Source organism: Neolamprologus multifasciatus, chromosome 6 (assembly GCF_963576455.1).
Source record: "Neolamprologus multifasciatus chromosome 6, fNeoMul1.2, whole genome shotgun sequence".
Lineage (NCBI taxonomy): Eukaryota > Metazoa > Chordata > Actinopteri > Cichliformes > Cichlidae > Neolamprologus > Neolamprologus multifasciatus.
In genome coordinates, this window is record NC_140444.1 from 25373150 (window position 1) to 25494929 (window position 121780).

The 121780-nt window shown below is 42.8% G+C and overlaps 2 protein-coding genes across 5 annotated transcripts; one reads left to right on the forward strand and one right to left on the reverse strand.

The window, feature by feature from the left end:
• Nucleotides 1-10478: 10478 nt before the first annotated feature.
• Nucleotides 10479-92279, reverse strand: znf827 (zinc finger protein 827). Of its 2 annotated transcripts, none has more exons than XM_085162460.1 (14): nucleotides 91832-92279; nucleotides 66699-67973; nucleotides 63881-64053; nucleotides 63165-63660; nucleotides 55466-55744; nucleotides 43176-43418; nucleotides 40375-40429; nucleotides 40136-40236; nucleotides 32499-32636; nucleotides 31172-31343; nucleotides 29128-29294; nucleotides 25242-25451; nucleotides 24065-24242; nucleotides 10479-20795 (listed from the first exon to the last, which is right to left on the reverse strand). In XM_085162460.1, exons 1-14 carry the CDS (start codon nucleotides 91872-91874, stop codon nucleotides 19739-19741), a joined length of 4587 nt encoding a protein of 1528 aa, XP_085018586.1. In that variant the 5' UTR covers nucleotides 91875-92279; the 3' UTR covers nucleotides 10479-19738. The 2 variants fall into 2 exon arrangements, with proteins under 2 accessions (XP_085018586.1, XP_085018585.1); XM_085162459.1 differs by lacking the exon at nucleotides 91832-92279 and adding an exon at nucleotides 68876-71635.
• A 14663-nt stretch (nucleotides 92280-106942) lies between these two features.
• Nucleotides 106943-111565, forward strand: lsm6 (LSM6 homolog, U6 small nuclear RNA and mRNA degradation associated). Of its 3 annotated transcripts, none has more exons than XM_085163189.1 (4): nucleotides 106943-107069; nucleotides 107387-107492; nucleotides 107585-107698; nucleotides 111385-111565. In XM_085163189.1, the coding sequence occupies exons 2-4, from the start codon at nucleotides 107399-107401 to the stop codon at nucleotides 111417-111419; spliced, it is 243 nt and encodes an 80-aa protein (XP_085019315.1). In that variant the 5' UTR covers nucleotides 106943-107069; nucleotides 107387-107398; the 3' UTR covers nucleotides 111420-111565. The 3 variants fall into 3 exon arrangements, with proteins under 3 accessions (XP_085019315.1, XP_085019314.1, XP_085019316.1); XM_085163188.1 differs by lacking the exon at nucleotides 106943-107069 and adding an exon at nucleotides 107128-107150; XM_085163190.1 differs by lacking the exon at nucleotides 106943-107069 and adding an exon at nucleotides 107195-107219.
• Nucleotides 111566-121780: the final 10215 nt, after the last annotated feature.

Below are 121780 nucleotides of genomic sequence, written 5' to 3' on the forward strand. Positions count from 1 at the left end.
CTGAACCCTCAGTGCCAACCGCCCTCCCTTTCTTAGCGCCCCCGCCTCCTGCCCTCCATCCATTCCTCATTGAGGTTGCCTAGGGTGCCGGGTCACTCAGAGGTGAGGACATCAACAGCTGACACTCTCCTCGAGGTCGAGCTCGAGGTACTGTAGACCCAGCTCTCTGTACACAACCCTCTTCTGCTTTTTTTCCCCTCTCTCTCTCTCAATCCTCACTGAAAAGCAGAAAGGAGCCAAGCTTGGTACAGTACAGAGCAGGAGGGCTGAGTGTGTGATTGTACAGCTTTCTCAACCTCCTCAAAGGAAAAAAAAGGGTGAATTCAGTGCTAATCTGTGCTTGTACTTTCTAGGCTGCTTTGGAAATACTGCGAAAGCCCCCACCAACCGCTGGACGGGCTCCCAGGTCGCTGCTCGTTTGCTCCCGCCTGCGTGTGAGAGGAAGAATGCCCCTTGAATGCAGATGGATTCATTAGGTCTGAGTAACACCCATCTCCTCCATCATGCTGACACAAACACATACACACTGTAACTGCTCTGGCTTTGCAAAAGGGAACAGTGAGTTCTGCAGCTCTGGACTCCCTCCACGCGCACACACACACACACACATCCATGCATATACACACAGTTGTCTCCAGTGTAAACAACACCATGCGGTTTCACTAAGGAAGATTAACTCAAATGCTGCCGGATCATGTTCAGCCATCTTAGCCCAAACACAGGGCCCGTCCACATGTGTTTAGCATTTTGCCGGATCTCTTGAATGTAAGCAGAGGACAGAGACAGGCTCTTTGATGAGGTTTTCTTTTACTGGTGTTTTTTTTTCATGTTTAATAGAGGGGGGGGGGGGGGGGGGGCTTACATTCACAGCGTTTCATTGTGTCAGCAGTCTGAAGTCAAAATGCCTTCCTTGGTTAAAGACCAAACTAAGAACTGTTGTGATTGTTGCCTAAAAACTCAGCTTAACCCCCTCCAAGAAAAAACCTCAGAGCCCGAATGCTGAAAAATGAGGCTACAACACATGTCAGTAAACAGAGCGGGTGTACTGTAGCGCAGAGAGGCACACATGTTTCTCCTCTTGTAGGATGCATCAGCGTAGTAGTTTGTTTTCTGCTCAGATCAGAGCGTGAGGGAAGCCTGACAGAGGGAAATGTCAGCCCTGCTACCAGCCACATTTTTGGCGGTGTGTGTGTGTGTGTGTGTGTGTGTGTGTGTCTATGTGTAGTGTGACAGCCGGTCATGGGCTGCTGATCCACAAAGCCTCAGCCATCTCTTCTATGTTTGCTCTCCTCCTCACACACGAGCACATAACATCACACTCGCCCACCTTCCTCCTCCTCCCCCTCTCCATTCTCTCTTGTTTTATTTTTTTGTTTTGTTTTTTTCTTCCCCTTCTTACACACACGAACATCCGTCCAGCTCACCGCTTACACATCTTGTACATACATACGAGCCATCCATCCATCCCCTGTCGCACACACTCGAGCTGACTGCCTCGTTGCCAACCCGGCCGCTCTGACTCGCCTGGCTGCGCTGCTGTCCCTCTGTAGTGACAGATGAGTGTGTGTGTGTGTGTGAGAGAAAGAGAAGCATTTCCTCCAGGCTCGGGACTCGACTTTTGAGACAGCCACAAAAACGATGCGAGGAGCCCCCTCGTTTGCTTCGTAGCACCCCACTCATTATGCTGCTCCGGTGGGTCACTGTGCAGCCTCTTCATAAGAAGACCCTCATGGCGACACGTCTTATTATATCAGCTGCTGAGATGGATGTTAATGGTGGGCTGCGCTGGGCGTGCTTGCGTGCTCTCCAGCCTGTGGAGTGATGAGACGTGGTGGTTTGGTATTCAAAGTGCATCTCATTGCATGGGCTAATTCTATTTAACCTGGTGAAGTCTGCCGGCTGGCACGGTCAGAATGCCCCAGGGAGAGACCACTGTGTACCTCTGCTTTATTACGCACCTGAGGAGGCTCACTCTCCCACACGCTCCTCTGTTTGCTATGTGTAATTTACTGGGCAGCCTGTGGGCTAAGGCCTTCATCTGCAGGAAGGCGCGAATAGAGCCTTGGCGCCAGTAATTGGACTTTAGAACTGATTGGGGAACTTGATTGACCCCCGGTAATGGATTTGAGTGAATAATTATTTGTAGTTATGGTTGGAAGATGATATCAGGGAGAGAGAGACCAATCCCACCAGTGTGACTCACCCCTGCCGCCAGAGCAGAACGCTGCCAGCACTCAATTAATGAAATCCAGCTGCTCAGGCTCCCCATGTGTAGTGGCTGATCAAAAAACCCACACAGGGGTCTGGTCAGAAAAAAGGGTTATCTTCATCCAACCTTTCCCTTTTGCACAACTGGCAGCCTGTGGCCCATCACAATAGTGATTATAAAATCTTCCCCACTCCAGGTACAAGACATTAAGGTTGATAATGTCTCCATTATTTTTTAACTGCCTGTGGCAGTGCTCAGCACAGCCTACGGCAGCCATGTTAATGAGACCTCTCAAGATGGCAGGCAGCGCCTCCTCAGGACACAAAATGCAATCACTCTTAATCCGGCACTTTAATTGCTGGCCAAAGCCTGCCTAAGTGAATTCAGCTGTTCCATCTCTGCAGGCGAGTGGCTGCACCTCGAGAATATCATACCCGCGAAGATAAACCGGCTTCCAAAACAAATGAGAAGCGAGGCGAGGCGTGGACCGGCTTCTCATAAGCGAGGCTTATTTTTCTTGTTTGGGTGGGTGGGGGGTGGGAGAGGGCGACTGTCACCCCTCACCGCCTTCACACGTGATTTTTTTAAACTCTCCACAGAGGCGGTGTGGAGCGAGAACAGTAGCCGCCCCCCTCGCCTTCCTCTCTTTTGTCCTCCTCTCCGCTACTTGATTGACCCGCTTGCCCCCCCACCCCCCGCTGCATCATTATCCATACCAATCCTCCTCGCTGGAGTAAATTCTTCTTCACTCCATCCTTCTCTCTCGCTCTCCTGCCTTCATGCTTCTGCAAGTCCTCCTGTCATATGTCCCTGTCCTTCCCCTCCACCCACCACCACCACCTCCTCCCCCCCCCCCCCCCGTCTGTGTGACCCCTCATTGCCCTCTTGCCAGTCTCTATTATTTCTGGCTGCCCAGTGGCCTGGTCAGGCTGGTGTTCCGGGGCTCGAGGCAGCCCATGTTATGACAGGTAACACTGGGCCACACACTCTCTCTGGTAACACGTGGAGGTCAGCCCTGTCATACCTGTCCACAGCTTCACCGCGCACAAGCACGCACAAACGCGCACAAACGCGCACACACTGAACGGCATGATTCACTGTGTATGGATAACTGCCAGACAGCCCCGGCTGTAACCTTAGATTCAGCACAAGTGAGCGATGAGGCACAGTGCCGTAGAAATACACCTTTTCCCGCTCTGTTCCTTTGTGCTTTCCAAACAATGTCTTTTTTTTTCTAAAGGTCTTACATGATGTGCTGCTTTTACAGCCTTGGCAGCCAGTAGGAAGGCTGCAGTTGCTCATGTTTAGCACGGAGAAAGAGGATTTAACTGGATAGTGGTTGTTAACTACTTCTAGCCTCCCCTCTCTCCTGGCATGGACTGCTCCCCGTGTTAATGACCACTCACAGTTGCTGCCCTGAGGGGGCTGCGGGACAGAGTCAGCCAACATCAGACCCTCACAGCACCTCCAAGACCATCTGCTTGAACAACGGAGTACATGTTCTGCGTGTTATTCCTCTCCATCCTTTGTCTTTTGCTTGTAAAAAAAAAAAAAGGAGATGCCAAGTCACAAATGGGTTTTATTCATAACGGTTTTTAAAGGAATGGTTTGCCTCCTTTCCTTCCAGCTGCCCTCTTTCAGCCGAGGAAACGCCAGGTTTTACAAGGTTCAGGGCCCGTAATGAGAACAGCCATCCTGAGCAAACTCGATCCACACTGGACAAGATGGTAGCGCCCCGGCAGTCGATCAGCAGTTGTTGTTACCTTGGCATGTTTCTGGCTCCCTGCTTGATCCAGGGCAGCGCCCCACCAACACTACCAGGCCTACGAGGGCCAAGGGGACGGCATGGGTTTGTCACGCCAGGTTGACATTTCAGGGAGCTTTGCCAGAACAACGTAGCACATTTTGTCCTCCTGGACAAGTGGTGTGGGAGCGAACGTGTCAACTCAGGCAGATGGGCAGGCGTCAGTGCCAGGAGCACTGGACTGTACCAGACCACTGGCCTGGCAACTGTCAGCCAGCTAGCCACACAAAGCTTTTCCTGGCACACGGTGGGTGGGGGAGGTGTCTCTGGAACACGTGTCTGTTTTTGAAATTCTGAGTCAGAAAATAAGATCAAACCATAAATTAAAAAAACAAAAATCCAAACAAAAACACACAAAAATGAAATCACTTCTGTCACAGCGCTGGCCTGCCAGTACAGCAATGAAATCTAGTTAAAAACACAAAGAAACAGCTTACTGAAAAACATCTCACCTGCATGTGTGACAGGTGTTTCAGAGGCCAGCACGGCTCATACTGCTGACACATTCATTCACAGTGTTTTAGCCCACAGCAGGTCTACAGATGAGCAGTAGTTTCTTAAAAATGTATGGATACAGCCAACATCAGCTACAATAGGAGAGCTTACAGTTTTAAATACACAGTATGCTGGAGCAAAAGGTATTTGTCCCCTTGATTGTCACACATGTTTATCAAGAACATTTTAATGTTCCGATAAAGATCAGCTAAGAAAATGTAAAATGCAGTTTAAATAATGATTACAATTATTAAGGGAAAGAAAGCTATCCAAACCTACCGTGGCCTAAGTAGAAAAATAATTGGCCCCAAAATCCAAGAACTGGTGGTGCCACCCTTGGCTGAAGGAGGTGCAATAACTGACTCCAGCTTCAGGGCATGAACCGATGGCCAGACATCATCCTTGAGGATTTTCTGGTAGAGCAGAATTTATGATTCAATCAGTTACACCAGTGAATCTGAGGCAGCAAAACAGCCCCGGACCATCACACTAACACCACCGTGTTTGACTGTTGCTATAATGTTCTTTTTATGAAATACTGTGTTAGTTTTAAGACATGATGTAACAGGACTTAAAGCTTCCTAAAAGTTAAACCTTTGTCTCATCAGTCCACAGAATATTTTCCCAAAAGTCTTTTGGTAAAGTGGTCAGCAGTGGTTTTCTCCTTGAACTCTCACAGAGGCCATTTTTGTCCAGACTCTTTCTTATTGTTAAATCATGAACTCTGACCTTAACTGAGACATGTGAGGCCTGCAGTTCTTAAAGATGTTGTTCTGGATTCCTCTCTGACCTCCTGGATGAATCATCAGTGCGTTCTTGGAGTAATTTTGGTAGGCCGGTCACTCCTGGGAAGGTTCACCACTGCTCCAAGGTTTCTCCATTTGAGGATGATGGCTCTCTCTGTGCTTCACTGCAGTCCTGAAGCCTTAGAAATGGCTTTGTAACCCTTTCCAGGCTGATAAATGTCACTGACTTTACTTCACATCTCTTTCTTTCAATCTTGACCCCATGTTTTGCTTTTTTAATTTCTTTAAGCTCACTTTGTCAGACTGCTTCTCTGATTTGCAAGATTCAGCTTTGCATTGATTGCAAAATATTTTTAAAAAATAAGTATATTTTAAGATACATTACATATTTATATGTTGCAGTGATATGTTTTTGAATACATAAAAGCATCCAACATTAATTGCTTTGTTTTGGGTTTTTTTGCAATATTAAAACTAGAAAGGTAAATATGATTATATATGAGTTAAAATAACAATTTTTTAAATAATTAGATTTATTTTGGCAGTTCTGGACTCTTTAGTGGATGTCTACTGTTATCATTTTCAAATGCGACGTAGGTCAAAAAAACCCAGATTGGATCAGAGTGGTCATGGATTTGTGACTTTTCGTGCATATGTGTATAAATATATACAAATCTCCGGTACATCAGTGCTGGCATACACCTGTGCATCTGCAGCAGTGAAGTCTGTGTTGTGCTGCGCATCTCAGCCAGGCCTGCTTGGTGGGAGGACCATTAATCTTAGCTAAATCAAATAAATCAAGTGCACTTTAGAAAAGAGCTGTCAGTGTAATTGTGGAGATAGCCATTCCCCTGCTACCCCAGGGGGAGCGCTATTGAAAAGTGTGCCAGGGAATGTGCGCTGCCATCCAAAAGGACAAAAAAAAAAGAAGCTAAGACTCTGAGGAAAGACGTACTCGAGGCTTCCCTCTGAATGAAGACATCTGAAGCCTCCCAGTAACATGATGCTGATGGGGACGTTTGGGGCCGTGGTTCTGCCGCAGACTTCATCATGGTGGGATTCCCATGCAAGGCCGCTGCAGTCTAGCAGGCCTCCGTTTGTGTTTGATCTTCCCCGATGTTAAACGTGACCAAAACACTCCCCAATGCTCTGCTCTCTGCAGTTGGCACTGCTGTTAAATGATTTTTCTTTTTTCCTGAAGAGCAAGCCGCCATGACGATAAAACATCAAACCTAATCTGCAGCACCATCCCGCGCGTCTGCGCAGAAAGAGCACCGTTTGGTATTTTCATTTTAAAAGAATGCAAAAGCCTTTCAAGGAAACCAAAGGTCGCGGGGATGAGACAGAGGAGATAATGGGGATGGAAAGAGCAGCATGTGAAAAGGCTGCCGCTGCCCTTGGCTTCCCTCTCAACCAATGAGGGTTAAATGACTATCTGGGCACCTTGGCAACCATTTCTGTGCTTCTTCTACTTCTACTTCTAATTTAGCTGCAAGCATTCATCAATAAAAGTTTTCTGGCAAAAAGTAGCAGGTATGCAATTAAGATGTCACAAAACAAAACAAAAAAAGGAACAGGAAGAAATTCTCCCCCCACCTCCACACCTGCTTTTTATTGTTATTGTTACAAATAAGCATGATTTCTTCTCCATGTTTCTCAGGGTTCCAGCCGATGGTGCCAAAAAGTGTGGGCTGGTGCACAAAAGTGCGTCTTTGTGCGGTCAGGAACGTTCCCGAGAGGCGAAGAAGGCCGCTGTCACTCCGCTCACCTTCACATTAGGCAACACAACAGCCAGCAGAGTGGAGCGGGACAAAGAGGTTCTCGGATGAAAGGCGATGGTGTATTTCTTCAGGGTTTTGCAGCAGAACACGTTCACAAGAGCAGCGTTTGTTGGCAGGAGCCTCCTGCCAGTGCCTATTAATAGTTAGTTATTTATAGTTTAAGTTAAACCACACTTAAACCGACTGAAAGCGGTGGTTAGAAGTAGGAGAGAGGTGGGGGGAAAGAGACATGGATGGATGCAAACTCTGTTAATTGTCTGACCCGCTCTCTCTCCTCAAATGAGAATGGATGGAGGGATTCCCGGTGTCCTGATTGGAAGATGGATGAGCGCGCAGCTTTGGCTTTAATTGATTGAAGACAGGAATTCAGTTAGGGGTAATTGAATCATGGAAATCATTAAAAAAGCTCAAGTGCAGGAGATAATTAGGAGAGCTAACCAGGTTGTAATCAACCCTGGTCTTCGGGGGGGGGGGGGGGGGGGGGGGAAGAAGCTTCTTACCCTGCAAGATTTAAGTTTCCCTGACAGTCTGTAAGACATCAAGCCCTTCTTTGAGCTTTGAAGCTGCTTTTGTGTCTGTGTGTGTGTGTGTGTGTGTGAGCCTGGGATTATATTTCTTAAAAAATGAATGCCGTGCTTTAATATTTCCGTTTACTTTTGCCTAATTGGTCTCCAGGCCAGTTTGCTGCTACAGATTCCCAGGGTCAGCCAGGGGTCAGCGTTCTACTTCATTACTTCATCCAGGGAAATGAGGAGCCTGATTAGTTTGGGCTCGACCTTGGACTATTCTGTTAAGCTCTCTCCTCACTTTAGATCTCAGCAGACCACCCCCACCCCACCCCCAAAATCATTGAAATCATCATGGTAAAGTGAGGGGGAAAAAACAACCGGGGTGCGTGTGGATGTTTTGAATGATGCAGGGGAGGCTTTCTTTCTTTCTTGTGAGCTGCTGAGATTCGGTGGGCGATATCTGTAGGTTCAGTGTCACAGTGGATGTGAAGTGCAGCACGGACTGTTACCCATAGAAACTAAGTAACCTATGGCTGGTGACTGTCATAGAATGCCATGGTAACAGCAGAGCCTGGCTTGTTTCCTATCTATTTCAAACACATGATCATACTTAAGTAGAGCTGCTCTCCCTCTGCCCATTACCACCACCCTCCTCCTCCTCCACCACCACCTCCTCCCTCGTTCTCCCTTCTATAATGTGTTTGTCATCCAGTTGGAGTGGCCAAGCATTCGCTTTATATTTGAGGCAGCAGCCAGCAGGGGGTTATGATCTGTCCCCCTCCTGCTGATTCAGGCTGCCCTAAGTCTGGATATGCCAAGCCCAAAGACTTGTGGGTAATCCCCCCACCCCCCCACTCGCCCACACCTACCTCCGCTCCCCAGTTTTCCTCCAACCCACCCGCCACCCCCCTCCTCCCCTGCAGTGCTTCCTGAATCAGATTGCTGCTGACCCCCGCCGAGTGATGTCTTACCCTGGAGGACGGGGGAGCGGGCGCAGCAGGGGGAGCAGGCAGGCAGTGATGCTATGCCCCCTGGGCCGGGCACCAAAACCTGCATTATAAATCCACGTCCCCAACATGGGTGTCCAAATCAAGAGCATCCCAGTGAAGTGACCCTCCAGGCGATCCCGCAAGGATGATCTGAAGCGTGCATCAGGTGCTGACTGCCACTCTTTCTTGTTCTTTCTTTCTTTCCTTTTTTTTTTCTTTTTTTTTTTTGGAACATGCGACATCATCGGCTGGCTCTTCTGCATAAAATCAGCCGCTCTTCCAGCAGCTGACAACCAAAACTTGCACAACTTCTGCAGGCGTTAAGTGCTCGAATCAACATGGAGCTTCACATTTTTACCACTTCATTTCTGTGCCTAATTTTTTGTCAGAGATGAATAGATTTACAAATCAACAAGCAGCCTCGGCGGAGCCTCGCCGCGCACAGTTTTAGCCTTGGCTTCAACCCATGCCAAATCGATTCCAGAGGTCATTTTCCCTTTCCTTTTTCTCTCATTCCCCTCCTGCACCACTGGTCCTGCTCTGCAGACCCCACCCCACCACCACTGTACTGAAGTCTGTCTAAGACTTTGTGTGTGTGTGTTTATTTTCTTCTTTGGAAGGAAAAAAAATCAGATCTGTCTGCACTTAGCAAAGCCTCGCCTTTTTCACAAGCTCGACAGTGGAAGGATGGGGGAGGAGGAGGAGGAGGGGGGAGTCTCAGAAGTATTGATGTGGAGTGAGGAATGCATGAAGTTTGCTGCGAGATGAAATAAACGGTGAGGATATATGAGATGAGCGTGAGGGGTAAAAAGGAGAGATGGTGCTATAAAGTAAGGAGAGGGGGGAAAAAAACAGAGTGAGGTGGATGTATAGAGGAAAAAACAGAGAGATGGAGATGGAGAGAGAGGCCAGGCAGCTGGGAGCTCCCACAGACACGCACTTCTGTCTAAGCAGCTTTCCTCTCAGGGCAGGGTCGCGGCAGGTCATGGCGGGATTACACTTTTGGCAAACAAGAGGGAGCTCCTTTCTCACAAAGCCGCGCACGACTCCCCCGTGACTCTCGGCAGCTGTAATAAAGCCAAGGCAGCCCTGAACCTACAAACAAAAAAGCTAACACGCTATCGATCCACAGCGGCCAACTTTCACGAGGTGGTGTCGAGAGGTCGACACCGTGCAGACAGCTCGGGCTGGGGGTGAAGGGCTATTATTGGGATGAGGGAAAACTCGGGCGTTTGGTCTTATCGCAGAAAATTCCTCACTTAAGTTTGGCAATTTTCACCAAACTGTCAGCGCAGGGGATTGAGTTATTGTTATTCAGAAGATGAGTTATATATATATATATATATATATATATATATATATATATATATATATATATATATATATATATATATATAGCAGTCTGATATTCCAATCACCACATTCCAAATGAGTTTTTTCCCCCCTCTCTCTCTATCCTTTCAATCAATAGCCATCCCCTGCAGTGCCTCCATGTCTCTTTACTTCCTAATCAACACTTCCACTCATAGGGAGGTCAGCCGAGCAGGCGCACAGTGCCCCGAGCGCTGCTTTGAACTTAATTAAGCAGCTTTAAACACAGCCGAAAAAGATTCATTAATACACAGGCAAGATGAGCAGCTAAGATGAGAACATGACCCCCTACCTCCCCTCAGCAGAGGCGATTCGGCTCCGGATGGCTGTTGAACCCACAAAGGGTCAACATTGGGAGGGGAGCGGCTATGAAGGTCCCGCAAGGACTCCCAAATCCTTTAGATTTGATATAGTTTCCATAAAAACTCTCTTTTTTGGCTTATAAAACCTATATAAACCATGTGTATTTGCACAGAAGTAAAAAAAACCCAACACCTATATAAATATAAATATATATATATATATATATATATATATATATATATATATATATATATATATATATATATATATATATATCTGTGTAAAGCACAAAGAATGAAGGGGAAAAGAGAGGTAAAGATGGAGGTGTGCATGCGCCTGGAAGGCTGCAGTGTGCCACCGGGGTGCTGTGAGGCAGGGCCTGTTAAAGGAGAGCTCCAGACCAAGGTGTTCTATAGCTCGGGGGCTAACGGTGATAAATGAGTCCCTTAATGTCGGCAAACACTTTATCTCTGCTTCATCTGTTTTCATTAGGCAGGGCCAACCTTTGGCTGGGAGAGAACGTGCTGTAACTTTCATTACTACAACACAGAAAGGAGAGGCGCAGAGACTTCCCATCGGTCTAATAAAAACACCAGCTAGACCCCATGACAGATCCTATTCCTTATTATTACGATGGCATGGCGCTGTTATAAATTTCGAGAATGCCACGTCCCTCAAAGATGATCGGTGCTTCTCCTTAACTCGCTGCTCATGATTTCTGCTCCTGTGGGTCTGAGACAAACTTGTAATCTTTCTCACTTCTTATTTCATCTTCTTCTTATTTACATTTGTCGCAGCATTACTGAATAGCCACCACAGCGCTTGCGTTCATAATCAAGATGGCGATGGAGGAATTAGGGCTTGGTTTGTTGTTGCTGAGAAAAACAATCTCACTGCAAGCTTCATTTAGTGGCTGTTCTGTTCTTTCCCATCATGCACAGAACACAGCTTTCATTAGCAGATTGTGTTTGCTCAGTTACAAATGTAAATGTTTCAATTTAAGTATTTCGTTTTTCAGTCACTCATTTTCATCTTTTTCACCCTGAACTGTTAAGATGACAGCCTCGTCACATTTAGAATCACACTCTTTGTAAGCTGACGCACACACTTCATTAGGTATGTATGCTTATTACTGCACATTTCTAATCGGCCAAACACATGGCAGCAGCTCGTCATGTAGACAATGGTCAATATGACCTGCTGAAGTTTGAACTGAGCATCAGAATGGGGAAGAAAGGTGATTTAAATTACTTGGCGTGGTTGCTTGCATTTCAGAAACAGCTGGGATTTTCCTTCTCTATGGTTGGAAAGAGAAAATAACCAGTGAGCTGGAGTTCTCTCTGGAGGTCACAGAAGAATAATCAGCCTACTTTTAGTTAATGGGAGGGGAAAGTAACTCAAATAACCATTTATTACAGCAAAGGTTTACAGAAGAGCATCTCTGAATGTACAACTGGAAGCAGATGGGCGACAGCAGCAGAAGACCACTCCGGGTGTCACTCCTGTCAGGTAAGAACAGGAAACTGAGGCGACAGTTCACGCAAGCTCGCCAAAACTGGACAACAGAAGCTTGGAATATGTCGCCTGATCCGATGAGTCTCAGTTTCTCCAGCAATTTTCAGATGGTAGGGTCGGAACAGTGCATGGAATGGGCTTCCATGGACAAACAACTGCATCCAAGTGTCGAATGCAGAGGTGTAAAGCACGCCACCACTGGACTCTAGAGCAGTGGAGACATGCTCTGTGGAGTAATAAATCACGCTTCTCTGTCTGGCAATCCAATGGCCAGTCTGGGTTTGGTTGTTTCCAGGAGAACGGTACTTGCCTGACTGCATCTGATGGGTGTAAAGTTTGGTGGAGGGGGAATTATTGTGTGGGGATTTTTTTCAGGAGCTGGGCTCGGCCCCTTTGGCTCCAGTGAAAGGAGCTCTTCATGCTTCAGCATACCAAGATATTTTGGATAATTTCATGCTCCAACCTTTGTGGGAGCAGTTTGGGGAAAAGTGCTTCCTGTTCCAACATGACAGTGCACCAGTGCACAAAGCAAGGACCATAAAGTCATGGATGAGCAAGTTTGGTGTGGAAGAACTTGACTGTCCGCACAGAGTCCTGACCTCAACCCCTCTTCTCTTTGGGATGAATAAGAGGTGAGACTGTGAGGCAGGCCTTCAGGTCCAACATTAGTGCAATTGTGAAAGAACGGTCAAACATACCCATAAACACACTCCTAAACCTTGTGGAACGTCTTCCTAGAAGACTCGAAGTTGTTATAGCTGCAAAGGGTGAGGAGACATCATATTAAACCCTATTGATTAGGAATGGGATGTCACTCAATTTCACATGTGTGAATGCAGATGAGTGAATACTTTTGGCAATATAGTCCATTTTCTTGGCTCCTTAGTACCAACTGAGCAACATTTAAACAGCACAGCCTTCCTGAATGTTTTTGCTGCCATCTCCATCCTTTTATGACCACACTGTGCTTATTTTCTGATGGCAGCTTCCAGCAGGACAACACACCATGTCACACAGCTCACATCATCTCAAACTAGCTTCTTGAACATGACAATGTATTGAAATGACCTCTACCGTGGGCACAGTGATTAATTATTCTGCCTTTGTCATGTTGTAATTCAGCAAACTCATCTCAAGTCCACTTCACTTACTACCTTCTGCTGTATAAAATGAAAATAAACGCAGAATGGAAGTCATGTGACACCTCTATTTAAATGAAAATGGTCAAAGATAACAGCAAATGTTGAAATGGAGAAATTTCATCCACTGAAAAATATGTTCTCACTTTGAATTCGATAACATCTTTCAAAAAAAAAGTTGGGACAACAAAAGAGCATCCCTGAGAGGCCGAGTAATTCACAAATAAAAACAGGCAGGGGTTCACCACACGAAAAAATATACTTTTCGGCCTAAAATTTGAAAAGGATTTGTGGATCTCATCATCTGTGGTACATAATGTCATTTAATGATTCAGAAAACTGGAAGAAAACAGAGACAAGAATAGAAAGCAGTGCTGAATAGCCAAGATCTTCAGGCCCGGGGGGGGGGGGGGGGGGGGGGGGGTGCATTGAAGACAGAAATGTATCCGTTGTGAGCTTGAGAACACTTCAGAAAGCCATTATCAGTGAACACAGTGTGTCCCTGCATCCACAAATGCAATCTAAAACACTGACATGCAAAGACTAAATAAAAAAACTGACTAGATCCAGATCCTCCACTTCTCTGAGCCTCAAGTCTCTCCGGAAACCGCGGGCCGTGTGTCCCCCGGCCCTAACAGGAGAGAGACCAGCTGGTCGGGAACAGAGTTCACACGTCAGCATCAGTGATGGTTCAGAGAATTACTGAATTAGTGCCCACGACATGGGCAACATCTGGTAACATCTGGCAACATACGCTGCCATCCGGATGACGTCTTTTTCGGGAAGGCGCTGCTTATTTCAGCAAGATGATGCCAAATCACATCAAGTACATATTGCAGCAGGATTGTTCCACAGTGTAGGCTGACAGGTGTCCGTTCCACACCTGTCACCTGTATAAAATCCAGCTACCCACTCACATAACACAAAAATACCACAAATGACATGCCAAACTGTTGGGAGGCTAAAATCCTAAATTGGACAAGAATGGGAAAACCAAATGTTACACAGAGGACACGAGAAAGCCATTCAGATTAATTTAGTTCAAAACCACAGAGTTTCTTTTGCATGAACACAAAGGATTCGTTTCATTAAATATATCTTTGATGGATTTTTTTTCTCCCTGAAGAAAACGTTTTGAAGAACTTTAAGGAGCAGTTTGCTGTCGGTTTGAATTTTATCACTTGGTTTTGTTCTTTATTAAAAATAAATAAAAAAAATTAAGCTAAAAGGGGAAAAACATTTCCTTTTCAGAACTACAGCAATCATTCTCTTCCCAAATGAGCCAAAAGATGAAGTAATGCAGCACTGTGGTAATCTTCTCCCAATCTTTTTTCCCCTTTTAGAAATACTGTTGCTGTGAAATTTGAAGTGACACACACACACACAGAAACAAAGTCTGTGTTATTTTTATGCTATTCAAAATTAAATATATGGTTTAAATGGGATGGCACAGTGGTAATTCGGATCTCCTCACAGCAAGGAAGTCCTGGGTTTGAATCTGAGCCTTATTCCAAAATGGATTCAATTCATTTTATACCCCAATCTTTTTTCCAGACAAAAACCTCGTGATGACAAAGTGGAAAAGGTGTGCTTGAAATTCTTGCAAAGTTATTAAAAATAAAAAACAAAAATACAACATGTACAGAAGTGTTCACAGCCTTTGCCATGACACTCAGATTCATCCTGTTTCCACTGAAGTTCCTACAGCTTAAATTGGAGTCCACCTGTGATAAATTCAGTTGATTAGACATGATTTGGAAAGGTGCACACCTGGCTATAAAAAGGTCCCATAGTCTACAGTGAATGTCAGAGCACAAAACAAACCATGAAGTCCAAGGAACTGTCTGTAGACCTCAGAGACAGGATTGTATCGAGGCATAGATCTAGGGAAGGGTACAGAAAGAGCTGGCTGCCCGATTGGGGTACCTTATTTGGGCCTTATTCAGGGAGGATATCAAGAACAACACCTAAAAGGCACATGACAGCCCACCTGGAGTTTGCCAAAGGGCACCTGAAGGACTTGGACCACGAGAAACTAGATCCTCTGGTGTGACGAAACAAAGAAGTCTTTGCCCAGTGTCATGTCTGTAGAAAACCAGGCATCACTCATCACCTGACCAATCCCATCCCTACAGTGAAGTATGGTGGTAGCAGCATCATGCTGAGATGTTATTCAGCAGCAGAAACTGAGGGGTTGAGGGAACGATGAGTGCAGCAATGTACATGGATGATAACTTGCTTCCGAGTGCGCTGGACCTTGGACTGGTGCGAAGGTTCCTCTTCCAAGAGGATAACGATGCTGAGCGCATCGCCAAGATAACAAAGCAGTGGCTTTGGGACCACTATGTGAACGTCCTTGAGTGGCCTGCCAGAGCCCAGACTTGAACATGCTTGAACATCTCTGGAGAGATCTGAAAATAGCTGTGCACTAGTGGTCCCCATCCAACCTGATGGAGGTTCTGCCAAGCTTGTAGCATCACACTCAAAAAGACCTGAGGTTGTAATTGCTGCCAAAGGCACTTCAACAAAGCGTTGAGCAAAGGCTGTGAATATTTATGTACGTGTTCTATTTTTGTTTTGTATTAATACATTTGAAAGAATTGCAAGCAAAGGCTTTTTATTTTGTCATGATGGGTTATTGTGTGGAAAACGATGAGGTGTCAAATGAATTTGATCCATTCTGGAATAAGGCTGTAACATGACAAATTGTGGAACTAGTGAAGCGCTCTGAATGCTTTCTGGATGCTCCGTAGGTATGCATGTGTGAGTAAATGGGCTCTCTCATTTCTTTCGGTTACCACTGTGATAAATTGGCAACCTGTCCAGGGTGTATGCTCGGCCCGTGACAGCTTGGACAGGCTCCAGCCCACCTGCAAATTTAAATAGGGTAACTGGAAAAAACATAGATGGATTATATCTGCCTGTATTAACGTCTTCTTCAATTTAATTTTTTTTTTCGCAGTTTCTAGACAATTTTGAAACCTGTTTATAATTTGTTGGCATGGCTCTGAACTGTACTGTTTAACACATCTGCCTCACAAGCAAAAGGTTCCCCTTGTTTGATTTTTTTTTGGAGACACACATTCAAGTCAATTTTATTTATGTAGTGCCAAATCACCACACGTCACCTCAAAGGTGTTTTATATTGTAAGCTAAGAGCTTGTAATAACAGAGAAAACAACAATGAGATGACCCTGCTACAAGCACTTGGCGACAGTGGGAAGGAAAAACTCCCTTTTAACAGGAAGAAGCGCCATCGGGGAGAGGAAACGGAAAGAGACACTGTGGAAGAGAGCCAGAGATGAATAATAACTAATGATTGAATGCAAAGTGGTGTATGAAAAACGTTGGGTCACAAGCTAATCCAACTCTAGTCTTGGGTATCAAGCCCACACAAATGGGAGGACATCTAGTGTCACCAAATCAAACACGCAACATTGGTTCGCTGTGGTGACAACCTTGGGGAAATCAGCCAAAAGTCTTGGTCATCGTCTCTGATTGGGAAAAAAGCCCCCAAAACCTACATCTGTGAAGATGTTTTGTGCGGTTAAGTGAGCGTCGAAATCCGACAATATCGCAAGAAAAAGACAAGACAGCCGACATAATATCTGATGTAAGCTTTACTTTCAAATCCTGTTACATTTAGATCTGGCAAGTTGAACATAAAATAATGCCAAACAAAGAAAAACAAATACAAAACCAAAAAAAAAAAAAAAAAAAAAAAAAGTACAAATGATCTATTTACCAGTTATCATCACAACCCTGTACAGCCTTAACAATGGAGTAATAAAAAAAAAAAAAGCTTTGTACAGCACATACCAATCTTTACCGAGTGCCAAAAGTTAAGATAGTTGAGCCTTTTCTAATCATAAAATACAGCCAAACTTAAAGCTAACTGATTGCAGACAGTGCAGTGTGATGCTAACTAAATGCAACCGAGGGGGAGTTAGTTTGAAACACAATTAAGTGCTAAAGAACTAGAGGACAATGTCATGCATACTCCGAAGTGCTCAAAAAGGTAGTCAAGCATTAAAAAAAAAGAAAAAAAGGTCACTGTGCTGCTTACAGTTGGGCAAAATAAAGAGAATAAGTGCTTAAGAGTACTGGGTTTCAAAAGGAGAGAGCCCTGTTGCCTTTTTAAACATTACACTCAAACTAAAGGGGGAAGACAGGGAGGGGGGAGGACGTAAAGAAGTGCAGCCATTCATGATTACGCTGTATTAAAAAGGCAGACATTTTAAAAAGGTGTCAAGAGGAGACACATTCTTTTTTCTTTTATTATTTATCTCTGTTTTTTTCCCCTCTATTGGACCCTGACAATTAGTTTGACTCATTCTCAGAAGTCTCAGGTGGTTTCCTTCCACCAAGTGGCACTAGAGTATAAAAGATAACATAGATAGTACAAGGAAAGTGTGTGTGTGTGTGTGTGCTGGAGAGATGCTCCCTTTACTCCAGAGACAGCATGCCAGACGTCGACAGAACAAAAAGGAACAAACGGGAATTTAAAAAAGAAGAGGAAGAAGGGGGGGAGACAATCGAGGCATCACTCCAGAGCAGGACGTGACGGATTCCATCCTAACATCACGTCCTGCGACGAGTTACAATTTGGTCTTGACGATTTACGTTCTCTGTCCAATCGATGCGTTCTTCTTCTTTTTTTTTTTTAACCTTACATAAGTGAAGTAAAAAACCCCAAAATAAACATGCAACAATATTTCATTTTTTAAAAAAGAAAATGCACAAGTAAAAACAGACACATGGAAATAATAAGGGAAAACAACCCCTTTACAAATAAGGGATTTTGGCTTAAAGACCACTTAGGAAACACAAACGCGATCGATGACGGGTAAAGCTCTTTTTTGTGCCGCTCCATTTTGCAAAAAAAACAAACAAAAAAAAGACTTGTTTTCGAGCATTCTCGCGGATAAATACATAGTCTCATAATCAAAAAGTGCAGCACTGTGCAAAATTGGCTATCACAATTTAGCCTGGGACCTTTAGTTCCCAGGGGGAGCTTGACCTCTACTGTCTAATTCATGCAATTTGTATTCATTTGCTTTCTCTGATTTCACAGAGGCAGACCCTTTTGCACCGCCAGAAACGTCTAAATGTGAAACTAAGGGGTGTTGATTGAGTCATTTCCAGCAACTACTGCCTACTTCACATTATGCTAACTTGGTGGATCTAAGTTTGCACTTAAAAAAAAAAGGGGGGGGGGGTGTAAAATAAAAGGTTTAAGTGCTTTTGGCTTGAAGTGTAACTAAAGTAAGTGCAATTAAAACTCAAAAGGTTGACACGAGGGAAGGAGGCGGGGGGACTAAAAGCAGTACCGTGTCTGCCGGCCTAACAGAGGCCCGGCGTGGCTTCATCGTGGCACCTACAGGAGCTTTGCCTCGTCACGAGTCCTCTATGAACGCTAGTAGAAAAGATTTATTATGATGTAAAAGGCTCAGTTAAAAATAAAATAAAGAAAATAAAGGACAAAAAAATGAAAATAAAAATAAACGAGGACACAGAAAGGCCACCAAACACTAACTTTCCCCGCCTTTACCAGCACTGAAGACGTCTCTTGACTGTTCACACTTCTGTATCGCCTTTTTTTCTCTCCATGTACATAAACAAAAATACATTCATTCAAGTCATTTTGGAACAGTTTTTTTTCTTCCTTTTTTTTTTGTACACAAAAAAATTACAAAAGCTCCAAAAAGCACCATTGAATCGGCCTGCGGTGACGCCTGCTGTGGGCTAGCTCGCTAAACCCAAGAGCGGGTCACCTCCACAAAACAGTTATCTCATATCTCTTCTAAGTATAGGTGCGTGATACACAGTTCTGCATGTGACGCTGCTCTGACATCGATCCCGTCTCAGGAGAGACAAACGGATGTTTGTAACTTTTTTTTCCTGCAATATTTCATATTTAGATTGATTGATGACAGGTCGGATTTTCCATATTTACATCGTCACAGCTTACATATATTTTTTTCTAAGCTTAGAAATAACTACTAACTCTGAGATGGAATCGATATCAGCCAGCAGCTACGCACAATACCGTTTCACCATTATACAACAAAAAGAAAACAACAGAAATTTAAAAAAATAATAATAATAAAAGTAAAAAAAAACAAACAAACAAAAAAAACAAAAGATGGGAAGGGGGGGGGGGGCTATAAAACTATGTACAAGATTGATAAATAAGTAAGTGCGTGGTTTGAGGCGTTGCTTTTGAAAAGCATTCCGTTTCATTGGTTCTGTCCACAATTGCACCGCTAACACTTCAAGGATATCTCGAATTTCGCTTCCTAATGACGTCAAAGCTAGTTTGAAACACAGAAACAGGCATGCTATTCCGATGCATAATAGCGATAGACAAAAATGCACTAACATTGTAGCACTTGCGAGTTTTGTTTTTCGTCTTTTTGTCTCCTCGAAACGACTAATGAAAAATTAGCTATAAAAGTGAGAGACGTTAGTTCCGTCAGGTAATGCAGCTGGGTCCAGGTCATTCAGATGCCTAAAAACAGGGGGAAAAAAACAACAAACAAAAACAAAATATTAAAAAAAAAAAAAAAAAACAGGTAAAGAGAGTAGTAATTGATGCTGAAGTAGTAATAATTCAATCGATAGAACTGATAAGAAAAGCAGCTTTTTTTATATATAAATGCATTTTAGCATGTACAGCCTTTTTCTCTTATAAATGTTATTTTTTTCTTTTTTTTTTCTCTGGTCCAGCTTATTCTGCTGGTCTGATTGGAAAAAAGGGTTGCTCCCGCCGCAGTGGTCAAGTGTCATTCACACCACTGTCCGAGGAGTGAGGGGAAAGAGCAGGAAGGGGAAGGAGGAGGAAGCGGGGGAGGAGGAGGAGGAGAGGCGGGTGAGGTCAGACAGTCTTGGCCCTCTCCATCAGTCCCAGGTAGGCCAGGAAGGAGTGTTTGTGGGAGGAGGGTGAGGGGGAAGAGCGGGAGGGGGACGCCAAGTTGGAGGAGAAGAGGAGAGGAGACGTGGCCGGCCGCCATCTGGAGTGGAGCTGGGAGTGGAATGTGAAGCGGCTGTTGTGGGTGAACAGGGTGGTGAGGGGGATGAGGTGGGCCCGGTCGCAGTTCCTGTACTGCTCCAACATGTGGCGGGAGGAAGGGAGGAAGAGGGAGGGGCTGCCGCCGTCGCCGGCAACGCTCGCTCCGCTGGGGTTTCTTGGGGCGGCGCCGCCAACGCCGTTGGCGTTAACCAAACCGTGCCGGGGGCCGGTGGGGTCCAGCTGCTGGGACTTGCCCAGCGTGAGCGACAGCGCGACGGACTGAAGCGCCTGAGATGCCGTGAGGCTCATGAGAGGGCTGTTGCTCCCGCTGCCTCCGCTGCTGCTACCACCGCCGCCGCCAAACAGGAAGTTCTCCTGGCTCTTCTGCAGCGACGAGCCACCCGGTGACGTCTCCTCCATTGGCAGCTCCTCCCCTATCGCCTCCTCGTCTTCCTCCTCTTCTTCTCCTCCGCCTCCTCCTCCCCCTAAGGCTCCATCCATCCCCCCCGTTCCCCCGCTCTGGTGTTTCTTGAGGTGGCGGCTGAAGACGAAGGGGTGTGTGGTAGTGAAAGGGCACTCTTGGCAGCCGAAAGTCTGGCGCGGCGCGTGCTTCAGCTTCTTGTGCAGGTTGAGGTTGTCCTTGCGCTTGCAGCTATAAGAGCAGCGGTCGCAGTGGAAGGGCCGCTCACCCGTGTGCACGCGCACGTGCTCGATGAGCTTATTGGCCGTCTTGGACAAGTAGCCACACTGCTCACACTTGTAGTGGTTGCCCAGGCGGTGCCTGCGCATGTGGGCCTCCAGCGAGGCCTGGTCGGGCCACAGTCCCTGGCAGATGCGGCAGCGGTACTCCATCTTACAGTGCGTCTTAAGGTGGCACTCCATGGCCGCTGGACGATTGGTGGAGTAGATGCAAAAAGGGCACCTGGTTAATGGAAGGAAGGACGGAGGGAGGAAGGGAAGGGGGGCAGGGAGGGAGGACACAACACACAAAAGCAAAAGACAGCTGAAAGGAACATGTATGTCCACAGCCATGTAAGACACCTTGAAACTTAATAACACGAGAATGATGAAGAGGAGGAGGACAGATAAAGGAAAATTGTGTGCAATGTACAGTTCTGTGTGCACGTGGTGGTATGTGTGGAAGTTTAATGGTGAAAGAATTGAAGTGACCAGGTATGCATGTGTGAGAGGGGAGGGGAGGGGAGGGAAAGGAGGAAGGTGAGGGAGTGTGGGGTAGGGGAGATGACAGGCAGGAGAAAAAGATTGGAGCAGTAGGACATGAAGGGAAATGAAGGAATGGAGTGGCACTTACATTTAAATAGCACCTTTCATCTGCTCTGGGCCCCAAAGCGCTTCACAAACCCTGCAGAACAGAATTACCTCAGAAAAACCTCGAAATGGTCAAGGCCCTCTCTCCCTCTCTACACACTCCTACATATACAGAAACACTTTACATTGCTCGAGTGCATACATGTGTGTGCGCACACAGGATGGGAGGGGGAAGGGAAGGGTGGAAAAAAAATAAAATATTGATCTGGGCTAAGAGGGGGGGTAAGAAAATGCAGGCAATCGAAAAGCAATTTTCCCCGAAGGTTCTTTAACTTTTTTCTAGTTGGTTTAATTCTGCCTGCTTTTATTAGTAAATATAAAAGTGGCTTAAAGAAAGTAAGAGTCTGGCAGAAGGTCACATATGCAGATGTTAACAGTAAGCTATACGAGTCAAGCTGGAGCGAATTGAATACGCAGACATCAAAAGAGCTCTGTTCTTCTCGTTTAAAATACCCTCTATCCAGGTCTATATTATTTGTATACCGTACCATAAAAAATTAATCTGGCTTCAGAAACGTACACCAGACAAACAAGAAGTCCTTTACATTTAATCGCTCACACTACAGCTAGCAGCAACGTGTTGAGGTAACGACTAAAAGACGCCGTGTGCAGGTCTCGAGCTATGAAGGGGCTTCTTGTGTCATTTTTGCATTCGTATTTTCAGATCAGACAAAAGTCAGTGCAACTCTGTTAAGCAGCTTCCTGTTTTCATTCAGTGAAATGCTACCATTTCCACACATTTATAGCAATGTTGAGAACTTCACTGATGGCTGAACAGAAAAAAAACTACAAAAAACAAAACAAAAAAAAAGTACAACACAGGTCTTTCGTGGCAAGATGAGGCGGTATTCATAATGATATTCGATGGTTCTGCACATGCACGGGACTGGAGTTGTGTGAGAGACTCGAGAACAAAAACAAAACATGGCTCATGTTGCTTGAAATGAATCTTCACAAAACATCTGCATTTACTTTTTAAGACGCATACAGAAGCTTGAATCTTGTATCCAGTGTGGCGTTAACGTGGCCGAAGCTAAAGGTGTGTTTAAGTACATTGGTACATTATCAGTGTGTGTGTGTGTGTGTTTGTGGGGGGGTGCTGAGGTCAGCAGATGAGTTTTATGTTAGCTTGACAGGCCTGAAATGTCACAAGAATGTGTCACAGTACAACAAAGGCTCCTGTGGGACTGGAGTATGGTGATGGAGAGGGAAGCGTGAGGAGACGAGAGCTGTACACACAGTCGGTGCTAATGGCTCAGTCACACTAGAGGAAAAGTTGGTGGTTGTCCGGTGTTTGCGCTGAATTTTTCCACATTCGGCAGCTGAGTGCGCAGAACTCTCAGCCTCTCTGTGACCACTTTTGATCGCACAGGTCTCCTAGTGGGAGGCAACCGGTTTGAAAACACTCATGGTCTGAGTGCAGCGACTCTCAGACAGATTGGTAAAGGTTTACAAATAGCTGCTGATTAGTTTATCAACACAGACTGCCAACATCTTACAATCAGTCAGAGTCAGTCTGCAACCATGAGCACAACTGGTTGCAGACTGGCATTCTGCATTCCAGACTGCATTCCATTATATTCCTATAAAAGCCACAGAAGTCACAGAGCACCCATGTCACTTTGTAGTCAAATAGTTGTCCTGCGGCAACAACGTCACTATTTGTTGAGATATTTCTGAGGTTCTCGCTGGACTGTGAACGTAAGTAGTTAACGTGAAATTCTGTGCATGTAGACGACAACAGATTTGCAATTTAGCTGACTGATTGCTAGATTGAAACGGATAGCCGACTGACTCCAGCCTATTGCAGTTTTATCTCCATCTTGATGTGCCAAAGTTGCTTTGAAGACAAAACTGACCACAAGCGGTTGCAGACTTAGTCTCTAAAAATGTAACAACTTCAAATTGATTGCGCACAGTTGCAATACTTTTGGTTGCACTGCGGTCTCCGACTGCCGTTTTCCTCTAGTGTGACTGTAGCATAATAAAAACAAGGCTGCTTGATCAGAATACATTAAAAATAACAGAACCATATGCAGTGTGCATGTGTGTTTGTTCACACTGGTATTTAAAGGCTGTTCATTCTTTCCACTGCATGCATTTAGACTGAACAGACTGCGAGTGATTTAGACATTTGTGATTATGGGGTGCCTGTAACGCGCTTGATTATCTTTTAGGGGTGTGCCAACAAATTTTATATAATCAACAGCAGAGTGCACCATGTGTCTGTTATTTTGAGGAGGGAGGAAAGTAGTTTTGTGGAATGCAGGTTTCCTAAGATATTTTTTCCTTGGCATGCCTGTTAGCTGTGGGCAGAGGAACAACAGACCCTGAGGGGAAGCCCGTTTCCATCTCCTTTCCACTCTCCCTTCTGTTCACAACAGCCACTGCAGACCCACAGACCGCTGTCTAATAAGTTGGACTTGCCAAGACAGGCTGTCGAGAAAAACTGAATCAAGTATCATTTCATTTGCTGGCCGCAGATAACAACCATTAAAAAGGAGGTTAAGCGATTAAAGGCATGTGGCCCAAATAATCTTCAAATTAAAAAACGTGTTGGTTACAATCAGCTCTTATTTAAATGAATAATGCTTATATATGCTTGTGCATTTTTAAAAAAAATGTTGCATTTATAATAAGTCGCTGTTAGGTGTGCGACAGTGGCTTTTATTTACATTTTGTTTCCAGCTGCAAGCTTCAGGTTTCATTACCACGAAATGTTCTATTACAAGCACACCCCACGAGGTACTCTAATAAGTGTGTATATACAGTATGTGATTTTTATGTGTAGTGAATTGAGAGGGGAAGGGAGGGGAAGGACGGGCGGAGTTAGGAACCTCTGTCTGTACTTGCTTTCCTTACTTGAGCCCTCCGGAGGGGACGGTGTGGCACTTCTTGTGCTCCAGCAGCTGCTCGGGCGTCTTGAGGAACTTGTGGCAAACGTCGCACTCAAACATTCGTGTGATGAGGTGGATCTGGAGGTGGCGCTCGTACATGCTGCGCGTCTTGCACACAAAATTGCAGAAGACGCACTCGAAACCTGGAGAGAGAGCAAGAGGAGGAGGAGAAAGGTGAGTATTAAGACCGGGTTTGTTTTTTTGTAGAAAGCTGATCTGCATTTGGACGAAATCTCAGAGGTTCCCCATCTGCTAAGGGGAGAGAGAGTTCAGATACAGGGAGAGGTCAGGTGTAATAATGCCCTCTTAGGCTGCAGGAGTAAAATTCCTCTGCACTTCTGTTCAAGCAAAGGGGCTCACGAGAGACAGATTGTGAAAGTGGACGGTCCAAGGAGATGCAGCAGGGGCTGTAATATCCTGACTGAGTCCAAAAAAGGGCTCGAGCTCTTTAAAAAAAAACACATGACCCTGCAGTTCTTGCAACAAAATGACCCCTTACCGCTCTGTAACAAAAACCTCTTTCTGTTCTACAGTACAGACAGACTTCAGAGCACAGGACATGGTTTTTGTACACAGACTCTCATGTAGAGTAAACTAACCTTCATGGATAAAATCTGCAGAGCATCCAATTAAAAGGAAGAAAAAAAACAATAATTCACAGCATCCTGGATGAGGCCACATATGAATACAATTAAGTGAATTAAGTTAGTATGTACTCATTGTCTGTGCTTGGTTGAGAATTAATGAGTGTATTTTTGAAGGACAGAATCGGTTTGGGGGCGTTGTCCCGTCTTCTTGAGTCCGTCGCCCAGCGTGCACCTTCCTGACCAAAGCATTTAGTCTTAATAGATCTTCAAAAGACAAGGGTAATTATGGAGACGGGATCTCTTTAATACTCACTTTCTCAATTAGAGGAGTACCCTCAAACCTTTTAGCCAAGAGATTTGTTGATCAGTTTGACCAACTTCCCCCCAGCGAGGTTTCAAAAACATGTCAGTTTTGCTTGTTTGGTCACTTTAAACAACTTTTTAAGAACACCTAAAGTCTGATTCTTGCTCATTTAGAAATGAATAATTCAGTTTGTGGAGATTTCAGGGGCGTTGAAAGTGTATTTGGGTGCAACAGTTCCCACAGTCCCTTGCCTTTGTCAGACTTGTCCTCGGTTCCCGATCCCGAGTGGCTTCCGGAGCTGGACTGGCTGCCGGCGGAGGAGGGCGGGGCTAACAGGCTCTTGAGTTCTTCGTTACCGTGGGTGAGGTCTCCGCCCTCTGAGCTGTTGAGCGAGTCGCTGAGGGCCGAGAGGGAGGATGAGGTGCTCTTGGTCTCGCTGAGGGGACTTCTCGAGTTCAGACCTGGACGCCGGAGGGCGGAGCACAGAGAGAAAGAAACGTTTGTTGGTAGGATCTAATAAGCAGGGGAGAGAAACTGCAGGGGCAGTGAAGAGAAAATAAAAATCTACACAATCTGTGAGCGACACATCATCGGTTTCTAGATCCCCATTGTTATGCACGTGGACACATACACAAACAGAATGAAAACAGGCAGGCTCGATGGTCCTGAGCTCTGACTGAGGCCCTGCTGCCAGTCCAATCAAGATGCAGTGTGCTTTTATTGATCCCCGTCTGTAAGTCTGCAATTCAGTAGGAAGAGAGAGGGAATAAGGAGCGGAGGGGGCGGCAGGGAGGGAGGGGCGAGGAGCTCGGGTCATGGCCAAAGGAGCTAAGATGGCGGGAGCATCTCAGGGCACAGCTCAACAAAGGGCATTCACTCAGGAGGGAGAGGAAAAGAAAAAAAAAAAAAGGGAGGGAGGAAAAGCCTGCACCGATCCTGAAATGGTTGACCTACCTTTTTAATAACAGCCTAGTACACACACACGCACACACACACACACACACACACAAAAGCATAAAATGTACAGGAATGTGCACATGCAGCGTACATGCGTCTCCCCCAGCCTGGTATCACAAGATGACGAAGCGCCTTCAATCAAATCTAAATATACCAGGGTCATTCACAGCACGGTCTCAGCAGCTTTTAAATACAGCGTGCCTCTGTCTCCTTTGCTGCAGTATTTATCATCTGCTGGCCTTCACTTATAATATCCCAAAGGCTAATGGCGAAAGATGCAAGCGGGGAGGGAATGCCCTGAGCCACTGAGACTAGACCTTAAAACACACTTTTGAGAAACTGAGAAATATTTAATTTTCTTTCACAGAATAACTTTTCTGTGACTGTCCAGCAACATTTATGATAAGAGAAATAAAGAGGCAAATTTTCACTCCTCCCTTCTTATGAAATCCCACCCACACAAGCCCCCGCCACCCCCCACTCACTGCAAACTTCACCGGAGGGGGTCGGCTCAAACACCCGGTGAGCTCTCTGCCATCTCACGCTTGGGTGTGTCCACCCATCTGACAGGCTGCCGAGCCCACCCTCTCCGACCACCTGAAGTTTTGACACTTCACCAAAAATGGGCAGGACCTTTGACAAATCATTAAAACATCCTCACGAAAGAAGGCGGGATGCACGTTTCTACAGTTGAAGTCGCTCGTACCCCCTCCCGCCACCGTTTGTGCGTTTGCCACTGGTGTCCATCTTGTGCGAAGCTGAGATAAATGGCAAGAGACGCTCAGAGACTTAAAAGATGGCCAAAGTGGCATCGTAAACCCGGCTCGTCTCCAAAAGGACCCGAGGCCTATTGATTTTCCCCCCCTCAGGCACAATAAGGGCCAACCTTCTCAGATAAACAAGGCCGCCGTGGCCTCTGAAAGACCCCTCAGCTGTCTGGGCCGGACAATCCCACCCTCCCACCCACACATAAGGAGCAAACACACACACGCAAACAAGGAGCACTAGCAGAGGAGCACAACGTCAGCAATAAACTGGACAAAGCTGTTTTAGACAAAAACAGTCATATCGACCACCAGAGGTTCAGACCAGCAGCTTTAAAAGTCCAAAGAAGGTCGATTGGAGGAGGCTTGTTCATGAAACCCAGCTCTGCCGCTCGTCTTTCCCTCTGTCCTCTGAAATGTGTTTTTATCAAGGGTTACATTAAGATGTTTTTGCTTAAAACAGCCCATAGTGATTTCCTTTTATTACACAAAAGCAGCCCATAAATATTTAAACAGTGGCAGAGTTTATATTGCTGTGATTATGCTTTTTATTTCTCTCAAATTTGATATCTGTTCACAAAACGCACATACGCCATCCAACTCAAATGCTTATTACCGAGCACTTTATCTTTAAGTTGTTCACATACAGACAAGGTGAGCAGAGGAGGAGCCCTACGATTGCCCTGCTCGCCCTATCTGCGCTGCTAAGGGGGGGAGAGCTCTTTAACCTCACCCGTTGTTTAAATTTAAACTCCATGTGTTGGAGTGCAGCGCCAAAATAATAGAAAATGTGTCACTGTCCAAATACCGCACTGTATTTATATTCTGAGCTGCGACCAAGAGCCACAATGTGTAAGCTACCACCCACTCTTCCATGCGAGAGTAATTTTGAAAATAACTCCATAAATCTCTTTTTCTGCGGGAGCTGAATCGGGTACTTTTGCAGAACAGGTTTGAGAACCCGCAGAAACAACAGCAAGCGGAAAGGAGATTAAAAGACACGGAGTGCGGTTAAGTCCCGCCCATACGGGAAAGAGTTCTCCATCGAGTTTACGTGACTCCTCATCTCCTCCTACATGTGACCTGGAAATCATCTTAGTGTGCCGTTCTGAAGCATCAATCGTTTCCTAGAACGCACTGAGAGGAGGCAGGAACGAAGAGAGGAGGCCTGATTGAGGGTGCGCAGATGTATCCTCTGTGGCACTGTTTGCACCCATGACATATTACAGAGGCGTGAGACACAGATAACACCTATACGTTTTACACCAAATTAGGTTTAGGTGTGAAAAAAAAAATACTGACTGTATTTAAAAAAAAAGAGCGCAGCAACAAGATTGTGCGTATTTTATTTGTATTTCTTTTAGTTCCTTTCTATAATATCTGGAGGGGAATATTTAAGTCATGCACAAAAACTGATTTACTGCCAATTACACCAACGTTTAAGACGGAAAAAGACATGTTTCGCGCTCGATATTCAAAAAAAGACGCAACTGATTTAGAGCGCAACATCTGTAAATCACCCGTAAAACTAACCACAGGAGTATAGCGCCCACCCCTCTTTAGTAAATCTGGCCCATGGTATGAGGAGGACTCTACAACTAAGTCTTCCTCCTTATCCATTAAGTGCATCTATGAGAAGCTTTTTTCTGCTGCTGAAAAGAAATTCATCAGTTCAAGTCATTTTTTTGCCATTCAGAAGCCAAAAGTGTTTTTTTTTTAAAATTAAATACAATTAACATCCTAAGATACAAAATAATAAGAAAATAATAACTCAACATTTCCTGTTAAGTTGAAATATAAAAGTTCTTCCTGAACGCCGGTAGTCTCATCTGACATCTGCTATCCAACAGTAGGCTGTAACAGTGTAACAAGCGGGCAGGCCATGCATCTCTGCCACATGTCACACATAACCAGTCGCTTTAAAAATGAGGTTCAGATTCAAGGACGCTTTTTGCCTGGACTCCTTGTCTCCTTGCGTCCTCTTGTGGGTGGGACTAAGACGCGAGGAGAGCAGACAAGGAGGGAAACGGTGAAATGTGAATCATTCAAAAAGCTGCGAGTAACGTGGCAGCAGTATGCTAACACACAGCTAACATTAGCCTTCCAACAGCTAATGAGACAGAGCAGGGTGCTGAAACAGTAAAGTCTAATATTTCAGCCTTGCCAGAGGGTGAGCTTTTTCTGTTTAGGAAAAACAGAAAAAACAAAAACAAAACAAAAAGCAAATTGTGTGAATATTTGATGCTTTGCTGACGAGTTGGAGCGTATTTTTTCTTTTTGCAGAACTTTTCTAACATTTCCTTCCATAAACTGATCATCAGCTCACTTCAACACATACAAACAAACAAAAAATAAATAAAAATCAAAGACTCTCATCAGTGCTGTCACCACCAAAAGTCAGGCCAGCTATCTGTACCTGCATGCCCAGTGCTGATGTGGTTCCTCATGTCGGTCTCCTCCATGCACACATAGTCACAGACGCTGCAGCAGAGCGAGAACATCCACTGCTCCTTGTCCACATGGAGCGACATGTGGCTGACAAACTGGGCATTCAGCTCTGTCTGGAAACCACACACATGGCAGCTGGACAGAGAACAGAGAGGAAGAAGGAGGAAGAGGGTGAGAATGAGAGGAGGCCGACGGGCCGCTTCAGTGTTAGATTTTCCCTGCAAGAACTGCCAAATGGTATGTTGTAGCTACATTCCTCTCAATGTGATAAAGACTGCTGAAGATAACATACAATTCAGAAATAGTGCAACTGACCTATTTTAAAAGACATTGGACACATTAAAGTGTCCAGTTACATCTTGGAAATTCATCCAGTTAGATTTTTTGCAGACATTTACAGAAAGAGGAGATGATTAGCTAAGCTCTGTTTGTTCAACCAAGCTGCTCACATATCAAAATCCAAAATCCAAGCTGTTTTACCAGAACAGAGTAACTGCTTTTTAAAAATATATATAATAAAAACCCCACAATGTAGTTTAAGCCACGCCACTCTTTATGCTAAGCTACAGTACTTTATGTTTTGCTTCCAAGGAACAAGACCTATTTTAATTTATTTTAAAGTGGTGTTGTGCAATAGCAAAAAAACAAATTAATTAATTAGAAAAAGGGCACCTAACTGAAGGGATGAACCAATTTAAAATACTTGATTCAGGTCCTAACTAGCAGCCTGTCACACAAATAGCTGAATCTACAAAAATGCAAAAAAGACCATTTTTATACCAAAAGGATGATTCCCCAAAAGCTTGATTCTTGATTTGGTGTCCAGTATGTCCTTAAAATGTTTTTACAAAACTGGACAAGGAGGAGAAAAGAAGATAGCAGGGCTAACAAACAAAACAAAACAAATAAAAACTATCAATCATAAATTGATTTATGGACAGCAATTTTAGACATTCTTAAAAGATCCATTAAAAAATAGAAAAACAAACAAAAACAGCAAAGACCCGACACAGGACCAGACAGATGCATCTGGCCCTTTAGCTGATATCCATCTACTGTTCACTGAAGCTCCATCACAAATGGTCTCAGTGGAAGGTTGGCTGTCAAGAAGTCATTCTTAAGGAAGAGAAAAAGCTGAAGTGTTCCACATTACACATGAATTGGACTGAAAAATACAACAAGTGAGTGTCTACAGTCATCTGTAAAACACCGTGGACACTGTGTCATGGTTTGGGGCTGCATTTCAGCCAGGGTTGTTGGGGATCTTGTGAAAAATGACGGAATTATGAGCACAGGAAAGTGTCCAGCATCCTGGATTTAAAAACAAAACGCAAACACACATGCAGTGGAACACCATCAGTCATGGATTGGCCTCCCCAGAGCCCGGAACGTGACATTATTGAAGCAGTGTGGGGTCATCTTGACAGAGAAAAGAACAAAAGGCAGCCAAGATCCAGAGAAGAGCGTTGATTATTCTTCAAGAAACCTGGAGAACTAATCCTGAAGACTACTTAAAGAAGTTAGAGGAAAACTTGCTAAGAGAGTTCAGGCTGTTTTGAAGAATAAAGGTGGTCACACCAAATGTTGACTTTCTCAAGCTTGTTAGAATTTCAAACTCTGTGTTTTGTTTTTTATACTGTATTTCCATGTATCGCTAACATATTTCTGCAACACTCATTTCTCAGCTTCCCAGCAAAACATAAGGAAATGTGGGACTTTTGCACAACTGTTCACTGGGTCTTGGTTCATGTGAAAAGCACAGACACAAGAGCAGATCTACTTCATCTCCTCATCTGAACTTTTAGCAAGAAGGCGAACGAGCATGTTTTAGATAAAATGAAAACAAACCTTTAACATGTAGCAGTGGCAGAGAGAGGGTGTAATTGTGCATCAGAGAAATATATATATATATTTAAAAAAAAAAAAAAAAAAAAAGCCTAAATCCACTATGTGGTACTGGCTTGAGATGTCCTCAGCAGGTGTGGTGGTAACACGTGGTCACTTATCGCTACCTGTAGTAGTACGGGCAGTTCTTGCGCTCGGTGGAGTCAGCTGTAACAGCGCTGACAATCTGCTCAGCATCTGTGTTGACCAGCTTGACAGAGTGGATGGTCAGGTGCTGATTGAGGTTAGCCCTGCACTTGGCTGCATAAGGACACAGGTGACACTTGTACTTCCTCTCTTCTGCAAGGAAACACACACACACACAGACACACACGACCCTGGGTTACTGTAAACATCACCTCAGATGATATTTCATTAAGTTGCGCTCAGCCTCTGAGCTTTTAAAGCAAGCCTAAACCTAATTACTTAACGCTTAACCCTGCCTCACCTTCGCCCGACCCCAACTGTAAACCTGATCCCCAGATTTCTGGGAAACACATGTAGATGCCACAAGATGTTTTAAAAAAAACAAAACAAACAACAACAGGCACACATGAACATCATCTCCCAATAATTTGCGAGCGCTATGAAATCCACGCAAAAACACACTTCTCTTTATCTGAAAACAAATTAACATAACAGCACATCCAGCTCAAACACACACATGCTTACACAAAGACACACACGCGCGCGCACACATACGCCATTTGCCCCAAGGACACGAAGCCAGGCAACCTTTATGTCGCCGGGGAAACCAAAAAGACCATCACACTGACATATGCCCCTGCTTCTGCTCTCTGTGGTGTGGCCAAGCTGTTCACAGCCAACACTCTCAGATGGTGAGCGTGCATGTCGTGCAGTGTGTGCACGCTAAATGTGAGAGCATGTCCAATTGTGTGGGGGCATTTTGTACACTAGTCTCCATTTGTGCACTTTGTGTGTGCACTTTACAAACAGGAGAATCATTTTATTTATTTATTAATTCATTTTTAACCAATAAGGAATGAGGAGAGTGGAGAGTTGTGGAAGACGGTGATGGGGTAGAATGAATCGATGGGGTGCAAAGGCGGGCCGAGTCTGAAAAACACAGGGTAATCAGGACACAAGGGAGTGAGGCAGACTCCCAGAGAGAAAGTGAAAGAGCTAACCAATCGTAGCAGGATCAGAATTACTGGGGTGTGTGTGCATGTGTGTATGTGTGTGTGTGTGTGTGTGTGTGTGTGTGTGTGTGTGTGTGTGTGTGTGTGTATACACTCCGTGGCATCCTTCTAGCTGGATAATTAGACGGGCAGTTTTCCCAGTGAGACTAATCATGGTAGTAATCTCTTTAAAGGAAGGGTAATCTAGTCTAGTCAACCTTATTTATTTACTGTGGGCAGCATCAACAACACAGGTGAATACCTAATGCCTGCACATGAACGGAGAAGACGTCACAGCATGCTGGCGGTAACTTACCTGTGTGCAGGGAGAGGTGTCTCGAAAGGGTCTGCTGTCGACCAAACACCTTGCCACAAATGGGACAGGGGAAGAGCTGTTCGTTTAATCTCCACTGGGCGATCCCATTTCCCAGCTCTCCGTCATCCTTTTCCGAGTCTAGAACACACACGTACACACACATGGAGAAAACCGTTCCCATCATTTGCTGCCAGCTACAGAAACGACTGCAGACTGCTGTAACTCAGCCAAAGTTACTTACGCTCTACATGCACTGCTGTGCTAAGTGAGCTTCTACTAACCACAGTGTTCTCTGGATTATTGGGTAACCTTTGCTTTCCTCGTCTGTTTTAAGCATTTTCCTTTTATTCAATAATCTGTTGTCAGGTGGGATATGAGGCTCCAACATTAGCCCGCTACGATGCCCCAGTTACTTCCCTCCTCAGACCAGTGAAGCAGCTTTATTGAGGCGCACTCGTCCGTTCATATTTTTGTTGAGAAATATTTTCACATTTGAAGAAATCTGCTTCTTTGCTTTCTTTGAGGACAGCATCTAATAATTATTGACCTAGCAGCCAGGCCGTTTTTTCACAGGACAGGCAGAAAGTAATAACAGCAGCCCAGCAGGATAAACAGCAGCAGTAAAAGGACATCTTGCGTGTACACTATAATTTTCATACTTGTTAGTGAATTTAAATATGTAAGGTTTATTTTTGAACTGTGGACAGAACAATGCCAGCCATTTTTTTGCCCTCCTGCATCCAGCTGACATAACCTAAGCCATCCTGAAATTTACCCTGATGAGCCAAAACATTATTCTCACTCCACAGTGAAACAAACAATGTTGGATATTTCATAACAGCAGCATGTGTCATGGTCTGAGATATATTAAACCTTTAGGGAAAGGCTGCTTCTGCAGGTCAATTTACTGAATGCAGGAAACATGATCTGATGTACTGAATTATCCTTATAATTGCATATTTGACAGTGACTATCCAGACTGTGGTACAGGAAGCTTTTTGAATGCAGTTTGTAGTAACAACTACATCTGAGCTGGTTTGCTTGCATCCAAGAGGAGAATCCACATATAGAGTAAAAGCAGGAACACATCAGCCAAAATTCAGTCTTGAAACCATCCGTTTATAATATGACAATTAAAAATATATAAATGCACAAAACCAAAATTTTTGGCCCATATATTCTCTGGGTACAGCAGCAGCTCCAAAACATGGCCCATGTCCCTAAGAGTCATCAGATAAGAGTCAAAGTTTCTCAACTTTAACAGTGACCACGTGACCATGGCGCGAAAACTGGGTTAAAAAAAAAAAAACTCTTGACAGCTTAAAGTGTAATGTTGACAGGCTTTTAATAAAATTTAATTCAATGCAATTTGATTTATATAGCTCCAAATAACAAAAACAGTTGCCTCAAGGTGCTTTAAAGGGGACACGCTTGAACAAGACGAGTCCAACAATGCGCGCTCCAACTCAAACGTCTTACACTGGCTCCCTGTTAAATCCAGAATTTAATTTAAAATCCTTCTCCTCACATATAAAGTCTTGAAAAATCAGGCGCTGTCATATCTTAAAAACTTATCCTAACAGAGCACTTTGCTCTCAAACCTTCAGCTTGGTTGTAATTCAAAGAGTTTTTGAAAGTAAAATGGGAGGCAGAGCCTTCAGCTATCAGGCCACTCACCAGTAGAACCAACTCCCAGGGTGGATTTGGGAGACAGACACCCTCTCTACTTGTAGGATTAGGCTTAAAAGTTTCCTTTTTGATAAAGCTTATAGTCAGGTCTGGATAGTTATGCTGCAATAGGCTTATGCTCTAACCAGATGTGAGGGATAGCAGTCACCGAGCCTGGTTCTGCTGGAGGTTCCTTCCTGTTAAAAATAAGTTTTTTCTTCCCACTGTTGCCAAATGTTCACTCATGGGGTTTTTTCTCCATAATACTGTAGGGTCTTTACCTTACAGTGTAAAGCACCTTGAGGCAATTGTTAAGAATTGGCACAATATAAATAAATTTGAACTGAATTGAATTAAAAGGATTTGCTGCAACCATCTTGGGACCAGATACTACACGACACTTACAGCATGCAAAAGGTGTGTTAAGCAGGGGTGGTCACAGTATTTGGCTCGTAAAAGGGTACATAAACATTTTCTAATCTAATGTAATAATTTTACATAGTTTCACATTCATAAAGGTGCCTGTGTGTGCCTACCCATCACCCACCAGGACAAGAAACGGGGCGAATGAAACAAAATGGTGACATTATGTTTTGTTAGTTCCTTCTTTACGAATGCATTTTAATTATAATCTGTGTTCACGTTTTTGATGATTGTAAGGTAAAATCTGTTTGACAGCCAAAAGCTTGGAAGGTAAAAAAGGCTTTTTTGAGAAAATATGCCCCATAATCAAAACATTTTCAGGCATATAAATATGAAAAAGTCTTAATTCCCTTCGTCTGAACAGCAGAACGACTGATACACCGCGGGCTAATTTGCTAACCCACGAGAGTGAAACCTGTCTGCCACCATTTGACAGATGCTCGTTGTTTAGCCTGCAGGTGGGATGCAGTCTAAATGCATTCTTAATGTCAACGGCAAGCACAAGTCCTTTGCTCTGAAGCCTGCAGCACAAGCACACCACTGTAACTCTCCTCGCTGTATTTCACCCCTTTCATTTGGGAGAGGATGGAAGGAAAGACATAAAAAGAATAACACTGAGAATTTTCACTTGCTTTGACAGACGCTGAAGAATAGAAGTTACAGCTTTGAACTAACCCCCACCATATGAATAGAGCAAGGAATAATTCACCAGCGCAAAAGCATGTAGCACTTTTTTTTTTACCCCATTGTGGTGTACAACTACCATGAATGAAGACAGAAATGTTATTTACAAATGTCTATGCTGTTCAGGGAACAGGCTACACAGGTAGCCTTGGCCAAAACCTTTCTATGTGCAAGACATTAAAAGGTGAAAAAGGCATCTTTAAAAATTCTTTAGTCTCTTTTTTAAAATGACGATAAAGAAAAGGAAAAAATGCTGCTCATTCCTCCCACCAGCTCAGAGTTAGATTCTTTGCAGATGGAAATCAGTGCACTTCAGTCCACTGTTGATATTTAACAACTGCTTGCTATCACTTTTTTTTTTTTTTTAAAGGCTGTCCTAAAACATACCGTCTAGCCAGCCGATGAGCTACTTGTGTGGGTTTGAATACCACAATGAGGGAAAAAAAGCAAAAATTGTTTTGTGGCATTTTGGGGGCATGTTTAGTGGCAAGTGGTAAAGAACAGATGTTGGTGTGAAAGGACATTTCACTGCTGCTGCAGTGACTCACACAGCTTCACGTATTTAAAAATCGCCTCTCTAGTCTCCATATGCAAACTACTGAATTTATCTAGCATATCTTTGTTCATGTTCTGTCATCTGTGTCACACCGTCTCCTCGCAGAGTTTCGGAACTGTCAAAGCAAGATCACGCACAGTCAGCTCGACTTTCTGCAGAGAAATAAGTGTCGGCTAGGAATCCAGACAATAGATGCATCCAGACAACAGATACAGAATTCTATCAAAACAATTACTTTTCTTATAAAACTTGATTCAAGCCAAAAAAATTCTCCTACCTTGAACCACTTGTGAAATAACGATTTGACAGTATTTCTAAGAAAGTGTTCAAGATTCAAGGAGTTGACTACAGATTGAGTTTCTCGATTCATCCAGATCGTTTTTAAACTGGAGGTCAAACTGTCTGAATGAACATTTAAGTTGATTAACATGCAGAAATGTCAAATATCCTCTGGTTAGAAAGTTCTGGATTGTTGATCAGACAATGTGAAAACATCCGAAAATGTTGCTTTGGGTTTGGGACTGCAAGTAAAAAATAGATTAAAACAACAGTCTGGAACTCGTTTGGAAAAACTAATTAGAAATAGAATTAAAGGCAAGGTGTCACATGTTGAAACAACATGAAACCCATTTTGAATTTAATTACCTTTAATCAATTTAAAAAAAAAAAAAAAAAAGGCAGAACATGTGTAATCATACTTGTTTCCCGTTCACCGCTCTGCTGCAGAGAAGGATGAAGGAGGCTGGAATACGATGGTAAATGCATGCAGGCCGGTGTCAAGCAACACCTACCATTAGTGACGTTAATAACGAGCGACTTTGTGTTTCTTCACACGCATAAACACACAGTAAAAGTCCTCAAGATGACATCCTGCTTTAGCTGTAATCTACCTGCATCTATCGGTTTTTAAACTCATTCGCCGTTTGTGACCTATTGTACAAATCCTAATATTTATTATGTGTTAAAGCTAAAGTATACCCCATGAAAGCATTAACTTGTCCTGACTCACACAAATGAGACTCGGGGATGGTTTTGGTCACACAGAGTGATGAGAATCCAGACAGCAGAGGCTCAAGGCCATGACCCGGCATACACACTGATGATTAAGCCAATTAGGGTGTAGGGGCCTTCAAGTGGTTAATGGTTTAATTAGTGCTATTAGAGCAGAAGAGAGGGACGCAAACAAGAAATGAAGGATTGTGTTAAACCCCAGACTGGAGGGAGGAGACAGCGAACTCCTCAAGTCACACTGGTATCACACTAACTCCTACTCATTTATTCTCTCTTTCTTGCTTAAAGGGAAATGCTCACACTTTTCAGCTTCATCTCTGCATGATAGCTGCTCCATTAGCTGCTTCATAATGGAGAGCATTTTTGTGCTACAGACGCTCTACTGAAACCGTTATGTTGCCTGTTATGCAGTTCACAGTCTGGTTTTAAGTTCTTTTATGGATTTTTTTTGTTTGTTTTTCCAGGGGGTGGACGGACAAATTAAAATGTAGTTTGTAGATGACAACAATAGTGCAGCCATTAAAAAATAAATAAATAAAAAAAAATACTGGAACAATTTCATTTTGATTTTTGGTGTAATATTGAATCCGGTCTTTTGTCCATAATGATTTTCAACTTGATTATTTCAAGTGTGCTTTAGTGTAGTCCTTAATTTTTGAACACTATATATTAAGCCGGAGGATCTATACTGATTAAAAATGATCAAGTGAAATTTTAACTGGTTTGGATAAACTGCACGCACGCACACGTGAAATTGAAAATGCAGGTTTTTATAGAAAAATATTTATCTTACACTGACATCAAATAAAATATCAACTAGCTTTTTAAAGGCTCAGTCACCTTCTTACAAGTCTGGATAATGACTTTGGATTGCAAGGCGACTGCATGGGTCGTCTGGTGAGAGGCAACCTGTATCAAACAGTTGTGGTCAACTTGAACTGGATGCAATAACTCAGCTTGGAGGTTTGCAAGTAACTTCCTTTTAATTTCTAAACGCAGACAGAATGCGAACATGTTGCAATTAATCTGAATCAGACTGCACGCTCAGGCGCAACTCATCTCCTTCCAACAGAGGGAATCAACTCAGCTGGTTACCAGCTGGTTATATTCTTATATAAGTAAGGTTGCAGAGTGCAGGTATCATTTTGCAGTTAAGTCGCTGTCTTGTAGCAAGTACATCACTGTCTATGGAGGAATTTCTGTTTCAAACCTATGATGTTCTGGCTGGACTCTGAATGTAAGCGGTTAACCTGAGTTTGTGTATGTACATGCAACAGTTTTGTGATTTTTATTTTTTTTTGTGTCTCTTACAGTTAAAGACTGTATTACAGTTTGCAATTGGATATAAGAGCTGGTTTGACCTCATTCAATTTTAATCTGAGAGCTGCCTCGGTTTTATTTGCAGTTTTTATGCCACAAAGTTGCTCTGAAGATGACAACTGACAGCGAGCCGTCACAGACTCGGCCCCCATCTCTGAAGCAACCACGCGGTCTCTAACCACTGTTTGTGTGACTGGACCATAGTATGTCTAAATCGAATGTTAAAGGAAACTTTGAAGTTGGGATCTACAAACAGAATAAGTCCATCTTCAAAAAAAATAAAAATAAAAACTAATTTAGGAATTTTAGCTGTTGATTGGATCAGATTAAACACTCAGACAAATAATATTACATTTTTTTTTTAAATATTAAAATTTAAGACCAAGTCATGCTAATAACAAAAGAATTAAAGACATTCGTTCATACTGGTAAGCTGTCATTTTCTGGTCATTGGTTTTTACATATTTTTATAGGGAAAAACTCCAAAAGAACCAAAAGTTGAGGAATTTTATGAAAAGACTAAATTAAAACAGAAAACTTTACATCTCTGGTATTTTGTGAAACTCTCTGATTGTGGGCAAACTAAAGACTAAAAAATACACAGATCACCTTTTATAAGTTGTGGCACATCTTTTCTTTTTGTCTTCTCATGGCCACAGCAGCTGAATGGCAACATTTTCCAGGAAAATAGTGTCTTCCCCTATACACTTCTCTTTATAACTTACATTATAAAAGTTATTTGTATTTAACAAAGTGGAGTCCAGTGGAATGTATAATCATTATATTACACAGCAGTGCTAAACAAAGACTCGAGGTATGCCTTTGACAGCTGACGCAGGATCAAAACCGCACAGTGACATCTGCACTATAAAGGAAAGGTGGCACAAAGTGGCAGGGAAAATATGGCAGTTCACCGACCAATGAACTGAAAATATGTTTAAAGGTCTGCCTCCCTACAGCTGCGGTGGGCAAACTTACCGATCGAAGGCAATGGAGACGCAATAAAATGCAGACACAATGAATGAGGGAGAAAGAGAAATGGTACAACTGTAAAAGAAAGAAAAAAGACAGAGAAAGAGAGAGAAAAGGCAGCAGAGGCTGAATGTGAAGCTTAAACACACAAGGGAAAGGGGGAGGTGGGCTGGGCGAATTAACTTTCAGGACACTCTTGACACCCAGAAGCCAATCAGATTTTCATTAACTGGCAGAGGGACAGGCAAAGCTGGCACAAGCTAATTAACCTCTGGATCTCTTACTGCCAAAGGAACAAGGAGGGAAGTTCTGAGATGCCAGGAAAGAGGGGAAGAGAGGGGATGCCCTGAGCAGAGCCTTCAGGTTGGGGAAATGTGCGAGAGTTCAGAAGGGCCTGAAGCAACTCTATATATGAAAAGGTGAGAGGAGTGGTTTAACCACAGTGTGTGTGTGTGTGTGTGTGTGTGTGTGTGTGTGCGTGTGTGCGTGTGTGTGTGCGTGTGTGTGTGTGCTGTATTCACACAAAGAGTATTAATCTGTGGACATACTGTATATTGTAAGAAAGCAGGTAATGAGCAACTCCACATTATCAATTATTTCCCGAAGCTGTAGCAAGAACAACATGATGACTTGGAACCTTTAAAGACCATGAATGATGCAGCGATACCGAGTGCTGGCAGTTAATTAAGTCTCATATTTTGTCGAGCTGCAGAGGACTTTTTATTCTAGTTTCTCTCGTAACAAAACACAAAGACACCAGATCAATTCACTGATTTTTTTTAGCTGAGGCCACAATGATTTTCATTCTTGATCAATAAGCAAATTACTTTTCTTTATGTGATCAATTATTTAAATTCCATATAAATTATTATTTTTAAATTTGTCTTTAGGTCTAATTGAAAACACTAGAACTCGAATCCCGCATCTTTAACTTTTATCTACATGTCCGTGTTTCTCCGTGATGATGTTGGCCCACAGTGTGTGTCGGTAACATGTGTCTCACCGTTGAATGGTACCCTGGTAGAGGAGCTGGCCTCTGCGGGCGAAGTGCTCTTGGAGCGCGAGTTAAAGGGTGATTGTCTGAAGCACTCGTCCAGAAATGGACTGAAATGGAGAGACATATGAAATAAATCACGCAGCCTACTTACACGGCCATCAAACCAACCCAATATTCAAGCCATGTATTTACTGATCAGACATTGAACAAAAACACGTGTATTTACAGTCTATTTACAGACTTACCTGTTTATCCCCACCATGTTACTGTCTTTGTGGTTGTTGGCTTTGCTGACTTTTTCTGGAGAGAAAAACAATAAACCATACGTTTAGATATCTTTTCTGTCAAAGCACTGTGCTCAAATTTGAGGGACCCGTGACAAGCTGTCCATTTAGGCTCAGTGTTAGTCGGCAAGTTTCCTAAAACGCCCCGTGGGTCGTAAGTCGCTGTCTGACAGTGACACAGAGATGAAACATGTGCAGAGATTTATCCAACATCCCAGACAATCTTAGTTTGACACATGAGCTGCTATTCAGAGGAATCACACAGATCAAGCCATCGGATGAATAATTAAACAGCGCTGTCCTAACTTTCCTTCTTGATCGGTTGTGACACAATCAGGACAACGCCAAGTGAACTTATGGCCAGACTGCCAAGTTAAGCTATGCTCACGTAAAGTGCAGGTTTGCCACAGCCAGCAGGGAGGCCACTGGCCATCTGGATTAGTGGGAGTTTCTCCAGCGGGTCTGCTGACCTTTGTGCCACGAGCTCGCCCAACAACACCAATTTGCAAGCATTTAAAAAAAATTAAAAATAACAATGTGCACGGCTGCCCAGTTATGCATTAGCCTACCCAGATGACACATGTGTTGGTGTACGGTCATGCTCTTGTATGATAATGTGGGGGGGAAAAAACAAAAACTATCAACATTTTAGTATCTAAATCAACACCGCTACTCTTGTACCTATGGACTCAAACCACAGCGCAAGAGCTGAATCACCTTCAATAACATGAAGGTTGAAAAAGATGGGAATGTTTAATATTTGACTGTGTTACACTGTATGCACACATTCCACACCAAAGTCTTCCTCTGGTGTTCAACTCAATTGAGATGTGCTGCATGGAAAGTTCACAGAATGCGACTCACAACACTTCCATATGTAACCAACCATTCAGTGACCACCTCTTGCCCAATGGATGCAGGCACTGTCACGCTGTACGAACCTGCTAATGCCTCATCAGTGCAACAATGCGACCACAGAATAAGTTATGCATTTACACATCAGTCTGAGGGGACAAGTAAACCCAGAAAGCCCCCCCACAGTGTAACAGCTCACTGTTGGAGGTTAATGGTTCAGCTTTATCCTCTAATGTTTTACCCATCTGTAAATAGGCAGTTTAATACACTGAGAACTGGGTGACAAAGTAAACTCTTTAAACTGGCAAATATTTATTTTGTTTTCATTATTGGCTTGCCTCTTTGTTTCCATTGTCCCCAAATTGTAAAAAGCCCCCCGCCCACAAACACAGCGAGGTGCTATTAATTTTTTCCCACCGAGAAACTGTTTAGTAATAAGAAATATCAATATAAATGTACTAAAAGAGCAAAGATTTGCTTTTTTTTCCCTCCTTAAAAAAAAAGAAATCAAAACCTTGAGAATCCTACAGCACTACAGTACAGGAAATCTCTTGAAAGTAAAGCAAGAATTATCAAGTTGGACACTAGGTGCCCAGCAAATGTGCGCACGGATCATGGGGGTTTCAGTATTTGGCAGTAAAGAGCACTATACAAAATGCCTGAGAACGGAGCCATATGTGTGAGTTTCAAGGCAACGCATTGAAGTGAATTTCAAAGCTGCAATCATCTCGGTGTTCAGAGCGACCTTGCTACTGATGTGTCTCTGAGGTCCTACTGCTCTGGGTAATTCATATTGATTGCTCATTGTGTGACAGCAGCCCACTCTGTTCCAGTCCCCCTCACATTCAAGCCCAGTTCTAAGGCGGGCGGTCGTCGCTGTTGCCAGGCTAGTGATGGCCTGGCCTCCCAGGGTGGGCATACTCCGTACCCCCGCTGCCCTCCCTACCCTCCTTATCCTCAGCCACCCCCCGTCTTTGCTACAACCCACCACCACCACTACCAAAACCCACCCCCTACCCAAAACACCCTATTCCGTCACACTGCTCGCCAAGGACAGAGGTCTCTTTCCGCGTTGCCATGGAGATGCCGCACGGGAGAAATGTAAAGGGAGAGAAGGAAGATGGGAGGGAGGGGAAGTGCAGGGGGAGAGCGTGTGCAGCCAAGTGTGCTTGAGCCGGCATGTCTGAAAACGAGGAGAGAGAGAGAGAGAGAGAGAGAGAGAGAGAGAGAGAGAGAGAGAGAGAGAGAGAGAGAGAGAATGAAAGAAAGAGGGAGGAGGGAAGAGGGGGCATTTGTGCAGACACCACTCCCCATGGGGCCTTGTGTGAGTGTGTAAAGGTGTGCAGGAAAGAGTGTGTGGGAAAGAACGATTGGCAATGTGTGAATTTGTGAATATGTGTGAGAGCAAGACGAGCAAAAAAGAATTTAAAAAAAGGAAAAAGAAAGATTTACACAAGCTTGTGTCTCTGTACGGCATTTAAGAGACGCAATCAGAGCCTGGATAGAGCCCTGGGTCCCAGCCCAGGGCTACAAACCTCATCTCTCACATGCACACATGCACACACCTGGTTTTTCTCTGGGGGGCCATGAATACACGTCAGTGCTCTGTCTTCATCTAGCAATACAAACAGCTGTCTGCTGCTTCAATGTCACTTTCATGGCCATACAGGTAAAAAGCAGGAAGTCATTACATCCTGACTTTACTACAGAGCCACCAGAGGATGGAAATGGAAACATGTAGGTTTTATGGTCAAATATCACAAACTGTCCAAGGTTTACACCAGAGTGCTGAGGGGAGAAAAAAAAGAACATGATGCTCCTGTGTCTGTGTGTGTATGTATGTGTGTGTGTGTTGTAGATCTTCTATGGCTCAGTAAACAGTGAGTGACCAGCCTGAGGTAACATACCTGACAATTTAAACAATAGTTCAGAGGCCATTTTGACCGATATGTCTTGCGAGAAGAGATCTTTCTGGGGGCATGCCAACGTCTCGTGGAGGTTACTCATTGGCTCGCTCTTCTCACTCGCCCCTAAAGTGCTGAAGGCTAGCATGTGGGAGGCAGGTGGGGTGAGGTCTGCAGGTGGCGGGTCCACCTCCATGGGTTCTGCCTTTACCTTCACCTTCTGGTATTGGGCATCTTTGTTGTTCTCTGTGGAAAATAAGCAAACAAGGAGCAATTATTAGGGTTTCTTCAAAGAGATTCAACCAGCACACCCAAATATTTGTAGGTAAAGATTTCACTCTAGCTTACTGTGATACCGAAACCACAGAAGAGCAGATAATTTAATAAGAAGAATTAGCAGTATCATTATAATTATTATTGTATATTTTTACTACATTAGTGCATACTTACTGTATGTTTCTGTTTAATCATAAAAATTCATTAAGCCATTTACATTAAACCATTGGTTCCAGTCAGTTTTGGAGTTATGACCCATTCACTCATAATGATTCATATATACATGTATAGTTACTGTAGCAGGATCATCCAATTACCTCTGATCATTTCAGGAAGCCCAGGAAAGTAAAACTTTCCTTAAAAAAAGAAAAACAAAAGAACAACAATGGCAAGCCCAAAAAAACCCCAAACAAACAAACCATATCTGCAGGCATTAAAATGTTAGACTTCTACAGTTTAATGAAGACCTGTCCCTCATTCTTCTTGAATTACATTATTCATCCTCAAATTTCATGATCATTTCCATTTTTCCACACCTCGCCTTATTTCAGATTTTAACATCACTACACCTGTCCCGTTTGCCTGCATTCCCCCAGCCAATCAGACCCGGGTCCTTAAACTCATTATAATTGATGGCCCTTGTTCTTGTATTCCAATTAATCCATCCTTATTGAACATTTTATAAAACTCTCTATTGTTAATTTGTCTAGACTTAATCAAGCACAGTATAATATTACACTGCACTTTTTCAAGTAAACCTGACAACAGAACGGTGTAATTGCTGATGAAAGTGCTTCATTTGGCGCGTTTTTCCTCTAAAATTACCTAACAGACGTGATTACTCTGTTTAAGCAAAGTCTATTTTAAGAAAAGTAAAACCCTCCCTCTTCTATCTTTGAACATACTAAGTTAAATCAGTGATCCTGGCATTTCCTGCCTTCAGAAGGCAAAAACAAAAAGGTTTAAACCACTCACTTCAATTGTTGTCAATCACTAACGATTAAATTTTTTTTAAAGAAAATCCAAATAGATCTGTAATGATCAGCATGATTACATTATGAAATTCTAGTTTATTTTCCCTGCCTGAATCACATTCACTTAACCGAGATTCACTCCATACCGCACCCATCCCTTCTGCCCATCCTACCCCCACAAAGACCCTAAACCCCAGCAGGGGGGCATGCCTTTTTAAAAGAATCAAGACAGACTTCAGTTTAAACTTCTTTAAAAAGGGGAAAAAACATATTTAGTTAATTCAAATTTCACCATCTCACCAGAACAAAACACTCAAACTCTCCCTTCAGGTCCAAGTAAATTAAGCATCCTGCATGCGTGTTTACAGATGTTGCATGAATGGAATTAAATCTAAACCAGCGGAAATCCGAATAACAGCCAAAGCATGAGAGCACTGGCTCTAAAGCTGAGCTGAGCCGGTTAGCATCTAGCTGTGTGATTATGAGGGCAAGAGGGCAGCGGGAGGTCATGCTGTCGCTTGAGGACAGCAGTCCATGTATGTTTACTGAGGCAAGCAACAGAGACAGTAAAACCCTTTAAATGTTACCTAGGAAGCAATGCCTCTCTGTTTATGATGACACGTGTAATGTGCTCCCCTCCCCACCATCTCGCAATCAATGATGCAAAATGCTAAAGCAACCAATGACTCGTTTCTCGTGCAAGTTTAAAGAAGGGAGCGGCTAAAAATAGTCATGAGGGAGATGGCAGCTGTTAGGAATGTCCTGAACTGATCTAGACTCAAATTCCATCCATGGATGTTTAAAGAAAAATATGAAGAAACTGGGGTTACACTGAGCTATTTCAGTGTCACAAGCTCTCCAGTGGTCTTGATTGCTATATTTACCAGATTAAATGTACTTCTGAGTTCATTTGACAGCAGGTTTTCACTGTGCAGTTGCATAATGAGGAAAAATAAATAAATAACTCGGATCCAAGACACAAAAACAACAACAAAACCCCCCAAAAAGAACAACATTGGGACATCCTTAAGCATCTGCAGTTCCAAGATAGCTGATCCTTGACCAGAGTGATGGCAGGAGGCAGAGTCTCGGTGTGATGACAAACAGAAGCAAGACAAAGCAGTGGGGTTTATACAGCGCTGCTGACATGGCGACTCACACGATTAAAGGGATATACAAATTTGGCAGGACATCAGGAGCAGTGGGAGGCGTGGGGGAGGCTACAGGAGCAGGAGAGAAAGACAGGAGGGCAATAAAAGACCTGGGCTAACCCTGCCACCTCTCCTCTTACATTCTTTATCCTTCTGGTCAAAAAGGCCAACGTGAGACAAACACTGGTCTTGCAATAAAACTGAATTTACTAAATCCATGTGTATGCATACACTCCTGTGTTTATGTGCATGAAATAAGTGCTACCAGCCCCTTGCCTCCTCCCTGAGGTCCAGGTGTCTGCTTTATTGGTAGTAGCCAGCATGTGGGGGACACTGACAACCATCAGCCCCACTAATCCCTTAATCAGGTGGCCAGAGTTGGCCAAGAGTAACCTCAGAGAGGCTGATGGAGAAGCACAGGAGAGGAGGAGGAGGAGGAGATAGAACGGAGGGTGGAGGGGGTAGGGGGCACTGCACTGTCAGGGTCAACCAAGGGACACTCGAGCCTTTACCATCAAATCTCCATCCTAGTGACAGAGGCTGCGTGAACTGATCTGCTGCAAAACAGATGAAACGCACCAATGTACCAGAGGATCATTCACGTGTTAGGATAAATATGCTTATAACTCAAAAAGCCATGACACAACGATCACATGATAACAGACGTAGCACATTTTAAATGGCTTACTTCTCCAGGATGTCTGGATGGACGATGTGCTCTCATGCAACCAAACATGTTCTGGTATCAGTGGTTAATAAAGACCTATTTTCAGCCATCATATAAATATGGACAAGTGCACACTTATCATTTGAGCATTAAATAACTACCTTAAATTATTTAAAATGCTGCAGCAGTGGGGGTTTTTTTTAAAAAAAATTGAGAGTGTGCCATGCACTGCAGCAATTTAGTTAATCTAGAAAAAACATGGACAGATTTTCTTTTCAATCAATCAACTGGTTGAAGAGTAGTCACAATCTCAGTCCAACAATTTTGATTGGTCGAATTCATCCCTAAACATTTGATCTTAAACACACCGACACTGAAAGGATCACATCACAGCAGGCTGGATGAAAAGTCTACCTGTCACCAAATAAAAAAATGAAAATATGGCCTTACTCCCACATTGATAATAGCTATGGCTTTTTGGTTGGGGTCATGACCTAATGTTCTGAAGCCATAAAAAGCAGCCCTTACACTGTCTGAATCCAGCCTGTGAAGAGTGTGTGTGTGTGTGTGTGTGTGTGTGTGTGTGTGTGTGTGTGTGTGTGTGTGTGTGTGTGTGTGTGTGTGTGCGTGTGCGTGTGTGTGTGTGTGTGCATTCCCCTCTAGTGCAGAAGCCTCCAGCTGCCATTAGGCCACAGAATCAGGTCTGGAAAAATGTCTCAGTGTGCATGGTACGCACAAAAGAGACTCTGCCCTTTCTCAATAAATATCATAGCTTTTCTTTAGTGTCACTGTTGCTCCAGCACCACTATTTCAAGATGGGAACCAGACTAGACAAAAATAGTAAAAGGAGTTTGTCACATCTGGGATATTTCCATTTCCATTAATATTCTATTTTAAAACTTTCTGTGGCTAATTTCTTAGAGCTTCCTCCACTTTCCTGATGGTTTCCATGGCAGCATTTCATGAATTAATACAGTACTGTACAAAAGTCTCGAGCCACACCTCATTTCTTTATATTTTGCTCAAGGAGCCAAAGTTTCTTGCATTTTTTTAAGTGGTCTTCAGCATTAGTTATCTGGGATTTCTTTGGACTCTCGCTGCTTCTTCACTCATTTTTTAATCTAGTCCTTGTAATGACCATTTTCGGAGAAATCTTTTTAAGTTTGTTTTGACCTATGAATCATTTAAGCATAAAAAATAAAATAAAATCGTCAAACACAAGGGATGAACCAATGTTGTGTCTACAGATCATAGGAAGCTTAGGAAAGAATTAATTTCAAGTTGGATCGTTGCTACTAGCAGCTTGTTTGAAAAATAAATTATCTGTTCCAGTTTGTTTAGATGAATCTCTGAAAAATGGTAAAGATAACACAGATTGACAGACATTAAATAGAAGTTTTGCACCAACAATGTGACTCACAAAAACCTACTGGCAAAAACTTGATATTTCCCTGCATAGTGCGAGTGTGTCATTAAAAACTATCTGATGAAAATGGACAAGTGGAGGACAAGTGCACACCTAAAAAAAATTTAAAAAAAACTATGTACAGCAGATTGAACATCAGTTAAACGCCATGTCTTTTAGGAATCAGAAGACTGACACAGGACCTGAAACATGGATCTAATTGTCAACGGCTTAATTTTTAACATGGCAACAATCCCAAACACACTGCAAGTGCAGTAAAGGCATACCTGGATAGAGAAAAAAACAAAACAAAACCACACAGTGGAACACTATCACTCATGGATCGGCTTCTCCAGAGCCTGAACCGAAACCTTATTGAAGCAGTGTAGGATCATTGTGACAGAACAGAATAAAAGGCAGCCAACATCCAAAAGATTCACTTCAAGCTTGTGAGAATACAAATTCTTTTTTTGTCTTTGCTAATACTACGCTGTATTTTCATTTTTTGTTTGCACATGTTTCAGTAATTTACTGCACCTAATTCGTACATGTTTTTGCAAATTCCTTGCAAAAATGTGCAACTCAAAAGAAATTCAATGACTGACTTGAGACTTTTGCACAGTAATTTAAATGTCCACTTCCTCTTGATATATGTCAAAATAACAGACACAAAGATTGTGTCTATTTGCCATTTTTTGAAGGCTCAAGATCTTTTTTCAGTTCTTAGGAGCAGATGAAACAATTTCACAGACTTGCACATATCATTGTCGTTCCGAATCTTTTTAAAATAAGAAGCCTTTTAGTTTTATTTGGGTTTAGTTTCAGTACTTCACGTCTTTGTGTCTCTGTTTTACCAGAGAAATGAAGCTGCAATGAAGTTGAGCAATAAAAATGGGCTTGGATTAGTTCATATAAGAAGTGTAAGAGCAGCCATTCTGTGCAACTCTGAATGTATGCCCCATTACTACAAACATGTTATATTCTCATTCTCTCTTCCACATCTCGACTCAGTGTTTGAGTCAGACTGGAAGTGATTGGGATTTGTGTGATGTTCTGTTTTTAGTGATCACCTTTGGCCTCAGGTGTCAACTTGAATCTGTGTGGACCTGGGAGCCCGTTTTGCTGAGGATACACAGTGCACAGGTTGCGCAATTACACTTGGATTAAAACACTCACACAGTCCAGTGATTTAATACATGCGCAGTCAATTTACTGCACTACTTTGGTGCAATGAAGGCATAGGAATAAAAACTTGGAGTGACAGGCAGTGAGGAAGATAGAGAGGTAAAGAGGATGGGTAACGATAGGGAAAAATGTCAAACAGTGCTAGAATAGAAGAAGAAAAAAAAGAAGCACCCGAGGGTAACAGGGTAAAAAAAAAAAAAGCAAAGTGAGAAAGAAGAGCTGGAAAAGGACAGAAGGATGAGGAATAGCTAGAGCCTAAATGACAACCTCTCCACCTCTCCCCCTCCCGTTACCCAAGTCTACACTTCTCCCTGCTCTGTTATTCCACATCTCTCTCCATCCCTGCCCCCATCCCTCGCTCTCTCAATCTCTCTATTCTGCTGCTCTCCAGCCGACCTGCTCAGACAGGGGTGAAGAGTTCAGGCGCTTCAAAGGCTGCAGTGTAGAGACTGCATGTCATGTGGGAGCCACAGCAGCCTTGCCTGCAGACTTCACAGACAGCTGCTGCTACAATTGATCCTCGACCAGCCAGTGTGCAGTAGTTCAGGCTTCCAACGGTTGCATACTGCAGCTACATCTGACTCTGGAGCAGCGTGCTTGATATACAGCCCATAAGTAGCCAGATAGGGCCTTTGCGAAGTACTCCTAAACAAAAACATTGGACACAAGCCAGAGCTGAGGTAAGGATACTAAAGCCTTATCATACAAAGGTCAGGACAAAAGGTGCCAAGTGATTTCCTCTGTAATTTTGTCAATCACTGCTGCATATATTACCAGGCACTCAGGAAGCAAACACATCCAGCAAGGGGCAAAAGGAATCAACTCTGCATTTCTGTAAATAGAACTTATAGGCAGTGATGAGGAGCCAGTGAGACAGAATATGGAAGTAGGAAGGCGGGAGTAGGAGAGGTCAGCGAGCGGCCACACTGAGGAGGCACAGCGAGGACACTGCCAGAACAGTGTAGAGCTTAATATAAAGTAATACCGTACAGTAATGCCAGTGTTTTGAATTAGAATGAGGTGCTTAGGCATTACGCTGTGATTGGTTATATTGAGTAAACAGTGAATCCTTTTACGTGCAAGTGACGAGAGAAAATTACAATCGCATTTACTTATTTGCTAGAAAGAGGAACGGTTTTAAATATTTAACATTCTTTACATCCAAACCAAAGCTGGGATTTACTCAAATTACCTCATTTCTTTTAAATAAAAGGTATTTATGTTTGTATCTAATATGCATTATAACAAAATGAATATTATACTGATCAGACATGTAAGTAAATGAACAAATGACGGGGGTTTTTTTTGTTGTGTGTGTTTTTTTAATATATGTAGGTGTAGAGGATGCTTTGCTTTCTAATGATCCCTTTAACAGGATAACATTGATAGTTAAAAGAATTCCCAGGCTGTACCAAGGCTCTCGCCCTGTGAAGACTCAGGCTTTTGGTGGTGGCAGACAGTGGCACTGTATGTGGGCCATATTGGACCCATGTAAAGTCAATGGCAAATTATGATACAAATGTAAATACTTGTATCGTAGCCTTTGTCACATTTCAGTCACCAATAAAATGGTTTACTGCATTTATTGAGAGGTTCTTTTTATGATTTTCTGGGAAATCATAATACAACATTGTTGCTCTTATTTTGAAGGGCTGCTATTTCTAACTTAAATTAGCATGTCTGCATGAAAATGCAGATTCTCTCTAAATGCGCTGGAAAGATGGAAAAAAAAAACCCCTAAAACAAAATAAAAGATTAATGCACAACCTATATTTTTTTAACAAGACTTGGACTTGTAATTATTTATTGACTGAAGTATGAGGTGAAAGCATGTGCTTTGTTTGTGGAGAGCAGATTGCCGTGTCTGAATCATCTCAGGAGACTAAACATGACAAGTACATGCTTGGATAGGCTCATGCTGAAATAGGACAAACTGGATGGTGTTACAACGGATGGAGGTCCAAATCTGACAGGGAAAAATGTTGGACTTTAGAAACTGATACAAGATAAAGTGACTGAAATGAAGGTGTAAGTAACTGCTAAGAATTAACCACATGGAAATTGATTACTAAATTAGTTTACTTAATCAGAGCAAGAACACCAAATCACAGACAGTTTGCTTTACTTTTGGACTAGGATGAGACTGAACATGGTGACACAGGTTATCACACAGCTGTCAGGTAGCTCATCGAGGTGCCATTAAAGATAGAAAGAATATGGGACCTGAGAGCAGAAATTGGAGAGTTTTATGAGAAGAAAAGTAAGAGAGCTCTCTGAAAGGAAGGCAGACCTTGCACTTGTTGTTGTGACTGCCCCTTGCTTTTCTACTCACACAATGAACCGAATTTTAAATTGTTTAAGCCTAAAACAGACTAGATTTCCCACTTAAACCTACAAGCAAAATAGCAATAGCATAAAGTCATTGAAAAAAATACGCATTTTATTCAAAACTGTTTTTGGGAATGTTGAATAAATAGTGAAACAATGTTGGCATTTTTGGTACGCCCATTTCACATTCTCATTACAAAGTGTAACATCTACTTTTACAGTAACAGTAGCAGCTTATAAGAAGATACCTTAATATAAATTAATATTGAGCACAACTGAGTTCAGCTTATTGTTGTCTTCCACAACAGTTTCTCAAGTGGTCTTTTACAAAAACAAATTGCCCAGCCCTGGTCTAAGAAAATGTATGAATGAACAATTTGTTTCCCTAAAAATTGATCTGCTAAAAAAAGGAGAAAAAAAAGAATCCATACATTCAGCTATTTCAATATCTCTGTGGGTACAATTATAGTTTAGAAAGGTCCAAAAAGTCTTGTAAGAAAAACCCCCTCAGCAGATCAGCCCATGTAGGAAACTGCCAAAAAAAGATTGTCCATTGTCCAAGATCTGGAGGAAGATAAGTAAACCAGAGTCTCCATATCTGAGGCTGGCCGTTAAAAAGAAGAGCAAACTTTCCAAACTCTGACTCAAAGGTCAGCATGCTGGATTGTTTAATGAAACTGCCAGTCGATGACCTGTGAGGTATCTGTTTCTTTTAACAGAATAATAATCCTAATCTCCACAACAGAAAAACTACCAACCAAAGGAGGGTTGTGAAAGAACTGAATGAAAGCCCAGATTGTGTAGTACATGGACAAAAACCCTGAAACACATCACCAGTGAAGAAATTCTGCAGAAAAAAACATCTGTTGACATTTTAGTTAAAGAGGAAAAACAGAAAAAGTCCCTTGTCAGCTGTATCCATGTATGTAATCAAAGAGGATAAAAAGCTTGCTTGTCAAAATGAGATTTTCATTGGATTAAAAATAATAATAATAATAATAATGAACTGTATTGTAGTTGAAATATTTTATCACTGAAAAATAATTTCTACCAGGTAAACAAATCCACAACCTTCTTTAAGTTCCACATTTGTGGTTAAACATTATCATGTTATTGTAGCTGCTGCTTTTGAGATAATCGTGTCAAGTCCATTAATTAGGAAGCCAGGTGAAGCTGACTGTTAATTATCAATCAATTAGATTTGGCCAGTGCTACAAGATCTGCCGCTACTACTGGAAAAAAGCTGAAAAGGCTTCTTTTTTTATTATTTAACATTCAGTTAATTGATACTGCTACACAGATAAAAAAAGCCCAACCTTACAGCTTTTAAAATCACAGCGACCCCTCTATCAAAGAGATGGTGGACCAAACCAGGGGAATTGCCAGCAAATATTAATAGCTAAAATTGAATGGACATCGGAACAGGCTCCAGTGTGATGCATTTCTCCCTTTTCCTGCAGAGTGAGAGCATACAGTCTGGCTTTCTATAACAACAACAATAAAACTAACCTCATATGTTAAAAGGGTGTTGCTGTCAACTGCTCGCTCTAAATCTTTCTGCTCCTTAGTGGTCAAAATTGCTTAATGCAACTTTTATTAGCAAAGTAACGAGCACTAGAGAGGGGAGAGGGCCCGTAAAATGTCCTCGGAGATGCAAGGCCTGTTCCTAAGGGAAAAAAAATGAGTTAAGTGAGTACAGTGTGATTTCACACCTATGGTGAGGGTGGCTGGATGGTGAGTGGGTGGCACGGCTGTTACCCACACGATGCCAGTCTGCCAGGGCACCACCTAGGGCCCTACATCGCCCCCCTTTTCTCCCCCTCCCATCCTGTGACGCCATGTTCCCCTTGCCCTGCAACACCAGTGCCCATCTGCTAGGACACGTTAGCCGCTGGCGCCAGGGACTATTTAGCCTGGCGTAATTAGCCCCCAGACACCAGCAGCCTGGTTTTTAAACAGATGTGGGGGAGGTAGCGCTAGCAAGGCGACTATATACGACCAACAAATGTTTGATAAGGATGAGAGACGAAGAGGGAGAGAGAGCGCGAAGAAAAGATGTGACCTAGTTAAAGGGATGATGCAACTTATGTTACAGCACAATGGGCAGTAATGATGACAACCCCACTTGCTCTGACTGTCCAATGCCATGGTCGAGGAAAGCCGAGCAGATGAAATTTAATTAGGCTGTGTCCATTTGCTGTACTGACATACAAGTATGTGGAAATAAACACTTTAACAGACAGACAAGGATGTTTTAACCTAAAATCCCGATGCGTTTTCCTTATTCCGAGTACCCTCACTGGCATATTGTGTACTTGGCCTGACCTTTAACGAGGGACAGAGAAAGGTTACAGTGCAGATGCCCTTGAACCTCATGATCGTAATCACACGTGACTGTAACGGCAATGACCTTTACCCGCTTCCCTCCCCTCCTCCTCACCATCTTTTTCCTCCCTTCCTCCACACCCCCCAGGGTCATTTGAGGGTCCAGACTCTTGTCAAGGCTGTCACTCTAGACAGCCCTCTCCATCTACCGCCCCCACTGTTGCCATGGCAATGGACGGCACTGCGCTCCGAGGACTGTGTGAGGGGGCAGAGGGAGCCAGCGGACGGATGAACGCTGCAGCATCTTTCCCTAACCTAGGTCAACCTTGCAGAGCTAGTGTAAGTAACGGGAGGGGATAAATGCTGGTCATGCAGCTTGAAGCCCAAATAAACTGTCAGGATAACGTCAGCGCAGGGACGGGAAAGAGCAGTGATGAAACAAAGAGCACAGGTAGAGTGAGTACAGTGAAGGAATTATATAAAGCCCATAAGCATTGTCTCAATTTCTCTGTTTACACTCACGGGCCAATCATGTAATCCCTGTCTTCTGCAAAGACATGCACACACACGGAAACGTGACCTGGGGGCAGGCACTGGAGCAGCACACGTGTACTATCACAGAGCTCCCAGCCAGCATGAGTCACTGTGAACACCAGTCGACCCAGAGAGAACAATGGCAACCGGTGTGTGTGAGGGTGTCTGTCAAGCGTGCACGTACTGGCACAGGATGAAGAGCCACGGATGGAGCAACACCCCACTGCGCCACCGTCAGACAGCCATTTGTTTTCTTTTCTCCAGTGTGGATGCATACTTGCACGAGTGTGCCACACTGTACGTTTTTTGATTGCACCTCCTGTCTTCCTCTTATACTTGTAAAGGAAAAACAATTGCGCTGTACACATAATGTGAGCACTGCAATTAAGCAATCAATAAGGAAAGAATCACTCTGCTCATATGTAGTTGGAAAAGCTGGCTGTGTCGGTGCATACTTCAGCCTGTTTCATTCCTGACTGCCTGAGAGACGCACTCCAGCAGCCCACAGTGGACAAACACCTGTCCATAACACACTTGAACCGGACCTGGCATTCAGTAGAGATTCTGATGCAGGTTTAAAAAAAGCACCTGCTCTAACACTTTATTTAGCCCGTGATACAAACTGTATAGTACGTTGAAAACAATGATTGCATTTATGTAATGCTAAGCGCAGCAGCAGCAGCGCACAAAACAAAGAAGGAATCAGGTTTGCATCTTCTGCTTCCTTGGGCAGGGAACCAGAAGAGGCAAAGGCTAAATCACGCTGCAATGCATGATGTCAGAGCGGTCCGCACAGGTTGAGACGTGGTTCATGTCAAAACTCTTGCTCTTAAACTGCCTGACATGGAACAAGGAGCAAGTCAGGGTTGAGTTTAAGTTCAACAATCCAAGCAAGGTTATATAATATTATATAATTTGCCATTTGCTGGCCATGTTTTGGGGGACATCAGAGCAGAAGACACTAGACAAAATAAAAGTGAAACAGAGGCTTCAGAAAAACAAAGACAATTATCCCCCTGTAGGTCCATAATACTCTCCTCAGTTTTAGCTTGGGTAGGGTGGAATGCCATGGCGGGGGGGGGGGGGGACCCAACTTTTATGTCAGTCAGCGTCTTAACCTTTGGCCTACATCTAACCTCCCGAGCTGATCTGGAACATAAACAGCCAACTGGTACAATAAATAACAAGATAACAGTGCGTGACCTGTTCTTTCCTAGAACTACTTGAAGTGGTGACCGTTCTTTTAAATATGTATGTTTGCAGAAACTGCTTTGTTGAAACTCACGAAATACAGTGCAAGAATTCAAAAGATATATTGAAGACCACAGAGTTAGTGTTTTGCATAGATTTAAGGGCACAGAACTGTGCCAATTGTTGCAAAGACTGATCTGAGAGCTATAAAGCTCATTTTGCATTTCTACAGTTCTATAGATAAGCAGACAGCCTACCTGAAAGCTTAATCAGCAGCTCAGAGGCAACCTTAACGTTGATATCCTGGCTCAGCAAGCTGTTCTTAGCCATGGGGCTTCCTTCTCTTGGTTTCAGCGACCCTGGGCGATCTGTGGCTGCTGTAGCCACCGTTGGCCCGTCTGGGCTGAAAGTCGTAGGGAAGCTTGGCTGGATCTGGCTCTGGGACTGGGAGGATGGTCTTGGGCTCAGTGCTTCCTCCACTTTGGGCTCTTCCTTCAGTTGGAACGGAGATTTGAGTGTCTCCCTCTGATTGGCCGCTGGAGAAAAAAAGAGGACAAAAGAGATCAGAGGGAAAAGTGATTATCCAAAGATAGCCATGACCAAAACACCTGACATGCATTTCATAAGCTGAAGTCACTTACGCAGCACTGTGAAAATGTAAAAAAACAAATGAATGACAACATTTTCCACAATGGGATATCACAGGTCATACTGGCCAACAGTTGGCGCGATATGGGGGGAAAAACCAGGGCGCAATCTCATGATCTCATTTCGTCTTAAGGGTATCCACAACAAATTCAGAATTCCTCCTCTCTTTCTTTTCTACCTCACAGAGTCTTTCCCTCTCCCCAACCCATTCATTTCTGTGCATATTATTCTCAACCTTAAGTCTGGATTCCTCGTTTCCTTTTGCATTTGACATCATCTGAATCCCCTTCATGAGGGGACATGAAACAATTGGACATGAAATAATTCCAGCAGTTCTGATAGCAATCAACCGAAGTCTTATCTGCCATCTTTGCTGTGTGTAGCCTAGGTTAGGGATTGAACTGTCACATGGATCCCTCTGCTCTAAAGTCATCTTCAAGAGAAACTGGGCCACATCTAATCCGCCTTAGATGAATAATTAATAATTAGACATGGAGCAACTTCCGATAGCCGCCAAGAAAAGAACAGCAGGGCAAGCGCCTCTCTTTGTGTCTCTGAGCACATTCCACTAGTCCCTGTGCTAAAGCGAAGGTTTTTACAGGTTATGGCTCAGAAAAATGGTTGAAATAAAAACTACTTTAACACACACACAGACACACAAAAAACAAGAGCTAAAAATATTGCCTAAACTATACCATACTGTTAGTGGAAAGACACGTCACGTCTGTTTAATACAGGGCTATGGGAACAGAAGGTTAAAGGATACCACTGTCTACCAATTAAGTGCAGGTGCACTATACCATTTTTCAGAAAGAATGCAAGTACTGAGGACTTTTTTAACAAATAGATTATTGTGCAATGTCACAAAACAGTTACTTAAATTTAAGTCACACTGTTTGGCCACAGAATTAAAAACCACTTCCTCTAGGTCCCTCACTGAACCTTTTTATGTCACTAGAGCCATTTTCATTTCCAAATATAGTTTTGTTCTTCTTCTTTTTTTTTTTAACTACACGTCAAATGATTCAAAAATGCACTGCACAATATTCGTTTGATTTATGAGGACACAATAACTTGAAAACTTACAAAGTCTTCTGGACTTAACTGGACGTATTAAAGGATAAAAATCCCCCGTAGTTGCATGAAGTGAAAAAGCCGAGTTTACATGCTCTTTGATCTTGTTTATTCAAAATCTAAAGAGATCAGCCCATGTGACTTGTGAGCACTATCTGCAATAGTGGCATTGTGATGTGGGGCAAATTCATATGCGAGTCAAGAAGCAGCTTCGTTGCTATGATAACCAAACATGACAGAAGTTACAAAAATAAAGATGGTATATAATGTAATTTTTACCCCATAGCAACATAACTCATTTGTAGAAGGAGATCACTGCAATCTGCAATAAATCAATTTGCGAGCGCTCCAGCAGACACCACGGTTGAGTACCTGCTAAGGAGCTATGCAGGTATCACTAGTTCAACTTAATAATTAGCCACACCAAATTTGGCTTTCCATTTTTCCATTTGAATGCTAATACTGTTTGACTGTGCTAATGTCGAGTGGTGCAGCGACAAACACATCTTCACATCTACTGGCACAACCCCTGACACTTGTACAGTTTGAAACAACTTGTACATCCTAGCATGGACACTCAATCTGCAACACACACACAAACACAGAGCATGGCTATAAGAGAGGCTATCACTCTTGGGCAGACTGCTGTCCAGTCTCCTCTGGCCCCAGCAGAGATCTGCTCCGCTCCTCACCCGATCGTCTCACCTAACATCTCTAACCGCCACAGGCCTGCCGCCCCCTGCCCACATCATCAATCTGCGCTGGCCCCGGTCCCTCTGATTAATGATGATCTATGCCGGAGGGATAGAGGGCTCAGGGACAGGGGATACAGGGCAGGGAAAGGGGACAGGTGCTGGCGTTCTGACCACCCATGTGATGTTGTGATGCCACAGTGCCACACAATGGCAGGGTTGGGCTTGCAGTTCAAGAGGCTGAGAAGGAACAGGGTGAGCAGCAGCAGGGAGGGGAGGGTGGGGGGACATGGGGGTGGGGCGATGACCTTCAAGTTCAGGGGGGCAGTGGCGCAGGGTCGCACATGGCACCAGCTGGAAATGTCATGCTGTCAGATGTCAGCGGGCAGGCTAAGTATAACCTGGTCAGCACCTGGAAGGACGTCCTCTAATTAGAAGCGTGTTGGGCCATGTCGGATCAGACAGGGACAGCGCACTTGGTCAGCGCCTTACAAACACAGATTAAACAAAAAACAAAAACTCACATTTAACCATACTTTGTGTTGCCACTTGCTTCGTCATGCTGCGTTCAAACCCCGGGCAGTCGCTGCGCTGTGCTTAAACCACTGACAAATAAATACTAAACACAACCTCGGATTCTCGAATCCTTCTCCTCGGCGGCCTCATGAGAACAAAAACAACTCCAGGACGGGCACTCACACACAAAGTCACACCACTCCTGTGACCTTTTGGATTGCTATAAATAGAGCGCATTTCCACTCAGAATCTATGTTACAGATCCCAATGAATAATTTAGTAGCCTAATCCAGTAGGCACGTTTTTTGTTTTTTACTCCTCTGAGCTGATGGCTCAAGAACAACAACAAAAAAAAGGCAGCGCAGAGCACCAACAGAAACTATTCAGCCAACAACACCACCAAGCTTACACTTTTGGCCTTTTGTCTGTCAAAATTCACAATCACAATAGCATCATGAGCATCCAGTCCCTGGCAGATCATTCTGTGAAGTGAGCACAGATTCGCAGAGGAGATGGCCATCTCTGGGTGACTGGGCTTCGCTTATGTGAGTTTCGTGACTGTGTGTGTTTGTGTCTGTGCATGCGCGCACCAATGTCCAGTGTCAGCTCCCTGCGCTGGTTCTTGCTCAGGTTTGACGATGCTATCAGTTTGTCTCCGTGTTATCACACCCTTCTGACACCTGCCACCAACGCTACTTCCATCGCCGTTCTCCTGCCCGTTTCTCTCCCCCTCGCTACGCTTCTCTCTTGCGCCTCATCTGTCTCACTGCCAGGCGCTTGTCCACTCCACCTCACCTCTAGCTCCGTGGCCAGGGCTGCCGTCAAATAACTTCATTAGCTTTCCACCTCTGTCACGCTGGCCTGCTCCCCCTCTGACAATTGGCTGCTGTTTTTTTTTTTTTCCAGAGAAGAGGAGGAAGAGAAAAAAAAAAAAGCACAGGGCTACATGGGGCAGGTTGAGAACCCAACAAAAGCTGACAGTGTGCTAGACACCGGACAGTGATACTGATGGCTGCAGTGGGGATGTATAGACCAGAGGTCACACACAAAAGGCCTGCCTGTATCTGCTCATGCAGAGCTGGAAAGCAGGGGACACATACGATTAAATCTAGACATTCTTAAAAGAAGGGAATCAAAAAGACTCTCTGTCATGAGACGTTCCAAAAAAATGCCTTACAGAATCTTTCCTGCATACTTTTTTCCTTCAATATACATAAATACACACAAAAAACCTCGATCTCCTGCTAGGATGACACACAAGCGGCATGTTTTACAAGTCTAAATTCTGCTTTTGCGTCACATTACTGTACCCAAGCACCACATGAGAGTCGCTCTCCCAGGAAACGCATAAATAAGACAACTGCAGAAGCATCATGACAGATGCAACACCTCCTATAACCCCCCCACCAATTATTCACACCCAGCCAGGGTCAAGCACGTTGTGCCTGTGTCACCGCAGCGGGGTGGGAGTGGAGGGGTGTTCGGAGGGTGTGCAGTGCCCGCTGTCATTATTAACTCGGGGTCCACTGGGCACAGGGTAGGGGCTGTGCATTTCAAAGTGCCTCTGTGGCTTTCATCTCTGAATCAAAATGTGGATCACACCGGATAGCTAACGGTTGTGTCAGTGTGCAAGGATAAAAATCAAAGGGTATCAGTATAACACTCAACGGAAAGCAGGGCAGTCACCCCCCCAAAAAGAGATATGCTTATTATGTCAGAGGTCACTGAGAGTTCACTGGCTTTTTATGCCTGGGGAACTCGATGCAACTCCCTCTTTGCCTTTTACTCCCTCCCCCTTTGCTTGCTGTCACTTTATCTGTCTCATTTTTCTCCCCGTTTTTTTTTTTTTTTTTTTTTTTCCTCTGCAGCTTTTTAATACCCCGCCCCCGCCTCCATAGGGCCTTGTGGGATCGAGGCACTGAGACAGCAGTGTGAAAGCAGGAGGGATGAGCTGCTCGTGTACGCACTCAATCTGGGTTGGCAGGGAGGTCAAAAGAAATAGAGTCTAGAGGTCCCAGGAGGAACTTCCTCACCTCTCCTTTCCTGGCTGCTCCTTGGCATGGGTAAGTCTCATAAAGATCTGAGCCCACTTCTTTCCACTTTCATAACCCTCCTTTCTTTAACTCCGCCCCCCAACAAAGGGAGAGAACTTTGTGATCAAAGAAGTGGTATTCATTAAAGCCCATCATTACGCATTCAAGTTCAACATCCTCTCGTCCTGTCTTTTTATATCCTGCCTCACTCTCCTTGAATGATGCCCCGACTAAGATGTCCGCCACTTGACACTGGGCTGACATTGCAGGGAGCCATCTTGGCTCTTCTGGGAGTTGCCTGGGCTTGATTGTGCAGTCTGGGAGTGAAGCGCAACTGGCACCCAGGGGGCATCCATGTGGAGCCGGGGCGTGCAAGATCGAGTGGGAGTTAACTAAGCCGAGCCGAGTCCCCATGCATCCTGGCGGGGTCACAGGATGGCGCTGAGGGCGCTAATCATTTCAAATTATGAATTCCTTTTTAATTATGAATTATGCATAAATTTTTAATTAATCTAATGTTCCCAGGGTTTTTTTCCCCTCCCATCCTTACTCTCACGATCTCAATCTAATTACACAGCATTAAGAGGAAGAGTGGCAGTCGTCGCCTCGACCCTGGCGCTGAACCCCGGTCAACCTTTTTCCATCAATCTTGCCATCTTCTCCAAGCTCATCCTTTGATATTTTCTGCAACACGGTGAAATGCATCTAAACATGGGTCGGGCCTCGTACGGCTGGGAACAGCGTGTTTGTTAAGTTTGTTCAAGAAAGTGCAGTATCATAGCTGGCTTAGGAAAATAAAGAAGGAAAGGACAAACTTCCTATCAAGAGCAGCCAATATGAAGTCTTCTATTTTAGACGACAATCTTTAAGTCCGCTTGTGTAAATATTCAGTTTATCCCTTTGGCTAATTTGGAATTGAATTTGTCAGTAATAATAACAACACGTGCAAGGAAAAAAAAAGCAGGAGGAAGACGCCAGGAATCTACAATTAGTCACCACCCGTGACGACTGACAAGATGCCGGCGAGGAAAATAAACCCCTTGACCACCATTGACGAGGTACTCTTGAGCAAATCATTTCGTCCCTGACTGCTTTTGCGGAGTTAATCAGTGCCCAGCTGCAGAGAGCTGAAGACGTGCCACCGGGCATTACCAAGTGTAAAAAAACAAACAAAACAAGACACCCCATCATACTGCATTTATGTTTGACTGGATAAATGATTTTAAAACTGAAGCTTTACTTGGGTATTGATATGTAAAATAACTGCAATTTCCAAAACTAAGACTAACTAAGAACATGCATGTTTGCATGAACTGCATGTTTTATGCTATTGGATTTAAGGTTCTGCCCTTTCCCCCATAAATACCACACTGGACGACCTCCCTCGTACCAGCAATGATGAGTTTTGACACCTCTGTGTACATCTATAAAGACAATTTCCAGGTTTTTCCAAGGGTAGGTGATACAAACCCAGTCACATGACTGAAATATGACAGAAACCACTAAGTTCAGGAAAGAGCATCAAGGGTTACTCCTAGTAGATAAAGCATTAAGAGCGTCACAGTGGCACATAAGTCAATTTCCTGTATATATTCCATTCTGCTGCTACCAACCCTGGTTGTGCGTACAGTGGGATGCACTTTGCCCGATTACCAGCAATTTATGTTAGATGTTTTGAGTCATTACCGACAGGGTCCTCAATTCATAAGCAACAACAACAAAAAACAGAAGAGACAGAAAAAGCTCAGAAAAGGCTTTCTGAGCAGTCTTAGCCCCATGCAGTGAATCGGGCAGAAGGAGGATGTGAGTAAATGAGCTAGATGTGTTGGGCCCAACAGTTTCTCACTTATGCATAAACTCTGTGTATCAATCATTGAAATGTGTCAGCTTTTGAATATGGATTTAAAGCCCAGATCTCACCTTCCCGTGTTTATCTCAGCGTCATCTGTGCTAGGGTTTTTTTTAAAACTGATGTTACTGGAATATTTTAAGCTGCTGTATCAGTTCACTACATTATGTTTTCAATAGCAATACAGAGTATATATAACAAATACCTATGCACAGGCAAGAACACGTTAGGCCAAAACCTGGATCAGAAACCACTATTGTCGTGTGGGTACCACAATGTATGGTACACAAACAAATCATGAATGGGTGATGCATGTATGATGTATAAGAGACTACAGTATACTATGATTAAAAGGTTTGAATTCCTTTAGTATAGCTGAAATTACTTTGAATACATGTGGCATTATGACACCACCTTTTCTGTGCTCAATAAGTTAAAGAGCTCAATCACATATGCCAAAACCCATCTGTGCAGTGCGACTAGATGCACATAGTGTGAACTGTTTCTATTCTTTTCACCATTTAAAGAATGACACCAATGGGAATTTTAAATGTTTTCTTATGTTAATGCCCATAACATTTAAAAAAAAAAAAAGAAGCCTGAGATGCGTTGGTGTACGTGCTGCTGTCAAAAGCTAAAACTCTCTATTCCCCGCATGTTTGAACTAACAGACATTTTACGTTCTCGTTGTTTTTATAAGCCATTTAAAATAATAAATAAATAAAAATAAAACAGCTCAGAGACATACTGCAGCCTTGACCTGAGACAATAAGCATAAAAAAGTGTTTACACTTCTTACGAATGTTATTTCTGGTGACAATGAAGAATCAAAACAAAACTTAAGGCAAAGGGGAGACAACATCTAGCTGGAGATCAGCGCCGATGTCTTCATATGAGAGTTTGGAAGAACTGAAAAACTCTTGATGAAAGTGCAACTGCAGTGAGTCGAGTTTAAAAAGTCAAGCTGAGAAAGCGGCACAATAAACAAAGCAATTATGGATTACAGGAGTTACACCACCGCTGCGTCTGTGTGAGCTGCTTTTCTATGCGTTTCTGCACAGCGTTAACTAAATGCAGCACTGTAAAGACTGCACTATAAAAAAAAGCTTTCGTTTAACATAGGAAAAAATAAATCTATGCTAACCTGAAAGCTTCATAAGCAGGTCAGTGGCCGTTTTGGTAGTGATGTCAGGGCTGAATAAGGAGCCTGTGGTCGGAGCGCTCGGGCTGGATCTGACGCCGACTCCGACCCCTACTCCGGGTAGGTCCAGGGAGTTGACGCTGCTGCTGGCACGGTCCCTGCAGATGCTGAAAGGGGAGAGCACGGACAGGTCTCGCTCTTGTGGCTCCTCCTTGATGTGGACGTGATTGGAGGACGCCTCGACTGGAGGGGACGTTTGCTGCTGAGCGTCCGAGTGCAGCGGGGATACCTCCGTCGCTCTCATGTCTGCGGAACTGCCGTCACCCATCAGGGAGCCCTCGCCCTCCGTGTCGGTGGTGATCTCCTCTTTCACCTTGACATCTGTGCGTGGGAAGTGCTGGTGGCAGCGCATGTGAAGCTTCAGGCTGAAGTGACGGGAGGAGGTAAAGGGACAGAGTTCGCACTGAAACGTCTCTCCCCGGTCCTGGTGCTGATGTACCTGGGAAAAAATGGGGACAGGTTTAAGTGTCAAACCCCTCCTTATCTCCAGCACTGCATGGCACCAGGTGGACAGCTAGGGATCTTTTGCTTTATTTCTACATTTCTTTCTGAGCCGCAACAGTGTTAAATCATGCAAAAGAGAAATGTAAATATTTAAATAGTGATCAAACACGAGATGTATGGGGATCAGATCAGAGAGGAGAAAAATAAAATCCAACCTTCATGTGAGACTTGAGATTGTCTTTGCGAGCACAGCGGAAGGGACACAGCGGACACTGATGGCTTTTCAAGCCTGTGTGGATGACCATGTGTCTCTTCCAGTAGCTCTTGCGTTTGATGACCAGGCCACACACAGGACACTGGAATGGTTTGCCACCATCCTCAGGAGAGCCTTGATGGGAACCAAAGAATTATTATTTTTATTTTTCTGTTATTCATTTTTTTATTTAGAGGCAAAATCCAGTCCCAAGATTTTGATGGACTTTGATGGATGAATATGCACTAGCTAAACGAAGCATTTAGTTACTGTAAGAATGGTTGTCTGTCTCTGTGTGTTAGCCCTGCGACAGACTGGCGACCTGTCCAGGGTGTACCCCGCCTCTTGCCCTATGACAGCTGGGATAGGCTCCAGCACCCCCGTGACCCTGAAAAGGATAAGCGGAAGCGAATGGATGGATGGATGGATAGTTACTGTAAAGCATGCGTGCCAAAAATATTGATCCTATTTGATCTCAAAGGGTCCGTATGTAATAATGCCAGCACCACTGCACTAAGACTGCACTAAGTGCATTTGGCTGGAAACAAATTGGATTTGTTAACGACTTTCCCTGCGATCTTCATACGTTGCAAAGCCACCTAGCGGATCAGGGATGGACAGTTCGGTGGGCTTGTTCTCGGCCGCAGGATGCATGTTTGACAATCCCACTGTAAAGAAATGCAAATCCCCTCTTTAATAAGGGAGTTACTCAGACACTGATCAGATCTGCGAGAGACAACGTCTGCGCACCTAATGATGAAAACTATCACGAGAGAAACACCAGCTGGAAGCGATGGAACAATGAAAGCAAAAAACTCTAGCATGTTTTAGTATCTCGATTATTGTTGTTGGCTTCATATCCGGCATCCATTACTGTTTAATTGGTCTTATTAGAAAGAGGCATGATTGCATTACAAATTCTACAAGGGCCTGTCAGGATGGCTTCATAAGTATTCCAGTGCCGTTCCTTGAAAAACATCTGGTAATCAGTGTTTGGTGAAATTACTGTGCTCAGCCATTCATTGACCTGAGGTGTAAAACCTCGAGACTGCCTATTTGCAACAATAAACCACCATCTGCGGCCCAACCTCTCCAAGCACAGCAGAGATCACAATGCAGAAATGACTTGTGCTTAGTCTAAGTTGAGGCGAACAAAGCAGAAATAAAACCAGGAGGCAGCGTGTGTGTGTTTAGTGCTTAACATGTGCATTTCCTATGTAAGCCTAATCACGTGTTAGAAAAACGGGAGTCGATTCTTCCTAAAACACGAAAGCACAGCATGCCAGCGTGATACAGTTTTATAGCAGAACTAGTGAGGGTCTACAATAAAACAAGACACGACAGTCAATAATCAAGGTCACATTTTTCAGTCTGGCGACCAAACAACTACCTGCATTTTTAAATTTTTTTTTTTTTACAGTGCTGCTCGACCTTGACGGCATGCCGGGTTAGAGCAGACCCCTTTTTAGCATGCAGATCACAGAATATTACATCGACTGCCTCATCTGTCTGAAGTCAATTTGATCCAGCCATTTTAGTTTTGGCGGGGTTGCGACACAATCCCTCAAAAGTGCCCATCCATCTCCCTGAAAACGTTCTGTTCTCCCTTAAGACTACTTAGCTGGAGCTTGCACTTTGAAGCCATCTCTCCGCCTGTCCAAGAGTGAGATCTGTGTGTGCACCCTTGTTTGGGTTACACGTCTACATCTGAGCACGCGCTTACAGATTATATTGCGTGCCCATTTGTAAGTAACAGAGAGACAGCGTGTACGAGGGAGAGAAGAAAGAGTGAGGGAGAAAAAAAAAAAAAAAAAAAAAAAAAGAGTGCACGCATCTGTATCCAGTCAGTGGAAAGTATGATGTGTTTGGCCTTAAGTCTGCTGTGCTGATCAGTGCAGAGGGCTCTGGTTAGTGGGGTATGAAGCCAGGAGGAGGCTGCTGAGATGGATATGGACTCCAGGGCTCCCCACTGTGCCGAGCACACACTGACGGCCCCCTTTTGGCAGCACGCACATCCGAGCACAAACGAGCTGGTCTGGGAAGGCAGTGAGGTCTCAGTCGGAACCCCCCGTCGAGCCCACAGACCATTTCCCAGACTAGAAGGCCAGCCAGAGCTGTTTTCTCTCAGCTATGCTCTCTGCTCGGCTGACAGTTAAGCTGAGGCTACACTACACACTGCTTCAGCGCCAGTGAGGTGAGAACAAAACCATTACAAAACTAGAGAAAACATGTCACCGAAGTTCACAAGTCTGTTTCTCCGCCGGCATTTCTTTTTTTTCTTTTTTTTGGTGACATGCGAACCTGCCGCTGCAACGCGAAAAGGAAAGGAGACACGAGTCCGCGCTTTTTGGAGTCATCCTTAGAACGAAGTAATAATTTAGCACTGCTAACGGCGTGACTTTGAATTTCATAGTGTTGTATGTTTGGCCACACGATGGCTGGGGAAATATAGAAACTGAACTGACAGTCAAAAGACGTGAATTATTTTCTGCTGCAGTAAGACGAGCTTGCACATTCAACCATAGCAGTCTTGTTTAACTTTAAGCAGACAGATTGTGTTTAACACAATCTAACACTTGAGTGTACTTTAAAAATTTTGCAAGTCTCTCTTGCTAAAGAAGAAAAAACTACATATTTTAAGTAGAGAAATATGGAGTTATGCACCTAAGCTAAGATGGGCTGTTATCTGTACTGGTGCAACCATTATTTTAATTAATTCACTAATCTCATTATGCTTATTCCCATGCTTATTATAGTCCTTTATTGTGCTTTTAGATTACCTGCTTGGTTGCTGGGCTTCCCTCTGCCCTTAGGAGGAGAGGGCAACAGCAACTCTAGGCTCTGATTGGGTGTAGAGGGCGTGGGTGCTTTCTGGTTCTTGTCCAACAGGGGCTTCACGTCCTCTTGGAGGACCCCAGTAGTTGTCAAGGGGGAACCGTCTTTCTTCTCTGCCAGCAGGTTTCCTGCTGCCCTGGCTGCCACCTCTTTGAGCAAGGCAGCGGAGGAGGTCATAGACACAAGTGAGAGGAAGGAACTCGCTGCTTGGTGGTCCGTAGCAGCACTGCCCGTTGACGAGGCTTGGCTCCGTTCACTGACTTTCTTGGAGAGCGCAGCGAGGGTGGAGCTAGCTGACTGCGGGCTAAACGGAGAGTTAAAGGCATCGAAGCGCACCACATCGTCTCCTCGGCCACCCCCACCCAGGGTGGGCACTGCAGATGAGGCAGAGGTGGATGAGGAGGAAGATGTCGTTGAAGAGGAGGCCACAGCGTTCTTGTCTTGAAGCACAGCGTTGGCTGCTGCTTTTAACTTCTGGATTGCAGAGTCCGGGGACAGGCTGGAGCCGCAGGGCGTGGAGCAGCTGGCTGGGGGCCACTTATCTGCCACACCTGCCCATACAAAGCCACTGCCGTTGCTTGGGGTGACAGAGTTAAAGGGGTCTAGGGGCTCTTGCTTGATGTTGGTGGCTGAAGGAGCTGTGGAGGCCGGTGAGGCTGAGCCACTGTTGTTGTTGTTACTGGCCAGTTTTCGGGCAAGAGCACTTAACTGCTGGGCGTGGTGGGAAGATGGAGAGAGTGTCAAAGGTGGGGCTAGACCTATTGGAGGAGAGTCGCCCCCAGCCCCTCCCCGGGATGACCGACCCAGGAGCTCCCCGGTGTCGAGTTTTAGCGACCCAGCTTCTAGGAGGCGCCGTAGGTTGCTGCTGAGGGGTTTTCCCAGGGCTCGAGATGCTGCCTCGCCGTACAGTGACGATACCACAGACGAGAGCGTGTCCTGGGCCGAGAATGCACCTCCATCCAGTCCAAGAAGTTCCAAAGAGGCACGATGGACAGGCGTGGGGCAACCCAGTGAGCTCTCACCTCCGCAGGTGTCATGATCCCCAGACCCAGCGCTGACTCCAGGTCGTTCGTCGGGAGAGGAGCCCCTGGGCAGGAGGACCTCATCCTGGGTGTCTCCAAAAGACGACGACTCTGAGCGCGTGTCAGAGGCGTTCCCAAACCAGCCTTCCTCCTCCACAGCAGTGCCATCAGGCCCTCCTTCCTCATTGCTGTCCACATCTGAAAGAGGAGAGGAAACCAAAGGAAGAATTAATGAAAACTGTGTGAGTACTGTGGCAAAAGTTGCTTTAGCGAACAGTTAAGACTGATGATTATTTCACAGCTAAACAATTGCCTCACAGCTCTAACTTAGGTTTACATTTATGATGCTTAAGAGCAATTAGACAGTTAAGCTTTCACAGTGTGGCTTCTACACTGCAGAGATTAGCAAACTACACAATGCAAAATCCTAAATGGGAGTCAAAAAGCCTTTAAAAGCTGAAAAAGCAGGCAGACAACTAAAAAGACTTAAAGCCCAAATGCAACTTTTTTTTTTTTTTTTTTAATACAGTCACAAGGCACATCCAAGATGTTTGAGTAATTTAGATTTTTCTGTCTTTTTTTTTTTTTTAAACCTTATTTTTCCCACCCTTGGTCTGGAAGAGCCTAGTAAAGGGGTTACCATGACAACGGGTCCTTCTGGGAGGCTAGACAGCAAAGATTAGGGTAATGGAGGTTACAGAACTAGATTAATATTCATGAGCCTGCAGATACCACCAGGGAGCCAATAAGGATAGGGTTAAGGTCACCAAGGGTCATTAATATACACTTCATGTATCAATATTCATAAGCAAAACATTACAGCTTGCCAGACAAGGGCGAACAAAGAAAAGTGAATATTCCTGATACATATTAACAAACCTCCATAAGAATATGTCAAATGCACCAAGCCCGGGTGAAACAAAATGTCAAAACTGACACCTCCTCTTTGGGTTACTGAACACACAAAGCTCACGAAACATTTAACAAAAAAGGGAACTGGCTGAGATTCATTAGAAAAGCAGGCACTCAAAAATGAAAATATCATTTAAGATGTCTTACACACCAACATACATTTCCAATCACACCAAAGCTGTGTTCACCTTCACGACCCTCGCTGAGGCCCGGTGGGTCCGCTCTTTGTTTACAGGCAAAGGCAAAATCGTTGCCAGGCAACCCAGCCCAGCAACCTGTAGGGATCATTAGAGATGGCTGACATCTGGCCAGCATGGCTCACTGTGGTCCGCAAAGGTGACCACAATCACAACCCGCTGTGACCGCTACTCTCCTTCTGCAACAGATATCAAACAGGGCCTGCACACTTCCAGATATCTTCTCATCTCAAACACATCCCCACTTCCTTTCTTACATTTTACAGTAACACAGAGAAAGATGTCAAAAAGCAGAGCAACGGGTTACCTTATAATATCAGCCTTAGTGCTTTCCAAACATCCTATAGCCGCATGCCTAGTAGCCTTCACCTTGACAAGATATTACAGGACACACTTTATGGCACTGACGAGCTCGTGTGACACTTTGTCTGTTGAGACTATTATTAAGGTGAATGAAAAACACCAAAATGCACCGATTGTGAACCCAATTTACCATGCCGCTTGAAGCCATTTTACCACCGGAGTAGGGTTAACAGGAATAAAGGGAGGCAGAGGGAGAAGAAGCCAGTGAGTCATGCAGGGCAGGGCTTGACCCATTTCCATGTGACATGCGAAAAGCAGCAAGAGCCACTAATGGCTGTAATGTGGTTAGAGGGAAATCGCTAGATTACTGACCCGAGGTCTCAGCTTTGAGGCTGAACTTTCTTGCTGCCTAAGTTCAATCTTAAACCTCGGGGTTAGGTGCAGCTGCACACAACACTAAGCCACTGGGCTTCTGCCTGAGTGCTACAGTGCGCACTTCACTACCATGGCTTTGTGTGTCACAGGCGAGCCACCCCTGTGGACAGAATGATATTTTCCAAGGTCATGGTCTCCAGACCAGCTCTAAGGGGCCTTCATGCCAGTTCTGTACTTACAGCTACTGCTACATGCCCATCGTACACATGGAGACAATCTTCTTTGAAGAACAAACACGTTTAATTGCTAAAGTCCTGCCCATGATTATCTTTTCCTTTTTTTCCTTGTTCCCCTGACATACACATTTAACTGCTTCGGCTCCTCAACGGTGGCTGGTTTGATGATGGAGGCATGGAGATACGGGCCGAGGCGGCAAGTGTCTGCCACTGAAAGGGAACCATTTAGCGGTGTAATGGCGGGGATGACTTGCATGTTGAGACAAACAGCTGCGGGGTGCTCAGCAGTCTGGATCTGTTATCACTCACACACGAATGATTCACTGGCAAAAACGGGAGGGAGTTTTCTCTCTGGGCCACTGAGATGTATAGCGCCACCTTATTATAGACAGACAAAGACAGACCTATGAAGGGGTCCAAGTCCAGCCTGAGACTCCATTAAAGGGAGGGCCAAAGGCTTCAAGACTTCCCAGAATAAACAGTGTTGAGCTTGACCAGGGATGCACACAGAGTAGATAAAAATATTTTCATGTACAGCGTTTAGAAATTTGTTGTGCTAACCTGTCAAAGGAAGAAACCGGGAGGCTCACAGCCCGTAACTACAGCTAAAAACAGTTGGACCTTCCAGGTAGTGGAGTTGTTCATTGTTTCACCACACAGAGCTGTCAACAATCTCCAGTTGTGAACTTGGCAGGATTATTTTGGCTGAGGCTTTTCCAGGTCAGAGGGTTGTGCACGCATGTGTGTGCTTTCGTGCTCAGATATAGACGTACAGAACGTGTGCCAGCTATATTTCAGCTAACCTTGTCGCGCAGAAAGATCACTAGTAAAAAAAAAAAAAAAGTAAATATATAAAAGGAAGGCGTGTGAATTAGAGAAAGGAGAGAAGAGCAGGACACTAGAGTAAAAGGTAGGTCAAGAGGTCACCGACCACATGACTTCTGCGAGGCTGCTGACTAACATGTTCCCTCTCCTTTTTCCTCTCTCTCTTACACACACACAAAGCTACTCTGTTGCTTAGCCAGGCATGAATATTGGCCTCCCTAACCCCAGGCCTGAACGGGGTAGGGGGGAGAGGAGACGGGACAGTGAAGGAAGGAAGGGACAGATAGAGAGATGGCAAAAAGGGAGGGGCTGATCTGACTGGGCAGGCAAGAAGAGGAGGCCATTAGCCGATTAAGGTTGGACGGGGGTGCATCAATACTGCGCCGATGTCAAAAGGAGAGTCGTGCCCATGAGCTAATATAAGAATGAGAGAGAGAGAAGGAACAAGAGATAGAGAGAGGAGGATAGTGCAGGTCAGGGAATCACTAAAAATCGCAGACTGCTGACCGCAAAGCCCTACAAAGTGAAATAACATGAAAGACTATCACAACATACCGAGACTAGAGCCATCACATTTACATCACCAAAATGATTAGCCTCTCTTTCCTGCTAAGACTGGGAGGCTCATGGTGGTATGTGTGCTTGGGTTAAGGAGGTAGGGCACAGGGTGAGGCCATAGGAAGGAAGGCAGGGAGTATGGATGTGGTGAAGAAGGAGCCGGGGCAGTAATTAAGTGTCCGGCTGGACCCTGGCGGGGGTTGCCACAGCCGCGGGCTATGCTAATGAGCAAGCCCGGCGGTCAGGGCTGCCTTATTAGTGCTCGCTGGACAATATGGTGGGAGAGATGCACTGCTGACTGCTTCACGTCTCTGCAAATGACTAACAGTCCTCTCAAGGAGGAAGGTAATTCCATTAATTGGAACACAGTGGATCAGGATCACCTCCCTTTCCTTTTTCCACAAACCCTCACTTGCTTGATCTATGTCAAATTCCCCCCCCCCGCCCCCTCAATTAATAAAAAAAAAAGTAGAAATTACTTATTTCGTTATTCATTATTACCTGTAATCAGTAAAGTAGTCTCAGTTGTGTAACCAGGATGTTAGCCACTTTGTCATATACTTTACTTCATGCGTGTTTTTTTCCTAACACCAACAAATTTCATTAAAGTTTTCACTTTGAAGAAGAATAACAGCAAGAGAAGACTGCAGGAGTAATGATTTAACCGAATGTTAACACAATACTTCATTGACATTTATTAGAAACATTAGACTTACTTTTGATTCAACGTCAACAAGTGTAAAACACATGTAAGTCAGTACCTTTCTAAACAGACAAATCTTATATTAAAAATGTAAAAAAAAATGTAAAAAAAATGTAAAAACATCAGTTAAAATTTTTACAAATCCAGATCCTGGCTCTTTTGCCGTTTCCCATTTTTGAATATAAAATCAAAGGTTTAAAAAAAAAAAAAGAAAAAAAAAAGAAGAAAGGTTTCATGTGTTTACAGTAAGGACACACCTGTAAATCGGTTGAATATTGATGTTCCTTTGCAGGAGCAACATGACCATCACTCCATCGAGTTTATTCATCGTGTTGTTTCCATTAGGAAGTTGATGAAACATGACAACCAACAAGGCGACAGGCAATACCAGTGATTACTGAGGCGAAATGTCATACAGGACAGTATGCCTCCTATTTACATTAAATGAACTTGTAAGACTGTGCCTGTCCTTTATGTTAAGCAACACCACCGCTTAACAATCTTAAGATAATCTGTAGTGTCAAACAGGGGCAGGGCTGTTTAATGGGACTTCTTAAAATTCCAGCTCTGTTCCCCCCCCAAAAAAAGGGAAAAAAGTGGCAACAGTGTGAAAAATGATGTCAACTGAAACAGAAAACAATGACTTGGAAATCATTTTAAACATCTGTTTAATTGATAAAATAATGTCCAAATGATTTTAATAAAAATGCTCACTGAATTTAATGCCAGCATTATTCAAAGCAAAGGCAATGGAGGTGAGAAAAGAAGGCATTTGTTGTGCAGTGCTAAAAAAAAAAAAAAAAAAAAATACAAATAAAAACACACCTGGCTTAACATTTCAAAACTAATCTGTCGAATAAATCCAGGAATCTCCATTTGTCTGTGTGTGTCTATTCTACAACTATTTCTAGAATTCACTTTTAACGTGACCTTAGTTCGCATTATATCGTCTTAGGTTCACATTTGAGGCATTTATGGAACATCTGGAAATTTTAGCTACAGAAAAAAACCCAAGCCTTTGCTAGAAAAGAAAGTGATAGTGTAATGATCCATCTAACTATTATTCGAACAATTAATCACAGCACTGCTGTCCTATCCTAGTCCTTTCTAGTGTCACTAGTTAATCTCGCACGCTGGTTTTAATTTTATGTATGGATGATCAAATGTATAATAACCAAAGATGTTGCTTGCCGTGCACCATTTTTAATCACGATTATATCGAACTAATTTAAAAAAAATTAATCAGCAATTAATTTGTTTTAACATAGTCTCAGCGAAGTGCACAAATACAACTTACTTAGATTATGTATACACATGTTTTTGTACTTTTGACAGTACTATGGCTCACAACAGGAAAAAAAAATGTCATAGATCAGAGCTTCCCTGTAAGCAGGCCGATTACAGCGTTGTTTGGCGCTGCATTATTAAAACAAGCATGTATCCTTCTGGTGCCTTCATAGATGCGCTAGTTACCCGTGCTAAATACACTGATGCACCCCCATACTATCGCTACTATCACTAGTGCTGGCTTTTAAACTGTGCACTGACCACAGGATAGTTTTCCACTTCGCCCTCAATCCATCCTTAATAGAGATGGACCGATCCGATATTACGTATCGGTATCGGTCCGATACTGACCCAAATTACTGGATCGGATATCGGCGAGAAATAAAAAATGTAATCCGATCCATTAAATATCAAAAAAGCACATCACAAAACTTGCTACACGGAGTAACTCGGCTCATAACTGTAGCACGTCGCAGCAGTATGCATCACGTGATAGAGCCACGGTGTGTATTTGTAGCCTCGCTAGCAAACCAGCATTTCATCTCCGAGGAAGTTTTCCCAGAGAGAAGTAAAGCAAGTGTGTAAGTTCATCTCTGAATGTTTGTAAAGCGTTCCCATGTTAAGCTTAACAACAGATATATGGCGCGACTGCCTCTCTCTCCTGCTGCTACTTCAATCGTGAAACTGCTTAATGATCAGCTGATCGGCTTTTCTGTCGTGAGTCTGTCTCTCTTCTTTGTTTTTGGCCCACTTTGCACCAGAAGGAGGAAACCAGCGGCTGAACAACAGCAGCACTATTAAGCTTGATAAGCTGTTGTTAGAATTTATTTAATATTACTTTCTAGACCAGGACGGCTGGTAACTGTGCAGGGGCGGATCTAGCAAAGTCTAGCCAGGGGGCCGATAGGGCATGAACAGGGAAAAGGGGGCACAAAGACATACTTTTCTTTCTTGTTCTCATTTAAAATGTCTAGCTTTTAATAAATAATTATCTGACTCTTACACCCAAAGTTTTAATCTGATGTAAAATACATAGAAGTCCATTACTGTATATAGTAACTGTTAAGTCTAATATACCCTAGTAAGCTATACTACTTTTTCCTTTGGGAAGATACCATCTGTGCAGTCTGCAATTCTGTTGAAGAAAGATGTTGAATCTATTTAATTATTCTTGAAAAATAATTTCTTTCTGTGCATTTTTCCCCCTGCATCAAATTAAATTTGATTACATCGATTAAGCATCATGAGCTGGAGGGTGGGGGGTGGTTCCCTATTTTTTTTTTGCTGGGAGTTTGCAACCTTATTAGTTAGGTTGCTTGATATTTCTGCTAAGTACTCTTTAAAATACCAGAATAGGGAGGATGGAGCAGGTTTACGTTTATTAGATTGATCAGTGTTGCTGAACTATGAAATATTTTGGGTATTTTTTACATACAGGTATAACAGAATAGCTTTAGTGTTGTTATTTATTTAAACTTGAGTATAAACTTATACAAAATGCAGCAAGATATTAAAAAAAACGTTTTATTGATTAAAAAACACTATATCGGATTCATATCGGTATCGGCAGATATCCAAATTTATGATATCGGTATCGGTATCGGACATAAAAAAGTGGTATCGTGCCATCTCTAATCTTTAATGAGCTTGGGACCAGAGACGAAGGTGGCCTCTGCACTGCTTTTGCATGCATTGTGTTTATTTGTATGTTCCTCTACAGAGTCATGTCAGCTGTACACTTTTCTTTTATTATATTACATTATTAGTTTGTACACACCCCATTTAGATGCCTTTTTTAAAAAAAAATCATGTTATGGACCTTTTGCCATTTAACTAGTCTAGTTTTTCCATTTTAATTAACTAGTTTTAAACGAATAGAAAGAACATCATAAAGTGACTAGTTTCTAGAAATCTACTGTAAGGACTGATCAACTCATTTTCTCGTGGTGATTCAACAATGTGGTGGAGAATGTGATGGAGGACACCACCTTGTCCATGTTCAACTAAGATGAGATCATAGTTTCATCAGTGAGCCCTGATGCTCTGCACAGATGAAGGCATCATCATCCTGGAAGAAACCACTCTCATCTGGACACAAACATTTTATCATAGGATACAAGCACAGCTACAAATCAACTTTTTATTACAGTCACGCTCTCCTCCACGCGAACTAAGGGACCCAAACCAAAACGTTCCCTCAGGGGTCACAGGTTAGAATTTTTTTTTTTAGCAACAAGATATTCACCCTATAGTAACACAGATAGCAAGAGTTGCATATTTAAAGTAAATGAAGTCAATACTATATACAGTGATTTAGTGAAGAAAGTGAAGCCCTGTAGACAGTTGAAAAACCACCATCCATAAACCACTAAAACATCCCTCTAGCTGTCAGTTAAATGGACACGATGTCTTTACATGACATGCCATCTCCTGTATTGATGAAGATTAACATTAGACATTCAAACATTCACTTCAAAAATGATAAAAATCCAGACTCGATGCCTCTCTTGTCCAGCTACCTGCACTATTCCACCCAAGTGTTTGTGTCTGTGACAAAGACATAAAGAGCCCATCTTTCAGCTGGAATCTGAGGTGAGGTGATACTCTCAGTAGGGATCAGGGTTCAGACAGCAGTGCTATATATAATGGTGGTTGAGTCGTATTGAAATGTAGCGCAAATTACCATCTGTGTATTTTCGGCCTTGGCCTCCGTGGTTTGTGGGTACTTTGGGCGGCATGCCAGAGGTGAAACAGGAAGGAGAAGTGTTCTTGGAAGAGAATGAGACGACTGAGAGCCCGAGACCTCTGAAATTCCTCAATGCAGATGAAGTGCACTTTACATCCTGGTTTATTTTTCCCTTCCATTTTTAGCATCTCACGTAGAAAAGAAAAGAACAAGTTCTTGCTCATAAACTCAGATGTGTACTCGAAGCTATGTGCCTAAACTGCTGGAGGGAAACGTATGTATTACATCCTGCAGCTTTAAGCTGAAACATTACAAGTTCATCTCTAAAGGAAAGAAATCTTCATTATAGTCACTTTAAAGTCAACTTAAAATGCAAAAAAGTCAATGTGACACTAATATGGTAATGTCTGTATTACTGCACTGTAGGCCTGAACTCTAAATAATAACCAACAAAAGGTGCATGTGAGAACGCAAATGTCCAACATTCATATTTAAAAGCAGTCGCTTTCTCAGAAGCAAATCCTTCTTATATATTTAATTATGATGTTTAAAAGAGCAAACATTTCAGTGACTGTTTTCAATGCAGTATGAGATTCCTGCTTAATCGTCACAGTGCACATTACCTTTAGATGGCAGTTGGCACGGCCCCCCAGGCAGGCAGACATACACAAAACATAGGATCCCGACAAGAAAAACAGTCATTTTAGCTTGAGACACACTGCTGATTGGTTCGCTTGTGTTCATGCGTGACCTTTGTATTTTAACAGGTTAGTTTGGATCTGATGTTACGTGTTATAGCACAAAAGTGAGGAGACAATTTGTGCTTTCTATGAGGTCAAAGTGACTGGTTTTGCCAGCAGAGACAGGGTGGCTTTGAAAAGACTGATTTCCTTTCAAGTGTGTTATTTCCACAAATCAATGAACTTTGCCAATGCTGCCACGCATGTCGTTATAACATGTGAAGTTGTTCCTTTGTTGTTTGACAGGCAATGTGTCTCACTCTGTGCTGCAGGAGAACTTCTGGGATCGAGCGAGAGACGACTTACGCAAACAATGGCCAGCTTTATTCGAGAAAAGCTTTATGTAGCTCAACATAAAGTTATTTCAATACAAATACTCTCTAATCCTATATATCGTTTGGAAAGAAAAAAACATACAAACACAGGTCTTCACTTTATTCTACTGACAATGTGCAAAGTTTATATAAGCAACTTATGACAGCTGAACATAAGTGTCATAAATGAATGTACTTAAAAGAAGTGTGAAAGTTTGGCTTAACAAACTTTGTTCTAAACTAGGGATATATCAACACTTTTAGCCCTTTATTATACAATCTTTGATTAAGCACAAATTAAAAATCATCAAACTCATGAGACAACCTTTAATCTTGTAAAGGAAACAGTTTAAGAAATGGATAAATGAAAGCACACACACATACACGCACACCGTTTCAGAGGTCTTTGTAGCCCGCTCCACAAATATCAAGCACTGCATCTGTACAACACAAAACTGATGTGACAACAGACAAACATCAGTCACCATCAGCATTCAGCAATAGGCTGAAGCAGTCAACAAGGTAAATATCTGGCAGTATATTGGCCCATATTTCTACTAAAAATATTAAATAAAATTGGTTAAAATAGGGTCTGCTATCTGTCACTGTTCAAAGAACCAGCTTCAGAATATGTGAAACATCTATTCCACATGAAACTGTCAAATCCCTTTTCAACTGAGTGGGCAAAAGACAGGCATTTTCTAATCACCGTGCCTATACTATCAAACACTCTCAAGGTTATTGCATTTAAGACTTTTTTTTTCTTCCTGTCTTGAAAAGGTCGACAAAGAAAGAATGAAAAAAACTCTAGCTAGTGTGTTGCATTCGTGTGTTATCGTGCAGACTAGACACGCCGACTTTGATGATCTGAAATCAGTTGGTAAATATGTTGCTTTTTTCAATGTGCGTCTGGGCCATGCTGCTAGATATTTGGCACTATGAATGCAGAGCAGGTAATGTGAGGTGTTGAAACCGCATTGATGAAACGAGAATGCAAATCATTCCATTCAATCATTTTATCAATATTCTGGAAAACGAATCAAGTAAATGGTTTGTTTTTTGGAGTTTCCTAAACATCTGTGTATATCCTTTACAGCTGTTCAGATGGTATAGAAGGCTAGATGCAAGCCCTGCTGAGAACCTGTCCATTCTGTGAGAGCAGGCCATTATACTGGCACATGCATTTTAAATGTCTTGCAACCGCAACCTCGTCTTACTCTGACGAATGCTTTATGTTGCTGCGCCTTATTAAAAGCTCTTACCATTATTGTCTGCTCCACAGCTCATCTTTCTAGATCCTAATTTAGTAAACTGAGAGCTCTGAAACAACATATAGATGGTATCGTTCCATTTATACCATCAATGCCACCTGACACCCAGGAAGGAATGATTGTGGTGACTTTTGTGTACTCAGCTATTCAAACATTGTAACAAGATCCCAATTATCTACAAATAGTTAACTGAAAGGCAACAGTACTTGAATGTCCTGTCCTTAAGTAATAAGGGGGGGAAAAAAATCCAGTGAAAACCTCACATCGGACCTGAGAGATGTGGTCGAACCTTCATTTGACCCATCTACTGCTCACTGAGGCCTCATCAGAGATGGTGTCAGTGGAAGGGTGGTTGTCAAGAAGGAAGGGAAACAGGAAGAAAAGGTTGAGGTATGCCAAATTATTCAAAAATACCTCTTTTCCACTAGCACCTGCTCGACTCAACTGGACTTGTTTTTAAGGTTTGCGACATAAACAGAGTGCATGTCATGAGATCGACTACTTTACAAAAATCAAATTTGCCATTTTTGAAGCCAATGGAAATGGCTACACACAAACCAACACCGCAGTAATGACAAGGTACAGATTTTTTTGAGCAGCAAGTATACCATCGCCTCAATGTCTTCCATTGTTGTGTTTTGTTTGTGTCGCATACAAAAGACTTTCAGGCCACTTTGCTGTGACAGCCACACCCACACTTAAGTGTGACTCGGATTGAGGAAAAGAGTTATAAGTGGACTGAGAAATCAGTGGCAGCAGGTGTTATGGAGGGATGAATCCAAATCTGAAATGTACATTTCTACTAATGTAGACCAATTTACAAATATAAATTTTACCGCAAATAACAAATAGCTAGCTGCCACCAGTGCAGGCGCAGTGGAAACAAGTTCTCTAACTGCACACGAACTTAAGGTGCAAATGCTGACTGCCTATCAGATAATCATTAGTCCTTGATCAAAGACTTCCCTTCATAATGAGCTTCAAAAGTTTCAAAAGTGTCAACAGAAGCTAAACTGCAAAGACATGACTGTCACTTTGTTAATATCATTAATATCAGATAAACGTAGCTGCCGCGATTAGGCTCATCAAATACAAAGGAGTAAAGGATACAAAAACACCCTTACTGTTCAGTGGATGAATTGCTTCCTATAGTGGTGGATATTTTGTGTATGTTATGTTAAATTAAAACCTGAGATCGTTTACAAAGCTATGATATGGATGCAAAATATGCCATACATGTTGAATGTCCTTGACTTAACATGTTGCTACTGAAACACTAGCCACTTGAATAGACTTGACTCTGGCTAGATACATAAAAACAGAACATAAAGAAGGACATTCGAGCTCCACAGCAGAGAGGAGAGGGTTTAACTGGCTAATTTAAAAAAAGAAAAAAGAAAGAGAGAAATTAAGCCAGGATATTTGGATTTTCAGGGCTCTGGTTTAAACAATTAAGAGGGCTGTGTCAACTTCTTAGCGGCCGTGGGTCAGTTGATGATTTTAACTGTCACGCTTTGTGCCAATTTTTTTTTTTTTTTTAATATGAATGGTATCTTCTTTGCTTGTAGTGTTTTTAGTAGGGATGAGTCATGCTTTTCTACTGAATCTGCTTTATGCGCGCTGGTAAATAATCTAAGCAGCCATTTGAAAAGAACATCTCAAGTCTGACAAGGCTGTACAAAACCCCTCTTATCAGTTAAAGTAATTGTATGGGGTGTTCTATACAAAATGAATAAGAAAAACCATCAAAAGCTACAACTATGGTTCACTGCTCCAAATGTGATAACGCCACAGTTTTTAAAGAGAAGTGCTAAATGTCAAGGTTCAAATTTACTATTCAGCACCTTTGCGGTTTGGTTTCCATGAATATAATTTAGTGGTTTGTTTCTTTGCGTGGCTGTGTGTAAATTTCACGGCAAAATAACAATTTCCACAAATTTGAACAGGTTCTGGTCTTTAAAAACTAGATGTCAGTAAGTAATCATCTAATCCCAGCAATAATAAAACTACTGACAAGCCGAAATTGCTATTTGGTCAAAGAGGTATGGAAGGAGCCAACTTTATTTTGTTTTATGTTGCAATATATTGTTTTATAGACCATTTTTTCTAATTTTGTATTGCTATAGTCTAATTTTAGTTCCCCTTTGGGTAAGGCAGTGCAATATGGCTTTAATCTCAATACAGCCGGACTCTATGCAAAAACTAAATTTATGAACCATAATTTAGTACTCCATTTTTTTGTGGAGAAAAGCCAGATGGCAGGTCTATGTGAAGTCAGCCAAAATGCAAACCTTTCATTTTTGGGAGGAGAAAAAAAAAAGTCATAAGCAATTCAAAAGCAGGGCTTTAACAGCATCGCTATTATTTAATTAGGAATAACTGACTTAAGAACAACATTAATCAAACTCATTTCAGTTCATGGACCACATGCGCTCAGCCCAATTTGATCACAAGTGGTTCGAAATATAGCATAATGATCCATTTGTGCTATTTTTAGAGTAAAGAAGAGCAAGTACATTCTTGCTAGAGCAAGTAAAATGCTCACATTTAATAAACCATCCATTTACAAACCGGATGACAAAGCACCTGGAAGAAACACAGTCTGATGTAACTACAAACAAACATCATAATTCAGAGACACACACTGGCCCAGCTCCTTAGTTTAACCACCTTAATATAGTGTCATATGACAGATCATGGGTAATGTCCTAGTTTGGGCCTCTTACTTGGACTGATGACAGTTTGTTACAGCTGGTTAAAGGTTTTGGTTAGCATACATAAAATAAAGGGAAAACACATCGCACCTCCATCTAAACTAAATTAAATTGCATTTTAAAAAATTATTAAATTTTATGCCACAAATAAATGTGTTCATCCATTTGTTCAAATTTTCAACACAACTTTGGTAAAAGTGTTTACTGAAAATATAATGTCTAGACCAGGCGACCGTGGCTGAAGAGTTGGGAGTTCGCCTTGTAATCAGAAGGTTGCCGGTTCGAGCCCCGGCTTGGACGGTCTCGGTTGTTGTGTCTTTGGGCAAGACACTTCACCCGTTGCCTACTGGTGGTGGTCAGAGGGCCCGGTGGCGCCTCTGTCAGTGCGCCCCAGGGCAGCTGTGGCTACAATGTAGCTTACCATCACCAGTGTGTGAATGTGTGTGTGAATGGGTGGATGACTGGTTGTGTAAAGCGCTTTGGTGTCCTTAGGGACTAGTAAAGCGCTGTACAAATATTTAGATTACTGTAGACAAGCATAGCAAAATAAAGCAAATATATAATAATTTAAAAAAAAAACACTGAAAGAAATAAAAAAATTTATATATGAATTATATATATGAAAATAACTTAAAAAATATCCCCCCTCCCCCCCCCCCAAAAAAAAAACCCTACAAAACAAAGTACAACCTGTAATACAATTCTTCCTAGTAGAAAGTGCAGTGAAGTAAAAGGCCCAGTCACACTGGCAATCAAGTTTTAGATCATCCGCTTCATGATCGATCACAATCCACATATTATTGTAATGTGTGAAGTACAGAAACAGAGTGATGAGCTTCGGTTGGTTGGTTGGTTGCACAAAATAATGGGATCCATTAAAATCCATTGAGAAGTTAAGCAACACTACGAGCAGAAGAGCTTCTTTTGAAAACTGGAAGGTCCCTGCAACACGATCAATATGACTGTGCTACTGAGCAAATTTGGGGCAAAGACCTATTAGGTGATGACGTGCTCAAGTTTCACTAAAATCTGACCAACACTTAGGAGGAGCAGTAATTCCTGTGAACTGAAGGAAGACAAATGGACATGTAGATGGTGGTCCTTAAGCCGGAGATGTTGGGGGAAAGAAAAAAAAAAAAGTCCTCCGCACTTTGCAAAGTCATCCAGTGGGCCTGATTGGACCTTTTGATTCATGTTTGACAAACCCGGTCTGAATGATTGAGTTCGCACTTTCTTGGCTGTGTGAGGAAGAGTTGCTCATACTCAGAAACTTCCCTCATATCCTCTCATTGGTTGAGACATGTCGGTGGCCACATAAAACCACATGGAACCCACACGTGCATGTTTTTACATATGTGCATGTATGTATGCAAAAATATTCAAGCAAGCACTTTTCACTGGTATCGTGGTTGTTTTACAGTTCTAACGTACACAGGAATTAGTGACAAATACTAAGGTTTTGAAGTATACTAATTTCCAAACTTGCAACAGCATCCCAACTCCTCAAATGAAATACACAAATTCCTCACGTATTTGCTTGTCTGCATGAGGCAGAATTGTCACAAATGGAGCAGAGATTATCATTTCATGTGGTGCTGAAAACGACCAATAATAAGCCACTTGACACACAAGTCAGACGCCACCAATTTTTCTTCCGCTTAAAACAAACTAACCTCGTTCAAACCGAGGCGTGCGTGTTGTGCTAACTTTCAGAAGAAGCCAGGGTACATTCTTTAGAACAAGTGTGAAAAGAACAGGCCATCACCCTGCTGCGTAGTTTTCTGGCATACTGAAGCTCCTCACAGAGGTGATTGTGTGTCTGTGGAAGAGAAGTGAGAGAGTGTAGGAGGGTGGAAGGTGGGAGTGTGTACAGCGTCCATGTATTGTTTGTAAATCACCCTACTGGCAAAAGGGACACTTGGCTCTATAGCAGCCAGTCCACCCAGGGATACAAAGCAAGCTCTGGTGTGAGGTGGAGAGGAGGGAAGAGTGAGAGGTAATTCTATATGTGCATGTATGCATGTATGTGAGAGGACAGTGTGTTAGAGCGATGGAGACAGCATCTATTAGAGACACTCAGAAAGGACGGCAGGGGAGAATGAGCAGAGGAGCGAGGAGGACGAGGGGGAGGGAGGGAATCTTGCGAATGGGGGGTAGGTGGTGGGGGGTGTCTTTTTTTTATATGGTGGTATTGGTTTGAAGGCTGTTTGGCAGAGGCGCCCAAGGCAGTGCTTGCTTGGATTTTAGCCTGTCACTTAGGACAGGGACACTAATCAGGATTGGTCCCAGTTCCTGCCCAGGAAAAGGGGGAGTACTTTCAGACCATTACTTAAGAAAAAAGAAAAAGAAAAAGGAGGGGAGAGGAGAGGAGAGGAGAGGAGCAAGAAAGAGAGAAGAACTGCTGTAGCACAGCAGGAAATGCTAACCGCTAGCCTCATTTACATGCAGGTCCAGGGAGAATGGGGGGGAGGCTTATTCCGTTTCCAATCTCCATGTTAAATGCTGGCCAGGGCAGCTGATGGGAATGAGAGGCATTGTTCGCCCCATGCTGCTCTTCCCCCTCTCCATTACACCAATACCTGCCTCTCTTTCTTTGTGGCATTAAAAAAAGGGGGTGGCACTGCTTTAATAATTTCAATCTCGACCTGAAATCCATATGAACCTCACAAGGTTTGTATGTGGCTGTTTACTTTGTGCAGACTGTGTACTGCAACCAACCCTCATAGGTCTATCTGTTCTGTCATAACCAGGTTGTGACCCGAGGCTGCCGCATTCAAAGCCATCCTTCACCCACTGAGTCTGTTCTGTGGCATAATGATTGCTATGACAACCATCACTTAAAGCCACGGGTAGGTGGAGGAGAGATGTCAGCTTCTCGTCTACTCTTCTGATGATCTCATTTCTGGCTGGCAGGTACAACAAGGTCAAACCACTGAAACTGGAAAAGTGGCTGCTTGCTACATGCAAATGACAGAACCGACTTTCCAAACAATTACACTGCCCAGTCCAAAAATCTACGTGGGGCTAAGCTGCGAGAACCACAAGGTAGGGATATGAAAAATAAAAATAAAAACCACAACAACAAAAAAAATATCAGGGGAGTCTGAGAGAATGAGATGTAGAGGGAGGCACTGCTCTCTGGCCAGCTATGAGCACAAAGTCTGACTGTGCGTGCCAAATGAGGTTTTAAAACGGTTTTTCTGGGAGGATTTGGGCTAATCTAGAAAACCTTCTGGAGGAAGTGCAAATACATCTGCCGCTGACCACTCCCCTGTAGAGTACGAGGGATTAATGGCATGGCAATCTGAACCAACATGGACCTCGGTCAAAACACTGGTGGGGTGTGGGAACACACGGGCAATTATGAGCTGAGCCATCTGATTCTGTCTTTTAGCTTCCCACATCCGACCGCTGGTAACTTGACTCGACTAATTTGTCCAGCTTAATTTGTTTCTACTTATGGTTTTGGCTTCTTTAAAAGAACCATAAGCCACTGGACTCTGCACTCAAAAAACATCCACTTATTTGCTAATCTCTTTAGAACCGTAAGGTCAGAATCAAGTGAGCATGTGCCCTTGGTTAACAATGAAAGGCAAGATATTTGTTTTAATACGCCAGAAGATGAAACGACTAAATAGCAGCATCGTAAATAACCTAACGCCGCCCTGACAATGTCTTTCTCAGGAGATGACATCACATCAGTGATTTTAACTTCTCTGGATTTTTGTCCCACTGCCAAACACTTCCACACCCTCTTTTAGAGGTGATATATTGTTTCCCTAGAGAGCTGTCACTGCCTTATGGTCTTACTATCCTGTGTCTGTGACGGACCCCCCCTTCTGTACTTTTAATCTTCCTATAAAACTGATCCTATGTCCCAAAAAGCTGTAAACACACAGCTGTTAGACCAGCTAGTTAAAGACATTAGCCCGCGTCGTGCTCGTGTCTGCCCAAATGCGCAAAGACGAAACGCGTCCGCGCCAAATGGAGGGAGAGGGGTTAGCCTGGCTGGTGCGTTGAAGGCTAACTGAAGCCAGGCTGTGCTTCAGAATGTCTGTGTGTGTGTATTTGTGCGTGCGTACGAGGCCTCCTGCCCTCCTCTACCCACACAGGAAGTGAGGTCATCCCATAGCACTGTGCCGTGCCGAGTGCACTCAGCAAGGGTGACAAAGATCAACGTGTTGGCCAGCCCACTAGGAAATATACGTACATTGAATTACAGAGTTTTAAAAGGCAGCTTTGTGGGTAATTAATGCGTAATATACATAAGCAGTAGGATCTGTATATAGACAGGTTTTAAAAAAAAAGGAAGCAATAAACCAAGCGGAATCCACAGACGAAAAACAAAATCAAGATGCCACCTTGTGCCAAAAATATTCCCAGTTTGGTGCTCTTGTTAATGATGTACCACATGCTCAAAAAAATTCTTCACAGCCCGCAGGAGGTGGTCGTTCTTTTAAGACAATTGAGGAAGTACTTTATCTCTCAACAACGCAATTTAAGTGTCTTTCTAGGAGTGAAACGTGAGACAGAGGCAAACAATAAATCACATCCCTGTTTAGAGCGGGCGTCTGGCACGACTAGCCAGCTTCGGCTCCCCAGACCACCACCACCACCACCTCCCTCCTCCTCCACCATCGCCTCCTCCTCCTCTCCTCTCATGCTCTCCATCCCTCATGCCTGTTAAAGGCTTGTCCTGCAGGGCCTGGATGCACTTGTGTGGTACAACAACAGAGAAACCGCCCAAAGCTCTTAACAGCTCTTCCTCTCCACTTCCTCCCTCCCTCCATCTCCACTGCTGCTACCACCACCAGCTCCTCTCTCCCTCTCCACTCTGCTCTGTCTTTCCCAGCTGCACCGGCGAGCTGTTCCGTATGAACTGCTGCCAGCTGAAAGCCTGCTACTCCTGTGAGATTGCTATTACTCAGTGCAAGCAGGGCTCTGCGTAGCCAAAGGGCTGCTCTCCGAGCTGTAGATCTCCATGTTGTGACTTGTCAACACGGGAAAAATCGTTACCAAGGCTGAGGCACTTCCATTCCTCACAGAGGGGGTTCTGATTGCGACCAGGCAGACAGGCAGGTACTGTACTGAAGTATTAGGCTGACTACTGATTTTGTGCTGCAGAGGACTCTCTGCTCAGAGAAAGCACTTTGAAATGATTAGATAACACACATCTGAAAAAAAAAAAACCCTTTCCAAGTTGACCATTTCAGATCAAGTTTTTTTTTTTTTTCCTGTGTTACAATTTGAACTAAACTTTGCTACACTGTACCAGAATTTATTTTTAAGACACCTAACTTACCACAGGCTCGAACAGTAAGCTTTTTAATGCTTCTTTACTGTGACTGGTCAAATGCATTCCTTTACTCTTTATTAAACAGTCTTTATATTTCTATGAGCGGCACGCCTCTCTGTCAGTTCTTCTGCTAAAAATGTCACTGAATTGTATTAAACCAGCTAGGGAAGATCCAAAGTGTGACTGGGTGAGTATCACATGAGCACAAAAACCGTCAGGCAGCCAAGTCCCAAGTTCGATTCCCAGCCAGATGGATCTTTACTACAAGTCGTTACCCCGCTCTTTCCCCCCGGGCTTCCTGTCGCTCTCCATCACTCAAATGTAGAAAAAAGGCACAGGACTTTTTCCTTTCTCAAACATATTTAGTAAAGGGAAAAAAGGATAATATTTATTCAATCTTCAAAAACTCTAATATCTTCTAATCTCCTATAACTCAGGCCAAGACTGCACATTAATGCATTACCACAAGGAAAAAAACTGTCCAAGTTTGGGGAGCTTTTTCTTTTTCTAAATCAAAAAAAAAAAAAAAAAAAATCAAATCTTTTTTCTGCACAAATACAGTGATGCTCAGTCTCACCATCTAACATAAAAACGTCATTACTGACGATGTTCCAGTCACATTACTATGTGTACATGATGCTTTATCATTGTAGCCCAGCAAGAGCTTGAAGTTCAAGTGCAAATCATCCTGTATTTAGCATTTGGTACTGTTATAGACCTTCTCAGTATGCAAGAGACCGACTTGCATGATTCTCTTCCATTAATTTAAAAAAAAAAAGGAAAAAAAAATGCACACAGACGCTTGGGTCGTGAAACCTCAAAAGACTTGGCGAGGTAATATAACAATCTGCATAACTTGTGTGAGTGTGTCTAGACACAAAAGGATTATGTCTGGCCCACCACTTGTCATTGTGTGGTGCTTTAACTAGCTATGAATCCACAAAGATCCAAGCAGGCCTTGTAGTTTTGGTTTGACTAGCACGCTGTGGTCTAGGTGACCGTAAGTGCACGCAGTCTTCCAAGAAAACAGATTTCTTTCGTAAACATGTCAAATTATCACCAGAAATCTCAGCACAATTGTTCATCTTCTGTCCCAACACATACAAAAAAATGAATTTGTGATGTTGTGTGTCTTGATGTCGCTTTAGCCCAGACTTGTATTTACTGCAAAAAGAAGTCATAGGAAATCAAGGCTCGTGGTTTTGTGTCTCAAAGTATTGTATTCCTGTATTGGTGATAAAATCCAATTAAAGTGAAAAGAAACTGAATTAACGACAAAAAAAGGAAAAAAAAAAATCTCCATTGTGCTTTACCAACGTGACACTGACCAACATACTTGACCCCGAGTGTTAAGAGTTTTCAATTGACATGCCTGCATTCAGATGTTCTCGAGTAACAAACATAACCAAAACCTAAGGGAGACATAATACAAAAAACCCCCCCAAAAAAAACACCCCAATGTAACGTATTAGCCTGGTTGTGTAAAGAGCGGTTAGCATTTCAAATGATGCCTTCAACAGGATGTGAAACTGAATTTTTTACAGCGCGTTCATTTCACATTATTTTCAAGACAGATCCACACAGAGTTTTGCTTCTTAAGAATTTTTTTTTTTCCTTTTCTTTTTTGTAGTCTTTGTGCTTTGAGCCAATTGTCTGAAGCAGCAAATAAGGTTAACATTTGGTATAAATATTGATCCTCACCCTGAGGCTTAGTTACTTCTTTGAAACCAGGCCCATTAAACCTTGCCCAAACTCACATCACTCTCAGTGTTTTTCTGTTACTATTAAGTGAAACACAAAAGGCAGCTGGACTCTTCTTTTTTTAGCTTACAAAGAAGAAGAAGAAGAAGAAGCAGGTTTCTCTTCTCTCAAAGACTATACAGTGAGAGAGGCGTCCGCCACCTTTCCCCTGCCCTATAATTCATTTCTAAGTTAAAGGCTGTGTATCATTACTCGCTTGAGCTCTACTCGCCCGACGCCGCCAGTGCACCCAAGCCTCATCAACTTGAGGGGCAGCGGTGGTGATGTTAGGGTGTGTGTGTTGGGGAGGGGGTGTTCTTGGCAGAAATTCCCCCACAAATTTTATGCCAAGAGCGAAATGGAAACCACCTCTCATTTTCCTTTCCCCTTAATCCAATGTTTTCAAGCCCCAGCCCCACCAAGGTCATTATAATCATAGCAAGTGGAAGGTAGCCAGTGACCCGCCATTACAGTAAGCTCCAGAGCCACCCAGTCTGTCAGCTATTGGCTGACAAAGACGAGCAGAGTTAGATCTAGAAATGTCCAACGCAACTCCATTTCAGCTGAAGATAACCAGGGGCGGACGGAGAAGGCTCCTCCCCAGTCGCTGAGGACGGTGCTTTTTGTGATGTGGCTCTTCTTGATTGTTTGAGAAGCATGAGGTGGTGCGGAGCGGGTGATCCGAGTAAAGCGGAAGCTGGGATATGGACATTTTGGAGACAGAAGGCGGCAAAAACGCTGCTTCTCACATTTTTGAATGCACAAAGTCACAGGCAAAATATCCAAACTTTTACGCATTTTAACCTAACTTTGAATCGCAAGTAATAAGGCAGCAACATTACACACACACAATAACACACCACAAGGTCATAAAGAATGGCTGTTTTCATTGTGGCACCAAAGGTCATGTTTACTTGTCAGAGTGAAGGCGCCATACTGTACTGTGACCTCCATAGCCAGCTTATGTACCCACAGACACAAAACACACACACACACAAGAGGTTGTGTGTTCACTTTCATAACACTTTCACATGTGTGTGCCATGCACACGCACTTAAAGAATAGTCTCCACTCACAAGCTGTGCCACAGACAATAGGACACTGCACACTGGGCAGCACAGCCCATATATCTGGGTCTGTGCTAAGATAAAGCACCTCCAGCATTAAAGCCAGTGTATTAGCTTGCCCTTTTTCACCACAGATGAAGAGATTTGAAGCTCGATATTGTGCTCGTTGGCTGGCACACCACCAGGGTGTTGTTGGCTGAATAATGAAAAACACACAGACTGACAGCGAATGGCATGGGGTGACACTTCCATTCTAGAGTGGGAAGATCCAAAACAAAGCGCAAAAAGCTTCTGACAAATTCATACTTTTCTGTGACAGTTTGTTGACTGAGGAGGGAAACAACTCCTAAATCAGAAAAAAAAGCAGCTTTCATTTAGAGCCAGGAACAGGCACAGCAGTGCTCCAGTACAGTGCCTACACGGGAGTGCATGGTTTCAGATACGTGGGTGAAGAGTATTTTTGTTGCAGGCCAATTACGAAGCGGCTTAATTGAAAGGTTGATGTGCTCAAAAAGAGAGAAAATACTGGGACATCTTGTGTTGCTGATCCAGACTATACATAATCACACTGTGTCAAACACAGTTTTTATCACGAAACCGTGTGCACCTTCTGAAAACACCGGTTGTCTTAAATCACAAATCTTAAGCAACCCCTCTCATTCCCCTCTGCATGGATCTTATATTTTAATCAGCTCACCGCTCGTCTGATAGAACGGTTCATTTAGATTCACACACTATGCCAAATATTTACATTTTAAACTAACAAACTCCATCCTTAAAAGTCAGTGCCTTTACCTTGCTGCTTCTTTCAAAGTGTAGAATGCAAAAATTGAGATGGTTTAATAGATATTCAAGTGCTCTTGCCTGCCCCCCCCCCACACACACACAAAATACAATTTATTTGAATATATATCACAAAGTGAGTCACTCCACCTGAGCAGGACTACAGACGTGTTCTTATTTCCAGGAAAAGCCGAGTATAAGCTCGTAGGAGTACAGTGGGCTGTACAGTAGAAACCCCCACCCCCAATCTGAAACCTTTCTTAAAGAGAGAATGGCAGAGCAAACTGATGAATACACCTCACAGAAAAGGGTCACTCTCACCTCACGTGTGAAATTAATGTGCCACTGCTTGCATTTCAGGGCTACGGCGAGCGCTCGACACACGTCATGACACACAAGACTTTGGCAAAACACATGCCTTTGCACAACTACCGTTAAAGACCCCCCCCCACCCCTCTAAGATGTGTAGTGATAGTACACAGGTTGAAGCGGATTCTTATCATTTAAACGTCGTGACCCTGCTTCTGCGCGGTTCATCCATGTGACTTACACACTCCTTATGCAGCACATCAGCGAGGATTCGCTGTCAGTCAAGTCAGGAGCACACACACAGTCCCTGCACCCACTGTCACCTCGTCTCCACCTCTATGCCTCCCAGCCAACCACTGCAATTTCCCCAAGTTCAAGCCTAGGTCAAACACCTGAACAGTAGATCAGTTAATATTAACAGTGGAGAAAAGGAAAATGGGATCTGTGCTAGTTAGGCCGAGCAGCTCCCCGGATCTGACATTTAAGAAATGATGATGATGATGAAGAAGAAGAAGACAGTGCCATAAAGACAAATGCATCAAGCCACTGTTGATGTAAACATGAATCACTCATTATTCATTACATTTACATACTAATATGACTAATTGTGCTCTTTTGCTTACGCACGTGTTGGGCAGGAATGATTAAGAGCAGACTAAATGCCACTCTTGGATAAACCCTTTAATAATAGTTGTCATCGGCCACGCTAACGTCTCCAGCAATCCTCTAGTGGCCAAAGAATGTCACTGCAGCTTTTCATTATCTGGACTGATAAAAGGCACAATACGAAAATCCAAGACACGGTAGGGTCAAACACACAAAAGTAAAAAGAAAAAAAACGTGCTCCTTCCAAATTCAGCTTCAGCACGGGATTCTCTAATGGGCTTTCTGTGGCGTTTGCACAGCGTTACCGTGAGAAACGTAGTAAAGAAGCACAAGTGTCGTTTCCTTTTTCTAACCGCGTTATTGATCGTAGTCTGTCTGCAATGAATGGCTGCAAAAGGGAAGGGGGGGAAAAACCCTGAACTTCAGGTGACCGACCATGGCTCTGACACAGCCTGCATGCAGACTGGGAGGGGTAGGGGGGAGAGAAAAAATTGCATTGCCTCGGAAAGAAAAAAAAAAGAAAAGAGAAATTAACCATACTTTAAAAAATAAAATAAAAAAGTCGATGACAAACAAGAGAGAAGAATTCTCGTCTCTACGATTGGGGAGCCGCAAAAAACTATGAGGCGAAAGTTGGACGTTTATTGCCGACGAAATGAAGTTTACCGAGCGTTGCTAGATAGCGCTATTGCTAACTAGGAACACTGGAGTACGGGTAGCCAGAGTCTGGCTCGTCTGATCCGACTGACCCTTCATTTTATTGCGGCCAGACTCCCAGATCCTCCCCTTTCTACCCGAAAAGCGACCTAGCGGAGGCGAACGCATTACCGAAAACGCTCGGCCGTTATCGCCCCACACGCACACACAACCGACACATATGCCAACTGACCGCAACCTTTAGCGGAACCGGACCTTTATCGATTATACCCTTATTAAAGCCACGTATCATTTATCCACTCACTGCCTAGGCTAACGTTTACCCATCGCCAACAACATGGCTGCCTCGCTCGGACCTAAAAAGGGGAGAAATAACCTACGCCGAGTCTTTTGTCTGTTTCACCTCTTTAACCCTAAACTACTGCGCAAAACACACGGAGAGCCGTTAAAATTGCACAAAACGAGCGAACGACTTACGTGAAGGCAGGCGCTTGGGTTGCTCCTGCTTCCTCCTTGGCATTTTCCCCCGTTTTTAATCACATTCTCGTCCTTGTTTAGGGATAAGGAGAAAAAAGGTTTTTCCCATTGAGACTGGAGGCGCCAGTGATGGCAGGGACTTGGTCGTGCACCTGGCTTTGCTCGGTTTAAAGTGTATTGTTGGGGGAATGGGAACACACAGGCGGAGGAGGTGCCGCTGTTGTTGTTGCCGTGTCTTGACTATGGCTGCTCTCGGTGCAAGTGTGTCTCCGAGCCCCTAACTAACACTAATGCAGGGATCAAAGGGCAGCAACAGCAGAGCAGGCAGACACGCGCGCGCACGCACACACACACACACATACACAGACACGCGCGCTCTCTCTCTCGCTCACACAGGCGCTCACACGCGCTCTCTCTCTCTCACACATACACACTCACTCACTCACTCAAACGCACACTTGCGCGCACGTACACATTGGAGGAGCTCGCCCCCGAGAGCAGTGTACGGACAAGGTGCCCCCAAGCTTTCAGAGTGTATTACTGAACAGAAAATATATTTGAGAAAGCAGGGACATAATTCGGCGGAGAGAGCATATTGATGGAGTCGGGTTGCATTAAAGGGAGTCAGGGCAATTTCCTTCCCACAAAAACAAAACAAACAAAAAAAAAACATTATAAATAAATAAATATATTTATATATGTATAGAGATAAAAAAAAAAAAAAAAAAAAACCAGCGCGACAATAATTTATGCGGTGCATGCAAACATGAATGCACATCTTAGCTCTGACTGCTGGTGGAACTCGCTAAATCCGGGGCGAAATTTAACATTAAATTCAGCGCTCCGTGGATACATTTACACTAAAACCCTAATCCTAATATATATATATATATATATATATATATATATATATATATATATATATATATATATATATATATATAAAATAATCCTTATCATGATTAATATTAGCCCTCAATTTCCGTCACGGTAAAAGTTAATAATAAATGGAAATAAATAACAGGGGGCTCGTGGTGAGTACGACTAGATGCAATGCAATCTTTTTTTTAATTTAATTTCAACATAATTTGCAATGTGTATGAAAAGTGCAACAAGAAAAATACACTCAGGCTTCACACATGTCAAACTTCATGTAAAAAAAACGGCCTGCAGAGTTATTCCTGGAGTTTGTCTATAACAAGAACAGTTTTTTAAAAGAGTGCATTTGTGTGGAAACCTGTATTAAATCATTTGGGGGGAAAAACAAGTGTCGGTGTCAGAAAAATGTCCAACAGTTATCCAACCCAATGTAGTCATCTCCCCATCAAAGTTGAGAGAGAGCAAAACTGGCCAGAGCTGAATCCTCCTCCCTCTCAGCTGGGTGTTGGGGCTTTTTCACAGCGCAGGCTGTCCCCCACTCCCTGCTGTTGGACTCCTCCAGGCTGTGTTCTGTTGGCCTGCCGCGTTCTTTCACACCTCGGCCGTGTGTGAGCAGAGCTGTGTCTTCATCCCTCCATCCTTCCATTCTCCAGTCCTCCTCCTGCCATGCCTTCCACCCACCCCCAGCGGAGGCGCAGGAGGCTCGTTACCGTGGCAATTAGTGAAAAGCCCAAATTAGCCCTCTTGGCTGTCCACAGGTGACAAAGACACTTTGCATTTCTGCTAATTAGGAAACAGAACAACATGATTAAATGGGGCCTATCAGGAGGAGAGTGGACAAACATGTTCCACAAATAGCAAAAGAGCGATTTTATATTGCATCTCCTGCATGAAATGATTAAGACACTCCATTAGGTTTTTTTTTTTTCATTTGTGGAGAGGATAATGTTGGGTTGTGATGCTGAATATTACAATGATTTATATTAAAATTTTAATAGAGTTGTCCCAGTGTGTTTGTGCGTGTGTAAACAGCTGTTTCTCACGTGCACATGCAGATGGACAAAGACAGGTTCTCCAGGCAGAAAGCTTATGAGCTGGAAAACAAAAGAGGTTCAAATCGTTTAGTTTCTTTCTGCTTGCAGCTTGTTTTTTTTCCTCTACAACATAAAATATGCAAAAGACAAGACCTCTAGACGGTTTCTTGCACTACATCACAAAGAAACTCTTAGTTTAAGCACTAAAAGATAAACGTGTAGAGCGTTCACTGTGGACAGAGTCATCGAGCTAACAGGCCTTATCACAGATGACTTTACTGTATTTACTTTCCGATCAGCTTCCATGCATACACTCCTGCAGAGCGAGCTACTTTTGATCACACCATCAGTGATGTGGTTTGCAGTTTTTCGATGAAATCTCAGATAAATGTGCGTTTCTTCTTGCTGGAGACAGTTTTCTTGTTTGCACATTTGCAGCCTAACAGTGGCACTGCAGATCTCTCCTTTAAGCCGTCGTGTGTCGTGCTCCTGTGCAAAATCTTGGTCTGCTTGTCCACCCATAGCTTATTACACCACATTAGTGATCATTAATGATAGCAAACTGTATGTTATATCACACTCACTTTACAAGGCTGACTTCTTCAAGGCACAAATCATCAAAGAATATCTTTTGCATTGTCTCGGAAATGCCATCATTTCCACTAAGCATTTACATTAACAGCAGATCAGCCAAATAGGATACTAGTGTTTGTCTTACTGGAGCTTTTTTTTGTTCCCCATTGAGTTTGGTCACCATGGGGAGGTCACAGCCTGTTCTCTGACCCTGACAATGCCAGGCAGCTGAGGTAATGCGAGCAACAGGGCAGCCTGCTGATAGTAGCCATGGCAACAATGACATGACCTCACTCACGGTTGAACCTAAAGGTTGTTCCTCATTGCTCAAGGGAGGAATGCTCCAACTATTTCGCTGGTGACAGCCTCTTAAAACTTCTCACATGACCCTGGTGGAACACATGTGCAGCGCGTGTGTATTCGTGCATGCACTAATTACATCGTAAGGGCCGTGTGTTTGCTTTGTTAACTAATGCGCAGTACATTCGAGGTCAATTACAATTTCTTTGTTTCACTTCCCAGTAGCTGGTTTAGGTTTCAGGCCTCTGATGAAAGCTCATATTGTCATGTGGCATTATTACTACTTATTAAAATCCTTCCCTATAGTGGCACAACAGTTAGTGGGGGCTAAATGAGTTTCAGGTGCTTCAGTGGAGCATGGAGCAGATTGGAAAGAAATGGGCTCGCTTGCTTGTGTACCTTGGGGGTAAACTGAGCATCTATCCACTTTCTTCTTCTCCTCCTCTGTCGATTTCCCTACCTCCCTCTCCTCAATCCTCTCAGGCCCCATCCTGTGCTGGCTGGGCTGGGCTGGTTGGGCCAAAGCTAGGCTCAGTCAGTCAGATGTTGCCCTGGGGTAAACAGCAACATCTGTCCCCTGCCCAGCCATGACTGTCGCTGAGTGATAAATCCTTGGGTGGCTCGTGCCAGCGCTGTCCGGCGTGCCACCTGTCCCCCCTTCCTCCTACACAATATCCACAACCCAGCCCCTACACACACATATACACACACACACACTTCACCCTATTTACACTTATCCGCCTTCATCCTGACAGTGTGACAGAAGCAGGTGGTTCACTCCCTTTTTGCCCTCTGGCCTTCTATGCTCTCGTCCTCGGTTGGCACATTTATGCAGGGTGCGAGCAGGGTTGTCGCCTCTAGCAAATACCAATGGAGAACTCCCTGCACCAGGTTTTTTAGCAGCGGGTCTCCTGGAGCCTATATGAGTTGCTTCTCTGAATCAGGAATAAAAGTGTGAGGATCAGATAAACAAACTTTTACAAAGGTCAATAAAATGTTCAGTGAAAAAAAAGGGAAGCATCACAAAGTGCTGGAAATTTAAGAGTATGTGACTCAAATGACAATAATTTCAACTTATTTAAGAATTTCCAAGCTCCAACCCAGCTGACCTTGAAAATTGAGCTGCCAGACAAAAGAATGCACACATACAACTTTTACTTATACTTTCTCTCTCTGTGTGTGCTCGTTTGTGTGTGTGTGTGTGTGTGTGTGTGTGTGCTTTTAAGTGCGTGTGTGTGTATGGCACGTCTCCCGCTACTGCTTCCTCTCTCTTTCCCCTCAGCTACTGTTAGTGTGACAGAGGCAGGTGGCCAACTTCCTCCCCTTTGACCTTCAACAGTTTCCCCACAGTAAGGAGACAGTGCAAACACACACATGCACACACATTTCCACAGACACACATATACAGAGGAGGAGCCTAGGTTGCCCTGGGTGAACTGGGGCAGAGGTTTTGCAAAAAGCCCTGGAGGGAAGCGAAAGGTCCTTCGACTCAGGGCCAAGAGTTATTTTAGCGCCAAACCTGACAGGGCTGAATGATCATCACCACGGTGACAAAACCTCAGTGAATATGCACATATGAGAGACGGAAAGATGCGAAAACCTATGGTTATAAAAAAATGAAAGAAATCATATACGAGCTTATTCGTGACACACCCTTTGCAAACACTGGTCTACAAAAACTGTAGTGCTCTTTTTATCATTTCAAACGCTTTGCATACTGAATAACGGCACTTTTTTTTAAAAAGAGAAACTCACACAGCATTAGGACAGTAAAACTCTCTGCCACCTGCCTCTAAATCATTTTTACTCCTGAGGCTGGAGTAATAAAAATAATTACAAAGAGTATTATGAACTGCTTTTCATTTGTCCACCTCTCTGCGCGTGGCTTGCCTGACTATCTCTTTTTTGGTTTTGTTTTACAATATGTCTGTACTTATCTTGTAAAAAGCCAGTGTTATTTCAGTAATTATTTCAAAAAAATAATATCGAGTGATCATTTCAAGGCTCAAATATTTCCTTTGAGCTTGTACTTCGGGCTTGTGTGTGCAGTATTTGCATGTTTGTTTTTTGCCTCCATGTATGTGTAAGAGGACCCCTGCTGATTAATGTCACTTCGCATTGTAATGGAGCGTGCTGAACATGTTCGGATATCTGTAATGCGTTACCAGTCTCAGCTTGATTTTATTGCCATGGTCTAATAGGATATTGCCACTATCACAATTTGGATTAACTTCCATATCACTGCTGTTAAACCAAGTGAGGTTTCCGTGTGTGCATGCACACAAATAATAGAGAAGGGGTGGTGGGAGGGGTGTCTGTCAGGGTGGGCTTCTGTGGTCGATTAGTTTCGCATTCAGCACCTCCTTCATAATGTATCTATCCGGTCTTGTCACCACAATACTTCTCATTTGCTGTCAGTAATTCTGGGAGAAATGTGGAGATATTTTTCACCCTTTACCAAAAATAATGCACCGTCTAAATTAGCTATGAGGGGTTGCTGTACCAGCAGTTGGGCTTTTTTTTTGTTGCCAGTTTTTTTTTTTTTTTGACTGCCTTGCCTCTGATACACAATCATAAATACACAGACACACGCAGGTATAATGCAAGCCAGTAAGGAGGTCTGGCATGCTTTTGTACAAGCAGGGAGCTATATGCAGAGGAGGCTGCCCTTGGTCTGTGAGTCCTTTGTCTTCCTGCATCCCCAGGCTCCACCTCTCTCTCAGCCAGCCCTCCAATGGGAGAGCCTTCAGGTGTTGACCTTATCGGGTGCAGGTCAAAGCCAGGTCAGGGATCTGTTGCTAGGCTACCATCAGATAAGTGGCTAGGGTAGGCAACAGTGGGCAGCGCTGTCATTCAGGGCTTGTCATGTAATCTTGTTCATTTGCAGACAATTGTCTGGACGTCAGAAAGGCTATCTGGCCCATAATGTTGTAATGAAACACATTAAAATATTAAAACCAGCCATGCTGAGCATTGGCAGCTCCACTTGGCACATGGCTTTTTTTTACAGTCATGCCAACTGTCATGCAGTAACATGAACCCCCGAAATACGCTTGTGTGGTGGGCTGTGTTGAAATGTTAGAGATGTAGAGGATCGAGTGGTATTTACTTGTTTTTTTTATTTTATTTGAAAGTATCTGCTTTACAGACTTTTACCCAACTTAATTTAACAAATAAACACATCCATTATGCAGACATGCTGCTATGTATCTAGGGGATAATCTATTTTAAATTAGGTCTAAATAATGCATAAAAATGATAGCACTTTTTAATTTATGAACTTCATTAAATAAAACTTTCTCTTGGTTAATAATAAACTTTATGTTCCCACCAGTGTGTGTACATACGTGTGCATTTTCCTCCAAATATTGTACATATAAATGACTGGATCATGACTCATGGCTCATATAGGGGTACAGGTGGGAAGGCATCTTCCTGTTTGCTAACCTACAACCTTTAAATAGTGTCCAAAGACAGATACACAGCGCTCTGTCTGAACAGGGAACGCGAGAGCAGAAAGAGGGAGGCAAATGAGAGAAAGAAAGAGAGAAAAAGAGAGAGATAGTTGTTGCATCTTCACACAAACATGGTCTGTTCTCCCACTCTGCCATTCTGCCACCTGGACCGAGCTATGTGGGAGACTGCGCCACACAGTGATGAACGACACCAAACAGAACAATTTCTGTTCACACTGCGGGTCATATGGCGTAAGACGGGTTGACACAGCGTCTGTGTCACATAACAGGTTCCTCTTTGGCGACACCTGCATTTCGTCAATGTCAGCCACCCGGCCGTTCAGGTTAACTGTCGAGTCTAAGAGGAAGTGGCCTTCCAGAGGCCGAGTGAGGACCTCAGACAGTTACACATAAAGACACATAGATAAGGCACGTGGCAATTTATCCATGCCAGTCCTCGTACTGTAGCTCCAACATGGGATCTCGTCTGTTAGATTGGCGCATTGTGAAAAGAGGTTCTCAGTGTCTGGGTGCTTGCCAGCTGACATTCCACGAAGACAAATTGAGAGAGAGGCTCCGGCAGATTTATCGGGCCATTGGCTCGCCTCAGGAATTCTCTTGTAACATGGCACTCCTGTGAAAGGGATAAAGAAATTAGTGTAAAACAGCCCCCCACCACCCTACCCCCGCCCCTACCCTCTCCAACAGCACCCGTTTAGATATCCAGTGCTAGCTTGTAAACCTCTAACACACACACACACACACACACACACACACACACACACACACACACACACACACACACACACACACACACAATTCCTTTTTGTTTTAGATATAAAAGTGGATGGATGCAAGATGGATGGGTCCTCTTATTTCTATGAATATTCAAGAGGGTGGGCAAAAGAACATTGCTGTATTCTGGCTGTTGAGTCACAGGTCCTCAGTGGCAGGAAGCACTGCTGGTCAAATGACAGAGAGAGGGAGAGACAGAGTCAGAGAGAGAGGGATGGAGGAGAGATAGAGATATGCGCGTGTGTGGGATTTGAAAGGAACTGCTTCTGGCTGTCTTGGATATTTATTCCTTTCTAACGCAATGGGTGTTTGGAGATCCAGGCCAGCTATGTTCTTAATGCTACAGCGAGGACTGGGAGCATTCTTCTGCACTTGCCCGAGTCTGGTGTGTGGATGCGAGAACACATCCTCAGACCAAACCTTTTGTTGATAGAGGGAAATCTGTTTTGGGACCTGATTTATAATACGGTCGTTAATAAACTGCAAGTTAATAGGTAATCCTTGCACTTCATCAGCAATGCGCAGAGTTGCAAACAGGTGCAGTTTATCCCACACTATGATCTTATCCTAAACCCAGTCAATTAGCTTTAAATTCAGTTTAATTTCATTTATATCGAACCCAATCACAACAACAGTTATCTCAAGGCGCTTTATATTGTGAGGTATGGACCCTACAATAATACAGAGAAGACAGAGAAAAATCCCAACAGTCAGATGACCTCTTATGAGCAAGCACCTTAGCGATGGTGGGAAGTAAAAACTCCCTTTTAACAGGAAGAAACCTCAGACAGAACCTGGCTCAGGGAGGGGGGTCAGTAAATATTATTAATTATCTTTCATTTTCTGCTAATTTAAAATAACAGCAACTATATTTAATTAACTATCTACGTGATGCTGACTATTTGCAGATTGGGAAAAATGAACATAGAAAGTGTGGCCTTTTTTTTAATATTCATGCAACCCTGCACCATATTCATCATCGAATAACAAGGATTAATCATTAATTACTTGCACAAGCATCACTGTTGGAAAACTGCTTCCCGCTTTTGCATACAATAGAGCTCTAATGCCATCGCCCATATCATTTGTCAACATCTAGAGGTTATCTGCCAAGTTGATGAACAGAGAGATTGGCTATGAAACACAAGGTGTGACAGTATGGCAATATGTTATAGTATGCAGGCAGGGCTCATCAGGAAAGAGAGGACGAGCGGCTTTGTTCCAAATGTCACAATGCATATTTATGGGTGCACTGGAGTGGCTCCTTGTATAAGCACCATTCACCATCTATCAAGCAAAACCACTACAGTGTCCCTTTGGCAACTTGGTAGCATAGCGCTGCGTGCAAAGTGATCAAACTGGCCAATCTTGCTGTGAAAATGGTCATTCGGGGAAATGAAGTACACTGAGCTTAACGAAGTGCAATTATTGGCCAGTTCAGACAATTATTTTCACGACAGGATGCTTTTTGGCAAACTTATCCAACTTGCTATACTGTGAAAAATAAAATATATCGTTTTCCTTCCCTGATGTGGAACAGCTTTGAAATGCATTCCCTCCCCTTTCCCCAGATTGAGATATAAAAGGGAAACGGCAACATGGGAGAATGTCAGACAGAATGACAGACAGACAGCCAGATACAAGCTCACAGCATAAGCTCCACTGAGCTCTCTTTCCACTAAGGAGGATCTCAGGAGAGTTGTGTGTTGGCTGGCTGCGCTCGGGCCATACAGCACAGGATGGGCAGTCTGACTGTCTGGCTACAGTGACACTCCTTGGGGAAAGAACATGGCTCCGGGGCTGTAGCTGATTTGAGATGGTCTCAGGACTAAACCCTGGGGGACATCAACCAGGCAGAATTGGTTCTCTGAAGCTCTCTTTTCAGATTTTTGCAAGCAGTGGAGCTCGATGGCTGTGGAATGACGGGAACAAGAACAGGGCTTTCATCTTGACTGTGAGCAGCTCAGTGGGTTTCCTCCAAATTACAGGGAGTGATTACATCCCACCTAGCCTGCCTTGTGCCACCCCCTTCTCTAAGCACGGGGCCCCCAGGCCAGCCAACCTCTGTCAACTGTCAGCGCTCATAGCTGAGTCATTAAGTGGAAGTTGAGCGACGTGTCATGGGCAAGAAAATAATAAGGAGCAAAACTCAAAGCACAGGGACACTCCTATCGCTTCTGTGGGCAATTTGCCGATGCATAGAAATATAAATTCTTCAGCACTTCCCTGCTACAGTGAAGGGATTCAGAGCTCTGTTTTGTGGATGTGCAGTAAATGTGACGATTTGATCAATTGTTTCGGTAAGCGGCCGCGCTGTTGTACAGTTAAAAGAACAGAGGGCAGGCAAGATGTTTAAGCAAGTCAACCATTTAAAGGAACCCTAGGTGCTACAAAAGTAATAGATACAAGCGTCAAGACATGCGACTGAGTTGTCCTGGTCGCCTTTTAAAGGAAGAAAAAGGTTTCCCATCACTTCCAGGCTATTACCTCCATACAGTTTGGGATTACGCAGAAGCTAGAGAAGGGATACTTGGTCTACCAATCTGTTTTTTTATTTGAAAAGTCCCCCAAGCTTTTCCATTATCTTCTCCATATCAAGCTTGACCTGAAGAGAAAACCTGGCTTCAAAAGGGTCAATGCAGTCTAGACTTTCTCCACATCTTGCACTGCCGACCCCCACCTCAACCCCCATCCTGCATATTGCTTTAGGATACAAGAGGGATGTGCCCCCTCCTCCTTATTCCCACTCACCTCAAGCCCCTGCCTGCTTTGGTCCAGTCCCCCATTTCCCACCTACAATAGCATCTCCCGTCACCATAATCTTTCTATTTCACAAGCCCATCCCTCGGGGTTAAGAGGTCTGGAGATGGAGACGGGATTTGTCTGTCAATTGACAGCACTGCTGTTATGCTTTCTGGCTGACCAGGTTTACACTGCATGGTCAGAGAGGTTTTGAAGAAAAAGGACTAGCTGTTTGTCCAAATATTAATGTAAGCTGCCTCCCCCCCAGTTATTATCATTATTATTGTTTAAATCTGGCCTTATTGAGCCTCTGTGTGGGCGTAAGGCTCCAAAAAACAGGTTGAAAATAACTACACGGTTAATGTTTCCTGCTTTTATACTGCTGCTACTACTGTGAAATGCTTAAATGCTTGCTATTTTGGGAAACCAAAATAAATACAAGAAAATATGAATAAAGAAGCATTAAAAATACAATACTTGCCTCTTTTGCCTTAACTTGTTAGCAAACTAATGATGTGGTGATTGTGAAAATCTGTCAATACAGGTGTTTAAAATAACAATTTGGTCATTAGTCAGTGTTTATATCAATACATTTTTCACTTGATTTCAGCCTAAGCAAATTATTGTAACAGATAAATATCAGCCACTGACAATGGGATGTGTCAAAGAGCCAGTATCCATTACCTTAAAATGCAAAATTATATATATATGTATAAAACACACACACACATGAAATGCAAATGAATACAAAATTAGAATACAGTGAGGAAAAAAATCAAACATTTAAGACTGCCTGAAGCAATTTGACACCAGAGAGGGAAATCTACCTGAGAACATGTGCTGACTAAAAGCAAAAACAATGAAATTAGAAACAAAAACAAAGCCTGTTGATGCTTTTCTATTTGCATGTGTTTATGTATTTATTTATTTTTGAATCTGCTGTTACAGCATATGTAAAACAAAACAAAGAAAGACTCTGCATCCTAGACATACATTACAAATGTAATGCATAGGCAGCAGAACAGTCTGGTGATCACTGACGGGTTAACAGATACAGCCCACAGTGTCAATGTTTTAATTAAGCCCTATTTCAGCTGACTTATTAACCATCATTGGTGGATTTTGTGCTGGTTACAGGCCAGAAGCACTTTTCTCAGCCTGTGGATTATACCCAATTTGCTCGTGCAAGCTCACTTCAAACATTTTCTCATTATGTTTCCACTAAGATCCAAGAAAACATCTGCATTAAATGCCAGTCATGAGTATAAGTTCTGCTTTATCCACAAACTTCATGACATTTTTTTTGTTTGTTTTTATTAGATCATTGGTTTTTATTGTACTACGAAATAAAAATCACAAGAATTTGCATTCGGTGTGTTCAAGAATGGAAGCGAATAATCAGCGTGCCGCATTTCAAAAAGCAAAAAGCCACTATTCGTTAGAAACTATAGGATAACAAAGGACAACTAAATGTAAGCACGCAGAGGTCATTTCTGAAGGCCATGGAGAAAAACGGTGGGAGTTTTTTCCTTTCCAAAAATTTTCTACAAAGCAAGCAACGACAAAGGAAACAAGGGACAAGGGGGAAAAAAAATCTTCATTGAATATTCATTAACCGGTGCCTAGGTGTATACATGGCTCTTAACCACTCTTGTTTATGACTTAAGGACTTGTAGTACTGACCTTAGTTTAACACAGCAGCAGATACCAAATTAACCTCTAGCCTCCACAGGGCTAGCCATGCCCTGCTAACAAGCAACCTGTCTAGACACACAAGAAGTACTTTATGATTCCACCTCTCACAATCCCCCTCTCTCTCTCCCTCTCTCTCTCTTTTTCTCTCAACCTCTCTGTCTCTGCTAACACGTACTGGCACATCCTCGTGCCCTCTATCCTCTTCTATCTTTCACCTCACCATTTCATCCCTATTTCCCCCCCTACACCATTTTTCATGTACCTCCCAAGCTGTGCAGTGTTTGGGTCACGCACCCTAACAACCAGAGTTTTTATCAGATGGTAGACTTTCTCTTATCCTTCACAGCACAGCTTACCAATAGCATAATAATAATAATGATAATAATAAAAAAAATAATAATACTATTACTAATATTGCATTATACGTTTTTAAAGCTATAATGCACTTTATTTATTTCTCTTTTAAAACAAGAGAAATTCCACAGTGATTTAAAAATGTGTAAACCCAAAGTGAGAAACACTCATAAACTCACTTTAACATATAAATAAACTTCTGTAGCTTTTAAAGATTTCCACTGAGATTGAAATTTATTACATTAGGTTAAGATTTTGGATTAAATTAAATGAAACTTTGTCCATATGATTAATGTAGAAAATTATGCATAATTCAGTAAAATAGTATCAAAGTCAAACATGTGAGATTCAGAGTAGTTTCATAAACATTTAGGGAGAAGCATATTTACCACTGTGTTGCATCACCTGTACATTTTACAACACAACCTTGAGATTAAATTGCAGTAATTTAGACCACAGAGTCATTCCTTCTTCTTGCTTGATACATAATTTCCGTTGTGTGGGTTCTCTGGAATTGTTTGGGGTCTTTTTATTTTGTTTTTTGCAATGATCCATTTTTTTTTTAGTGTGTAACAAAAACAAACAGGAAGGACTGTTACTCTTTATGACGAATATTCAGAATATGTACAGACATCCTCTCACTGAAATAAGCAATGATTCTTCTGAGAAACGCATCATTTGGACTGTGTAGCATATGTTGCTTGAAAATGTGTATTTATCCCTGTGTGCCCTACAGATGTGCAGGTTAAACACGCCATGTGTACTACATGACCGTCACAGGTCTCAGCTTTTGAACTATGTGCTGATAAAAAATGTACTTTCTTTGCATGGTAGTGTTTTAACTTTCAATTTTTGAGGCAGTGACAATAACATCCATCCTTCCCTCAATCCATTTATCCAATTCAGGGTCGTAGAGGGGATGAAGCCTATCTCAGCTACCACAGGGTGAGTGGCAGGGTACACTCTGGACAGGTCGGTAGCCTGCCACAGACAACCAGGCATGCAGTTAGTGGGGTTAGGTTATTCAAAATTCAAAATTGCCCATAGGTGTGAATGTGAGTGCGAATGGTTGACAAATAATATTTTACTGAAAATGGACCCTGAGCCCATGCAGTGATTTCTACTAAAGCATCATGTCCATTTTTAATGTCGTGCTAGCTGAGAGCCCATAGATCATTGCCCTTCAGCAAAAGTTTTGGTGAAATCTTTATCGATTCTCTGATTGATTAATTGCTATTATGTACCACAAATGACCACAGATTTTTTGCAGACTCAACATTTCCAGAATGCGTATTTTTTGCCCATGTACCTGATAGTCTTATAATATTTTCAGTTTAGACTCTGATATGTTGCCTTTGTATTTTTCTCAATTATAGGCTTTAAGCGATTTGCAAATTACTGCATTTTTTTCTAGTTTACATTTTACAGCATCCAAACTTTTGTGAAACCATAGGTTATAATATATATTGAAGTCACCCATTAAGTTTAACACAATTCTGCCTCAGGATCATATGTATTTTAAAACGAGGCAAGCACCTAAAGGATTTTTTAATATTTTAATTTAACAACACAAAGAGGTATGAGGTACCAACATCATTATCTCTGTTGTTATTAGTAATATTCATCCAGAAATTGCTCTGATTTCTTTGTATTTGGGTAGTGATCTTCTGTGCTGTAGCCAGAATCCAGATTCAAATGTTTTGTTTTCATCGTGTTCTTTCAGTCTATGATGGTAATTATGTGAAATGTGATATATAGAAAACGCACAGATCTAAATTAATGACTAACAGCAGGAAAAGAAATGTCCAAAAAGGCAGCTGATATATATATATATATATATATATATATATATATATATATATATATGTATATATATATATATATATATATACATATATATATATATATATATATATATATATATATGTATAGTGGTGGTGGACAAACAGAAGAAGACGGCCGTAGTGATCGATGTAGCGGTTCCGAATGACAGCAATATCAGGAAGAAGGAACACGAGAAGCTGGAGAAATACCAAGGGCTCAGAGAAGAGCTCGAGAGGATGTGGAGGGTGAAGGTAAAGGTGGTCCCCGTGGTAATCGGAGCACTAGGTGCGGTGACTCCCAAGCTAGGCGAGTGGCTCCAGCAGATCCCGGGAATAACATCGGAGATCTCTGTCCAGAAGAGCGCAGTCCTGGGAACAGCTAAGATACTGCGCAGGGCCCTCAAGCTCCCAGGCCTCTGGTAGAGGACCCGAGCTTGAAGGATAAACCGCCCGCAGGGGCGTGCTGGGTGTAAAAAAAAAAAAAAAAAAAAAAAAAAAAAAAAAAAAATATATATATATATATATATATATATATATATATATATATATATATATATATATATATATGTATATTTGCTGGACTAAAATTCATATTTCCTTTTTTCCATAATCTTTTCTTTGCACATCAACTGTGATGGCTGGGAACATAAAAGTAACAGTGATGCTGAACACAAGGCTACAGTGTTGTAAGAGTCTTAAACACATAAAACACTGCATGCTCTGAGAAAAGTATTTGATCCCTTACAGATTCCTTTTTGTCCCTTTTTTGCCACTTTGGCACACTTACATGTTTCAGATCAACAAACAAATTGTAATTTTACACAAAGGTAACCTGAGTAAATACGAAATGTGGTTTTTAAATGATGATTTCATTGATTAAGGGAAAAGACTATCGAAAGCTGGCCCTGCTTGAAAAAGTAATTTTCCCAAAACCTAATAACTGCCTGTGGCACCTTGGCTCTCACTGGGGTTCGCTGGAGTCCCAAAGCATTAGAAATAGCTTTGTAACGCTTTCCAGACTGAAAGACGTCACTGACTTTGTTTCTTATCAATTCTTGAAATTAATTGTTTTTTTTTAGATCAAGAAATGAGGAATGGTGTGTTGCTTTTTGAAATCTTTCACCTTTTACACTTTGTCAGACAACTTCTACTTAAGTGATTTCTTGATTCAGCAGGTCTGGCAGTAACAAGCCCTGGCTGTGACTAGGGAAAAGTTAGCAGTTAATTCATGACTTAACAAGGGGGAATTATCTTTTTCACAAAGGACCAGGTAGCTTTAGTAGCTTTTTTGAAATGAAATCATAATTTAAAAACTGCATTTTGTATTTACTCAAGTTATCTTTGTTTACCTGAAAAATGTAAATGTGACAAATATGCAAAAAAAAAAGAGGCAAAAATTACAAAAGGCTCAGGCAAACTTTTAATCACAAAACTATAGCTACTTTGTTGCCAGTTTGACAGCTGATTATGTGATTAGCGATCAATCATTTAAGATTTTTGTCCTCAGCCGCTTTCCGTACAGAACACGCTTGTGATTGGTCAATCTGACGTCCATGCTAAATACAATTGTCTGGAAAACGTCGGTCTGGTGAGTGAAATGCTAACAAACATATTGCTGCTGCATATAAAATTAAAGGGTTTCTTCTTGTGTTGTTGGGTGCAATTAAATGTAAGCATGATTTTCACAAAGACAGCGACCCTCACTGCGCAGATTCACGGGAAAATAGTCGGTTAGCAGGTTAGTTATACTCGTTAGCTAGCTAGCCGCTAACAATACTAGCCTGTTTGCGTTAGGAAATCGTTACTGTTATAGACATGAACACGAGTTAGCTTTTGTTACGCTAATGTAACTCCCTGAAATAAATCGCTACTATAGTATCTAATGCTCATCTTCCATCCTTTCAGATCACAGTCAAAATGAGCCTGAGGAAGCAGACCCCGAGTGACTTTCTGAAGCAGATCATTGGCAGACCTGTTGTGGTCAAACTGAACTCTGGTGTCGATTATAGAGGTACGTAACAGCTTAGCCACTTGTTTCCATTCAAATACTGATTGGTAAGTAATGACTTTAAAGGAAAACACGGTGCGTTTGTGTACCTGCAGGTGTTCTGGCCTGTTTAGATGGTTACATGAACATCGCCATAGAGCAGACAGAGGAGTATGTCAACGGGCAACTCAAGAACAAATATGGAGATGCCTTCCTAAGAGGAAACAATGGTAAGCATGTCCCTTTTATGTAGACTTTGGTGTTAAAGGCAGTATAGGTCTTCTGTAAGAAGACTGAAGTGCATAATTAATATGCTAAACCTAAGGAAATGCTGTGCAGCTGTGACAGAGACGATAAAATAGATAAATTAAAAAAAAAAAAATGCAGGTTTATGTTTCTGAGACAATCAGTTTTTTCTCTTAATGTCTGAAACTGGAACTCTTCCACGACAGTTGAAAGGAGCAGAAAATATGACAAACACAGGTGAGGAGCGCAGATTAAAGTGTGATCTAAAAAGGTTGTCAAATAGCCAACTTACCCAGAAAAGTAACCTGCTCTGTAGGATGTTCCTCTCAAAACAGGAAGCTGTGGTCTGTCTGATAATGACTCACATTCAGTGCTTGCTTATTAATTCCGTTTAAATGAGGGCATACATTATGAATGGCTCAACTTAATGATGCCATAACCCTTTAGCTATGTTGTGGTCTAACACAACTGCTTTTTTACTTGTAAAATAAAAGTGTACACAGCTCCAGTAAGCTGTACAGTAAAAGTCAGTTGTGAAGAGTAACCAGAACCCTGAAACTGTAAAACTGAACTCAGAAATGTTTTTAATATTTATTTATTTTTATTTGTACCAGTACTTTTTTTTCTCTTTAAACTGTGGAAAAGGTCTCTCGCCTTCTTGAAAGTATTGTGAGGGTTAGCCAAATGGTGATAATTAGTTAATGATAAAAAAAAAAAAAAATCCCACTCAAATTAAATTGGTCTTCAAATTAAAATTTTTGCCTGCATTGATTTTTCGAAGTACATCATTATATGATAATAATCAGTAGATAAACTGTTAATGACAGTAGCTGTAAGCTGATGCCCGAGCTGATTTATTAAGATATTTTTAACTCACTAATTATTGTTAAAACAACACATTGTTAACACAGCTCTTGGGAACTGCCCTTTTTCACTCATTGTCAGTTCAATATTGCATTTTCTTGTGTGTCTTGCTATATTTTTAAGAAACTTTGTATTAATATTCTCCATGTTGATCAGCATAGACAGACTTGAACTTAAACTGTACAATGGTTTTGTACAGAGACATTCAGAGTGGTGTGAAAAAGTGTTTGCCTCTTTTTGATTTCCTATTTTTTTTTGTGTGTGTTTGTCACACTTAAATGTTTCAGATTAAACTAATTTAAATACTAGACAAAGATAACACAAGTAAACACAAAGTGCAGTTTCTAAATGAAGGTGTTTATTATTAAGAGAGAAAAAAAATCCAAACCTACATGGTCCTGTGTGAAAAAGTGATTGCCCCCCCTAAACCTGTTGGGCCACCCTTAGCAGCAGCAACTGCAGTCAAGTGCTTGCGATAACTGGCAGTGAGTCTTTTCCAGCACTGTGGGGGAATTTTGGCCCACTCATCTTTGCAGAATTGTTTAAGTTCAGCCACCTTGGAGGCTTTTCAAGCATGAACTGCCTTTTTTAAGGTCATGCCACAGCATCTCAATCAGATTCAGGTCAGGACTTTGACTAGGCCACTCCAGAGACTTCATTTTGTTTTTCTTAAGCCATTCAGAGGTGGACTTGCTGGTGTGTTTTGAATCATTCTCCCAACTCTGCTTCAGCTTGAAGTAATGAACAGGTGGCCGGACGGCAGAATTCATGGTTCCATTTACCACAGCAAGCCTCCGGGTCCTGAGGTAGCCTCAGACCATCACACTAACACCTTTTCACTGTTGGTATGACGTTCCTTTTCTAAAATGCTGTGTTCGCTTCATGCATGATCTAATGGGACACACACCTTCCAAAAAGTTCAATTTTTGTCTCGTCAGTCCAGAGAGTATTATCAGAGAGTTTTGGGGATCATCAAAATGTTTTCTGAGGCTGTTCCATGTTTTCGCCATTTGTGGATAAAAGCTCTCATTGTGGTTCACTGGAGTCATACATCTTAAGAAATGGTAAATATTTTAAACCCTTTTCAAGACCAAGAGGTCTTTGTTTCTCATGTCTTCCTGAATTTGGATTCCGACATGTGCCTGGCTTTTGAGGATATTTTGGTCTACTCCACTTTACATGATTTCTTGATTGAGAACAGGCGTGATACTAGTCAGACTAAACGCCTTCATTTGGAAACTTGTGTTTAGTTGTGTTATTGTTGCTTAATATTTACATTTGTTTGATGATCTAAAACAGACAAACATATAAAAAAAAAGGAAATCAAGAAGGGGACAAACACTTTTTCACACCACTGAACCTGTCCTGACACAGAGATTTCATGTTTAATCACTGGTATGCCCCCTTTTTATGAGAGTTGACTCATTGTAAGGCTCTTGTTTGCAGAGATAGTTTTAATATATTCTGTATTCACCACAGTAGTCTGGACATTTTTTTTTTAACTGTATTGTTTACATCTTCATCTCTCTGTCTGCATTTTCCAGACACCAGGCATGCACTGTATCCAGTGTGTGATTTGATCTCGAATGTGAGTCATGCAGGCCGGTGTTTCAGGCCGCAGATAGTGTTATTTTTAGTCAAAATAACCAGTACAACAACCTATACAGATTATCTTTGAGGGGAAAAATGTGGAACGTGGATGCTGCAGGGGGTCAAGGTTTAACATAGAATTTACTAAATCATCATCAGTAGCAGCACATTTTCTTGTTACTGGAATCGTCTGCAGGTTGTGCAACACGCTGCAGCTAGGCTTTTGACAAAATCCTCCAAGTACTCACATGTGACACCGTTGTTATCTCAGTTACACTGGCTTCCTGTTAAATTTAGAGTCAATTTTAAGATCCTGGTCTTGACCTGCAGAGCTGTGCACGGACTGGCACCAGCCTACATCTTTGATCTGCTACAGCCCTATGTCCCTAGCAGATCTTTGAGGTCATCTGATCAGGGCTTACTTGCTTTAAAAAATACTAAGAGGACTAAGGGTGATAGAGCTTTTGCCACTGTGGCCCCTAGACTGTGGAACTCTCTCCCCCAAACATTAAGAACTGCGGAGTTAGTAGCTGTTTTTAAAAAAACAACTCAAAACTCACCTTTTTAAAACTGCTTTTGGTAAATTTTTTGGGATTTGTTTCTGTGGAATAACGTCTGTGTTTGGGGCTGCACATTCCGACTGTTGTAGCTATTCACATAAAAAAAAATGAAAACAAAACACACAATGGCTCCTCTGTTAAAGACATTTAAGAAAAAAATATTTTGCAGTGGAGCCAGGCTATAATTTATAACAGCTCATAAATAAAACAAATTAAAGACGGGAGAAACACCCTTCAACAGTGTTGTGAGCATTGATGTTACACAATTTAACCAGCAGGGGGCGCTCTTCAGCATCTCTCCTGGCAGTACAGGGTGTTTCCAACAACCAGCTGATTCAAGCGGTAGGGTGGAGTGTAAATGAATAACTACACACAAAAATGTCAGGGGAATATGTTTACTTTGTGTGTCTGAAAGGAAATAAAAAAATATCATCCGACATGCATATAGGATTTTTAAGTCACCAGATGTCGGTGTCGATCTTAAAAATCCTACATTAGCCTGCCTCTGTTTTGCTTTATGCCGCCTCATTGAGTATTTTGTCTGTCAAATGACATTTACGGAATTTTGATTTATTTTTATGGATCATCGTGTATGAATAAGATTCCCCCCCCCCCCCCCCACTTCTTTTCTCCTGTCTCCTTCTTACTTCTTACAGTTCTGTACATCAGCACCCAGAAGAGGAAAGTCTAGTGAAGACCATTTTGAGTTCATTTAATTTTTTCAGTTTTTAATAATGTTTCAGAAGACGACTGTCATACGTTTTTGGTTCTGTAAAGCTTGAGAAGCGTTTGTTTTGTAAAAGTGGAATATATGAATAAATTCTGAGTTTCGATTTATGTCTGACTCGTTGAACGTCATTTACACATTTTGGTGTTACTATCACAAGGAAAACAACTACAGCTTCGCACGTTTACCGGATATGGTCCAATCTAACGTTTTCCTAGCAGGAAAAGTAAGAATTTAACACAAACCTGCGTTTTCCTCACTCAGAAGGGCTTTAATGTTTAAGTAAATAAAAGGTGGTTAAGAAAGCTGGTGAATTTCTTTTGGCTCTGTCCAAACCTGCAAATAACATAATTTTAAACTATTTGTAGAGATGCATCATCTGGTGTGGTTTTTATTTCCCATTTGGTGCCATGGAAACAAAGAAATGTTCAATGTAAAAACGAACTGAACTGTTTTTGAACACTTAGCCAGCACAAAATTGATGTGACTCAACAGATGAACATAGCTCACTGCTATACTAGCAAATGTCTTCTATTTACCAGTAGCAGTCAATGATGAAAGTGCTTTCTGACTGATATATCCATACATGCTTAATGATTTTAATAATTGTCATTTAAATCTTAAATGGCTTCTCTTAGACTTCCCCCTTGCTCGTGGGGAAGTCTGACTGTGGAAGACAAATGATCTATTTTTTTTGTCCTTTTAGTGAAATCGCTCGCTCACAGTTTATCCCCGGAGCAAGCGGAGACATCCAAATCTACCACTGTTTTCCCAGAAGGCTTCAAAAGGATTAGAACATAATTTTGTAATTTGTCAGTCCTAATGTGCTAATTTTGTAATTGATCTTGATGCGACTGGCCTGCAGAAACCCATTACTGAATGGCTCGTGTACAAATGCACTCATCATTACACATAATCTGACAATCGGCCGCTTTATAATTCCAAATAAAGCGCTTCAAAACAAGAATTTATAAACAAAAGCTCCTGTTGTGAGGCTCATTTAGCTTCAGTCTCTGGCTCTTTGGTTTGCAAATTGATCACAAAGATTTAGCTCAATATGACATCATGCTTTGATTGCTTTGTGCGCATAGATAGATCTATAAATATAGATGGACATATGGATAGATATGTTTTAAACCCCTACATCTGAACTTTGCTGGTGAATGTGTTGCAAAACACACTTGTTGATCACGTAATGCGCCGCAACAGATTGAATATCTACCTGTGAAAGAAAAAAATGTGCCATGCAAATATGTATCACCGACCAACAAAGAGTACAAAGACTGCAGGACCAATCTATAAATGGTGCCACCTGCAGGCTATGTCAGGCTGCATTAGCATGTAAACAGATCTGTCAGATCAACTCTGACTGCCTACTGCTGCAGTCTTCCATGTTGTAATGCTTTTAAAAATGTCTCGGAGCGCACGGGCCTGCTTTATTTTTATTTTTTTTTAAATCATCCATGACTGCATAGGTGTTCTTTGTTCAGTCAGGTTTGGATTGGCTCTGCTGTGTTTTGCCCTGTGAAAATCAATGCGGTGGCACATGCAGGGAATTGGAAGTTTATTCCATTTCTGCGTCTGGCCTGTGGTCATTTAGCAAATGAGTTCAAAAGTGGCATCACCTCATTACGCTAAGATAAGAATGCTATAAATATATGATTCATTAGTTTCTTAATGAGAATGCTGTAGCGTGGAGGCATTGGAAGAAGGGTGGGGTTGGGGGTGGGTGGGGGATTCTTTTTTGTCCAAGGATGGATTTTTTTTTTTTTTTTTTTTTTGAGAGAGAGCCTTGTTTTCCAACCTGTACATGCGCACTCTGGCCCCTGGAAGGAGACAAAAGGCTGCCAAGGTCAGGCCTGACTTGAGAATGAAGGACGCGTTATTGATCAAACTCTGGCGAGCTGCAGCTGTAAGAGAGGGAATGTTGGAGGGAGATTGAGCTGCAACACAGACACACGAAACACACAGGTGGACATAGGTGCTGAGTGACATATATATACACACACACACAGAAAAGCACGGCACACAGCGCAACACACAAAGAATCATTATGGCACTTGGCGAGGGTTAGTGCAGGCAAATATTTACCCACTGGAATCATAACTGAGCCGCTGGCCGTGTGGCCTCACAGGGAACCCAATTAATACCATTCACACAAATGACCTGGTGGGAGACATCGTGCTCTCGGACTGTGAGCTTGTTTTGTTTTGTTTTGTTTTTTTGTTTAAAAAAAACCTCTTGAATCAATGCAGGTTCTTCTTCATCTTGCATGTGCATGCATTTGTCCTATAAACCCTCTGCAGAACAAAACTGTTTTTCTTTTAGATCACTGAACACCCAAAATCCACCTCCTTTTTTATTTTACATTTCATTTGAAGACACTTCATTCCGTCGTCCAGGCTTACTTTGCGTAGAGCGCTGGTCCCCACTCGCCCGATCGCAGCGGGCTGACGGAGGATGCTGCAGTGGCTCGCTGTTGACGTGTGGAGGTGAGTGATGGAGGGGAGAGGACAAAGGAGGGTAGAATAGGTGACAGCCTTGTTATGTAGGAGAGAAAGCCAAGGGGGGGCAGACTCAAGTCTTACAGCACCACCAGCTGCCAGAGCTACAAAACTACAGTGGAGACGACATGGGATGAGGGAGGGAGGGGAAAGTGGAGTATGACTTTGACCCTGACTGATCACTGCAGCATGACTGTCTAGCCTTTTCACAAGGGATCAAAGGAAGACAAGGACAACCTGAGATTCTGTTTTATAACATTTGGCTGTGAAATGTGGAACTTTTCATATGAATGGTTAATAAAGAGTATATTTTTACAAACAAAAAAGAAAAATACACAAAAATATTCAATAACTTTAACTAAGGTGGCTCCTCCTGCACATTTACCACATTTCTGCTGCATCTACTGCCTGCACATGTAGATGCGAGCAGCTATTTGTTTTTGCGCGTGTAAAGAGATCGCCCTCCTCACATTGTATTAGGATGTGAACTTGACCTGCTTTGACCTCTGCCTGACAGCCTGTCATGTGTTTAGGATGTAAATGATGGCGCTGACCTCACACTCAGCGGCTCCGCTCTCACGTTTCGCAGGCTGGGTCAAAGGTGCCATTTGGAAAGTGCAGAATAAACAAACACCTTAGAAACAGCATGGCGGTGGCTGACAAATTTAAATACGTTCCTCTGATTAATACGCTGAATGTAAGCTGCACGTTAGCTGATTATTCCACGAATCGTTAATGGGAAACATGATTTTTATAATTCTGCCCCTCCACACCCCCCACAGTGAAGCAGCTAAGATATGATTGAAGTGTACACTTGAGGCTTTGATTCAAGGGAATTCATAAACTATTGCATTAACTGTTTAAGCATTGCACTCATTTCTTCCTCCATTTTCAGGCCTGAAAGTAAACCATCAGAGATCAAGTGGTACAAAGCTTTATGACAGGTTTCACTGCAAATTAAGAAGTGGGACTTCGATACGTGCCCTAACCCTAACCCTAGGCATTACCATTAAAGTGAAAAATCTAAAAAGACTTGAAGAGAGATGGCAGAAACTCCTTTTATGCTGATGGAGAATAAGTAAAGTGACGATACCATTATTTCCTCTGTAAATACAAACCTCTTCACAACAGCTGGTCTTCATTAATGTAAATACAGAAGGTTTCCAACAAAGTGCAAATCACTGGTATGTAAAAAGAGCAGAAAGGCTGGATTCGATTTTTTGCTAGATTATAAAAAGGCCTGTCTAGTTCTTGAAAAAGGTTATTTGTCAGCTAAAGTTAAGATTGTCTTGTATCCGAATAAGTGAAAAAGAAGAGAAAGAAGAAGCTATCATCATCTGTCAACCATGGTAACACACTGTAATGGAACGTGCATGTATAGTGCCAATGAAACTGGGTCTGTGGTGTTTGCTGATTATGTGAGCCTGTACAGCTACAGCTTCTGCTCAGGTTCAACCAAATGTTGAAAAGACTTAAAGCAAAGAAGTGGAAGTTTGTTAACAGGACTGTTTGTTACAGTCATCTTACCACAAACCCATTAACAACATTAGTTGTTCCTGAGGCGCAAAGACTCGCAAATATAAAGCACCCAAAGTTGGCAGCAGTAAAGGCCCGGCGGAGGATCTCAAGGGAAGGGAACTCATCATTTTGAGATATCCACTAGTTTCAGACTTCAGGTGGTCACTGGCTGCAAAGGTTTGTGTCCAAGAATCAATAATAATCCTCATATTTATACACTATGTTGGTTTGAGCCTGTACAAATGCAGACAGTGCAAAAAGGGCTAAACGATTAACACAGTTTTGTTTTTTTGTTAAGCGAATCATGTTTTTATGCTTCATTTCAAATCCACTGTGAATGTGGTTGAAGCAAAAAAATATATACATGCTGAGTCTTGCAAACACATTCATTCAGACAATTTATCAGCAGAAAAAAGGTGTGCATTACTTATGTGTTGATCCGCAAGCTTACTCAGAATCGCTTCCTTGTCTTTCAGGAACCTTCATTCACGTCCAAGTTTGACGGCTGTTTTGATCCTAATTGAGTGTGAAGGTCTGTGCAAGCCCGTGTTGTTCTGCAACCCCTAGGCTCTTTATTTAGCCTCGAGGACAGTCAGCCATGGCCAGAAATGCGACCCCTGACCTTCTTAACTGGAAGAATTCTATTTCCAGCATGGACAGGGTCTTCTGTGATTTATCTTCCCCCAAAACAGCCCGATGCAGATGGCAAAGTTAGCGGAGTGTGACTAGGTGCTCTTCAGGACGCTAGAGAACAGCTCTTTGGCTCTCGGTGTGCTGCATGTGTACGCTATGAAGAGTAAAAGCTTTATTAAGGAAGGCAGGAAAAGTCTTGAACGATCCAGTAGCACGGTCCGTGTGAGTCCTTGAACCTTGGCCCCTAAAAGATTCTGCAGCTGTCCTGCAACAGTAGGGTCTATTTTGGAAACGCACTCACTTACATGTTAATCGTACTGTAGCACTGACCGTGACCTGACCCACTTACAGCTCAATAAGCTGTATGGATATGAATACAAAGCACATCATCACAAGTCTAATCGACAGGCCAAAAACAGGTTTGTTAGTTTTGTGTTCTGTTGTCCCCCTTAGTGAACTTTTTCTGTGCCTTTGTCAGTAAAAACAGGCGAAGCTTCGGGCTAAAAAATGTGTGATCCTCAAGCAAACTCCTTTAATCCATAAAAATAAATAATTAGGTAAATAAAATAAAACTTTTATTCTTCAATAATAAGTGTTTGACTAAACAGCTCTGCTGCCATATTGCTGAACTTTCCTGACACGAAAGGTGTTTGTAATTTTATCCCAGTGCAATTCCCGACCACATCATACTGTAGGAAGAAAAAAAAAAAGCTCACCGTTACTAATACTTGGTAGGAGGTAATTTTAGGTTGCACAGAAGTTATTGCATCAATGGCTGTCTTGGGACCTTGTCTCACAAAATAGTAAATGTAAGGATGAGCTCATCAGCGCTTGTGAGCAATAATCAGTGAATATGAGGTAAACGGCCCGTGTCAAAGAGCCATTTTCAATTACGTTTGCTTCAGAATGGCCCTTGCCTGTCCTGTTTGTCAGCCAAGTCTCACTATTATGCACATGAGATTTGCATGAAATACAAACTAACCCTGCACTCAGGCAATTAGCCTCCATTACACTGGTGTTCCGATTGCCAATTTGTCTGCCATGCAAGGTAATCTGGAGCGTTGCTGGCAAGCACCCAAAACGGTAATAATGGTAATGCAAGAGTCTTTTGTTGTTGTTTCCTCTCAGACTAACAGCCACAGGCGGCTGGTGTGTCACTGGATGAAATGTTGAGGAAGTGGAAATGTTTGCACGACAGTCAGAAGTTGAGACATGAACCTTTGTTCTCAAACAGTGCAGGCCAAAGGCTTTTGGGGCGCTGATTCGGTCTGATTCTCTCTCACTGGGTTATTCGGGGTTAGTTTTAAGTTTTGCTATTAAGCCTGGAAGAGTTGCCTGAGAGTTACGTATATGTCTTTTCAAAGGCTTTTTATGAGGGCCCAAAGAATCAATACTGGACCATGTGTATGTGAAAAGAACTGCTGGCAGCAAATCCAGCCGTAACTATCCCAGCTGTGCAGCTCAGGGCTTCACCATGTTTCAGCTTCAACTCTCTACTCTCGCCACTATCACGCCATCAGATTTCATTCTAGCAACGGTGGAAGCTTTTTCCAGTGAAGATGCTGCGGCCAAGATATCTGCGTATTGGGAGACGGTTAAAAGAAAAAATAAGAAGAGTGTGAATCTTTGACTTCTATAAAATCATATTTCTACATATGATTAAGCTGACTGCTAAAAGAAGCTTTTTTTGGAAGAGAAAACAAAGGTTAAAGGTAAAAATATAATCTGTAGGTTCTGCTGCAAACATCCGGTATGGTTTGCAGTCCAGAGTGGTGCAGTTTTGATTTGCTGTAATGAATACTCATGGCGTTGTCAGCATTTCGGGGGGCTGTTGATGTCAGGATAAACTGTTCCAGGTCTCATGGTTCGACCGCTCATGTTTCTTCCTTTGATAGTGATAGTACAGCATGCTCTGGTTAAAACATCCAATAATAACCATCAGTAGCAACAACTCAACATGTTACAAACTGGAAATATGCTCCAAAAATGTTCTTTTGACCGATTTGTTTTACAGAATTCAACCTGCCTTTCACAATCAGCAGCACCGACTGTTGCGATGTTTGACCGTGTGTGTGTGTGCCACACTAGAAAGGCCTTGTGTGCATGTTTGGTCATCTCAGTTTGTGTGTCCACTGCTAAAGACGGAAGCTCTGTGGTTTGACTTGCTGCACTCAGACTGCCTTTGTTATTGCTCAAGGGCAAAGCCAGACAGAAGAGTTATGACTTCAGCCCATCTTTGACTTTGGCCGTCAGGGAGGTCATAAGGAGGCTACAATCACACACACGAGAACACATATTAAACTACTTAATCTATCACAAGAATGCACAAACGCACGCACGCTTGCACACTGGACTGCAGCCATCATGAGAGTCAGAGAAACACAATTAATGGCTTTTTTATACCTCAGTTAGTTTGTGTGTGTGCGTGTGCACAGGAGAGAGAGAGCATGTGAACATTTGCGTCACAACATATTAAGAGACAGACGAGGGAAAGCACCTTTCACATCACGATATGACTTCCCGTACAGCGCAGCGCGCGGACAAGAGGCCATTAAATTCAATGTGACACCCGCCGGGTGAGCCACTGATGCTTTTTACGGGGGCGTGTCACTTCCAGAGCTTTTAACGAGCGTCACTGCGAGCGAAGAGGGGACGCTCTCCGACTCACTCCAGCAGAAGGCGCCAATAGAATTGAAGGAGCAGGTTTTATAGGGACCTCACATGTGATGGTACAGCCTGGAGGAGGAGGCGTCTGATAGACTTTTATGTAGAGCCTAAAGTGATGGGGCAGCACTTTTAACTGAAATTGAAACTTGAACATATTCTTACATCATTTTTTAAATTTTGTTTATTGTGACAACTGATGGGATATTCCTCTCTGGAAAAGATTCTATAAACTTCAAAAGCTTTATGGATATCGACATGTAATCTGGGCTGCGACCAAGCTCCTTTTGCAGCTTCCTTCCCCCAAGTTTTGAAAGCACTATCTGAGCTCCTTGTGCCCTCTTGTGGTAGATCCCGGTGATGGCTTTGCCCCTTAGCCAGCTACTCAACTCTTCCTCCTCTTCCTTATTTTAATTGACCTGGATTTGTTCCTTTGCTTTGCTGTAATGAAAAAGCAAGAGGTGCCTCGAGACTGAAAAATCCTGTCAGCTTCGCCCTGCAGCAATTCCCACACCCCAAAACTGGGTCCCCTTTACAAGATCTCCTGTTTGAAGCTGAGCAGAAATAAAAAATTTAAAAGACCTGGGTGCTTCAATGCCTTGCGATGAATAATTAAGAAATATGCATTTTCAGATAATGGAGAAGAGAATTTTTAATACATCTGGATGTAAATCCATTGGAAAAAGACAAAAAAAACCCCCACTGCATATGTTTGTGTGGAGCTGGCACTCGAGTTTGTATTGTATTCTTATTTCTCTGTGTAAAGATGCAGTGAAATATTTATCCAGAGTTTCCTGTTAAACACAGAGAACGAGCCCGATCGCTTTCTTAAAATACAGAAACCTGTACAAATGGGTCCAGTATGACACGCATGCATATTAATGCGGTCTGCTCAGTGCGCTGCTCAGAGGTTCATGTTATCAATACAAGGCGATCAATATTCTACACGATGAACAAGGCCATTCAATCAAAACACGCTGCATGAGAAATGAAAGAGAGATCAAACTGAGAAATTAATGTATTTAGCAGATACAAAGTCCTTGGGTGAATATATAAAATCCATATAAAAATACGCATTTGTGTGATTAACAAAGATGGATAATGGCGCCGTACTTTTTAAAAAATGTCATTCTGAACATGTTGAAAAACGTAGAGGCGATAAATGCACAAGCAATTTAGTCAGTCATACCTGCCACCACCTCCGTCTGACGGTGTCACGGCAGGTCACGTAAAAGCCATATTTCAGGTTAAATTCTCCCCTGCTGCTCTTTCCCCACTCCCCCTCCCTACTCACCCATGTCATGTTACAACTCCCAATACACCTATGATTCATAAACCACAGGGCTGTTTGATTTTACACTTGATGACTCATCACAGGTTTAAGTCTTCATATTAAAGCCCGGTGACAATTTTATGGTCTCCATACTGGAAGGAGAGCGAACGCGCTGTGCCACGATACAACAGAAACTCCCGTCTGTCTTCATAACTCATCTCTGTGATGGCAGAGCTGGATTGAGTCATCTTCGCTTCCGGCTGGTGCTGTAGCAGAAAGCCTGGCTGAATGCTGGGGCCGAGGTGTGCTGTATGTGTGTGCATGCACGCCGTTTTGTTGTGTGTTTGTGTGAGTGTGTGCTTGAATGAATGCTCGTCCTAATTAAGCATCGGCAGCTCCTTGGACCAGGGGGAGGCAAGACTTCACAGCCATTAAATCAGGACAATGCTTTTTGTGTCACTGGTGCTGGCGTAAGTTGCCCTGCTTCCCCTCCCTCTCCTTGCATCTCCTCTCCCTCCTTACCCTCCCACCTCCTCACCCTCTGCCAGTCTCACAGCAGCCAGGCAGCCTAAGGCTCCAAAAATAAATGATGGCTTCCCAAGTGCATGGTCAAGGCCAGGCAAGTTGGCAGGACTAGGCATCCTTTGAGAGCTGTAGCAATAACTCACTGGGGTGCCCTCCAGTGGTGGATTGAGCTCACTGCAGTTACACTTCAGGAATGCACATCCAGAGATAAAGGAAGCAGAAATACTGCATAGTATAAGGTCCAAAACAGCAGCATGACCTGCATTTACTCACTTCATGGCCTCTTAGACTATTGTAATGTATTAGACAGACAGACAGATAGATACATACATACATACAGTGTCACAGGTGCCATGTAAGAGTCTTATACTATGAGAATTATAGCATGTATATATACAAAAGTCATAAAAACAAACATATACAGTATTTCTACTTTTAAACTGATTGCTTACACAGGTATTTAATCAGGGGATCACATGTCAACTCAGTGCACTTAGTCATGTGAACATGATCAAGACGACCTGCTGAAGTTCAGACTGAGCATCAGAATCAGTGAGGAAAGGTCATTTAAGTGACTGTGAACGTGTCATAGTTCTGGTCTGAGTATTTCAGAAATTTTCCCCACACATTCATTCATTCGTATTTGGGGTTTATAGAAAATGGCCTGAAAAAGGGAAAATATCCAGTGATATCCATCCAGTTTTCTGGATGAAATGCAGAAGAGCGTACCTCTGACCTGTGTCAAAGATTGCACACCTGGTGCCACATCAGCCACACCATGCCAACATTTAACCACATGAGGGGCCACTCCTGTCCGTATAAAAAACAGTAAAGTGAGGCTACAGTTCACACGGGCTCACCAACATGAGACGGTGTAAGTTTGGAAAAACAGTACATGGTTTGATGCCATCTTTTAACTTTGTATTTTGCCTCCAGGTCACTGAGGTCATTGTCCTAACGACTTCTCTCAGTGCCCTCTTCTTGCCTTAAAACTAAAGGCGACCTCTAAAGATGTAACGTTGGTGGAATTCACTGTAAATGTTTTCTACTGCTCTTTTATTTGACTTTTATTTACTTATATATTTACTTTCATTTTTTATTTATACTTCATTTTTAAGTCTTATTCATGGATTGTATTATTATTTTATTTATCACATTTTTAAAATCATTTGTATTCATTCTTATTGTGTTGTTTGTTTATGAGTTTT

Coding starts and splice junctions, on each gene's coding strand:
- lsm6 (XM_085163189.1), top strand. CDS start 107,399: ATGAGCCTGAGGAAGCAGACCCCGAGTGACTTTCTGAAGCAGATCATT. Junction 107,493..107,584: donor CTCTGGTGTCGATTATAGAG/GTACGTAACAGC, acceptor GTGTACCTGCAG/GTGTTCTGGCCTGTTTAGAT. Junction 107,699..111,384: donor CTTCCTAAGAGGAAACAATG/GTAAGCATGTCC, acceptor TACTTCTTACAG/TTCTGTACATCAGCACCCAG.
- znf827 (XM_085162459.1), bottom strand. CDS start 69,002: ATGCTGGCCAGATGTCAGCCATCTCTAATGATCCCTACAGGTTGCTGG. Junction 32,637..40,135: donor TACCAGGGTACCATTCAACG/GTGAGACACATG, acceptor TGTGTGTTCTAG/ACTCGGAAAAGGATGACGGA. Junction 24,243..25,241: donor CGAGGACAAGTCTGACAAAG/GCAAGGGACTGT, acceptor CTCTCTCTCCAG/GTTTCGAGTGCGTCTTCTGC.